Source organism: Ranitomeya imitator, chromosome 1, assembly GCF_032444005.1.
Source record: "Ranitomeya imitator isolate aRanImi1 chromosome 1, aRanImi1.pri, whole genome shotgun sequence".
Classification (NCBI taxonomy): domain Eukaryota; kingdom Metazoa; phylum Chordata; class Amphibia; order Anura; family Dendrobatidae; genus Ranitomeya; species Ranitomeya imitator.
Genome location: NC_091282.1, coordinates 814999636 through 815143814, shown reverse-complemented (window position 1 = coordinate 815143814; position 144179 = coordinate 814999636). Strand labels below are relative to the sequence as shown.

Here is a 144179-nt window from a genome sequence, read left to right as displayed (position 1 = left end):
TCACAAAAGGAAGGTAAAATTATTTCCTGATCTCGATTTTTTGCTGAAGCTATTTTTGGCATAAAAGCTGGGTCTAATTTTAGGATTATATGATCCTCTCTGACTTGAAGATATGGATCCTTAATTGATAGAGCCTGAATTTCCCCTACGCGTTTAGCTGTTGTAATCGCTACTAGGAAGGCCGTCTTCCAGGTACGAACTGAAATAGGCATGTCCTCCTCTAAAGAATAGGGATCTTTACATAGAGCCCTAAGGACTAAATCTAAGTCCCATGTGGGAGCTAGCTGTCTCAAGGTAGGCCGTAATCTTTGGATAGCCCTCACAAATCTGATTATCCAGGGGTGGGAAGCTAATGGATAATCCAGAAAAGTACTAAGGGCCGAGATCTGGACTTTAATTGTACCTGGCCTGAGCCCCAAGTCAAAGCCTGCCTGTAAGAATTTTAAGACTCTAGGAACATCTAAGACCCCCGGAATCACAGCTGACCCGCCACTTCCCATACAAAATTTTTTCCAGATTTTGTGGTAGATGGCTGAGGTGACAGGCTTCCTACTAGCCTGGATGGTTGTAATTACTTCATCTGAAAGACCTCTGGATTTCAAGATGTCCCTCTCAGGATCCATGCTGATAGATGCAGTCTCTCCGGGTTTTGGTGTAAAACAGGCCCTTGATGAATTATATCCTTCCATAACGGGAGTATGATAGGGTCTTCCGTTGCCATGGCCCCCAACAATGGGAACCAACTTCTCTTTGGCCAGAATGGTACAATCGTCAGCACTGTTGCCTGGTCTTCCTGAATCTTCCTGAGCACTACTGGAATAAGTGCTATTGGTGGAAATGCGTAAGACAGAGGTTCGCTCCATGCTTGACTTAAGGCGTCGACTGCTTCCGGCATGTCTAGAGGGTTGAGGGAATAAAATCTGGGAACCTTTGAATTTTTCCTTGTGGCGAATAAATCTATCCTGGGCGTTCCCCAACGGTGGCAAAGAATTTGGAACATTTCTTGACTTAGTTCCCATTCGGTTGGAGAAACTTTCTTTCTGCTTAGATAGTCGGCTAGTATGTTCTGTGACCCTTCTAGATGCACTGCTGTTATAGATAAGACAACGTCTTCTGCCCAGGCAAATATTCTCTGCGCTAGACCTTGAAGCGCTTTGTGTTTGGAACCTCCCTGATGCCTCAAAAAGGATACCGCTGTTACATTGTCGGATAGGATTTTTACATGTTTGTCTTTTAGGCGTGAACGGTTTCTTCTGAGAGCTTCCCAGACTGCGTATAATTCTCTGTAATTTGACGACATCTGACTGATCTCCTCGGGCCACTTGTCCTGAAAGAATTTTCCTTCCAGGTGCGCTCCCCATCCCCACTGACTTGCATCTGTGGTGATTATCACACAAGGGGTTGATATCCAAGGGATGCCCTTTTTTAGATTGTAGTCCTGGATCCACCATCGTAGTGATCTTCTTGTCTTCATTGATAGCTCTAGCCTCTTGTCTAATGTGGAACGACGTCGATCCCATACCATGAGTATCTGTTCTTGTAAAGGCCTTGAGTGAGCCTGAGCCCATCTGACACACGGAATGCATGCTGTCATCTTCCCCAAGACTTTCATAGCTGCTCTTATCGTCACTGGACTTCTTTGGAATTCTAAGATCATCTTTTTTAATGAGGTTCGTTTGTCCCTTGGTAAGAAGGACTGCCTGGTTGTAGAATCCAAGAGTACTCCTAGAAATATCTTCTGGGATTCTGGCTTTAAATGTGACTTTTTCCTGTTGACCACCCATCCTATTTCCTCTAATACTGCTATGACCCGATCTCTGTGTTGTAGCAGAATGGCCCTTGATCGTGCCACAACCAGAAAATCGTCCAAGTATGGAATTATTGTTATTCCTTGGTTTCTTAAGAAAGCCACCACCTCTGCTACCAATTTGGTGAAAATTCTTGGGGCGGATGCTAGACCGAAAGGGAGGCATTGAAATTGGAAGTGGCAGGTCATGTCCGGGAGACTTACCGAGAATCTCAGAAGCTCCTGAGAAGAGAGATGTATCGGGACCTGATAATACGCACTCTTCAGATCGAGAGTGCACATTACCGAATCTTTGTTTATAAGATGAATGATGGACCTGATCGACTCCATTCTGAACCGTTTGTATTTGACGAAAACGTTCAGAGGTTTTAAATTTATTATTGTACGGGATTCCCCTGACGGTTTTGGAATAGAAAAAAGAGAGGAATAGTGACCTGAACCTATTTCTGGAGTAGGAACCCGAACTATAACCCCGGAGTCGAACAGTTTTTGTAGGTCTAGAAACATAGGGGAATCTTTGGCTAACATTGTTGGTAAGATACACCTTTGAGGTACGCGGGATATTAACTCTATTCTGTAACCCTCTGAGATTATCTTGAGGACATAATCGTTGTCTGAGATCTGACTCCATTGTTTGAGGAAGAAACTTAATCTCCCGCCTATCCCTATGGCGTCATTGTTTCCTTGGTCTATAGCCAGAACCGAACAAGGAATTCCTACCCCTTCTATTCTGAGCGTAGGAACTCCTAAAGGATCCTCTACCTGATCTCCATTGTTCTCTATACTCTGGAAATCTGCGGGGGGGAGGGGGAGGGGGGAGAGGCCTCCTCCGAAAGGGCTGAAACTTCTTGGGTTTATCCTCGGGAAACCCTCTTTTACTATCAGCTGCTGACTCTAGGATGTCATCTAAAGCCTGACCAAATATTCTGGAACCTGAAAATGGAATGGCGCATAATTTATTTTTGGATGCATTATCCCCCGACCAAGATCTAAGCCAAATAGCCCTTCGTGTTGCATTGGACAAGGAGCTATTCCTAGCCGCAAATCTCACAGATTCAGCTGATGTATCTGCCATAAAGGCCGTGGCTGACTTAATGATAGGCAGAGAAGCAATTATATCCGCCCGTGAAGTCTTATTAATTAAATGTTCTTCCAGCTGTTCCATCCACAGGAACATGGATCTCGCTACAGAAGTAGCTGCGATGTTAGTTTTTATTAAAGCTGCTGAAGTCTCCCAGGCTCGACGTAAAAGGATATCCGCCTTGCGATCCATTGCATCCTTAAGACTAGATGAATCTTCGAAAGGTATGGATGTTTTCTTTGCCACCTTGGCTAAAGGGACATCTACCTTCGGAATCTCTTCCCATGTCTTGATCTCTTCTGAATCAAACGGAAGACGGTTTTTAAACTCTCTGGACATCACCAATCTTCGCTCCGCATCTTTCCATTCTTGTGAGATCATCTTACGTATGTGTTCACTCACCGGGAACACCGTCCGTTCCTGATATGTGAGCCCTCCGAACATCTGATCTTGTCTAGATCTCGGCTGTGGATCTTCTTTCACCTGCATAGTACGTCTGACCGCCTGGACCAGTTCTTCTGTTTCTTCGACTGGAAAGTAGTACCTTTTCCCTTCTTGTTCTTCTACTGGCAGTTCTCCTTCTTCTTGATCAGAACCTCTATATTCTGATTCCGCCTCCGACGAACCATCCTGAACCTCCTGTTCTGGATCTTTCCTTGGTCTTTTACGAGCCGGGCCCGGACTGTACACTTCCCGTTGTGACATTGAAGCTAAGGAATTCTGGACCTCCTCCCGGATTATATTCCTCATTTCGGACAACATTGATGGTTGTTCTTTTCTGACAATTTTCTTAATACAAGAGCTGCACAGATCCTTCTTGTATGTTTCTGACAGTTTTGTGTTACAAAGAGAGCACCTCTTAGATTTAGTCAATACCTTGCCAGACTTTTTAGACTGAGGGAGGGGAGCTTGACTGGCCTCTTTATCCTAAATGTAATAATAAGGACAAGAATGGCTCAGTGTGTGCAGGCGTATATTTGAGTACTCTGCGCATTGCGCACTTACCCCCATTTCCTCATTCCTGTTCTCCATATCTTCTGTGGAGAAATGCCACTATAAGTAAGTGATCCTTATGGTAACAGATGTAAAAAAGGGATATAGCAGCGACTGCTGCACTCACCCTTAGACTCCGGCATGTCTGCAGCAATCTGGTCGTACGGACCTTACTGTGTCCTGTAGCCAATTTCTCCAGGGATGCCCTCTAGCGCTTCTTACCACCAGAGGAAGCACTGGATAACATCTGCGAGAGCCCCTCTTTGCGCTCTTAAGCCTGCTCATTTCCGCGTTCCACCAGGTGGAACGCACGCCGAGATGGCCCCGACCCCGGATGTGACGTCACCTTACCTGCGCCTGACACCGAAAGTATCGCGCCTGTCTTATTAGTCCTACTTCCGCGTTCCACACAGTGGAACGCACGCTGCTGCTGGATCCTCTAGCGGCGCCTCTTCTCCTGGCGCCCGAACCGAGAGCCCCCCACCGGGAGGAAGCGGTTCGACCCAGGAGCTCATCCGCTCTACTGGTCTTTATGGCAGAGGGACTCCCCACCGGGAAGTTTCTGCCTGGGGCTTAGTGGAGCGGGGAAAGGATATTGGCATTAGCCGCACGATCCCCCGGACTGGTGAGTCTTCACGCTAGTATAGCGCTCCTTCTCTCGTGTGTCCCTCCATGCAGGGACAGGAAAAACACTGAGGAAAAGGGGGTGGAGTGGGACCTTTTAACCTCTCGTGTTGTGTTTCCTGTCCCTGCAAGGAGGAGGAGGACGTCCTCCAATGTGCTGTCAGGGGGACGTCCTGGAAAAAGGATTTTTTATTTTCACGGCTCTGCGATATAAATTGTAGTGAAACACTTGGGGGATCAAAGTTCTCACAACACATCTAGATAAGTTCCTTGGGGGGTCTAGTTTCAAATATGGGGTCACTTGTGGGGGGTTTCTACTGTTTAGGTACATTAGGGGCTCTGCAAACGCAATGTGACGCCTGCAGACCAATCCATCTAAGTCTGCATTCCAAATGATGCTCCTTCCCTTCCGAGCTCTGCCATGCGCTCAAACGGTGGTTCCCCCCCACATATCGGGTATCAGTGTACTCAGGACAAATTGGACCACAATATTTAGGGTCCAATTTCTCTTGTTACCCTCGGGAAAATACAAAACTGGGGGCTAAAAAATAATTTTTGTGGGAAAAAATGTTTGTTTTATTTTTACGGCTCTGCATTATAAACTTCTGTGAAGCACTTGATGGGTCAAGGTGCTCATTACACCTCTAGATAAGTTCCTTAGGGGGTCTACTTTCCAAAATGGTGTCACTTGTGGGGGGTTTCAATGTTTAGGCACATCAGTGGCTCTCCAAACGCAACATGGTGTCCCATCTCAATTCCAGTCAATTTTGCATTGAAAAGTCAAATGGCGCTCCTTCGCTTCCGAGCTGTCATGCGCCCAAACAGTGGTTTACCCCCACATGTCGGGTTTCGGCGTACTCAGGACAAATTGTACAACAATTTGGGGTCCAACGTTTGGGGTCCATTTTCTCCTGTTACCCTTGGTAAAATAATACAAATTGGAGCTGAAGTAAATTATTTGTGAAAAAGTTAAATGTTCATTTTTATTTAAACATTCCAAAAATTCCTGTGAAACACCTGAAGGGTTAATAAACTTCTTGAATGTGGTTTTGAGCACCTTGAGGGGTGCAGTTTTTAGAATGGTGTCACACTTGGGTATTTTCTATCATATAGACCCCTCAAAATGACTTCAAATGAGATGTGGTCCCTAAAAAAAAAATGGTGTTGTAAAAATGAGAAATTGCTGGTCAACTTTTAACCCTTATAACTCCCTAACCAAAAAAAAATTTGGGTTACAAAATTGTGCTGATGTAAAGTAGACATGTGGGAAATGTTACTTATTAAGTATTTTGTGTGACATATCTCTGTGATTTAATTGCATAAAAATTCAAAGTTGGAAAATTGTGAAATTGTCAAAATTTTTGCCAAATTTTTGTTTTTTTTCCACAAATAAACGCAGGAAATATCAAAGAAATTTTACCATTATCATGAAGTACAATGTCTCGAGAAAATGTCAGAATCACCGGGATCCGTTGAAGCGTTCCAGAGTTATAACCTCATAAAGGGACAGTGGTCAGAATTGTAAAAATTGGCGCGGTCCATAATGTGCAAACCACCCTGGGGGGTAAAAGGGTTAACTGAGGCCTACAGGTCTTTGGATGTGGTTGCGGGGTGTCTTGTGGATTCTTTGATGAGTAGTGGCTGGGCTGTTTAGGTAATTTTGGACAGATGGCCATTCCTGGGAAGTGTCACCACTGTTCCATGTTGTCGCCATTATAATGATAATGGCTCACTGTGGTTCGATGGAGTCCCAAAAGCTTTAGAAATGGTTTTATTATTCTTTCCAGACTGATAGATCTCAGCTTTGTTTCTCATTTGTTCCAGAATAGAATTTCTTTGGAGCACAGCATGATGTATAGCTTTCAGGGATCTTTTGGTCCACCTCACCGATAGGCAGATCCTATTTAAGTGATTTCTTGATTGAGAAAAGGTGTGGTAGTAAGAAGGCCTGAGTGTGGTTAGGAAATTGAAGTCAACACTCGAAACATGTGATAAACCAGTTAATTTATATTTTAAGGAGAGGGGCTAATCACTTTTTCTCACAGGGACCTGTAGGTTTGGATTTCTTTTTCCTTTACCCCGAAACACAGTGTCTGCAAATTGAGATCTGGTTTGGCTCTTATCCCAAGTTATGTGACAAGGCTCGTTAAAGGGTCAACATTAACTGTTAGGATTGACATTTCCAATAGGTGGCAGTAGAGGTCTAGTCCTCTTCCTCACTCACCTAATCAAGGTTCACAGCTACTGTCAACTCTGGAGAAATAACATGGCAACGCACCATCCAGAAGTGGCCTGTGTCTTGCTGGAGATCACAGCAGAGCAGGGAAGTTGGCAACTACTCTGCTCCTGTTCCGGCCGGCACACACAGCAATTAAGTGCAGAGAGGGAGCAACGGCCAAGATGCAGGACAGAGGTGTGAGCGGTGTCAGTGGTGACATCGCTCACCTCCATGCCTGCACGCTGGCAACCTCAGCCAATCAATTTTTTTTTTAAAGTATGCGCCCTCCACATCTGTAAGAGGTGGCGTCCTTGGCAAATGCCTACCCCTTGACCCAGCTCTGCTGCCTGGTCTCATAGCCTGACAGCACAATGTAAGGATTAACAAGTCTGCAGTCATGTAACACTTGTGTCAAATCTGGAGAACCCCTTCAAGGCTACATTCACACTATCAGTATTTTACCTCAGTATCTGCAAACAAAAACTAGTAGTGGAACAGTGAGTAACAGTAGAATAGAAACACATCACCACATCTGTATTTATCACCCACTGCTGGTTTTGGCAGAGAAATACTAAAGGTAATATACTGACCAAATACTGAATGTGTGAACGTGGCCCATGACTGTAAGATGTTCCCATCTTTTAACTGCAAATAAATACAGAAATCATAAAATGCTTGTTACCAGGTGACTTGTAACTAAAATAAGTTAAACTCCGTTAAATTGTAATACAAGTTACATGCAAGCCAGATACAAGCCAGCAGGGTGTAGTGTTGTAACTAGAGATGAGCTAATTTGATTGGGTCTGGGCTTCGTCAGCAAGCTATAACGCTTTGCGAATAAGCTAGAGGGACCCGGCTATCTGGATCGCTCCGGCTGATCAGCTGTTCGGTTCCGCAGCTGCATGTGTCGCCCAGCATACAGGCTCTCCATGCATGTGGTGTGTCACACAGCCACTACACATGCAGCTGTGGCGCTGGACTGATCAGCTGGGTTCCCTCTGTAGCTTATTGGATAAGCGCTATAGCTTGCCGAATAAGCCCTGACCCGATCAAATTTGCTCATCTCTAGTTATAACCATCACCTTCCAGCGCTCTACTCAACTCTCGCTAAAGAAAACATCTGCAAGTAATTTGTATATTCTTCCCATATTTAAGTGGGTTATCTCACACACTGCAAAGACATATTGATGGGGAATTTAGATTGTGATTCCCAGTTTGGGACAGTGATTATGTGCATAGCAGACTTGCCGAACACAGTTAGTGAGGACCCATCCAAAAAGGATGTCAATTACAGAGTTGGACAATAGTGATGAGCAAATATACTCGTTACTAAAGCTCGGGTGACCTCCGAGTATTTGTAAGTGCTCGGAGATTTAGTTTTCATCGCCGCAGCTGAATGATTTACAGCTACTAGCCAGCATAAGTACATGTGGGGGTTGCCTGGTTGCTAGGGAATCCCCACATGTAATCAAGCTGGCTAACAGATGTAAATCATTCAGCTGCGGCAAGGAAAACTAAATCTCTGAGCACTAAGGCTATGTTCACACTTTGCTGCGGATCCGCAGCGGATTTGACCGCTGCGGATCCGCAGCAGTTTCCCATGAGTTTACATTACAATGTAAACCTATGGGAAACAAAAAACGCTGTGCACATGCTGCAGAAAAATCCGCGCGGAAACGCTGCGGATTACATTCCGCAGCATGTCACTTCTTTTCTGCAGATTTTCACCTGCTCCAATAGGAAACTGCAGAGGAAAATCCGCAGAAGAAACCGCAGTAAAAACCGCGATAAATCCGCAGTAAAAACCGCAACGGGTTTTCACTGCGGATTTTGGAATTCTGCTGCGGAAAAATCCGCAGTGGAATCTGCAAAGTGTGAACATAGCCTTACAAATACTCAGGAGATCACCAGAGCGTGCTCAAGAAATCTCGAGTAACGAGTATATTCACTCATTACTATTGGACAACACTTTCAAAGGTCCATCTACAGGGATCTTTTGTGATGAAGCAGGCCAATATTACTGAGTATAATTCATAGCACCCATATTAAATGTATTTATTGTTTGAAACATACCAGCAGTACACAAGCTATTACTGTGAAGGATTAAGGAGGATCCCAAATAAACAATTCACATATACATTGGACATGATCATGATTGTGAGCATACACGAACGGTTTAGTGCAGTTACTAGCTCGCTGCACCACATAGGTAGACAAAGACAGGAGAATGGAAAATCCACTTTTATTTACAACATGAGGCGGTTACTTCAGTGGAATGAACCTGGAGGAGTGAGTGGCACCAATACCAGGTCTGCCGTGTTTTACAGGCTTGTATGTGATGGAAAATTCACCCAGGTAGTGGCCAATCATCTCAGGCTGAAAAACAAAACATTGGAATAAAGTAAGATTACAATTCACTGTCCGCTGCATCTCTACATATAGCTTCCTGCAGCCAAGTTTAAACATGGCACAAGCTTCTCTGTGCTCGCTAATTAACACAGTAAAGTGATGAAAAAAAAAAAAAAAAAAACGGAAAAAAAAAAAAAACTACAGCGAACGCCTATTTGTAATCAGTAAATGTAAACAGTATACACAAGCAGGCCCTTTGCAGATTTTTAGCCGCAGAGTCAGTTATGGAGTAATTTAATTCTCATTCTGCCAACAGTCAGTGAATAAACTGCCTTTACAGGACAGAGTACAAGTAACAAGCTTATTCATGAGGTTTTGCAACATTTATATAAAGATTTACTAAACCAAGAGTGATTTTGGGCGTAAGTAATTGTGTGAGATCCCACCTATCAGGATAAGAACAGCCCAATCTGTCCATGCAGGGTTACAGAGGCATCAGTCTTGTGGTTGTTTAATTTGTTTTTTTAGTTTTGAGTTAATGAGATTCTCGTGCTTCGTCTTTATGTGGCGCTCTACTTATATATTCATCTTTATGACGGGTCACTGATCCCTCACTGACCTTCCCCCTATTTTACATACTGTATATGTATTGAGAAAAAAATAAATAAAATTAGCAGGCTGGCTCCTGCACTGTAATGTGTTCACATGTATAACATGCATTAAATTATTCCATTTAGTGAGGTTTTTTCTTTTCAGAATAAATGTATATCACTAAATAAAATTCAATGCACATTATAGAAGCGATCATGCTACACAGGCACGGACACCTGCCTGCTGAATGCTTTTTTTTTTTTTTTTTTCAAACACATTATGTGCACTGAGGGATCAGTGACCTGTCAGAAGCCATATAGATGAATATGTAAAGCAGAGAACCACAAAGCCCCCCACAAGCCACCCGGGGGCACGAGCAGATCATTAACTGAAAACTACAAATAAAGAATAAACAACCACAAGACAGATTGCGTCACCCCAGGTACCATTTTACTCAGTATAACGGCGCTGACCTGACACCGTCGGTAGGTTACTGTGCACAATCCTGCTGACAGGTTCCCTTCAAAATGGATAATTCAGCACTGTTCTCTTCCTCAATAGGTAGTAGACAGGGTTGGTCCCATAATGTATACAGCTTTCTGCCAGTTTAAAGGGAACCGGTCAGGAAGACTGTAGTCAGTAACTTACACACAGTGTCACGTCGGTGCCATTATACTTTTTACAATGATACCTTGGTTGATGAAATCCATCTTGTGGTTGTTAATCTATTTTCAGTTTTGAGTCAATGATCTGCTCGTGCTCCAGGGCAGCCTGTTGCAAGGATGGCGGAGATCTTCATGTGGTGCTCTGCTTTATTCATCAGTATGGCTTTCTGATGAATAAAGCAGAGCACCACATGAAGATCTCCGCCATCCTTGCAACAGGCTGCCCTGGAGCACGAGCAGATCATTGACTCAAAACTGAAAATAGATTAACAACCACAAGATGGATTTCATCAACCAAGGTGTCATTTTAATCAGAATAATGGCACGATCCTGACACTGACAGGTTCCCTTCGAGGACACAAGCATATATGTAGATGTGGAGTTACAAGCCCTTGCTGTCAGATACCAGCTGTAACACATAGCTGGCATTTTCCTGCAACTAAAGCTGCCAGATCCTGTGGCCACCACTGTAATTTGACTACTTAAAGGGACTGTCACCTGAATTTGGAGGGAACAATCTTCAGCCATAGAGGTGGGGTTATGGGGTTTTTGATTCACCCTTTCCTTACCCGCTGGCTGTAATATTGGATTGAAGATCATTCTCTGTCCTCCGTAGTACATGCCTGCACAAGGCAATCTTGGCTTGTGCAGGCGTGAACTATGGAGGACAGAGAATGAACTTCAATCCAATATTGCAGCCAGCGGGTAAGGAAAGGGTGAATCAAACACCCCAAAACCCCGCCTCCATGGCTGAAGATTGTTCCCTCCAAATTCAGGTGACAGAGTCCCTTTAAATACTGCTGTCAGTCTCAGATAGTGGCTTACAGTGATGTGATCACAGGAAATTGATCGGTTGTTATTGCAGCCAGGCGCCTCAATCTTGGACCTGCTATGAAGCCCAGACTGAGTGGGCTCCATAAGAGAAGGTCATTTACACTATATTATGCAATGTTGCAGTATATTTATCAGTATAGCACCATTTATTAAATGATGCTTAATATGAGAAAAGGGGTATGCATAACAAAAACAAGCACAATAATCGTGAACAAAATATGCGACTGACTGGTACAGGAGGAGAGAGGACCCTGCGCCCGTGAGAGATAACAGTTTACAAGGGATGGGTGAGGATACAGTATGTGAGGGCAGAGCCGGTCATATATAGTATAAGTGAATGAACTTCGATGCTGGAGTCCCCTAAGGGCACTTATGGAAAAAAAAAATATGTAGAGATTTAATATGAAATAAAAGTTCGAGTTATCCCTTCCACCCCATAAAGAGAAAAATCTTTCCATAATAGTTAGTCACAGCAACTATAAAAGTAGCCTATAAAAAGTAGCAGATCGGCAAACAGTTTTCCTTTTTTGCTGCAACAGTGCACAAAAATACGATTGTTTAATACTGCATGGACAAAAACCCAACACCCATTGCAGAAATGCTTTTTCCCCCCCCAATTTCAATGCTTTTGGAATTTTTTTTCTCCCGTTTTCCAGTACCGTTAGTAAAAGTTAACATAAAACTCAACTCGTACCCCAAACAATAAGCACTCAAGCTGCTATAGCAACAGAACGTTATGACGCTTGGAAGAAGATGGGTGGGGGATAAAAGCAGAAAGTCGCTTAATTGGGAAGAGTGTGTTATCAAACTGTAGATAAGCAAGTTAACAGTCCCCAAGTACAAAACCACCCACAGAATACATGACACACCGAACATTCCCATTGCCTGGCAGGTAGGAATGCTGAGGGTGTACTTCATTCTTATATGAATGTATGGATATACTAAAGAGGAAAGCAGAAGTCACAGTATCCTATAATACTAACCTTGATTTCAACTTGGTTGAAGGCTTTGCCGTTGTAAACTCCCACCATGCTGCCTACCATTTCTGGTAAAATGATCATGTCTCTCAGATGAGTCTTGATGACCTCGGGCTTCTCCATGGGAGGTGCTTCCTTCTTAGCCTTACGCAGACGTTTCAGCAGAGAGTTCTGCTTACGACGCAGACCCCGGTTCAGACGCCGGCGCTGACGGGCACAGTACAGCTGCATAATCTGCTCACTAGGGAAGAAGACGAAGAACATTAGCCCCAAATATGCAGCCATGTGACAATAGTGGAGAGGGTGCGAATCAATTTGCAAGATCCAGTCCAGCAGTGACAACTGCCTCATGCCTCCTGGAATCTGCAGCTCTTTTGATTAGCTGGTCTGGCACAATATCATCTTTGAAAGCACATGTGATATCACAACAGGGAAGTTAATCAAAAGCAGAGCTGCGGACATCAGGAGGTGGTCCTCAGTGCTCCCCGTCTACCAGCCATAGAGTACTAATGCGGGTGCTGCAAATCGATTCACTAACTCTAGAAAACAAATCATAGCCAAGAAGTCATTAACATTACTTACTAGGACATATCAAGCAGCTGGTCTAAGTCCACACCCCTGTAGGTGAACTTCCTGAAGGTCCTTTTCTTCTTCTGTTCAGCGTCCGCCTGCAACACACAGTGGGTATATTGGATTAATATGGGCCACCACTATATATGCCCTGACCTGCCAAGGATCTCATCTGTCCCCATCAGTCCTGAGCTAGTCCCTCACCTACTGGAAGACTCCCACAGTAAGCAGAGGGGCAATGGAGGAGAAAACCGCAGCACTGTGTTCCCAAGTACTCCCAGACACTGTGCCTATATATACCCTTAGCCCCCTTTATGCTGACCCCATGTAACCCCATACACTGTGCTTATATATATACATACCTACCCCCTGTATGCTGTGCCCATGAACCTCCATACACTGCCTATACATATATATGCTGAGCCCCCGTATGATGTGCCCAAGTACCCCCATACACTGTGCCTATACATATATATGCCGAGCCCCAGTACCCCCATACACTGTGCCTATACATATATATGTTGAGCCCCAGTACCCCCATACACTGTGCCTATACATATATAAGATGTGCCCAAGTACCCCTAAACACTGTGCCTATAAATATATATGCCGAGCCCCCTGCATGCCGGGCCCAAGTACCCCCATACACTGCCTATACATGTATATGCCGAGCCCCCTGTATGATGTGCCCAAGTACCCCCATACATTGTGCCTATATATATACATATCTACCCCCTGTATGCTGAGCCCATACCTAGCCCCTGTATACTGTGCCTATACATGTATATGCCGAGCCCTCTGCATGCTGAGCCCATACCTAGCCCCCCGTATACTGTGCCTATACATGTATATGCTGAGCCCCCTGTATGCTGAGCCCATACCTAGCCCCCCGTATACTGTGCCTATACATGTATATGCCGAGCCCCCTGCATGCTGAGCCCATACCTAGCCCCCTGTATACTGTGCCTATACATGTATATGCCGAGCCCCCTGTATGCTGAGCCCATACCTAGCCCCCCGTATACTGTGCCTATACATGTATATGCCGAGCCCCCTGTATGCTGAGCCCATACCTAGCCCCCCGTATACTGTGCCTATACATGTATATGCCGAGCCCCCTGTATGCTGAGCCCATACCTAGCCCCCTGTATACTGTGCCTATACATGTATATGCCGAGCCCCCTGTATGCTGAGCCCATACCTAGCCCCCCGTATACTGTGCCTATACATGTATATGCCGAGCCCCCTGCATGCTGAGCCCATACCTAGCCCCCCGTATACTGTGCCTATACATGTATATGCTGAGCCCATACCTAGCCCCCCGTATACTGTGCCTATACATGTATATGCCGAGCCCCCTGTATGCTGAGCCCATACCTAGCCCCCCGTATACTGTGCCTATACATGTATATGCCGAGCCCCCTGTATGCTGAGCCCATACCTAGCCCCCCGTATACTGTGCCTATACATGTATATGCCGAGCCCCCTGCATGCTGAGCCCATACCTAGCCCCCCGTATACTGTGCCTATACATGTATATGCTGAGCCCATACCTAGCCCCCCGTATACTGTGCCTATACATGCATATGCCGAGCCCCCTGTATGCTGAGCCCATACCTAGCCCCCTGTATACTGTGCCTATACATGTATATGCTGAGCCCATACCTAGCCCCCCGTATACTGTGCCTATACATGTATATGCCGAGCCCCCTGCATGCGGAGCCCATACCTAGCCCCCCGTATACTGTGCCTATACATGTATATGCCGAGCCCCCTGTATGCTGAGCCCATACCTAGCCCCCTGTATACTGTGCCTATACATGTATATGCTGAGCCCATACCTAGCCCCCCGTATACTGTGCCTATACATGTATATGCCGAGCCCCCTGCATGCTGAGCCCATACCTAGCCCCCCGTATACTGTGCCTATACATGTATATGCTGAGCCCATACCTAGCCCCCCGTATACTGTGCCTATACATGCATATGCCGAGCCCCCTGTATGCTGAGCCCATACCTAGCCCCCTGTATACTGTGCCTATACATGTATATGCTGAGCCCATACCTAGCCCCCTGTATACTGGGCCTATACATGTATATGCCGAGCCCCCTGTATGCGGAGCCCATACCTAGCCCCCTGTATACTGGGCCTATACATGTATATGCCGAGCCCCCTGCATGCTGAGCCCATACCTAGCCCCCCATATACTGTGCCTATACATGTATATGCCGAGCCCCCTGCATGCTGAGCCCATACCTAGCCCCCTGTATACTGGGCCTATACATGTATATGCCGAGCCCCCTGTATGCTGAGCCCATACCTAGCCCCCTGTATACTGGGCCTATACATGTATATGCCGAGCCCCCTGTATGTGGAGCCCATACCTAGCCCCCCGTATACTGTGCCTATACATGTATATGCCGAGCCCCCTGTATGCGGAGCCCATACCTAGCCCCCTGTATACTGGGCCTATACATGTATATGCCGAGCCCCCTGTATGCTGAGCCCATACCTAGCCCCCTGTATACTGTGCCTATACATGTATATGCCGAGCCCCCTGTATGCGGAGCCCATACCTAGCCCCCTGTATACTGGGCCTATACATGTATATGCCGAGCCCCCTGTATGCTGAGCCCATACCTAGCCCCCTGTATACTGTGCCTATACATGTATATGCCGAGCCCCCTGTATGCGGAGCCCATACCTAGCCCCCTGTATACTGGGCCTATACATGTACATGCCGAGCCCCCTGCATGCGGAGCCCATACCTAGCCCCCTGTATACTGGGCCTATACATGTATATGCCGAGCCCCCTGTATGCGGAGCCCATACCTAGCCCCCTGTATACTGGGCCTATACATGTATATGCCGAGCCCCCTGTATGCGGAGCCCATACCTAGCCCCCTGTATACTGGGCCTATACATGTATATGCCGAGCCCCCTGTATGCGGAGCCCATACCTAGCCCCCTGTATACTGGGCCTATACATGTACATGCCGAGCCCCCTGCATGCGGAGCCCATACCTAGCCCCCTGTATACTGGGCCTATACATGTATATGCCGAGCCCCCTGTATGCGGAGCCCATACCTAGCCCCCTGTATACTGGGCCTATACATGTATATGCCGAGCCCCCTGTATGCGGAGCCCATACCTAGCCCCCTGTATACTGGGCCTATACATGTATATGCCGAGCCCCCTGCATGCGGAGCCCATACCTAGCCCCCCGTATACTGAGCCCATACATGTATATGCCGAGCCCCCTGCATGCGGAGCCCATACCTAGCCCCCCGTATACTGAGCCCATACATGTATATGCCGAGCCCCCTGCATGCGGAGCCCATACCTAGCCCCCCGTATACTGAGCCCATACATGTATATGCCGAGCCCCCTGCATGCGGAGCCCCTGCACATGAGCTTAATGTACGAGTAGCAGCCCCACCAGGAGACATTGTAAGCGCAGAGAGCACGGACTTGTTCTACACGCCAGTCCGGAGTTCTAAAACGGTCGAGGCCTAACAAGCAATCCCCGCCGCTGCCGATAATAACCTGCCGCACGGACCGGCCATGAAAAGACTTTCTGTCACACACGAGATAAGCCCCCTAAAAAGCGCCACCAAGCACAGATGGCATCGGATTACTATCACACACAGAAAAGCACCCACCATCTTGTCCTGGAGCTGGGTAGGAAAAGGAAGAAATCACGTGGTTGCGCGCAGATATCGCGAGAGGTGGCGCACTTCCGTTAGACGATACTTCCGGTGTGTAGTGTTCCTGTAGGTGACGTATATGTGAGTGCTTAGCGCTTTCGGCAGCCATGTTAGCTAAGGGCGGAAGTGCGTGTCCCTCTCCCGTGCTGCCTCGTCCTCCCTTCCCATAGGGCACGGCCTGGTCAGTGTGTGGCACAGGGGACGATAGAAGCGCCTTTATACTATCTGTTCATCGCAGCATCTGCTCACTCGTCTATGCTGATAGTTTTTCCTTCCCTTCTCCCAAGAACCATAACTTTTCTCTGCCACAGTCATATGAGGGTTTAGGCTAGGTGTCACACTTGCGTTGTGCAGTCCGTTCAACAAATCCGTTAAACGGACTGCACTAACGCAAGCGCCGACTTGGCATCTGCTAGTTCCATCTGCGCTTTTGTTAGGGAGTCATAATGGTTAAAAGTTGACCAGCAATTTCTCATTTTTACAACACCTTTTTTTTTAGGGACCACATCACATTTGAAGTCATTTTTAAAGGTCTATATGATAGAAAATAACGAAGTGTGACACCATTCTAAAAACTGCACCCCTCAAGGTGCTCAAAACCCCATTCAAGAAGTTTATTAACCCTTTACGTGCTTCACAGGAACTGCAACAATGTGGAAGGAAAAAATGAACATTTAACTTTTTTTTGCAAACATTTTAATTCAGAACCATTTTTTTATTTTCACAAGTGTAAAAACAGAAATGTAACAATAAATTTTGTTATGCAATTTCTCCTGAGTACGTCGATACCCAATATGTGGGGGTAATATCATAATTGCTGCCTGTTTGATTGGGCCACGGCCGCGCTACTAATGAATATATATTATTTTCCTCTGGAGACGTGTGAAATGGTTCCCAGAGATACCTTCCCTCAAGCAGCATTTAGCATCTCCCCTCCAAGACCTCAGAAGTGTCAAGTGTCCCTTTGTTCTTGGCTCTAGCTAGACCCCCTGAAGAGATATGGAGACAGAATTCCTACTCTTCCCAAGGAAGTACATATTAACACCTAGGTGCCACTGGCCTTCAGGACAGATGCTACATTATCACTAGACAGATGTCAGAGGTCACTACACACATATAGATATATATAATATATATACACATATTTCACCACACAAACTTACTTCTCATCTCTCATATCCTCCCTGTCTCACAACCCTAAACAGCTTTTCAACACTTTCAATTCTCTACGCCGTCCCCCAGCACCTCCCCCTTTCCCCCTCATTTCTGCTGAAGACTTCGCCTCTTTCTTTAAACAGAAGATCGATACGATCATAGAAAGCTTTGGCCCACAGCACCCACTGCCCCTCTTAGCTGCTCAACCCTGCTCCTCCAAAACCAGCTTCTCCACCATGACAGAAGATCAGCTCTCCACCCTCCTGTCAAGATCACACCTCACCACCTGCACGCTTTACCCGCTCCCATCCCACCTCATCCCTAACCTTTCCATGGTCTTCATCCCAACCCTAACGCACCTCTTCAACCTCTCACTCACAACAGGTGTCTTCCCCTCATCCTTCAAGCATGCCAAGATCACACCCATCCTCAAAAAGCCCTCCCTCAACCCATCCTCTGTGTCTAGCTATCGCCCGATATCTCTTCTCCCTTATGCATCAAAATTGCTGGAGCAACACGTCCATCTTGAACTGTCCTCCCACCTCTCCTCCTGCTCCCTCTTTGATCGGTTACAATCAGGCTTCCGTTCCCATCACTCAACTGAAACTGCCCTAACTAAAGTCACCAATGACCTACTAACTGCCAGGAGCAAGCGACACTACTCTGTCCTCCTTCTCCTGGACCTGTCTTCTGCCTTCGACACTGTGGACCACTCCCTTTTGCTACAAATTCTCTCATCTCTTGGCATCACAGACTTGGCCCTTTCCTGGATCTCGTCATTTCTGACAGACCGAACATTCAGTGTCTCCCTCCCCCACACCACCTCCTCACTTCGCCCCTTGTCAGTCGGTGTTCCTCAAAGCTCTGTTCTAGGACCCCTACTCTTCTCCATCTACACTTTCGGCCTGGGACAGCTCATAGAATCCCACGGTATGCAGTACCACCTCTACGCCGATGACACGCAGATCTACCTATCCGGACTTGACCTCACCTCCTTACTTACCAAAATCCCGCACTGTCTGTCTGCTATTTCAGCCTTCTTTTCTGCTCGCTTTCTACAACTGAACATGGACAAAACAGAATTCATCATCTTTCCCCCATCTCACTCTACCCCTCCACCAGACCTATCCATCAATGTCAATGGCTGCTCACTTTCTCCAGTCCCACACGCCCGGTGCCTAGGGGTGATCCTCGACTCTGCCCTCTCTTTCAAGCCACATATCCAAGCCCTTGCCTCCTCCTGCTGTCTCAAACTCAAAAATATTTCCCGGATCCGTGCTTTCCTTGACCGCAACACCGCAAAAACGCTAGTGCATGCCCTTATCATCTCCCGCCTCGACTACTGCAACCTCCTACTCTCTGGACTCCCCTTCTAGCACTCTGGCACCGCTCCAATCCATCCTACACTCTGCTGCCCGACTAATCTACCTGTCTCCCCGCTATTCCCCAGCCTCTCCCCTATGTCAAGCTCTTCACTGGCTTCCTATCGCCCAGAGACTCCAGTTCAAAACCCTCACAATGACATACAAAGCCATCCACAACCTGTCTCCTCCATACATCTGTGGCATGGTCTCCCGGTACCTACCTACACGCAACCTCCGATCCTCTCAATGCCTCCTTCTCTACTCTCCTCTCATCTCTTCTTCCCACAACCGCATCCAAGACTTCTCCCGTGCTTGCCCCATACTCTGGAACTCTCTACCCCAACACATCAGACTCTCGCCTACCATAGAAACCTTCAAAAAGAACCTGAAGACCCACCTCTTCCGACAAGCCTACAGCCTGCAGTGATCCTGAAGTTACTGAACCGCCGCGCAACCTGCCCTACCCTCTCGTAGTGTTTCATCACCCATCCCCTGCAGACTGTGAGCCCTCGCGGGCAGGGTCCTCCCTCCTTATGTACCCGTGTGCCTTGTTATCTGCTCATGTTTAATGTATTTGTCTATATTTGCCCCGTATTCACATGTAAAGCGCCATGGAATAAATGGCGCTATAAAAATGTATAATAATAATAACCCTAAATTTAGCCCCAACTCTAACCCTAAATTTAGCCCCAACCCTAACCCTAGCCCTAACCCTAGCCCTAACCCTAGCTCTAACCCTAGCCCTAACCCTAGCCCTAACCCTAGCTCTAACCCTAGCTCTAACCCTAGCCCTAACCCTAGCCCTAACCCTAGCTCTAACCCTAGCCCTAACCCTAATTTTAGCCCCAACTGCTCTTCTCCTGCCGGCTGGCAGATGGCGACAGATGGCGAGCGCACTGCGCATGCGCCCGCCATTTTCTTTTGCCAAGAAGACGCCGGCGGCCAGGAGGAGCAGCAGGAGGACCCAGGGACACCGGTGTTATAATCCGTGTTATGATCTGGTGGCCTAGGAGCAGCATGAGACGGACTCTGGAGAAGGTGGTCCCTGTACTGACCGCAAACCCTGAACCTAGCAGCGCAACTAGAAGTAGCCGTGGGGGGTGCTTAACACTCCCTAGACCCCTCGACACAGCCTAAGAACTAACTTCCCCTAAAGACAGAAACAGGAAACCTATCTTGCCTCAGAGAAAATCCCCAAAGGATAGATAGCCCCCACAGATATTGACTGTGAGAGGAGAGGGAAATAACATACGCAGAAATGAAATCAGAATTTAGCATAGGAGGCCATACTAGCTAAAAAGAAAGAACAGAACAGAGTACTATGCGGTCAGTATAAAAACGCTAGAAAATATCCACCACAGAAAATACTAATCACCACATCTGACTAAAGACATGGTGGGTATATCTGCATCTCCAGAGACACAGCTTGGCTGCAAAAAATCCTTCACAGACAAAGCTGGACAAAACAAAACATGAAAAAGCACAGAACTATATGGTCCACAGCAGGTGGACAGCAAAAACAAGGCCAGAACTTATCTTTGAAGAAATGAACAGCAGACCAGGAGAGACCAGGAATGGATGTGAATCCTCCAAAAACAATGGACAACTGGCACTGACCAAAGGAGAAAGCAGGACTTAAATAGCCCAGCCCAGATTACAGAAAATGGATACACCTGATAAATGCTGCGATCCAACTACCACAGCACTACCACTCATAACCACCGGAGGGAGCCCAAGAGCAGAATTCACAACACACCGGTAAGTATAATAGGGTCCCCGAATCCTCCTATTTCTCTGTCCTCTGATGTGCGATCACATCAGAGGACAGAGAATTACACTTTGCATTTTTTTTTTTTTGGTCGCCGGTAAACAGTTAATTACTGGCGCGTGTCGCCGTTACAAGGACAGCTTCATCAGGGGATGATCCTTAGGGTTAACAGCGACACGCGTAGGGTCCTTCCCCACGCTGATCCTTGCCGCTTCCGTCTTCCCCGGTGGCTGCCTGTTTGTTTTCCGGGTCCCGTACTTGGTCTTGCTCAGATACGTATCTGAGCTGCATGGGAGTGATGCTGGCGCCCGATACCTATGGCACCTTGCCCCTCTGCTGTTCATTGGTAACAGGATCTCTGCGGTTACTGCTGCTATAAGGTTATCTTTCCTTATTTGCTAGGGACATTATACTATCTTGTGCCATTTTTTTTCTGTCCCCTTATCCGCTCCTATGCATTGTGTCTGGCATACAGGTTCTGCAGCCTTTTTTCAGGTATAGGGTGTTTAAGTGTGCTCTGTTTTATTAAATATATGGGCATATATTTACCTCATTATATATATTTTTTGCCTTATCTCTGGGGAATGCATTCAGTGATCTAGGTCATTATATAAGGTCATGTCATATATTTTGCACCATGTTTGGAGTTATTATATATTTATCTTTACCATACAGTCTTTGACCTAGGATATTTCTGGCAGGATCTTTGGGTTTTGGTGGGGATGTTTTAGATGTTTTTAATGTTTATGCATCAATAAAGTTTACCTTTATACATATTTATATCCTATAGTGGTGTGCGGTTTTGTTTAGAGTGGCTCTCTTTCCCTTTTTTTGTTCATGTTGCTTTGCCACTTCTCCGCACCCCTTGTGTTTTGATCTACTACATTGTTGTGCGCCAGCATCCGCCCTTTTGTACTATCAAATGTATACTCATCTCCAAGATCCTACTCCAATATGTAGTAGGTGCAATAATAATAATATTTGCAAATACATCCAATTAGAAATGTAGTATAGTTCTTCTAATTTGTTATGTCGCTTACCCCTTGTTCAGGGCATTACAGTAGGTTAGGCATAGCTCCCAACCGTCCGTCATACTGCGGGACTGTCCCGATTTTTAGGCTGTGCCCCGCAGTTCCGCACGGGAAGCTTCTCCTGCACAGCCAGCAGAAGCAGCCGACACGCCCTCTTGTATTAGGCCACACCCCTCCGTATCTTCTGCGCTGGTTCAGAGAGGGAGAGAGCACATTCTGAGGTACGTGTGTGGGTGTGTGCTGTTCTTACAGTACCAGGCATTATATCGAGGAGTAGTGGCAGCAGTTAGAGCAATCCAGTGCAGCCTGCTAGTCATAGGCACAGTATATATATGTATCCTTTATATACTAGAGCAGTTATGGAGTGGAGCCAGTAGATAGTGGTGTTGTCTGAGTGCATGCAGAGTTCAGAGAGCTGGGCTACATTGCAATGTGCAGGATCTTTGAGGCAGCAGTGCGTACAGCGACAGGTGGTGAAATCTTTGCCTGCATTGTAAGCAGAGCTTCTGGGACACATCTACAGCCCCGACTGTACACTGGCATCATCATGTAGAGCCATTTTACAGTATAGAGCATCCTGTGTGGCCATTATACAGTATGGAGCATCCTGTGTGGCCATTATACAGTATGGAGCATCAGGTGCTCTGTCCTAAACCCCCGCTACTCTTCTTCTAGTTCCTATGGATCCAAATGGGGGAGGGGTAGGTAACATGGAAAAGGACACTCTTTTTCTTTCTAGAATGGATCCAGAGGAACAAGATCAGGTTTCTAAACTACATGATTGTCTGGAATTGATGTCTCAGGAAATGGCTGGTCTCCCTACTTTCTCTAGTGTGCCCATACCTAAAGCTGATTTTGAGCTTTTTGTAGATGGATCCTGCCACCAAGATGACCAAGGATGCTTCTGTACCGGATATGCTGTGGTCTCAGAACATGAGGTAATCAAGGCAGAGTCAATGCCAGCTCATATGTCTGCACAAGAAGCAAAGCTCAAGGCGCTCACAAAAGTGTGCAAACTAGCAGAAGGTAAGACTGTAAATATCTACACTGATTCCAGGTATGCTTTTGGCATTGCACACGACTATGGGCCTATGTGGAGAGCCAGGGCTTTCCTGACAGCAAATGGCCACCCCATTAAACATGCTAAGGCAGTCCAGCAACTTATGAATGCACTACATCTTCCCACCCAAGCAGGCATCATAAAGGTAAAGGCACATACCAAAGGCACTGTTGGACAGACAAAGGGTAACACACTGGCAGACCAGGCTGCCAAGAAAGCAGTAAGCACTCCTGTAGCCTCTAAAGTACGTCATCTGGACACCCCACCATCTCCATTTGTGTCAAAAGACATCTTAGCCCAGTTACAAGAACAGGCAAGTAAGGAGGAAAAAAATATGTGGCAAAAGATAGGAGCTTGCTCTGATACAGTCACTGGGTTATGGGGGAGGGGTGAAAAGGTTTGCCTACCACAGGTACTGTACCCAATGATGGCACAGGTTCTGCACGGGAATGTGCACCACTCGAAGACGGCCATGTGTGACACCCTACAGAAACAATGGATTTCCCCCGGGTTTTCCACCTGCGCAGAAAGGCAGGTACAAAGCTGCATGATATGTGCCACACATAATCAAGGTAGGACAGTGATAACTCCATCCAAACACACTCCCCGGCCCCTTTACCCATTCCAGAGACTGCAGATTGATTATATTCAGTTGCCTAGGGTAGGGACACATGAGTATGTCTTGGTCTGCATTGATTTATTTTCAGGTTGGCCAGAAGCCTACCCAGTTGCCAAAGCTACGGCTAAGACAACGGCGAAGAAACTGATGGCTGAGATCATATGTAGGTATGGAGTTCCTGAGGTCATTGAAAGCGGTCGAGGTTCCTATTTTACTGGAGAGATCATGTCAGAGATAATGGCAGCACTGGGGTAAGTCAAGCATTGCATACTCCATACCATCCACAGAGCAGTGGAAAAGTGGAGAGATTAAATGGAACTCTTAAGCTTAAAATCCAGAAGGCAATGGCAGAGACTGGTAAACCATGGACAGAATGCCTTCCTCTGGCTTTGTTTTCAGTAAGATATAGCCCAAACAGGAAAACAGGACTGTCACCGTATGAGATTCTGTTGGCAGGGGCCCCAATCTTGGATGTTTCTTTCCACAACAGTTGCAGCTCAAGTACCAGGACTTAAATAGCTATGTGCAGGCCTTACATGGACACCTTGCTAAAGTGCATTTAAGGCCTGTCCCACACGTCCAGATAATTCCGGTACCGGAAAAATCGGTACCGGAGTTATCCGTGTCCTTGTGCTTACCTGGCACATCAGTGTGGCACACATGCGGCAGCCGTGTGTCGACTGGGTACCACACGCACCGTGGAGACAGCGCTAGAGTTAAGCGCTGTCCCCTGCTTTGGGTTCTGAATCCAGAATTCATTCCTTCCCAGCAGCGTTCGCTGGAAAGAAGGAATGAAAATTCATTTTTTTTGTTAAAATAAAGTTCCCGGTAATCTGCCCCCTCCCAGCCCCTGTGTGCCCGCCGGCATTAAAATACTTACCCAGCTCCCTCGGCGCTTCCATCCTCTCAGCGTCGCAGCTCTTCCTGTATGAGCGGTCACGTGGTGCCGCTTATTACAGTGATGAATATGCGGCTCCACCCTTATGGGAGGCACCACGTGACCGCTCATACAGCAAGAGCTGCGACGCTGAGAGGATGGAAGCGCCAAGGGAGCTAGGCAAGTATTTTAATGCCAGCGGGCGGGCGCACAGGGGGTGGGAGGGGGCAGATTACTGGGAACTTTATTTTAACAACAAAAAAGTAAAAAAAAAAAGAATTTTCATTCCTTGTTTCCAGCGAACGCAGCTGGAGAGAAGAAATGAATGGGGCTTCAGCACCACAAGCTGGGGGGACAGCGCTTACAGTAGCGATGTCTCCTGCACAGCACACGGACTGCACACGGACAGCATCCGTGTGCGGTACGTGTTTTACACGGACCCATTGACTTTAATGGGTCCGTGTGATCCGTGCGTTCCCACAAACACCGACATGTCTCCGTGTTTTCCAAACGGACACACGGTCCGTGAAAACACACTGACATGTGCAGAGACACATTGATTTTAAGGTGTCTACGTGAGTCAGTGTCTCCGGTACGTGAGGAAACTGTCACCTCACGTACCGGAGCCACTGACGTGTGAAACCGGCCTGTCTTTAGTTCTCTTCCAGGCCCAGACAAGATTCCTGGACACCATCCCTTGGAGCCAGGAGACTGGGTAGTGATAAAGCGGCACATCCGGAAGATCCTGGAACCAAGATTTGATGGACCATACCAAGTGCTCATGACCACAGCCACAGCTGTCAAGCTCGAAGGGAAACCTAGTTGGATCCACGCATCACACTGCAAGCGAGTTAAAGAACCCGACAGCCGATGAAGGAAACAATGTTTTGGCTGGTTTCGATTTCCATGATATTATGCGTAATCGCATGGGACAGTCTGAATTCTCCGACATCCTTGAATAAGTTTGTGCAACATCACAGAAAATTGATAGATGACTTGTTGAAAAATTCCCAGCCCATATCAGACTGTTGGATTTGCACGCATTCACCGTCAGCCACAAGTATCCCCTTCCTGGCTATCCCTGTGTCACCTGAGGAACTGTTTGCCTGGACTAATTGTTCTGACGCACTTGCCAATAACACCACGAACAATGTTAAGTTGTGGAACACTACCGTCGGTATACCGATTGTAGGATGGGTGGGATACCCTTGGTGGCAAGGTAATCTCTCAGGAAGTAGTACACATCTACACTATCTGGCCTATAAGGGTGGGACCTGGGTACCTAAGAATAAGGCCGGCATCACACTCGGCCTAAGACAATACGGTCCGTATATTACGGCCGTAATACGCTGAAAAGTCCCCAAAATAGTGGTCCGTAGCTCCTCCGTAGGCAGGGTGTGTCAGCGTATTTTGCGCATGGCATCCTCCGTATGTAATCCGTATGGCATCTGTTATGACCTGGTGGTTAGGACAATAATGGACCTGGTGGTTAAGAGCACACGGAATGACCTGATAGTTACTAATAATACAGGACAAGCTCTGGGATGTGGGAACTCTGCTGACCGCAATCCCTAATCCTATCACACACACTAGAAATAGCCGTGGATAGCTCCTAACGCTCCCTATGCAACTCGTCACAGCCTAAGGAACTAGCTAGCCCTAAAGATAGAAAAATAAAGCCTACCTTGCCTCAGAGAAATTCCCCAAAGGAAAAGGCAGCCCCCCACATATAATGACTGTGAGTTAAGATGAAAATTACAGGCACAGAGATGAAATAGATTTAGCAAAGAGAGGCCCAACTTACTGAACAGACAGAGGATAGGAAAGGTAACTTTGCGGTCAGCACAAAAACTACAAAAAGACCACGCAGAGGGCGCAAAAAGACCCTCCGCACCGACTCACGGTGCGGAGGTGCCCCTCTGCATCCCAGAGCTTCCAGCAAGCAAGACAAAAATCAAAATAGCAAGCTGGACAGAAAAATAGCAAACAAGAGAAAAACAAGCAGGAACTTAGCTTCTGCTGGGAAGACAGGTCACAAGAACGATCCAGGAGCGAACTAGACCAATACTGGAACATTGACAGGTGGCATGGAGCAATGATCTAAGTGGAGTTAAATAGAGCAGCCAGCTAACGAATTAATCTCGTCACCTGTGGAAGGAAACTCAGAAGCCGCAGCCCCACTCACAACCAGCAGAGGAAGCCCATGGACAGAACCAGCCGAAGTACCATTCATGACCACAGGAGGGAGCTTGACAACAGAATTCACAACAGGCATCCGTACTGCGTGTTTTTCTCGCAGGCTTGCAAAACCGACATACAAGGATATACAAGGGATCCATGTGTTAAAAAAACCCAAAAACATATACAGTTAGGGCCAGAAATATTTGGACAGTGACACAAGTTTTGTTATTTTAGCTGTTTACAAAAACATGTTCAGAAATAAAATTATATATGTAATATGGGCTGAAAGTGCACACTCCCAGCTGCAATATGATAGTTTCCACATCCAAATCGGAGAAAGGGTTTAGGAATCATAGCTCTGTAATGCATAGCGTCCTCTTTTTCAAGGGACCAAAAGTAATTGGACAATGGACTCTAAGGGCTGCAATTAACTCTGAAGGCGTCTCCCTCGTTAACCTGTAATCAATGAAGTAGTTAAAAGGTCAGGGGTGGATTCCAGGTGTGTGGTTTTGCATTTGGAAGCTGTTGCTGTGAGCAGACAACATGCGGTCAAAGGAACTCTCAATTGAGGTGAAGCAGAACATCCTGAGGCTGAAAAAAAAAGAAAAAATCCATCAGAGAGATAGCAGACATGCTTGGAGTAGCAAAATCAACAGTTGGGTACATTCTGAGAAAAAAGGAATTGACTGGTGAGCTTGGGAACTCAAAAAGGCCTGGGCGTCCACGGATGACAACAGTGGTGGATGATCGCCGCATACTTAATTTGGTGAAGAAGAACCCGTTCACAACATCAACTGAAGTCCAGAACACTCTCAGTGAAGTAGGTGTATCTGTCTCTAAGTCAACAGTAAAGAGAAAACTCCATGACAGTAAATACAAAGGGTTCACATCTAGATGCAAACCATTCATCAATACAAGAAATAGACAGGCCAGAGTTAAATTTGCAGAAAAACACCTCAAGAAGCCAGCTCAGTTCTGGAAAAGTATTCTATGGACAGATGAGACAAAGATCAACCTGTACCAGAATGATGGGAAGAAAAAAGTTTGGAGAAGAAAGGGAACGGCACATGATCCAAGGCACACCACATCCTCTGTAAAACATGGTGGAGGCAACGTGATGGCATGGGCATGCATGGCTTTCAATGGCACTGGGTCACTTGTGTTTATGGATGACATAAGAGCAGACAAGAGTAGCCGGATGAATTCTAAAGTGTACCGGGATATACTTTCAGCCCAGATTCAGCCAAATGCTGCAAAGTTGATTGGACGGCGCTTCATAGTACAGATGGACAATGACCCCAAGCATACAGCCAAAGCTACCCAGGAGTTCATGAGTGCCAAAAAGTGGAACATTCTGCAATGGCCAAGTCAATCTCCAGATCTAAACCCAATTGAGCATGCATTTCACTTGCTCAAATCCAGACTTAAGATGGAAAGACCCACAAACAAGCAAGACCTGAAGGCTGCGGCTGTAAAGGCCTGGCAAAGCATTAAGGAGGAAACCCAGCGTTTGGTGAGGTCCATGGGTTCCAGACTTAAGGCAGTGATTGCCTCCAAAGGATTTGCAACAAAATATTGAAAATAAAAATATTTTGTTTGGGTTATTTTTATTTGTCCAATTACTTTTGACCTCCTAAAATGTGGAGTGTTTGTAAAGAAATGTGTACAATTCCTACATTTTCTATCAGATATTTTTGTTCAACCCTTCAAATTAAACGTTACAATCTGCACTTGAATTCTGTTGTAGAGGTTTCATTTCAAATCCAATGTGGTGGCATGCAGAGCCCAACTCGCGAAAATTGTGTCACTGTCCAACTATTTCTGGCCCTAACTGTATACGGTATATATATATATATATATATATATATATATAGTCAGTAGACACATATATGTATATATATTAATATTTCATACAGCGCGAGATAGTTTTAAAGCCGGTAATTCAATTACCGGCTTTTGCTATCTCCTTCCTAAACCCGACATATGAGACATGGTTTACATATAGTAAACCATCTCATATCCCCCTTTTTTTTTGCATATTCCACACTACTGTTAGTAGTGTGTATATGCAAAATTTGGCCGTTCTAGCTATTAAATTAAAGGGTTAAATGGCGGAAAAAATTGGCGTGGGCTCCCACACAATTTTCTCCGCCAGAGTAGTAAAGCCAGTGACTGAGGGCAGATATTAATAGCCTGGAGAGGGTCCATGGTTATTGCCTCTCCCTGGCTAAAAACATCTGCCCCCAGCTACCCCAGAAAAGGCACATCTGGAAGATGCACCTATTCTGGCACTTGGCCACTCTCTTCCCATTCCCGTGTAGCGGTGGGATATGGGGTAATGAAGGGTTAATGCCACCTTGCTATTGTAAGGTGACATTAAGCCAAATTAATAATGGAGAGGCGTCAATTATGACACCTATCCATTATTAATCCAATAGTAGTAAAGGGTTAAAAAAAAACACAAACACATTATTTAAAAGTATTTTAATGAAATAAAAACAAAGGTTGTTGTAATATTTTATTCTACGCTCAATCCATCTGAAGACCCTCGCTCTGTAACAAAGAAAAAATAATAAACCAGCAATATACATGCCTTCCGTAGATCTGTAACGTCCCACGATGTAAATCCATCTGAAGGGGTTAAAATATTTTACAGCCAGGAGCTCTGCTAATGCAGCGGTGCTCTCTGCTGGTTGTCCTCATATGAACTCGAGCCTGGGAGCTTTCTAGGAACAACCAGCAGAGGGCGCCCCACCGCAAATGAAGGTAAATATAGGTCATTGACCTACTTTACCTTCATTCCCCGGGGTTTTGCATCCAAGAGCACCACTGCATTAGCATAGCTCCTGGCTGTAAAATATTTTAACCCCTTCAGATGGATTTACATCGTGGGACCTTACAGATCTTCGGAAGGTATGTATATTGTTGGTTTATTATTTTTTATTTGTTACAGAGCGAGGGTCTTCAGAAGGATTGAGCGTAGAATAAAATATTACAACAACCTTTGTTTTTATTTCATTAAAATACTTTTAAATAATGTTTGTGTTTTTTTAAACCCATTACTACTATTGGATTAATAATGGATAGGTGTCATAATTGACGCCTCTCCATTATTAATTTGGCTTAATGTCACCTTACAATAGCAAGGTGGCATTAACCCTTCATTACCCCATATCCCACCGCTACACGGGAATGGGAATAACCATGGACCCTCTCCAGGCTATTAATATCTGCCCTCAGTCACTGGCTTTACTACTCTGGCGGAGAAAATTGCGCGGGAGCCCACGCCAATTTTTTCTGCCATTTAACCCTTTAATTTAATAGCTAGAACGGCCAAATTTTGCATATACACACTACTAACATTAGTAGTGTGGAATATGCAAAAGAAAAAAGGGGATATGAGATGGTTTACTGTATGTAAACCATGTCTCATATCATGTCAGGTTTAGGAAGGAGATAGCAAAAGCCGGCAATTGAATTACCGGCTTTAAAGCTATCTAGCGCTGTATGAAATAATAATATATATATATATATGTGTGTCTCACTGACATATATAATATATATATATATATGTATATGTATATATATATATAACTATTCTATGTGTACACATTTATTCTACCTATTCTATTGTAAGCTGTCAGTGTGATTTTACTGTACACCGCACTGAATTACCGGCTTTTCTAACACCGCTGTGTATTTCTCGCAAGTCACACTGCTGGTCCGTGTGTAATCCGTATTTTTCTGGCTTCCATAGACTTTCATTTGCGTTTTTTTTTTGCGCAATACGGTGACAAACGCAGCATGCTGCGATTTTCTACGGCCGTAGAAAGCCGTATAATACTGATCAGTAAAATACGGCAGATAGGAGCAGGGGCATAGAGAATAATTGGGACGTTTGTTAGGCGTGTTTTACGGACGTATTTTATGCGCTCATACTTCCGTAAAACTCGCTGGTGTGACGCCGGCCTAAGACTGGACTGATTTAGGGCAAATCCCAACCCAAGATCTACAGGTTAGTTTCAATAACACCTCACACTCTACTGATGCCTTCAAACAAAGTTCAGTAGAGAAGGTTGTAGAATGTAAGCCCGCAAGGGCAGGTTCCTCTTCCCTTTGTACCAGTCTGTCATTGTTAGGTTTGTTTACTGTAAGTGATATTTGTATTTTGATGTAACCCCTTCTCATGTACAGCACCATGAAATTAATGGTGCTATATAAATAAATAATAACATGTCTTGGAAATTCTCTGAATTATTCCCACAGGGTTGAAACCTAACCTGCGCCAGCATTCCTGGCAACCTACCTTGTAAAGAGTCCTCTGAATTTGTGCCAGGAACCCCTATTTGCGGAAACCCTGATGCAGGCTACTGTAGCCCTTTAGGAAAATCTCCACCCTGGTGTATGCTCCAAAACGCATCTGCATTCGTGGACTTAGTCCATAAGTTAGTACTGCAACATTCAGCCCTATGGAATTTGCCTGATGGTATGTTCTGGGTATGTGGAAACAATGCATATAAATGGCTACCAGTAGGGGTAACAGGCACCTGCACTCTGGGTCGCTTGACTCTGGCCACTTTTGTAATTCCAAACAAGCGATTGGATACACAGGCTATACCTAAACATACGTTATATAAAAGAGCTGCGGATAATACGCCCCGCCCTTCAGGGAGACCACATATAGTGCAAATGAGTATAGCCAATAAAATTGTCAGTTCTATTTTTATTTACCCCATGATTACACAAATGTGGGATAAATTGGTTAGGGCCACAGACTAGATGACCAAATTTGGGATATATTGGATATACTAAATACCACCATTGCTGTCCAAAATCAACTCATTATAGTAACCATCCAGCATACTATAGTACTAGACTAACAGCAGCACAAGGTGGTATGTGTCAGGTTATTGGACCCGCTTGCTGCCATTATATAGATCCAAATAGTACTATAAAGATGAAGCTAAAGTTAGAAGATGTTCAAAGACTCAGAGACCAATATGACAAAGATAATGATCGCACTAAGGACAGCCGGTGGTCCGATACTTTCTCTTTCCTAAACCCAGCCAATTGGTTTAAGGGGATCAGGGGCTGGGTAGCTGGGATTTTACAAAGCTTATTGCATATTGTTGTGATTATCCTTATTGCATATATAGTGTTTAAAATAGTTTTTAAGTGTATCTCTGTATGTACTGGGAAATTCTGCACTCACACAGCCGATGATATATAGTAACAAATCCTACGCCAGGAAACAGTACAGCTTATTCAGAATAGTGAATAAAATGGGGGAATTTGTTATAGCAGGATCCATTTTATCTTGCTTGCCTCCATTTTATGTGTTACTAAAGTTCAAAAAAACAAGTTATTCACTATTCTTCATGCAGCTGTTATTGTTCAAGAACTGATTGTAGCAGGGCATGGGGGATGAAATGTCCTTGGTAGATAACGAATAAAGTTCTGTGCAAAAATATGATTGCGAAACCACAGGGAGACAAATGGTAAACTCTCCGACGTTTAGCCCATATATGGTAAATCCGCTTCCGACATAAGTATGAATAAAAAGTCTGTATGCTCAATAAACTAGAGATACTTCAGATACATGCCTAGTGTACTGTGTCTTGTCTCTCCGGCGCTGTGACGTCATCTCTAAAGTGGACTCATCAGAGAATAGGTCGAGACCCGCGACAACAGAAGCATGGAACCATTAAATAGAAAGCTGGCCAAGGTAAGATGATTTACGAGATAATTACAGGCAAAGAAATGGAAGAAAAAGAACGTTAACTGAGCGAGTTCAGCAGTAGACAGCATCAGCTGAACTTTGCACTAGTAGCAGTTACAACGACAATGATGAGGGCGAAGAGCATTTCAGTCCCAAGAAACGAAAGTCGTTAACATCTGACAAGAGGACTCTGGAAGTTGCTGCAGCTCTATAGAACTAATACCAGTGATAGAAAACGGACCTGCCTGCTTGCTGCTGCTGTTTCTCAGTCTCTTGACCATGATCCAGTCTCACGTTGAATAGGAAATCTTTGAGACCGGCTCCTAACGTTCATTGAAAGACTGCAGTCAATGCCATCAAACCTTTCTTCGATAGCAGTGGTCCACTGGCTGTACACTGGGACAGGAAAAGTTTTGCAAGCCAGACCTCACATTGAAACTGCCAGGAAGAAGAACTGAGAAGTTGCTGTCAGTCCCAGAGATGCCCAACAGCACAGGAGCCTCAAGCTTTTTTTTGTCAGTGAGGTTCCAACAGCAAAGAAGGTTGAGATGGTACTGGCTCTGCAGAAGGAAGGCAACGATGTTTGCTCAACTCACGTGAAGCTTGCTGAAAACCTTGTGTCACACAAAAATCTTCACCACTTCATGTCGTCCAACACACAAAAAATAAAAAACTTGTTACACTGGAAATAAATCAAGATTTTCTTCATCAAGATCCATTGTGGCAAACTAAATCAAGTTACATCAATGTATTCTCAAAAGTCATCGGATTGAAAATCACGAATGATGCCACAGAACACTCCAGTGCACTCATGAGTACATTCAATTTGTTAAGGAGAACTCAAGAGGACCAGAAATAGCTTATTCTCCAGTGTGTGGAAAAGCATCGCCATAACTATCCTGTACCACATAAACCGTGACTCGTTAACAAAAGTGAAACTACTGTAAAATTGTACATTTACTTTGCTGCAAGATATTACAAAGAATTGTTAGTTTTGTGATGATTGCAACATTGTTTACTGGTGGCTCAATCTCTTGAAATTTTGTGTATGTTATGCAGTTGTGGAATTTATTTATTTTTTTTAAATAAAGCTGCTTTTTGTTATTTGATTAAAAAAAAACCTGAATGAACAAAAGACAAGTCAAAATTTGGCATAACCATTCTTTGCTTTGAGAAAAGCATTGATTCTTTTAATTATGCTTTCACACAGTTTTTGAAGAAACTCGGCAAGGAGGTTGTTCTAAACATGTTGCAGGACAAACCACAATACTGTGGCTTGCTCTTCAATTCCAGACAGACGTTGGATTGGAAAGAGTTAACACTGTCCTCAATGCTCCATTGTACAATACCATGAGGGAGGAGTCTGGCCCAAATCTATTTTGTAGAAGGACATCAACCCCAAGAATACAGCCAGTATCATTAAAATCAACCAACATAAAGAACAAGGAATGATGATGTAGCCCAGGGGTCCCCAACTCCAGGCCTCGAGGGCCGCCAACAGTGCAGGTTTTCAGGATTTCTCTAGTATTGCATCGGTGGTAATGTGATCATCTGCACAGGTGATGATTCCAACCCCTGTGCAATACTAAGGAAATCCTGAATACCTGCACTGTTGGCGGCCCTCGAGGCCTGGAGTTGGGGACCACTGGTGTAGCCCCACAGAGCCCTGATTTCAACATTGAGTCTGTGTAGGATTGCATGAAAAGACAGAAGGATTTGCACACGCCTACATCCATACAGAGGATAAGCAGTTAGTTCTCCAAGATGTTTGGAACAACCTCCCTGCCAACTTCCTTCAAACACTGTGTGCAAGTGTACCTAGAATAATTGATGCTTAGAAGGCAAAATATGGACATGAAATATTGATTTGATTTATCTTTTGCAGCATTTTTTCCCTCACCTAAAACTTTTGCACTGATAGTTGATCACACAGGTACTGCCTCTGTTAGCTATAGCGGGGCTCATTTAGAAATGCCATAAATGTGAGATAGGGACACAACGTTCCAAAATAATCTGTTGTCTGTATTCCATAGTTCTATAAAACGTAAAGAATCTGGTTTGTATTCTCTAAGAACAAAGAGTTGCGAGTTTGTCAAGACCAGTGGTCCCCAACTCCAGGCCTCGAGGGCCGCCAACAGTGCAGGCTTTCAGGATTTCCTTCGTATTGCACAGGGGTTGGAATCATCACCTGTGCAGATGATCACATTACCACCGATGCAATACTAAAGAAATCCTGAAAACCTGCACTGTTGGCGGCCCTCGAGACCTGGAGTTGGGGACCCCTGGTCAAGACCATGGTGAAAGAAACACATGACCACATGGCTCTGATCACACTATCATAACTGATAATGACAAGAGCCGCGGTTAAACAAAACAAAAGAAAGGTACGGTATCCATTAGAAGACTAGGGGGGGGGGGGGGGGGGGGGGGTGGTTGATGATACTAATACAATTAGATTATCCTGTGAAATGTAGGTAGAGCCTTTCGAATTGTATCATATGAGAATGGTGTATGTGAAGATTAAATCGTTATTTGTTGGCATTTCTTTCGTTCAGAATTTAAGAGGTAAACCTGAAAGTCTCTTAAAAAGAAAGACACCACAAGCTACACTCCAAAAGGATTTTTTCTTTATTCAAACCAGGAGGTATTCACCAGTTAGTGCAAAGTGCACTGCAAACCTTCAGCCTGAGGAATTTACATTGAGATGGCTCCTTTACCCCAGATTATCAGCAAAAGGGATGCGACAGGCATGGGGCATAAAACAAGTCTCTACATTGGTGACTTTGGAGCAGGTGGCTGTTCCCTGAACTCTGCCTCATGTCAAGTAACAAAATTAAGAACTACACTCAGTAGGAACTCATTGGGTAACCTGGAGATGCTGACTTATTGCACTCAACAACCCACAACCCCAAAATAAAATTAAGGAAAATATATTCAGAAGCAAGGAGTTAAAATTTTTCTGAACTCCAGTGTCACCGGAAACCCTGCAATTAAATTAAAAAATAAACCTGCATACATAGTAGAAAATGTTCTTTTAAAAAATTCACAATCTTTAAATGTATATATTTTTATATCTTTAAACATAAAAGTTTACAATTTATGGTAAAACAAAGGCTCAGAAAAAAAATATTTCCCCCTCCCCCCAACAAAAAAAGGAAAACAAAAAAAATGAACCAATAAACCTGAAGAGTTCTGTTAAAGCTGCAGATGTTTTCAAAACCCTGTTTGGAACCAGTGACTCATTGGCTTTATTTGTGCTGATGGGTCAAAAAAAGATGTAAAAACTTTAGTCCAAACACCCACAGCTTCTCCTTCAAACGTACAACCTCCCAAAGTCTCTAGCAGGATGTGTCTTCACCAGGTGATTGTCACAAGTTCAGAGGTGGATGTACCCTCTAGTCTCCTCTGTGCATACGCTTCCCTGATGTTAACGTCTGTAGGGGTGGAATTGCACATTGTGATTCTGCCCTCGTCCCGCGCCACTTCCCCCAGCGGCCGGGCCTGCCGATGCTGGTGCAGTGGGTCCTGTTGTATAAGATTGGGGCTGTTGGCTGAGGTCCGAGAAACTCTGTCCAAACCCACTCATGTCCTGTCCATATCCTACAATGAACAAAGGACAGTATTAGGTTACATATGACGAGTATAACTTGTGCTCCTTTACAGACAGGGAATTTAGTGCTTGAAACAAAAAAAAACCCACACCACATATACCGTACTTCATATTATTCATTTTACTAAGGTCATTTATAAACCGCAAAAAAAATACCCTGCGTCCCATAGCCTAGAATGTTAAAACGTAAAGTAGAAAAGCAGATGCTATTAGGAGGCAGTCATGTTTACTGCCCTCACAAATGCCAGCATAAGAGAGCCTGGAAATTTAGGAGGAAGGGGCTGGGATTTTAGGATGCATATTTTTTGGTCTACACCTAGCTACTAGTAACTGCACCAACAGTGGTTCACATAGGGGTTGTACTTCACACGGACATAGTGGAAGCCATTTTTTGTATTAATTGGCAAATGTAGTCATACGGACTACTGCGCATATAATATTCAGCTATCCCAGTGTTAAACGCCAAATGGGGCTTCCACCAGTTTTCCAAAGCTCTGGAATAGTGAATCTGGTCACTGAAGTGACAATCCTTTCTTATGTTGCAACATAATTGGGCAGATGTGTCTTTTAAATGCTTTGGAAAACCAAACTGGGCATGTAATGTACTCACCATTGTCCTAATACCATATGTATGTATACATCAAGCATGGCCTCCCTCACATCTCTGCAGAACCTACTGCTCACCTTTCCCAGAATGATGCATTTTAATCTGCACAGGGATAGTACCCCATGTATAGCCATCATCACATGCTGTCCAGCGTACAGGAAAACTGGGTGACAAGACTACTAATTTTGCCTTGATACAAACAAAACTGCAATTTCTTATTTTTTAATATAAGCAGGGATTTCATTTCATTTTCTTATCAGCCCTGAAAACTTATTTATATGGATTGTTCACTACATATTTTTGTATTAAAATGGATCAGCAAGTAGACCTCTGTTGCTCCTCCACGTCACTATCAGCCGCCAGCTTCCTCACTTCCTTTTATTGTGGGGAGATCATGTGACCTTGGCAATCAATCAGTGGCCAGTGATTGGCTGCAGCCTTCAGGTTCCATCTGAGCTGGATCTCTTTCGGGACAGACAGAACGCCACGGCTGCCTGGTGACAGTGCACTTTCAACATTTTCATGTCACACTGTGAGCAATAGTATGACAATAAAACAGTTCATATCAAGTTAAGGGATAGGACTTCATCGATGCAGCCAGGTTAACAAGATACTGTTTTGTTACTGTACAAAAATGGTATGTGTGCACCTATAGTGTTTTGGGAGGCCAATTTCCTCCATCAGTATGTAGAAATCTGGGAGTGTCCATAAACTACAATTTAGTAACCAACTGTAAAAAGGAGTTGATAACGGATAAGGAGTTGATAAGGAGTTCAAAGAAATCATCAGATCAACACTATCAAATGGATATACACAATTACACGTGTCCATTCTCAACCACACGTTAGTTGTGTAATGTAATACAATTTATCAGTGCCAATTCAAAATCTGGTGCCATCCAGTAAAAAGAAACGGGACACTAACATGGCATCCTTCTGCTACAGATAGATAGACTGATAGATATTTCATTATGCTCACTTATGTAGCGGTCCTCTAAGGGAATTTAGATTGTGAACCTTAAGCAGTAGGGTCATTGGAGTGTGGGAGGAAATCGACACAAATACGAGAACATACAAACACCTCACAAATTTTGTCCTTGATGGGAATTTAACTCAGGATCGCAGCAAAGCAACAGTGCTAACCACTGAGCCACCATGCTACCAAATCTAATAGATGGTATGTCAGGTATCCATGCATCCATCCAGGAAAAAAAAAAGATCTTAAAGAGAACCTGTCTCCAGTTTGTTACTATCCCGAGAGCTTCATAATGTAGGGATAAAGACCCAAATTCCAGCAATGAGTCACTTTCATACCATCACTGTTTTAACTGCAGATCTACCGATTGGCAGCTTTTTGTGTATGCTGTACATGGGCAAAAAACTGCCAATCAGCCGTGGGGTGGGGAAGGGGTTATACAGCACCCATAAACAGGGGTTGGACAAAATAATGGAAACACCTAACGTTTTGGCATCATAATCTTCGAACATGTGATAAACATGCAAACCGTGACATATGGTAATGTTTTGTAGTTGATTATTTGTGTTATGTGATACAGTATGTGTATGTAAATTAACTGTTTGTTTTGCATAATTGTAAGAACATTGTTGAGAACCTGATACCAATGGCAGACCTCCCGGATTTTCAAAGAAGCCAAATTGTTGGTGCTCCTATGGCAGGCGCTAGTGTAACAGAAGTGTCCGAATGCTTGGCGTGTCAAGAGGTACTGTCTCCAAAGTAATGACTGCGTTTGAAAGAGAAGGAAAAACGTCTGCAGCAAAGAACAGGTCCAGTTGAAAGTCAAAGTTGACAGAGAGACCGTCGGACTCTAAAGTGTATTGTGAGAGAGGATCGCAAGACCACAGCTCCGAAAATCACTGCTGAGCTCATTGAACACCTACAGAATGCAGTTTCCATGAAAATTGTTCGTCGGGAGCTGCACAAATCTGGATTCCATGGAAGAGCTGCAATTAGAAAACTGCTGCTCTCAATGACCAATGTTTCCAAGCGTTTAGAGCGGTGTAGAAACCTCCAGAATTGGTCCCTCGAGCAGTGGAAACGTGATATTCTCAGACGAATCATCGTTTACCCTATTTCCGACCTCCGGCCGAGTGTACGTTTGGTGACAGCCGAAAGAAGCATTCCATCCAGACTACCTTCTCCCAACCGTAAAACATGGCGGAGGTTCTGTGATGATCTGGGGTGCTATTTCGTGGAGATCTGCCAGGCCAATGATATCCCTTCATGGAAGAATTAACAGCCAAGATTATTTAGGCATTTTGGGCGACCAAGTGCATCCAATGGTTCAAGCACTGTTCCCGGAGGGGAACGCCATCTTTCAGGATGATAATGCACCAATTCATACAGCTAGAATCGTTAAAGCATGGCACAAGGAACATTCTAATGAAGTTGAGCATCTCATCTGGCCCCCCCAATCCCCAGACCCCAACATTATTGAGCATTTATGGTCGATTTTAGAGATTCAAGTTAGACATCGATTTCTGCCGGCATCGGCACTCAAACAACTGGAGGGTGTTTTAACTGCAGAATGGGCTAAAATTCCTTTGGAAACAAATCACACCTTGTATGAATCCATACCTCGGAGAATTGAGGCTGTAATCGCCGCAAAAGGTGGACCTACACCATATTAAACTAACTTTTGTTGATGTTTCCATTATTTTGTCCAACCCCTGTACGTGCTTGACTACTTGGCACTGTTTACTAGTCCTCTAATGATAATTACTGATAAATCACAGATTTTATGGAAACTACAGTAAGTGACATCACTGGAATCAGAATCTGTTACTACGTCATGCTGCTCACATTAGGTGGCAAAAACCAGGTGACAAATTCGCTTTAAAAGTCATAAAGAATGTTTTTCAGCATGGAAGACTATGGGGCAATGTATGTTTAAGCTTTGCTGACATATCTTGAGATATGTTGTGACAAGGGTAAGTGGGATATGGTTCTATGGCTGTACATCACATACATCCATAGAACTGAATAGAAGTATACATTAAAAAAAATTATATATATCTAGGTTAAATTTATATTGAACACAATACTTCTTGTTGAAATAAAACAGGGGTGGGAACCTCCAACCCGCAGGCCGTACAGTCCACAATGTCATTTTCTCAGGCTCCTGTGTAGACTCCCAGGGACTGCAATGCTTGAACTGGTGCCAGCCCTTTAATTTCTCTTTAATTTCTGCACATGAACGCTGCGGTGCAATGAAGGAATACGTCCTGACGCTGACCAGGATAAGCATGTTCTTTGTGACTTGACTTAGTGTGTGCTCTGCACTCCCATCCCTATTAACCCATTCATGACAGCCAATTTTAACCTCAATGACCAGGCCAAATTTTACAATTCTGATCACTGTCATTTTATGAGGTAATAACTCTGGAAAAACTCAACAAATCCCGGTGATTGAGAGATTTGTTTTTGTGACATATCGTACTTCACAATAGTGGTAAAATAGGCTTGCAACGACTTGCATTTATTTGTGAAAATATCAGAAATTTGGCAATTTTCAAACTTTTAATTCTTATGCCCTTAACCTCTTCATGACCCGGGGTATTTTCGTTTTTCACTCCCCTCCTTCCCAGAGCCATAACTTTTTAAGCCATATGAGGGCTTATTTTTTGCGGGACGAGTTGCACTTTTGAACGACATCATTGGTTTTACCATGTCATGTACTAGAAAAACGGGGGAAAAATTCCAAGTGCGGTGAGACTGCAAAAAAAAAAAAAAAGTGCAATCCCACACTGTTTTTTTGTTTGACATTTTTGCTAGGTTCACTAAATGCTAAAACTGACCTGCAATATGATTCTACAGGTCATTACGAGTTCATAGACACAAACATATTTAGGTTCTTTTTTTATCTAAGTGGTGAAAAAAAAATGTCCAAACTTTGCTATAACAAAAAAAAAAAAAAAATATGCGCTATTTTCCGATACCCATAGCGTCTCCATTTTTCGTGAACCGGGGTCGGGTGACTGCTTATTTTTGCGTGCCGAGCTGTCTTTTTTTAATGATATTTTGATGCAGATATGTTCTTTTGATCGCCCGTTATTGCATTTTAATGCAATGTCGCGGTGACAAAAAAAAATTTAATTCAGGCGTTTCGATTTTTTACTTGCTACGCCGTTTAGCGATCAGGTTAATCTTTTTTTATTGATAGATCGGGCGATTCTGAACACAGAGATACCAAATAAGTGCATATTTGATTTTTTTTTATTGCTTTATTTAGAATGGGGCGAAAGGGGGATGATTTAAACTTTTATACTTTTTTCATATTTTTTTTTAAAACATATGTTTTTTGTTTACTTTTGCCATGCTTCAATAGCCTCCATAGGAGGCTAGAAGCTGGCACAACTTGATCGCCTTTGCTATAGGAGCGAAGCTCAGATCGCCCCTGTGTAGTAGAATTACAGCATTGCAATGAGCGCCAACCACAGGGTGGCACTCACAGCAATCCAGCATCAACAACCATAGAGGTCTGGGGGGGTTGAAGACACTATAGGTATGGCACGCAATTTATAAAAGTGAATATTTCGGTGTTATTAGGGATCAGAAACATAAGAGCCACCTTCACAGAATGCAGCCTTAGTGCTGCTGAAGGTGGCTCTTTTACCGAAATAGGCCTTTATTCGAACTTCCATGACAGCACACGAGAGAGGGGATCCGCCCTTAAGGAACAGGAAACCTACAGATACAAAAGGGCGGCACCTCTCCCCATGCATCAGTTGGTTTCCTGTTCCTGAAGGGACTGGATGCCTATAGAATCTACAGGAGTCCAGGCCGGCCGGACCGATTCTGGTGGCGAGGGGGGGTCTCCCACTTCGGCCGGTGCGGGTACCTGAGGTAGTCACGGTGGCCCTGGCAGGGCGGTGACTAGGCAGCGAGGAGCGGTCGCCAGGGGGTGTCCGGTCTCCGGGGCCAGCAGATGGTAAGTCGCCCTTCCCGTGTGCTGTGGGTCTCTCTGTGCGGGGGGGCGGCAGCGTCTAGGGGGCGCCGATCGGAACGTAGCTGGCCGGCCTCGGCGTTCCACGATGGCTGCAGCGCTGACAGGAAGCGCTGTATGCTGTGGTGACGTCGGGGGGCGGAGCCGGCGACGACTTCCGGGTCGGTGAGCTCCTGCGCATGCACAGGGGCTCCAAGATGGCGGCGCCCATGGTGCCGCAATCCCTCCTGAGCGTCGATTGATCGCCATAACCTCAGCTCGCAGGATAGGGGATATACAGGCACTTTCCAGAGCTCCTCCATACACGGAAATCTTGTCAGAGTAGTCCTTAGACCAGACCCAGCATATCTACCAAAGGTGGCGACACGTTTCCATAGATCACAGGAGATAGCTTTGCCGTCCTTTATTCCTAATCCCTCTAATCCTAAAGAGCAGGAGCTTCATACGTTAGACGTCAGGAGATCTCTTCTTCAGTATATTTCAGCTACTGATAATTGGAAGAAAGATGGGGCACTGCTTCTTTCCTTCCAAGGTCCAAGGAAAGGGTTTAGAGTATCAAAATATTTACTGGCTAAATGGATTAGGGAAACTATCTCTCTAGCTTATACAGCAGGTGGGGGGCCAGCTCCGCAGAACCTAAAGGCACATTCCACCCGGGCCATGGCGTCATCCTGGGCGGAAAGATCTGGAGTGTCAGTGGAGCAGATATGTAAGGCGGCCACATGGTCATCCCCTTCCACTTTCTTTAAACACCATCGGTTGGATTTGGGGTCCTCCTCTGATCTTTCCTTTGGGTTAAGGGTGCTACAATCTATAGTCCCTCCCTAAGGTAGCTTACATCTCTGTAAATCTCTCGTGTGCTGTCATGGGAGTCCGAATAAAGCATTAAGCTACTTACTGGTAGCGGCATTTTTCGGAGGCCCATGACAGCACCCTTAGTTCCCTCCCTATTCACGTGGGGGTAGCACTTCCTGATATGTATATAGCGTAATATGTAAATCTCACGTATGGTGTCTTGTTACAATAATGGGTTATTTTGTTTCAAAATGTATATAATGTATATTTGTGTACCACTAACCGCGGCAGTCCTCTCAGGCTCTGAAATACAACTGATGCATGGGGAGAGGTGCCGCCCTTTTGTATCTGTAGGTTTCCTGTTCCTTAAGGGCGGATCCCCTCTCTCGTGTGCTGTCATGGGCCTCCGAAAAAATGCCGCTACCAGTAAGTAGCTTAATGCTTTTTGGAGATGACAGGTTCCCTTTAAACTAGAGACTCATGTCACACATGACTACTTTACATCAGCACAATTTTTTAAACCTTTTCTTTTGGTTAAAAAGTTAGAAGGGATAGAAGTTGAACAAGCGATTTCTCATTTTTACAACAAAATTTACAAAACCATTTTTTAGGGACCCCCTCGCATTTGAAGTCACTTTGAGGAGCCTAAATAACAGAAAATATCCAAAAGTGACACCATTATAACAACTGCACTCCTCCTTCCCAAGTTACTCAAAATCACATTCAAGAAGTTTGTTAACCCTTCAGGTGCTTCACAGGAACTAAAGCAATGTGGAAGGAAAAAAAATTAACATTTTGCCTTTTTTTCCCCTTAATTAAAAAAAAAAAAAATTTGTTTTCACAAAAAAAAAAAAAAATTTGTTGTGCAGTTTATCCTGAGTTCGCAGATATCCCATATGTGGCGGAAAACTATTGTTTGGGCGCAAAGCAGGTCTCGGAGGGGAATGTGCACCTTTTGACTTTTCAAACGTGAAAATTGCTGAAATCGAACGCCATGTCACGATTGGAAAGCCCCGAATGCATCTAAACAGTGGAAACCCTGCCACAGGTGACCCCATTTTTGAAGACCCTTTAAGGAACATATCTAAATGTGTGGTGAGCACCTTAAACCTCTAGGTTAAAAAAAAAAAAAGCCACAAATTTTAAATTTCACAAGTTAACAGGAGAAATGGACCCACACATTTATTTAATTTCTCTTGAGTACGCAGATACCCCATTTTCATGAACATGTTTTAGCATCAAACTTGTAATTTTCACAATAGATAATTGGTGAAAACAGAACCCATAATTTGTTATGCAATTTCTCATGAACGTGAGGATACCCCATGTGTGGTCAAAAACTTCTGCTTAGGCACGTGGCAGGGCTAGGAACGGAAACGGCTCCATTTGCCTGGGATAGATTGTGAATGCCATGTCGCATTTGGAGAGCTACCGACATGCGAAAACAGAAGAACCCCCCACAAGTCACCCCATTTTGGAAACTAGACCCCTCAAGGAAGTCATATAGGGGTGAAATGAGCTTTTTTAACCTGCAGGTGATTCGTGAAACTTTATAACTTTTAGATGTGAGAACAAAAAAAAAAAAATAATAATGTTCTGCAATAAAATACTGTTTTAGCACCAAATTTATAATTTACAAGAGGGGTAATAGGAGAAATTGGACCCCAGAATGTGTTATGCAATTTCTCCCGAAAGTGGCAGTACCCCACATATGTGGTTGAACACTTATTTGAGCACAACAGGGATCGGATGGGAAGGAACATTAGTTTGCTTTAAGAATTAATATTCCGTTTAATGATTATGGGCCCAATTAGCTGCGCTTATAAGCTGCACGGCTCACAACATGGCGACAGCACTGAAGACAAACTGCAGTCGGGGAAGAGAGATTTCAACACCACTTTGTATATCAGCCGAATTGTGGGTGTATGTGAGGGAGTTCTTCATAGTTGGCAAATGACGATTGGGCAATATATATATATTATATATATATTATTTTTTCGGGGGGGGGGTTTGGCACAACCCTGATGTTCGAATTTGTCCCATGGTGAGGACAGTGATGCCAGTGCCATTGGGCTCACGGCATTGGAAGTGGGTATAAGTCTTTATATTTTAATGGGGCCAAACTTGAGGAAGGAGTAAGGGCTATCCAAGTGGTGGACAACCAGTTGCCAGCTTACTCCTCTACTTCTATGGAAAGTTCATTTGGCCTACAGCCGTCTGATATGTATAGCAGACGTTAGCAAATTACATTTAAACACACAGAACAGTTAAAATCTAGTGTATGAGCACTTCTCATCCCTTCTAACTAATAGGCATCAATCTTCTTGACTATTATTTAATAACATGTATAAGCAGACATATATACATTATTCACAAGACAATCAGCATCCATGGATAAATTAAAGAATTATTCAGAGCTCAGATGGAAAGAAATACATAAATATACTATAACCACAATTCATACTGGTTCATTTCATTTGGAGCTCTAGTCAAACCATGATATACATGCGATTCACTTAAAGGGAACCCTTTACCCCCCTCAAGACGTTTGTAACTAAAAGAGCCACCTTGTGCAGCACAAATGCTGCATTCTGACAAGGTGGCTCTTTTAGCTATGCTCCCTGCACACGCTGAAATAAACGCTTATAAAATGTGCCCCCACATACCCTGAAACCGTCCTAGGGGCGGGACTTTCCTTCCTAATCAGACGCAGCACAGCCGTCACTCTGGAGCTGTGCGCGCCGCCTCCTCTTGCTGCATTATTGTCCCCGACGCCTGCGCTGTAAGTTTTTTTTTTCCAGGCATGCGCAGTTGCGCTGCCCTTCGTACTTACAGCGCAGGCGCCTGGACGATAATGCAGCAAGAGGAGGCAGTGCCCGGCACGCACAGGTCCAGAGTAACGGCTGTGCTGCGTCTGATTAGGAAGTAAAGTCCCGCCTCTAGGACGGTTTCAGGGTATGTGGGGGCACATTTTATAACTGTTTATTTCAGCGTGTGCAGGCGTTTGTAACTAAAGAGCCACCTTGTCAGAATGCAGCATTAGTGCTGCACAAGGTGGTTCTTTTAGTTACAAATGCCTGAGGGGTGTGACAGGTTCCCTTTAAAGGGAATCTGTCACCACATTTCACCTCTCTAAACTATTAATATGGGCATACAGCGGTATAGACTGCTGTGGAGAGTGATACCTATATGCCTCATATCAGATGCCTTGTTGTGGAGAACTCTTATTACTATGCGAACCACTTCTTCCAGGCTCTGGGGAGGATGCCGCCTGGAAGGTAATTCTGCCTCCAGAGATTATTTTACATGACGGGGGATTAACAATGTGATGTGTAATGGCCGCTCTTTACTCTCACGGCAGAGCTATGTGTGGTTATACCTGACATCTGCAGACTTCTCTCAGCTTCAGCTTCGAGCTCCCAGGCAGACAGGGCTGCAATACAGCAGAGCTCAGAGAGGAGCAAAAATGGGTGTGCAAGAAGACAAATTTAATTTCTCCTGTTCTGTGTTAGCTACATGTGTCACAATGGTAGTTCCCCCCATCATGTAAAATAATATCTGGAGGCAGAGTTGTCTCAGGCAGCATCCTCCCCAGAGCCTGGAAGAGGTAACTCACATAGTAATAAAAGTTTTATCAACAAGGCATCTGATATGAGGCATACAGGTATCACTCTCCACAGCAGTCTATACACCTGTATGCCCATGTTAGCAGTTTACACAGGTCAAATGTGTTGACAGATAACCTTTAAAGACATTACAGGGTTTGGTAAGAAGTGTGACACTGCGCTCTTCCAGAGAAAACTGTGAAAAAATGCCCAGTTACACTACTTTTTTTCACATATTGTGCTCCAAAAGCAATTAAATGTGAATATCTGTGCAATGGGGCGATGGATATTTAAAGGGAAAAAGCAGCAGGATCAGGGGAGAATAGGGTTGGACAAGGCATTTAATTTTTCCTTGTGCAAGTGACAGGTTCTCTTAAAAGTTTAGGTTCAGTTTAACCCCTTAGTGACCGAGCCAAATTTTTGAAATCTGACCAGTGTCACTTTATGTGGTAATAACTCTGCAACACTTCAACAAATCCCAGTGATTTTGAGATTGTTTTTTCCTGACACATTATACTTTATGATAATGGTAAATTTTGTTCAACATTTTTTGTGTTTATTTATAAAAAATATCAAAAATTTTAGAAAAATGTTAAAAAAATTAGCAATTTTCTAAATTTGAATGATTATCCCTTTAATCCAGATAGTCATACAACAGCAAACCATTAATAAATAACATTTCCCACATGTCTGCTTTACATCAGCACCATTTGTAAAATGTTATTTTATTTTGTTAGCATTTTTGGAGGTTTAAAAATGTAGCAACAATTTTTCATTTTTTCAAAGAAATTTACAAAATTTATTTTTTTAGGGACTTATCCATGTTTGAAGTGACTTTAGGGGTCCCATATATTGGGAAACCCACAAACGTGATACCATTTTAAAAACAGCACCCCTAAACATATTGAAAACTGCTGTCAGGTAGTTTATTAACCCTTCAGGTGCTTTACAGGAATTAATGCAAAGTGGTATGACAGAAATGAAAATGTGTATTTTCACCACCTAAATGTTGCTAACTTCTGAACAGATTACTACAGCTGGCAGACTCTAAGGCCGCTATTTGGTCATGAATTGCCATCGCAAACATCAGGACCACAAAATCATGATCTGAGGGCACCAATTGTGACAAAGAAGAAGCCCCCACACACTGTTAACCATTTATAATGATGTAGTCACTATTGACAGCAGCATCTAAGGGGTTAAACAGATTTAGATGGTGCAAATACTGATCGTGGCTGGTACAGCAAGTTGTCAGCTATAGTGGTCAGCCGACAGATGCTGGATTGTCATCTGTATGGGGAGGCTATTCTCTTATATCTCAGGTCAGTTAAAAGACGTATTGGCGGTCATTAAGGGGTTAAACATCCCTGATGTGGCAGTTAACACTGCATAACTCGACCTCTGAGCAAAGGACAAAAGTTATATAAGCTGTCAAGTAATAAAAGTAATAGCAGCCATTTACTGGAAGTAATTTTAAATTGAACCTGAACTTAAAAGAGGTCATGGGAAAATGTCAATATCAAAAACTGACTGGATCCCTATAGTCAGATCTGTTGTAGGGCAGGCTATTTTTTTCCATGCATGTGCATCCAATTGGCCTCCAAAATTGAGATGGAGGATCTAACGCTACCTACCATTTCTTACCTTTTTATGTCCTTCATAGTGAGCTCAGATCCACTCGGACAATTTCACAAAGCAGGCATTTCCTGGAAAGAGTGATTTCTTCAGGCTTTTTAATTGGGAGGGTTAAGGCATGCACTACAACCCCAACCTGACATCCCGCCCAGCCAGGTAATAGGCTTTTTGTGCATGGCAAGGTCAGACATGGAGAGGTCCACTCTGAAGTTTGGGTGGGACATGGGTGTCTTGGTTTTATATGAAGATGCAAGGAGATTACTAATACTTTTGCAAAGACATTGAACACAGTCAGCAGGTCAGTGGGACATATTTCAAGAGACTTTGAAACCCACCCTCAAATGACATAGTGGGACAAAACTTTCACATGGACACCACTTACCAAACTGGCTAAAAGCAAAGTCTTGCTGACCACCAGGGGGTTTACTGAGATCCTGAGCTGACTGCCCTGGTGGTGCAGGGTACGCCAGTGGCGCTGCTCCTGGAGTACCAGATGGTGCTGGAACTCCTGATGTGACGTATTGATCAGGAGGGGGAGGGGGTGGGCCATATCCATAGCCTGCAATAACACATCAAAATATATAGGGATAGCTGGGGATTAGTTCTAGTAGAAGAGCCTGAATGAAACAGGACAAAATTTAACTACGTCTTACCAAAAGGAGGTGGTGTTGCATATCCCGGTGGAAAGCCTTGTGCAGGAAATCCTCCTTGTGGTGTTGACACTATGAAGGGGAAAGATGGAGGTGGGGGAGCAGCACCCCGGGCTGCAGGAGGACCATACCCGCCTGTGGAGAAGACTGCATTAGGAAGAACCAAAAGGTAGGAGAGATTGATGTGAATTGCCCGAGTGAGAGAGTAACTACAAAGACATATGTCCAATTACTTACCAATTGCTTGTCCAGTTGGCATCCACATACCTAAAGACAAAATGGTTTATGAATGTTAGGCCAAGAAATAAACTATCATAGACATAAAAAAAAAACCAGGTATTGAATACATTAAAAGCAAATGTCAATTTTATTTTCTGCAGACGCCCCAAATAAATGGGAAAGATGACGACCTGGATGTAATCATGGAACAAATGTACACGCTGAACAAAAAAAATGATTGCTCTGCCCTCAGAAAGCTAAACACTGGACATGCCCTGGTTTTCAATACTACAGTGCAAGTTCCAATTTTAAGTTGCCATGGAGGGAGCAACAATTCAATGAACCAGGATAGGGATTAAACAAACATTCCACAAAGTAGACCATCATTCAGTTGCATACAACCTAGAGAATATTAATTTTACAAATTAGCAAACAGCAGTACCATGTAGCTAGAAACATTACATGTCTGTCTGCCAAGCACTCCTGTGTTCTCTGAGAAAGCCTCCGCCAGACATATCTGGCGGCAGCTGGTCTATGGTAGATCAATGTGATTGGCAGCCCGATAAGACAGATCGATATTTTCCCCAACAATAAATTGTCCAGGGCTCCCATACACAACTGTAGGCTGAACCCACCGATATTGGCAGGTTCAGCCAATATTACTCTAAAGTGTGTGCAGTTTAACCCCTTAGTGACAGCCAATACGCCTTTTAACTGACCTTACATATAAGAGAATAGCCTCCCCATACAGGTAACAATCCAGCATCTGTCGGTTGTGCACTATAGCTGACAACTTTCTGCATCAGCCACGATCAGTGTTTGCACTGTCCAAATCTGTTTAACCCCTTAGATGCTGCTGTCAATAGTGACTACATCATTATATATGGTTAACAGAGTGTGGGGGTTTCCTCTTTATCCAAATTTGTGCCCTCAGATCATGATTGTGTGGTCCTGATGTTTGCCGTGGCAATTCATGACCAAATAGTGGCCTTAGAGTCTGACGGATGTAGTAATCTGTTCAGAAGTTAGAGGCATTTAGGTGGTAAAAATACACATTTTCATTTCTGTCATACCACTTTGCATTAATTCCTGTAAATCACCTGAAGTGTTAATAAACTACCTGACAGCAGTTTTTGATATGTCAGGGGGTGCTGTTTTTAAAATGGAATCACGTTTGGGGGTTTCCCAATATATGAGACCCCCAAAGTCACTTCAAACATGGATAAGTCTCTAAAAAAATAAATTTAGTAAATTTGCTTGAAAAAATAAAAAATTGCTGCTACAATTTTAAACCTCCTAAAATGCTAAAAAAATAAAAATAAAATTTTACAAATGGTGCTGATGTAAAGCCGACATGTGGGAAATGTTGTTTATTAATGTTTTGCTGTGGTATGACCATCTGGATTAAAGGGATAATCATTCAAATTTTGAAAATTCCTAATTTTTAATATTTTTCTCAAGTTTTTGATATTTTTTATAAATAAACACAAAACATATTGACCTAAATTTACCATTATCATAAAGTATAATAGGTCACGAAAAAACATTCTCAAAATCACTGGGATTTGTTGAAGCGTTGCAGAGTTATTACCACAAAGTGACACTGGTCAGATTTCAAAAATTTGGCTCCGTCACTAAGGGGTTAACTCTTTAGAGGGATCTTAACTTCTCTTCAGTGTGCTGTGATTTTCTATTCCAAATGTCATTTGCATAATCTGCCAGATTCTCTTGGATGAAAGAATCTACAGCCATCTGCATGAACCCTTATACTCTTCATCCCAGAGCCGAGTTCTCCGGACCTGGCCAAATTTTACAATTCTTACCAGTGTTATTGTATGAGGTACCGTAATAACTCTGGAACACTTCAATGTATACCAGTGATTCTGAAGCTGTTTTTTCACGACACATTATACGTCATCACAATATGAGAGAAGAAGATGGAGCGCACACCTCAATCCGGACGAAACGAAGCCTTTATTGGAACATCTTACACATGGACGCGGGCGGAAGAAAACATGATGGGAGAAGACGGGACAACAGCTGTTTCGCGCGGCAGGCGCTTCAACAGGTCCTAATCGTTTCGTCCGGATTGAGGTGTGCGCTCCATCTTCTTCTCTCATATTGTGGTGATCGGTATTCTTTGGATGCTGCACCTTCTCAGGACTGATTATTTGGAAGGCTGGTATCTCGGCTTTTTTGGACTAACTCTACGCATGAGGGGTGAGTGTATCGCAGCGGTGCTGCTTCCTGCTTTCTTCATTTTGTGACATTATACGTCATGTTGATAAATTTGAGACTACATTTCTTACATTTGTGAAAATATCGCAATTTTCAAACTTCAAATTTTTATACCCTTAATCCAGATCATTATATCACAAAAGAGATCAATAAAATTTCCCACATGTATACTTTGCATAAGCATCATTTTTTAAACATAATATTTTTGTTAGGAAGTAGAAGGGTTAAAAGTTGATCAGCAATATCTCAATTGTCCAACAAAATTTACAAAACTGATAGGTTGTGTACAAATAGGTAGCGAAACATCCTATTTGAAGTGACTGAGGGGTCTATTTGACAGAAAACAGCCCTGCCACCATTTAAAAAAACTGCACCATTCAAAGTGCTCAAAACTATATTCAAGAAGTTTATTAACCCTTCACGTCCTTCACAGGAATTAAAGCAACGTGAAAGGAAAACAAATGTAAATTTGTTTTTACTTTTTTCCTCAAAATGTTGATTTATCCCCAAATTATTCATTTTCACAATGGTAACAGGAGAAAATGAACCATACAATTTGTTTGTTTTGGAATGCAAAATTAGCTAGAATAGTGGATGCCATGTTGCCTAAACAGTGGAAACCCCCCACAAGTGACCCAATTTTGGAAACTATTAACTATCAGTCATCTGCTGGGAAAGGTGCGGGCTCGCACACCTAAGTCAGGGACCCAAAATACATGACGTAACTAAACGTCATATGTTGGGAAGGGGTTAAAGCGTTTGGATCAAGTTTATCCAAAAGAGTAGTTGTAACTTAGTGATTGCTGGAATTGTCCAACTGCTGAAGCCTACTCCAAGCAAAATAAGCTGTACAGAGCCCCATGTCAATGGAGGGCACCTACCCTCTATTCATGGTCTGCAGGATATATTAGCACAATTTACTGCATTATCTGGCAGTAAGATAACAAAAAATTATGTAAACAGTCTGCAGAGGAGCTGATTCATGATATATAGCTCAAGTTGTCTTCATGATTGCAACATTTATTTCCACGTCAGAGTCTCACCTTGTGGACTGTAGCTCTGTGGCCATGTGGCAGGAGGCTGGCCCGTCCACCCATTAGCTGCATTTTGCATTCCTCTATTTCCCCACTGATTAGAACCTGCAGATCCAAGAGATTGGCTTTTGCCATCACGGGGCTCAGCGCGTTTTACTTCCACCTAAACAAAGACAGAGACTGGTCAGAAAATAGCTCAATGGTTACTGCCCACTCCCCACCCACTACACCCAAAATTATACTTATAAGCTTAGCATTCTAATACTTAATTTAATTTATCTTATTATTAAAGGACTCTATATGGGTCTCTGAGAAGCTTAACATACACAGTATAAAGCAAATATATATCTTACTCTATGTGGATAACTAGGGATTATTAATATAGCTCTAAAAAGAAAACACTCTCGTCCGGACTGTAGGGCCGTGTCGGGACTGGACTTCGCTTCATGTGAATAGTAGTCTGGGCTCTCCTCACATCAGAGAATCTCATGGGGCTGGGATACTGCTAGGGAGGCTGATGATTGGCTGCGTCAAAAATAGCTAATGGAAGATAAAGACTTACCTTCCCCAGGCTAACGCTTTAAGAATCTCAATTTAATTAACTCGCAAATTATGTCAGAGGGAATGGATGTGGTAAGAGAATCTTACACTATATCTAACAAAAAAAGTAAACAAAACATGCAAGTAATACAAAATGGACAGTTTGGTCAATAAGAAGCATATTCTTCATACTGTGTTGTAAAGTTACATATCACTAGCAACAATCCATCGCTTTGGTTTCACCCACATTTTTTGTTTGTTTGCAAGTGTAGATTGGGGACCTGTCCAGATCTTCTATTTGGACTACTGTGTACTACCGACATACTATAGATATAAATTATGGTGTATGAGACACCACCATAAAAAGTAATCAGCAGCTGGAAACTGCATTACATGAGGTCTTTAAAGCTTTCCCTTGTACTAGACAACTGAATTCTCATTTACGGTCCACTATTATTCAGACTGTATAGCAATCCATGGATAGAATATAAGAGGATGAAAGAGGCCCAGAAATGTTTTCTTCTCTCTTCTCATTCTAGTGTGTCCTCCATCAAATGAGCAGACCAACTAGCCAGTCTGAACAACAGAAAGTACTATTTTTCAGGAAGTTTTATAAGTCAGTTGTGAAAATAGTGTATCTCTAAAGAAAAGTATCTTGTGCTATTTTATAAACATCCACCCTGGTGTGGCACTATTATCTGTGCATCACCCATAACTACAATGGTCATTTCTCCTACATAGACTTCTCTGGCCACTGAATAAATTATGGGGAACCTACATATGAGCCTACACCGCTATCGCTAACCCCTAACGTTAGCGATTCAAGTAGACCTCCCAGACATGACAACACAGTATGAACAGTTCACTTTACTGCAGAATGGTTAAACTACTGAGAACATGGCTTTTGTACCAAAGTTTCACAGTAAGTGACCCAGTAATGAAACAGTAACAGCATCCAGTCCTTCATGAAGTCTTCCAATTGCCAAATACTTTTTTTTCTGTCCCGTTGCAGAATGAATTTGAAACCCGTGACTTCAGAAGGAGTGGCATCAAGCCAAACCTTAAGCAGCAGAGATGTCCTTGAGGCCTCCAAGACTTAGTTGTATTCTTCTTGCTTCTAACAGTCCCTGAATTTAACTGAACATCCATCCATTTTTTTTTAAATTGGAAACATTCCCTCTTCCTACTGGAACTATAAATTACTCACCTCCCCAACTTTTTTTCCCCTTATATTATAAAAACAAACAAAACACCAATCTGCCAAGGACATTGACTGCTCCCCAAGACTTGGCTTCGTCTTAAGGTAAAATAAAACTACAACTACACACTTTTTTGGTCATGATGTCGTGAAAATGCATGTTGACAGCCTGGTCCACTGATTGTTCGTCCTCGAAAGTTATAAATCCAAAACCTAGCCAACGACGAAGAGTGAATCAAGGTAGCAGGGTGTTGTGACACAAAACAGGATGATGAACAGTATTAGGAGCAAAACCAAGACCTCAGCAGCAGGATCAGCGTATAGCAACTGCAGCCATAGTGAAACAGCAGAATTAATCTAACCACTGAAAGACAATCTGGTTACAAAGGGATGTAAAAGGTCAGTAAAAGATCATTAGTCAAACCTGGACAAAACGTCAAGGGATGGGAGCCAGAAACAAAACATTTTGTAAGGTACCTAATTAGCACCCATGTCATCTTGTTGTGAATGGTATTGATGGCATCTGAGTGTACTTCGAAACTAACACGGGCTGTGAAGTTGCTTGCAACCCTGCTGCTTCCTTCTTGGTGGCATTTTGCTTTGCAGCTAGTGCTGACAGCAGCCATACATATTTCTTAAGCGTTAAACAGAGATACAATATCTATAACAGCTAAGGACTACCAAAGCTTTCCCAACACTGTTGGAAAAGCCCAGAGTCTAAACTGGAGAGAAAGCTATATGAATACACAAAGATACAGGCCAAGCTGAGATCCAGCAGGACAATTGTAAAATATTCTAAAAGTTTGCATTTCCCACACTACGGTGAGTGAGGTGTAAACAAAGTATCAGTAGATGGTCGAATAATCCCCGTGTAGATCACTCAAACACTGCTAATCCTAGTATTGAAGCAAAAACCTTTTCACTCAAATGAAGATCATGCCAACACTACTGTAATACAGGCGCCTTGGTTTCTGAATTACAGCCCCAAATCTTGGCGTGACCACAATTCTGATCATCATCATAAGGACCAAGAAATATCTTAGTTCGGATGATGAAACCCATATTCAGTATGATGCCTGTAAGAAATTGGCTTTAGATGAAACTTTATCTAGGACATCCAATCTACACGAGTATAAAGGAAGAAGTCTTATGGCTCTCTAGTGAGGGGCAAAAGGATATAAAAAGAAACAGTACTAAAAACGTTTGCAAAAAGGTGTATGAAATGTATAAAAGCCAACAACTAAAATGTCCACAAATATGTAATAAACTTGTCCATTCTCATCCTACATTCACACCACCGTATATTTGATCCAAGTGCTTTCTGTGAGAAAGCTGGCAGCACTTGGACCAATGTTATTCAGTTTTTCACAAAACTAAATGTCCTCCAAGAACAATTTGCAGCACGCACTAGTCTCAAAAATTGGATCCCAAATAGAACAACCGTATAGCATCAGAATTTTACAGATATATTGTATTTCTTTAACCCCTTTACGCCATTTAGTTATGGCATATGTCATGTCCCTGCCTTTGAAATGAGCTTTCAAGCAGAACCGCATATTTCCCTGCAGATGATGGTCGATTTTGGTCAAACAGATGCGGGAGGAGCAGAAATCTACCTGTAACTGTTAGCATGTTAAATGCCAATGTCAATCTCTGGTGTGTGTTAAATTTGACAGCGTCAGATAACACACCGACAGGGTGCACGTCATCCCAGGCGCCTATAGGCACGTCCGTGACGTGATCACGGGGCATCGATGTGCTGCCATAACAGCCGGGCGTCATTACTATACTGAAAGCCAATGTTTAGCTGGAGTTCATAGGAGATTGTGATCTTAGCTATACATAGCAGTGCTATTCTACTACTGTGTAAAGTACACACAATCAATTGCAGCTTCAAGTCCTCCAAGATAAAAAAAAATACAGTAAAAAAGAAAAAAAGTTTTTAAAAATATGAAATTCAAAAATTATAAAGTTCAAGTAAAAAAAAACAAACAAAACAAAAAAACACATTTGGTATCTCTGCATTCAGAAATGTCCAATCTGTTAACATGTAAAATAAATTAATCAGATTGGTAAACGGCGTAACAGGAGAATCAAAACGCCAGAATTCAGTTTTTTAGCCGCCACAACATTGCAATAAAATGCAATAAGGGGCAAGCAGAACATCGTATCTACCCCAAAATGGTATCCGTTAAAACGTCAGGTCATAGAGCAAAATATAAGTCCTCACACTGCCCCCTATAGCAACATTTTAAAATGCTACAAGTTTCTGGGTGAAAAATGCAAAAAAAAATTAGTTTTTTCGACCACAACTTAAAAAAAAAAAAAAAACACTATACATTTTTGCATATTTGTTTAAATCATGCTGGCAGTACACCGTATAGTGAATACAGCCAATAAAGAAAATAATTGTGGAACTGTACTTTTTTGCAACTTCAATGCACTTGGAATTTTTTTCCCACTTTCCCGTGCATCACATGATAAATAAATGATGCCATTCAAGAGTACCACTCATCCAGGAAAAAAATAAACCTTCATACGGCTACGTGGATAAAAAAAAATAAAGTTAGTCATAAAGGGGTTAACAAAAAACTATTTGTTCTTGTAAATTTTAACTGTTTATGCATAAAAAAAACGGATGCTATACAGATTGCAAGTGTATGAAAAAAATGTTTTTGCCAAGTGAAAATTTGCAACATTTTTTGAATGCGCTCATCTGACCTTTGCCTTAGAAGACTTCACATGTCAGCTAGTATGAAAAGGGGAAAAGTTCTGCCTGGCAGTACCGTCACACAGTGAAATTTTGATCGCTACGACGGCACGATTCGTGACGTTCGAGCGATATATCTGTGACGTTCGAGCGATATCGCAATGTCTGACACGCTCCTGCGATCAGGGACCCCGCTGAGAATCGTACGTCGTAGCAGATCGTTTGAAACTTTCTTTCGTCGTCTAGTGTCCCGCTGTGGCGGCATGATCGCATGGTGTAACATATATCGTATACGATGTGCGCATAGTAACCAACGGCTTCTACATCGCACATACGTCATGAAATTATCGCTCCAGCGTCGTACATTGCAAAGTGTGACAGCAGTCTACGACGCTGGAGCGATATTGTTACGACGCTGGAGCGTCACGGATCGTACCGTTGTAGCGATCAAAATTTCACTGTGTGACGGTACCCTAAGTGTCACAGAATTAACAGTTAAAGTTTAAAGCACACAAAAGCCCTAAACATACAAAAATAGTACTGACACTTCATTTACACCCCAAACATACAGCAGCACCCCCAGCTTATTTAACTAGACTGGCCTGTACCTGAGTGATAGAGCTTAAACACCTAGAGAAAAGAAAGCTAGAGAGATAACATTAATCACAGTCAAACAACAAACAGTTTAACAATACTTTACAGTAACTTAAAATGGATAGGAATGGGAAAAACAAAACAAAATATGCCTTAGCTTAAAATGGAAAGGAAAACTACTATATATATATATGGTCTTAATGATGAGGTGAATAGTAGGACATTCAGATGGCAAACAATTTTGACAGCATGTATGAAGCAGGTAATGGATGTTCTGTGGCCAGCACCAGCACGTGACCTGGGCTCTGGAGAGGAACACTGAATTGGACAACAGGACACAATGCATCAGGCACACAATACAGAACACCCAGGATTCTGATTGGTGCATTGCATTATTTCAGTAGGACCATACACGTGTAACAAAGGAAAAGTAAGAATGGCAGTTTGAAAAAAATACAGTTTATGTAAAAGTGAAACATGTCAGATGTCTGAGACACAAACGTCACAGCTTGCAAATGGCCCAACATGCAGCACAAAGTAGGCTGCTGATTTTTTTTTTTTTAATTTTCTTTGGGAGGGAAAAATTAAGATATTCAAGCTCAATTTACAAATACGAACACATTTTCAATGCGATATGGAGCAAGCATTAACCCCTAAGAAGTGAAGACAGGTAATGTGTGAAGCTCGGTCACTCGGAAAACTGTTTGCCATCTAAATGAGGAGAAGTATGAAAGATTGGAAAATAAGATGGATCAGCGTTTATTTACCTCTCGGCCTCTGCTTCTCTGCATCATAAATCATCACAACTTCAGTAACCTGGAAACCAGACACATTCCTTGAATTATATAACATACTATTTATGAAACAGCGCAAATGCAGGTTCCAATTGGTATATACAGTTGTGGCCAAAAGTATTGACACCCCTGCAATTCTGTCAGATAATACTCAGTTTCTTTCCGAAAATGATTGCAATCACGAATTCTTTGGTATCATTATCTTCATTTAATTTGTCTTAAATGACAAAAACATAAAAGAGAATGAAGCAAAAAGCAAAACATTGATCATTTCACACAAAACTCCAAAAATGGGCCAGACAAAAGTATTGGCACCCTCAGCCTAATACTTGGTTGCACAACCTTTAGCCAAAATAAATGCGACCAACCGCTTCCGGTAACCATCAATGAGTTTCTTACAGTGCTCTTCTGGAATTTTAGACCATTCTTCTTTGGCAAACAGGTCCCTGATATTTGAAGGGTGCCTTCTCCAAACTGCCATTTTTAGATCTCTCCACAGGTGTTCTATGGGATTCAGGTCTGGACTCATTGCTGGCCACCTTAGAAGTCTCCAGTGCTTTCTCTCAAACCATTTTCTAGTGCTTTTTGAAGTGTGTTTTCGGTCATTGTCCTGCTGGAAGACCCATGACCTCTGAGGGAGACCCAGCTTTCTCACACTGGGCCCTACATTATGCTGCAAAATTTGTTGGTGGTCTTCAGACTTCATAATGCCATGCACACGGTCAAGCAGTCCAGTGCCAGAGGCAGCAAAGCAACCCCAAAACATCAGGGAACCTCCGCCATGTTTGACTGTAGGGACCGTGTTCTTTTCTTTGAATGCCTCTTTTTTTCTCCTGTAAACTCTATGTTGATGCCTTTGCCCAAAAAGCTCTACTTTTGTCTCATCTGACCAGAGAACATTCTTCCAAAACGTTTTAGGCTTTCTCAGGTAAGTTTTGGCAAACTCCAACCTGGCTTTTTTATGTCTCGGGGTAAGAAGTGGGGTCTTCCTGGGTCTCCTACTATACAGTCCCTTTTCATTCAGACGCCAATGGATAGTACAGGTTGACACTGTTGTACCCTCGGACTGCAGGGCAGCTTGAATTTGTTTGGATGTTAGTCGAGGTTCTTTATCCAACATCTGCACAATCTTGCGTTGAAATCTCTTGTCAATTTTTCTTTTCCGTCCATATCTAGGGAGGTTAGCCACAGTGCCATGGGCTTTAAACTTCTTGATGACACTGCGCACGGTAGACACAGGAACATTCATGTCTGTGGAGATGGACTTATAGCCTTGAGATTGCTCATGCTTCCTCACAATTTGGTTTCTCAAGTCCTCAGACAGTTCTTTCGTCTTCTTTCTTTTCTCCATGTGGTACACACAAGGACACAGGTTGAGTCAACTTTAATCCATGTCAACTGGCTGCAAGTGTGATTTATTTATTGGCAACACCTGTTAGGTGCCACAGGTAAGTTATAGGTGTTGTTAATTACACAAATTAGAGAAGCATCACATGATTTTTCTAACAGTGCCAATACTTTTGTCTACCCCCTTTTTATGTTTGGTGTGGAATTATATACAATTTGGCTATAGGACAATGCTTTTTGTGTTTTTTCATTGAAGACAAATTAAATGAAGATAATACCAAATAATTTGTGATTGCAATCATTTTCAGGAAGAAAATGAGTATTATCTGACAGAATTGCAGGGGTGTCAATACTTTTGGCCACAACTGTGAAGAGAAGTGTGTCTCCTCTATAAGATCATACACAGTTGTGTGTAAAGCGTTTGCCCCCTTCCTGATTTCCTATTATTCTGTATGTTTGTCACACTTAAATGTTTGAGATCACCAAACAAATGTAAATATTAGACAGAGATAACACAAGTAAGCACAAAATGCAGTTTATAAATAAAGGTCTTTATTATTAAGGGAAAAAGAAATCCAAACCTACAGGGTCCTGTGTGGAAAAATGATTGCCCCTAGACCTAATAACTGGTTGAGCCACCCTTAGCAGCAACAACTGCAATCAAGCATTTGCGATAACTGGCAATGAGTCTTTTACAACGCTTTGGAGAAATTTTGGCCTATGCATCTTTGCAGAGTTGTTGCAAGTCAGCCACATTAGAGGGTTTCCGAGCATGAACTGCCTTTTTAAGGTCATGCCACAACATCTCAATTGGATTAAGGTCAGGACTTTATTAGGCCACTCCAAAGACTTCATTCTGTTACTCTTAAGCCATTCAGAGGTGGAATTGCTATGTTTTATTTCACGGTCCTGCTGCATGACTCAAGTGCGCTTACACTAACAGATGGCCGGACATTCTCTTTCAGGATTTTTTGATAGACAGCAGAATTCATGGTTCCATTTGCCACAGCAAGTCTTCCGGGTCCTAAAGTAGCAAAACAGACCCAGACGCATCACACTACCACCACATTTTACTGTTGGTATGATGTTCCTTTACTGAAATGCTGTGTTACTTCTATGCCAAATGTCATGAAACAAACATCTTCAAAAAGGCAAACTTTTGTCGTCAGTCCACAGAGTGTTCTCCCAAAAGCCTTGTGACTCATTAAGATGTTTTCTGGCAAAACTAAGAAGAGCCTTAGTGTTCTTATTGCTCAGCAGTGGTTTTCGTCTTGGAATTCTGCCATGCAGGCCATTTTTGCCCAGTCTCTTACAGTGGCGTCATGAACACTACCTTAACTGAGGCAAGTGAGGCCTGCAGTTCTTTGGATGTTGTTGTGTTTTTTTTTGTGACATCCTGGATGAGTCTGTTGTGGTCTTGGAGTAAATTTGGTTGTTCGGCCAGTCCTGGAAAGCTTCACCACTGTTCCATGTTTTGCCATTTGTGGATAATGGCTCTCACTGTGGTTCGTGGCATCCCCAAGCTTAAGGCTATGTGCACACATTGCGGATTTGCCTGTGGAACTTTCCGTGCAAATTCTGCATCTCTTCGCAGAAAATGCAGGTCAAAATCTGAGCGTTTATGTGGATTTTGTGCGTTTTTCCTGCGGATTTCATGTGTTTTTAGCCCTGCGTTTTCTTATAATGGAATGGGTGCAGAAACACACACAGAATTGACATGGTCCTTTTTTTAATCCGCTACGGATTCCGTGTGGAATTTTCCGCACCATTTGCACAGCATTTTTATTTTCCCATTGATTTAGATTCTACTGTAAATCGCATGCTGTTCTGCACAGAAAAACGCAGCGGATTCGCCGTAAATCCACAACATGTGCACATAGTCTTGGAAATGGCTTTATAACATTTTATACACTGATAGATCTCGGTTTGTTTCTCATTTGTTCCAGAATTTCTTTGGATGGCAGCTGCTTTTCAAGCTTCCTTTAGTCTACTTCACTTTGTCAGACAGGTCACATTTACATGATTTCTTGACTGAGAACAGGTATGGCAGTATTCAGAACTGGAAGTGGCTAGGGAATTTGAACACCGCTTCCCAAGGATCTGATTAAGCATAAATTACCATATATATACTTGAGTATAAGCCGAGGCACCAAATGGAAAACTGGGTAAGCTTATTCACTCGAGTATAAGCCGGGTATGCATTGTGTGTTCTCCCCCCCCCCCCCCCCCCCCCCCCCCCGTCGCTGTCCTGCTATGCGTGGCTCCCCCCGTCGCTGTCCTGCTATGCGTGGCTCCCCCCCGTCGTTGTCCTGCTATGCGTGGCTCCCCCCCGTCGTTGTCCTGCTATGCGTGGCTCCCCCCGTCGCTGTCCTGCTATGCGTGGCTCCCCCCGTCGCTGTCCTGCTATGCGTGGCTCCCCCCGTCGCTGTCCTGCTATGCGTGGCTCCCGCGTTCTGTCCTGTTATGTGTGCTCCTCCCCCGCCTTGTCCTGGTATGTGTGGCTCCCCCTGTTGTATGAATGGCTCAACCCCCCAGTCCCATCGTTGTAAGCATGGCTCACTACCCCACCCGCCATCCTACTCACCCTTCTGGCGCCATAGCTGCATCTAAGTTGTCCCAGCCTGGCAGCTCTCCTGTGCTCACTACCGCTCATTACAGTAATGAATATGCGCTCCACACCTATGGGAGTGGAGATGCATGCATATTCATTACCTTAATGAGCGGTGCCACGTAACCGCTCAGCACAGGAAGAGCAGCCGGGACGGAGATGCATAGACGGCGCCAGGAGGGCAAGTATGATGTCTTCTGTTAGCCGACTCCTGCCGCTGCTCCCCCGCCAGCTTTCTAGACAATGACTTGTGTATAAGCAGGGGGGGGGGGGGGGGGGGGGGGGTTTCAACACAAAAAATGTGCTGAAAATCTCAGCTTATACACGAGTATATACGGTAACTGTTTAAAGGGTGTACTAGGGTCAGGGGGAGGCAATCACTTTTTCACACAGGGCCCTGTAGGTTTGGATTTCTTTTTCCCTTAAAGGGAACCTGTCACCCCCAAAATCGAAGATGAGCTAAGCCCACCAGCATCAGGGGCTTATCTACAGTATTCTGTAATGCTGTAGATAAGCCACGGATGTAACCTGAAAGATGAGAAAAAGAGGTTAGTCCGGTCCGATGGGCGTCGCGGTCAGGTCTGGGGGCCTCCCAACTTCTTACGATGACGTTCTCGTCTTCAAGCTCCGGCGCAGGCGTACTTTGCCCTGTTGAGGGCAGAGCAAAGTACTGCAGTACGCAGGCACCAAGAAAGGTCAGAGAGGCCCAGCACCTGCGCACTGCAGTACTTTACTCTGCCCTCCACATGACAGACAAAGTATGCCTGCGCCGGAGCCGCAGCGTGAAGACAAGAAGACGACGTCATCCTATAAAGATAAAAGGCCCCGGACCGGACGCCCATTGGATCGGACCGCCCACCCAGGTGAGTATAATCTAACCACTTTTTCTTATCTTTCAGGATACATCGGGGGCGGGGGGGTCTATCTACAGCATTACAGAATGCTGTAGATAAGCCACTGATGCTGGTAGGCTTAGCTCATCTTCGATTTTGGGGGTGACAGGTTCCCTTTAATAAAAGACCTTAATTTAACCCCGTAGAGACGGAGCCAATTTTGAACTTAATGATCAGGCCAATATTTTTTTTAAAAATCTGACCAGTGTCACTTTATGTGATATCTCTGGAACCCTTCAAGGGTTCCCAGCGATTCGGAGACTGTTTTACTTAAAAAAAGAAAGAAAAAAAATTCAGTTTTCAGGAACATGTTTTAGCCCCAAATTTGTAATTTTCACAATAAATAATAGGTGAAAACAGAACCCACAATTTGTTATGCAATTTCTCATGAACGCGAGGATACCCTATGTGTGGTCAAAAACTTCTGCTTAGACACGTGACAGGGCTAGGAAAGGAAACAGCTCCATTTGCCTGGGATAGATTGTGAATGCCATGTCACATTTGGAGAGCTACCGACATGCAAAAACAGCAGAACACCCCCCCCCCCCCCATACATACACACACACACACACACACACAATTGACCCCATTTTGGAAACTATACTCCTCAAAAGAATTCATCCAGGGGTGTACTGAGCATTTTTTTTACCTACCTCTAGCACCAAATTTATAATTTACACAAGGGTGAATAGGAGAAATTGTACCCCACAATTTGTTATGCAATGCCTCTCGAATGTGGCAGTACCCCATATGTGGTTGAACACTACTGTTTTAGCACATGGGGGGAATCAGATGGGAAGGAGCTCTGCTTGTTTTTTAGAATGCAGATCTCATTTATATAGATTGTGGTCTCCATTAGCCGAGACCCTGAGGTGCCAGAACATAAGAACCCCCCCCCCCCCCCCCCCCCCCACATACAGGTGACCCCATAATGGAAACTTCACTGCCCAAGGATTCATCTAGTGGTGTAATGAGTATTCTGAACCCCTTGGGGCCTCACAGAACTTTGTAACATGGAGAATATTACATTTTAGTGGTAAAAATGTAATTATTGTATTTGCTGCAGCCTTTCAGGTACACAAGGGTTAATAGGTGAAACTGAACTCAATTTATTGAGCAATTTCTCCGCATCAATACCCGGCACTCGGGACCAGAGTGTTCAGCTGCATTTATTTCTGCCGCATGCTCCAGTCTCGAGTGTCGGCTATTGATGCGCAAGTTTCTCGCATTGCGCACGCAAGTGTGACCCTGGCCTTAGGCCACATGTCAGGGCTGAGAAGGAAGGAGCTCCATTTGTCTTTTGAAGCACAGATTTTGCTAGAATAGTTTGCGGGCAACTTTGTCGGAGCCCTGAAGGTGACAGAACAGCAGAAAAACCACAAAAGTGACCACATTGTAGAAGCTGCACCTCTCAATGAACTCATAAGGCTGCAGTGACTATTTTGTAATATCCACGCCAGTTTTTTTCTGGAGAATTGCAAATATGCCAGTTTAATGCCCATACATTGTGTCCCCATACAGTGTAGTGCTCCAATACATGGTGCCTAGCTTGAGCTTCTGGTGAAAGGCACCAGTAAATTAAGTGATCTCCCCCCAGTACAATAATGCCAAACATCTAGCTGCGTACTGTGGTTTAGGAACAGTGGGGCTCAGAAGGAGGGGGGCATTTGGATTTGGGAGTGCACAATTCACTGGATTTTTTGAGGGAGTGTCAGTTTTCCAGATTCTTTGTTCTAACAATAATTTGGGAACCCTCTATAATTCCAGTGACATGACGCACCTAAGTGGGGTCTTTTTTTGAGGGATAAATTAGAGGTTTCATTGGAAACATAATATTTTTGATCGCTTCAGAGATCATATTCTTGTGTTCAATGCTCTGTCCAGGTTTCCATGTAAATTCCATAAAAACACGATTCAGGCAACAGCCCAAATGGAGCCATCCAGCATAATGAGGCAGATGGAGACATATCGTACTCAGTTTGGCTTCTGATCCGTTGGTATCCATCTTTTTAGTTGTGCACAGCTCTGTGCTTGACCACACTTGTGCGCTAAAAAGATGCCAAAAAGGAGATTTGTGTGTACTCACCATAAAATCTCTTTCTCTTAGCCTCTAATTTGGGGACACAGGACCATGGGTGTTATGCTGCTGTCCACTAGGAGGCGACACTATGCACAATCTGAAAAAGATTAACCGTGGCTCCCCCTCTGCAGTATACACCCCTGGACGGAGTCAGCCTTCTGCAGTTTTGTGCAAAAGCAGTAGGAGGAACATGACATGAATAACATAACCATGCCTATAAGAAGGCAACTATGTACGAGCTCAAGCAAACAATATGAGAACTCGACAGTAGTTGCCCGGAAGGGCAACAGGGTGGGAGCTGTGTCTCCCAATTAGAGGCTAAGAGAAAGATTTTATGGTGAGTACACAAAAATCTCCTTTACTCTGTTGCCTCATTGGCGGACACAGGACCATGGGACGTCCCAAAGCAGTCCCTGGGTGGGAAGCAATGGATGAATATTGTGCAGACAGGCCGCTACACTTGGGGCACCGCCGCCTGCAGAACACATCTACCCAGGCTCGCGTCCGCAGAGGACTGGGTATGAACCCTGTAGTGTTTAGTAAACGTGTGTAGGCTAGTCCAAGTGGCCGCCTTACACACTTGTTGTGCCGAAGCCTGGTGCCGAATGGCCCAGGAGGCCCCTACCGCCCGTGTAGAGTGTGCCGTAATACCGGCTGGAAGGGGAGAATTCATAAGGCGGTAGGCGCCTTGTATAGTGGATTTGATCCACCTGGCAAGGGTAGCTTTGGAAGCTGGTGGACCCTTGCGGCCGCCTTCCGGAAGAAGGAAAAGAGAGTCAGACCTCCGGAAGGACGCAGTCCTAGACACATACGCAATGCCCTGACAAGGTCAAGCGTATGCAGAGCCTTCTCCACTCTATGAACCGGGACCGGACAAAAGGATGGAAGTGAAATTTCCTCATTGAGGTGGAAGTGGGACACAACCTTCGGAAGGAAGGATGGGACCGTACGGAGAACTACCTTGTCCTGGTGAAAAACCAGGAAGGGCCGTCTGCAGGAGAGTGCTGTCAGTTCAGACACCCTGCGTAGCGGGGTGATTGCCACCAGGAAAACCACCTTCTGGGATAGAAGGCGGAGCGGGACCTCCTTAAGGGGTTCGAAGGGTGGTTCCTGCAATGCTGTCAGGACCAGGTTGAGGTCCCACGTTTCTAGTGGTCGTCTGTAGGGGGGGAACCAATCGGGAAACCCCCTGAAGAAAAGTCCTTACTTGTGGCTTGGTAGCAATGCGCCTTTGAAAAAGCACTGAGAGCGCTGACACCTGGCTCTTAAGCGAGCCCAGGGACAGCCTGGCCTCCAGACCCGATTGGAGAAAACCAAGTACTTTGGGTAAGGAATAATGGAGTGGAGTCTGGCCACGAGATTCGCACCAGGTAAAGAAAGATTTCCAGGTACGGTAATAGATCTTGGCAGAGGCTGGCTTCCGTGCCCTGATCATGGTTCCAATGACATCCGGCGAGAGCCCTGCCTGGGTTAGAACCCAGATCTCAAGGGCCACGCCGTCAAATTGAGAGCCCCTGAGTTCTGGTGGTAGAACGGGCCTGGTGACAGAAGATTGGGGCGGTCGGGGAGACGCCAGACGGCATCTACTGTAAGTTGTACGATGTCGGCGTACCATGTACGTCTGGGCCAGTCCGGTGCGATTAGGATGCTTGGAACTTCCTCTTGCTTGATCTTCCTCACCACCCTGGATAGCAGGGGGAGAGGTGGAAAAATGTACAGAAGCTGGAACTGGGTCCAGTCCTGAACCAGAGCGTCTGCTCCGAGCGACCGCGGATCGTGTGTTGTGGCCATGAAGTTGGAGACCTTGGCATTGAAGTGGGATGCCATTAGGTCCACATCCGGGGTCCCCCCAGCGATAACAAATCTGGCGAAAAATTTCGGGATGGAGAGACCACTCTCCCGAGCCTATTTCTTGTCGGCTGAGGAAGTCTGCTTCCCAGTTGTCCACACCTGGAATGTGGACCGCCGAGAGAACCGACCCGGTGTCCTCTGCCCAGTGGAGGATATGTGACACTTCTCGCATCGCCTGAGTACTGCGGATCCCCCCTTGGTGATTCACATATGCCACAGTAGTGGAATTGTCCGACTGTATTCTGATGTGAGAGGCTGCCAGTAAGTGACGAAAGGCTCTCAATGCCAGGAGGATGGCACGAATTTCCAGGATGTTAATGGGCATGGTCGCTTCCACTGGGGACCACTTTCCCTGTGCCCTGTGGTGTAGGTGCACTGCACCCCAACCCGTCAGGCTCGCATCGGTGGTCAGAACCTTCCATTGACCTGTGAGAAAGTATTTCCCCATTGCTAGCGAGGTTGGCTTGAGCCACCAGTGCAGGGACCTCTTGGTTGACGACGTTAGCCGGAACTCCCTGTCGAGAGAGCAAGGGTTTTTGTCCCAGGACTTGAGGATGGCTAGTTGGAGAGGCCTGAGGCGAAACTGGGCAAATGGGACGGCTTCTATTGCTACCCCCATCCTGCAGAGGACACTCATGGCAAACCGGAGAGATCGAGGGGGTTTGCGGAGGAGGGTGCGAACTTCTAGGTGAAGAGCCAGTGCCTTGTTCTTGGGAAGGAGCACTAGACCCCTGGAGGTGTTGAATAGCATTCCCAGGAAGGTCAGAGACTGACTTGTGGTTGGTGATGACTTTTGTAAGTTGACTAACCAGCCCATGCGACTCAAGAGTGTCGATTGTAATTGAGACACTGAGCTCGCAGTCCTTGAAGGTGGGAGCCTTGATGAGTAGATTGTCCAAGTATGGAACAACTACAATGCCTCTGGAGTGCAGGACGTCCATGGTGGCTGCCATGACTTTGGTAAACACTCTGGGAGCCGTGGCGAGTCTGAACGGGAGAGCCACAAACTGGTAGTGGTCCTGGTCGATTGCGAACCCGCGAAACCTCTAATGGGCAGGTGCAATCTGTATATGCAGGTATGCGTCTTGTATGTCTATGGAGGCGAGATATTATCCCTTCTCCATTGACGCAATGATGGACCGAAGAGACTCCATGCGGAAGTGACGGACCCGTACATATTTGTTGAGTTGTTTTAGGTCCAATATGGGCCGCACACTGCCTCCATTCTTGGGGACTACGAAAAGATTGGAGTAGAACCCTCGGAAGCGCTCGGCCATGGGGACCGGTACTATGACTCCTGCTTGAAGAAGCGAGGAGACCGCTTGTCGGAAGGCATGAGCCTTGGCCGGTGGTTTTGGGGGGACAGAAAGGAAGAATCGGTCCGGTGGGTTGGAGGTTAACTCTATCTTGTATCCGGAAGACACTAGTTCCCTGACCCACCTGCCTTCTGTAATAGGCAGCCAGACTTGATGAAAGAGCAAAAGTCGGCCGCCTACGGGTGTGGCGTCTTCCAGAGTCCGTGAGTCATGATGAGGAGAAAGTCAGATTTTCCTACTCTGGGCTAAGGGCAGTCTCACACGTCCAGATAATTCCGGTACCGGAATTATCCGTGTCCGTGTGCCGGTGCGTTTCTGTGGCACACGTGTGCCCACTGGTTACCTCACGCACCGTGCAGGAGACCGCGCTAAAGTTTAGCGCTGTCCCCTGCATCTGGTGCTGAAGCCGCGATTCATATCTTCCCTGCAGCAGCGTTTGCAGTAGAGAAGATATGAATAATCATGTTTAAAATAAAGATCAATGACCCCACCCCCCTCCCGCCCCCTGTGCGCCCCCCGCTGTTATTAAAATACTAACCCGGCTCCCTCGCTGGCTGGTGCTGCTTTCTGTCCTGGCCGCACCTACTACTGTATGAGCGGTCATGTGGGGCCGCTCATTTACAGTAATGAATATGCGGCTCCACCCCTATGGGTCATGGCTCTTTATTTTAAACACGATTATTCATATCTTCTATACAGCAAACGCTGCTGCAGTGAAGAAATGAATCGCGGCTTCAGCACCAGTGGGGGGGACAGCGCTTACAGTAGCGCGGTCTCCTGCATGGCACACGGACAACGTCCGTGTGCGGTACGTGTTTTACACGGACCCATTGACTAATGGGTCCGTGCAATCCGTGCGCTCCCACGAACACTGACATGTCTCCGTGTTTGGCACACGGAGACACGGTCCGCAAAAAAAATCAATGACATCTGCACAGATGCATTGATTTCACTATGTCTACGTGTGTCAGTGGCTCCGGTACGTGAGGAAACTGTCACCTCACGTACTGGAGCCACTGACGTGTGAAACCGGCCTTAGACTGGGCTGCTTTTGACTGCCAAGTCTTGTCCGACCTTTGCGTCGACCATGAGTTGTCCCTGCTTGGGGAACGGTTACGATTTTGTGCTGGATGCGAGATGGACTAGCCCGAAGAATTCAGAAAGAATCGGAATCGAGTTTGGTTACGCTTCTTGTAAGTGCGTTTAGGTTTCAGTTGGGGAAAAGAGGTACTCTTACCCCCGGTGACGTTGGATATCATCGTGTCCAACTGTTCACCAAAAAGTCGCCCACTGAGGTAGGGGAGGTGCATGAGAGACTTCTTTGAGGCTGCGTCCGCTTGCCATTCCATCAGCCAGAGGATACGCCGAATTGTGATGGCGTTTGATGCTATCCCCGCTACACCCCTTGCTGAATAAAGAGCTGCATGAAGCATGTAATCTGCTACGACTGCTATTTGAACCGCTTGGTCCGACAGCTCAGGAGTGGATGCTTGGAGGCCAGCTTGTAAATTTTTGGCTCAGCCTTGGCAGCCCAAACTGAAGCGAACGCAGGAGCCAAGGATGCCACTGCAGCCTCGAAAATTGAACGAGCCATGCGTTCTACCTGCCGGTCTGCTGCATCCCTGAGAGTTGAGCTATCTGGCAGTGAAAGGAGGGTCTGTGCTGCTAGTCTAGAGACTGGGGGGTCCACTTCGGGTGGGTCTGTCCATTCTTTGGTATCCTTCTGTGGGAAGGGGTACCTAGCCTCCAGATATTTGCGATTAGCGAATTTTTCTCAGGCTGCGAAAGCTGCTTTTTAAGGACCGCCTTAAACTCTGGGTGGTTAGAGAAAACCTTAGGCAGCTTCAGAGGTCCTTCAAAGGAAATCTTGTGTTCTGGGGCCTCTGGTGGCGGATCAGAAATATCCAGCACCCGATGGATGGAAGAGATTAAGTCCTCAACTAGCGCTGTATTGCTAGGAGGGATTGGGATCAGGGACCCCTCCATTTCCTTGTCTGAGTCGGAGTCACAGATGCCTTCCGAATCCAGTGTATCACTGAGGCGTCCCCTGCTGGGTGAGCTGGGGCGGAGGCCTTCTCTGGTCGGGGATTGCAGAGATCTGCATTGTCTGTCCCTGGAAGGGGACAGTCTAGATGATCTAGAACTACGGTGTCTCTCCCTAGAAGGGGATGACCGTGTGCTATGGGATGACGCAGATGAACGTGACTTGTGGGTCCGCTTGCATCCTGACCTAGACGTGGATGTGCCAGGGTCGTCCTGTCCCTGAGTCAAGCTCTCCCTTTGCTGGGTAGCGGTCATAGCCGAGGCATGACTCTGCAGAGCCTGAAGCAATGTGGAGGTTAGGTTATCTATAGACTGCGTCATAGATTGCGACATCTGAGTGACCCATTCCGGCATGGCATTAGACACTGAGGCATTAGCAGGGGCCTCTTGGGGCTCTGACACAGTAGTCTGAATGCAGCCCTGGCAGTGCGGGTACGTGTTGCCGCTGGGTAGAGTGGTCCCGCAGGCTGTGCAGAATGCATAATAGCAGTCCTGCCTGGTTCTCTTGGACCTTGAGCCCAGCATAGTGCACAGAGTGCAAAAGGGCTGGCTAGCACCTTACAGGGGTAGCTATGCAGAGGAACCTTATAGAGGAGCCTTATAGGGAATATGGATTCACAGCCGAGTAAAACAACCCAGCTATGATCTTACCCCACCAGTTTGCTCCTTGGTCCAGCGCCGATCGGGTCAAATCGGACCTGGACCTGGACCGGACACCCCCGGATTTAAAGGCAGGATAGCGGTGGGGCTATAAGCAGAAAGGGGGGCCTGTGAGGGGTCCCCCTGAGGCAGTATAGAGCTGGGGCTGCCGCAGAGACAGGGGCACAGGGAGCGTTGTGTCTATGTGCCATGCCTGCCTGCACTCCCCCCGGCCCCGACAGGAGCCCGCAGCGGTGCTGGGGTCCCTGGATGCAGGAGCGGTGTGCTGGCCCATTGCTCGGAGCTGCAGAGTGCTGCCTGTACAGGTCCTACCTGAGGCGTCTCAAACTAATGTCCCCAGAGGGGGATTAGGGAGGGTGCTGCTATGACCTTCAGGGGGCTTCATCCTTGCCTCGACCTCAACCCAGAAACCAAAAGGAATTGGGGAAGGAGGGGGGTCTCGACTTCAAACCAGCACCCGAGGGACTGGGGAAGGAGCGACATGGGAAATAGCCATCTCTACTTTAACCTGGCACCCCATAATAGGGGGCCGAGGAAGGAGCCATGCCGGGAGTCTCACAGGAGACCCACTTTTCTTCATCTGTAATCAGTCGGAAAAAAGCGGAGTAAAAAATCTTAGGTGTGCCTCCTATGCGCCACTAAGCAAAAACTGGAGAAGGCTGACTCCGTCCAGGGGTGTATACTGCAGAGGAGGAGCCACGGTTAATCTTTTTCAGATTATGCATTGTGTCGCCTCCTAGTGGACAGCAGCATAACACCCATGGTCCTGTGTCCCCCAATGAGGCGACAGAGTAAAGGATGTGATACTGCCGGTACACAGACCATTCCAAAGTGGCTCCATCTGGCTCATAAGTGAGTGGTTCTGTCGAGCGTTTTGACTGAATCAGTTTTGGTGAATTTACACGGAAACCTCGACTTAAGCACTCAGCGGAGTGCAGGATAAGTGTGAGCCGAGCCTTATTACAATTTTTTTGGGGGGTAGAATGAACAAACGGACAGGAGTACAAGAATAGTTTAATTGTGTTGCGCTGTTCACTGTGTGATGTAAGTGGCAAGGTGGATTTATTCTTCGGGTCGGTGAGATTACCAGGTTTTAGGGATTTTATTTGGTGTTGCTACCATCACACAGTAAAAACTTTAATAAAAACTTATATTTTCACCATATTCTGAGAGCTGTAACTTATTTATGGGCAAACAGAGCTGTACGAGAGCTTATTTTTTGCGGGATGAGTTGCAGATTTTTTGATAAGTCCAATTTGTTCATCGGGTCGGTACAATGACAGCGATAGACTTATTTTTTTAATGCTTTTTTTTTTCCCACACACTAAAAACAATATTTTACAAAAAAGAATTTGTTTTTGCATAGTCATTCAGAGAGCTGTAACTTAATTTTTTTTAACGAATGAGCCATGTTAGGGCTTGTTGATTCGGAAAGTGTTGGTGTTCTCATTCATACCACTTTTTTTTATTTTTTACATATGACTTTTTGATTGCTTTTTATTCACTTTTTTGTAAATCACGATCATGAAAAAGCGACATTTTTGTCTTTTTTTTTTTTTTTTTACACAGCGATCACCAAACAGAATAAGTAACATGCCAGTTTTATAGAGAGCATCATTCTGGTAGCAGCAATACCAATTAGGTATACATTTTTTTTGGTTTATTTTTGTTGAACACAAACTCTGTTTTGAGTAACAGTTTTTCGGGATTTGTGTGCACTGTGTCTTATTTTTTTTTTACATTTTTAATTTTACTTTTTTTTTTTCAGACTTTTCACTGAGTGACGTGTAATTTTTACTTTGATCACTGGTCTCATACACTGCAGTACTCATGTACAGCAGTGCATGAGACTGTCAGTGTCTCACTGACACAGCTTATAGCTGGATCTCACAGGCCACATTACCTCAGGGTACCATGGTAACCATTGGGACCCACGATTCTTATAGCTGGGGGTTCAATGGTCTGGTGACCCCATTGCAACAACAAATACCGCTGTCGCAATTCATAGTGGTATTTAAACGGTTAATCAGCTCCAATCGGTTGCAAAACCGGCCGTGTAAGATACGGCAGGATGTCAGGCGACGTGTACAGCTGACACCTGTGGGAATGGGCGCCTTTTATTACGGCAATGAGAAAATAAGGCCCCTTAATGACCTCTGTTTTAAGGCATATTGGCGGTCGATAAGGGGTTAAAAAGCATTTTGTGTCTACTGGTGTCATCTTTGTCCAATATTTAAATTAGCTTGGTAATTTGAAACACAGAAGTATGACAAACATGCTAAATAATAGAAAATCAGAAAGGGGGCAAACACTTTCACACAACTGTACATTACACAAAGACATACTGAAGGATTGCTGGACTTACCACTCCAAAACGCTTGAAGTAATCTCTCAGTTCAGCTTCCCCACAGTTATGTGGAATTCCACCCACAAATATCTTGTTAGATTTATTGCTTTCAGTTCTAGGGCTCTTCTGCTGCTGTAGTAAAAAGCAAGACATACTGAGGGTCAACACCATGTCCGGCTCCATAATTGGATTGTGCATATTGATTCTTTAAGAATCCTTTATTTCACTAACAAATGGACCATCACCACCTTAATGCTGTCTTCTCAGAGGGTGCACAAAAAAGTTGCAAAGTGCACTCTTGCAGTCAGGGAGTCCTTGGTATTCAGAAACTGGAAGCCTAATCCAGTCTCTGAAATCCAGCTGCTGATTCCAACTTCTCCCTAGTATAGTGTAAGGAGAAAGCTGTCCATCAGCATTGTGGGGAGGTAGGCCTTGGCTTGTGAAGAGGCAGGATTCCTTTCCAGCGTGATGCCATAGCTGCAACTGACAGTGCACATTTCCCAAGAGCTTCACAGCAAGCACATAATAAAACACTAAAATCATGTCCATACCTTATGAAGCACAAAGGGGGATCCCATTTCCTTTCATTTCTAAGTCCCACACTGGAATTATTCATCCATTCAAACATTCATATCACGGGTTCTTACCCATCCTTCTCTTGGCCTGGTCCTTTCCGGTTGCATTCCACGAGGTGTGCATGGCTTTGGATCAATCTGAAACAGGACAGTGCAATGAATAGATACACACTTCCTTCTTAAAGGGTACCTGCCACATCTCTTCCTATAGACCCCAGCTGGCTCTTCAAAAGTATGTTTGTTTCCTCTAAAATACCAGAGCATTACAGAGAAAGACGTAACTAGCTGCAAGCGTGCAGCCAGACTGATTCACGCACCATGAATTGAGTGACATGTTCTCTAACAATTTAAAGAGAACCTGTCACCATGAAAATGCTATCCAATCTGCAGGCACCATGTTACAGACCAGCGGTAGTGGAGTAGATTGATAGTTTTGTGAGAAAAGATTCAGTATAACGTGATTTTAGTTATTTAAACCTTTCCTTTTTTCAGGATTTTCGGTTCAGTGGCAGTCTTATCAGTGACAGTTTTCTTTATACAAGTGTGCAAGCAGAGATGGCTGTCAGTCACTGGACCGACAAGCCCGGATAGAGATGAGAATGAATGAAAATACTGAATATTTTTTCAGAAACCTATATATCAATCTAATTCCCTTTAACACAAACATCTGATTTAAATAATAGGACATTATATAAGGATACCCTTCCCTTTAAGAGTCGTCATAGAGTTAAAACAAAATATTTTTAAGGCTTTAATTTTTGTACCACAGCAAATCATGGTAAAAAGTATACTTACATTTCTGCCATCCAGTGTGTGAGGTCTACTGGCCAGCACTGTGCCTACACAGTTTGGATCTTTAAATTTTACAAAACCAAATCCTCTTGATTGATTGGTGGTTTTGTCCTTCATTATCACACAATCGACGACTTCCCCATACTGGGAAAAGTAACCTCGCAGGGTCTCTGTAGAAAGAACAAGTACGTACAATACATGTGAGGTTCACAGTAAGTAACAACACAGTTGTTGTCTATAGCAAACACGGGGAAAAAAAGAGAAATGTCTAATTAACATTAAGGCTTCTTTCACACTTCCGTCGGTACGAGGCCGTCACGAAGTGTCGGCGCGACATACCGACACTTCCTTCTGCGTTGCAGAGCAGGAAAGATTGTGAGAGCGATATTTCCTGCTGTGCATGTGCAGTCAAACACTGGATGCGACGTACAGAAAATAGGGATTTTTGTGTACTCACCGTAAAATCCTTTTCTCCGAGCCATTCATTGGGGGACACAGACCGTGGGTGTATGCTGCTGCCAATAGGAGGCTGACACTAAGTGATACAAAAAAAATTAGCTCCTCCCCTGCAGTATACACCCCCCTGCTGGCTCTCAGCTAACCAGTTCGGTGCAAAAGCAGTAGGAGATCAATAACAATATATGAGCGTATAGCATGTCATATTCTAAAAAAACAAGCATAAGCTACTAACAGGGTGGGAGCTGTGTCCCCCAATGAATGGCTCGGAGAAAAGGATTTTACGGTGAGTACACAAAAATCCCTATTTCTCCTTCGCCTCATTGGGGGACACAGACCGTGGGACGTCCCAAAGCAGTCCCTGGGTGGGGACAACAATAGATCAGGCCCTGTGTAACCGCTACTTACAAGTGCGCCACCGCGGCCTGCAGAGTCCGCCTGCCCAGACTCACATCTGTGGAAGTGTGGGAATTATAGTGCTTCAAGAATGCATGTGGACTGGATGAATCCGCAAGCTTGCAGGCGTGCCTTGCTGACGCCTGGTGCCTAGAACCCTTGATAGACAGGGAAATAGGCTGACATCTAGCACGGAAGGACTCCTGGATGGTGAAAAGAATTCACCATGTTATCATGGTCGATGAAACGGCTAAACCCTTCCTGAAAATGACAGGAAGCCTTCCTCTACCGTCAGGAAGCCCAAATAAAATGCCCAACCTTCAGAAGGACGCTGTCCTCAAGACGTACCTACTCAGAGCACTCACTTCGTCAAGAATATGGGGGATCTTATTCCATTTTGTGGACTGGAGCCAAAAGAGATGAGGGAAGAACTATGCCCTCATAACAGTGGTAATACAGTACCACCTTGGTAACAAGGGATGGAGATGGCCTGAGGACAACCTTGCCTCGAAGGTAATAAGGGAAAAAAGTCTGAAAGAGCAGAGAAGCTAGCTCCGAAGACTCGTCAGAGTGAGAATATCGCAGAGGAGAACGGGACGACTTTCCCTGATTGTAAAGTCTGCCCGGATGAAAAAGGAGCCTACTGTAAGGCTCCTAGGAATAATAAGGTCCCAATGATCTAACGGTATGCGATAGGGAAGAACTACGTGTGAAAACTCCCTGTGAGAAAGTCCCTACTTGCAGTTGTGCTGCGATAAGGCGAGAAGATACTAGCTCCGCAAACAAAAAACGGACGTGGTCAGTGCGGATCTCTGAGGATCACTGGGGCCCCTTTCTGCTTCCGAAAGGCTTTCGGAAGCAGTGGAAGGGGAGTTATGGAAACTGGTACCACGGCAGAACCAGAGCATGGAGAGCGATGGCTCTTGGATCTCAAGGCCGAACCACGAACTCGAGTACATTGGCCTTCAGTCTGGATGTCATCCCACCTACAACTGGAGAGCTCCAGTAAGGACAGATCTGATGGAAGACTTCGGGGTGAAGTTCCCACTGACTTGAGGCAGAACCCTGACGGCTGAATTTGTTTGCCGTTCAGAGTTCTACTTCTGGGATATATACTGCCGAGATCACCGAATAATAGACTTCGGCCCATCAGAGAAAGTGAGGTACCTCGGTCATGGCGCCTGATCGTGGGTACCTGCTAGATGACTGACGTAAGGCACGGCCGTGGCATTATCCAATTGAATTCGGATAGGGTGACCCGCCAGAAGGCAGTGGACCTGATGTAAGACTACCGTTCGGATCTCCAGAACAATGATGGGGAGAAGAAGACTGGCATTGGTAGTTACTAATAACCATTGAACGGGGAGAAAGGCCCTGGATAAAGAAGGAGCTCAGAGACTATTGTCTGAAAGTCTATTTGACTTGCTGAAAACGAGCGGAGCGAAGGAAACCGTTTCCATTGTCGTCACCATTTTTGCTCAGAACTATCTTAGCAACTCGAATGAAATGAGGGGTGAGTAATCAAGTCCTCAGAACTCTCCTTGCGCGAGCTCCCTGTTGAAGGGCCATGACCTTGTCTCGAGGAAGAATTACCATCCTTCTAGCAGTGTGCAGGATCATCCTCAAAAAGGATATCTGCTGGGCTGGAAATGAGGAGAACTTGTCTAAAGGTACCTTCACACATAACGATATTGTTAACGATATCGTTGCTATTTGTGACGTAGCAACGATATCGTTAATGAAATCGTTCTGTGTGACAGCGACCAACGATCAGGCCCCTGCTGGGAGATCGTTGGTCGCTGAATAAAGTCCAGAACTTTATTTCGTCGCTGGATCTCCCGCGGACATCGCTGGATCGGCGTGTGTGACACCGATCCAGCGATGTCTTCACTGGTAACCAGGGTAAACATCGGGTAACTAAGCGCAGGGCCGCGCTTAGTAACCCGATGTTTACCCTGGTTACCATGCTAAAAGTAAAAAACAAACAAACACTACATACTTACCTACAGCCGTCTGTCCTCCAGCGCTGTGCTCTGCACTCCTCCTGTACTGTCTGTGAGCCGGAAAGCAGAGCGGTGACGTCACCGCTCTGCTTTCCGGCTCACAGCCAGTACAGGAGGAGAGCAGAGAAGCAGAGCGCAGCGCTGGAGGACAGACGGCTGTAGGTAAGTATGTAGTGTTTGTTTTTTTTTACTTTTAGCATGGTAACCAGGGTAAACATCGGGTTACTAAGCGCGGCCCTGCGCTTAGTTACCCGATGTTTACCCTGGTTACCGGCATCGTTGGTCGCTGGAGAGCTGTCTGTGTGACAGCTCTCCAGCGACCAAACAGCGACGCTGCAGCGATCCGGATCGTTGTCGGTATCGCTGCAGCGTCGCTTAATGTGAAGGGGCCTTTAGTGTAGCTGCCAGCCCAGGAGAGAAGGTATCGCAAGAGATACAGACGACTCAGCGTAGTCCTGGAAGGGTGGCTAGACAGACCAAACAGGGCAGGACGAGCACGCCTCTAGAGTGCAAGAGAAACATGACATCCGTCATGACCCGAGTGAACACTCTGGGTGCGGAAGCAAGGCCAAAGGACAAGGTTGTGACATGAAAATGCTGTTGACGAATGGAAAGGCGAAGGAATTTTTGCAGAGGGCAAGCCACCCGAATGTCGATGGATGCCGGAAACTGCACCTTTTTCTGTTGAAGTAATGGCTGAGCGGAGGAACTCCATCCAAAGAAGGAGGACCATGTCAAAGGTTGTTAGAAGTTTGAGGTCCAGGGTCGATCTTACTTTTCGTTCCCCTGTTTGGAACCAAGATCCCTTAGATCTAGACTGTGCTGGACAATCCTTATACAATCCTTTGTCAGTCTCCCGCTCAAAGGATTTGATTGGCCAGTTGTTGCTGGTGTGAATCAAGGTAGTTAAGGTCTCCAGCCAGGAGACCATTGCTCTAGCAATCCATGCGGCCGCTAGGGAGAATAGAGCGCTGGACTCGAAGCCGCAAGACGGAACGAACCAGATTTGCTATCTGACAGTCCGTGGTATTTTTAATTGATGACCCATCAGGTAGGGATACTGGTAGGAATACCACAGGAGATTCTACCCGGTTAATCTGCCCCATGGCAGAATGTGCGGCTGCATCCAGCAGGTCATAGTCTCTTGCCATCTCCTCTTTTCACGGTGCAGAGATAAAAATTAGGCACCCTCGATCCATCAACCTCTTAACAGGGAAGTGGAGAGGAATTGTCCGCCTTCTTGCATCATCCACTAAATAGTGGTGATGCAGAGGGGGGAGCTCGTACGCCAAAAAGGGTGCCTCTATATGTCCACAGAGTACAGGTCTCCAGGTGGACAGGACAGGTTGTCTGGCGTTAGGCCTGGATGCAGAAGAGGAAACATGGAGACGACACTCCGTGTGCTCGTCTGTTGATGGTGTGGGGAGATCGGTGCCCTTTAAAGGACCCGTCGCCCTTAAAAAACAGGCCAGGCATGGCATCCCACGTAGAGGCTTCTGTCCAGTGAATCGCTTATCCGAAATGAATGGCAAATGCTCTCGAGGGAGTTTAGTCTCTGAAGCTCTGGCAAGCTCAGGCAATATCCAATCCATATTCAGAGCCTTGTTGTCATCAAATAATTGGTGAGGGAGCAGGAAACGAAAAACTTCCGTTTTCTAGATGCCTGTATGTTTCTAGACGCCTGCACGTTTCTAGAATACTTGCGGCCCCTGCTAGCCGACGGCTCCCATGTAGGATAGGGACCATGTATATTGGTCCTGCGAGCACTCCAAACACAGAGGGTACACAAAGGGATTCAATCTCTTGGTCAGAGAACCATGGATTGGTCAGTGAAGAAGTCCACTGAGGGGAACTAGAGGATAAAGCTGGGGTCGGCGGCGGAGGGCTCCTCGGACTGATCAAGCGCCTTTAAGACCAGGAAATATTGGTCATACGCCTTTAAGACCAGGGAATACTGGTCGTGCACCTGTAAGACCAGGGAATACTGGTCGTGCACCTTTAAGACCAGGGAATACTGGTCATGCGCCTTTAAGACCAGGGAATACTGGTCATGCGCCTTTAAGACCAGGGAATACTGGTCATGCACCTTTAAGACCAGGGAATACTGGTCATGCACCTTTAAGACCAGGGAATACTGGTCATGCACCTTTAAGACCAGGGAATACTGGTCATGCGCCTTTAAGACTGGGAATACTGGCCATATGCCTTTAAGACCAGGCCAGGTACTTCCTTACCCGGGTACTGATGTGGAGTCGATGTGCCCCTTTAATGCAAAAAATACTGTCACCCCAGTGTGAGCTGGCCGGGTGGACCAAAGATGGCCACCGGGAGCTGCAGAGTTGATAAAATCTCGCAGAGAGCGAGAAGCACCAATTTGGGGGGCAAAGCCACAGACACGATGTTGACTAGGCCCAAGCCGGGGCCTAAATTTCTGTAGCCGGCGGACGTCACCAGTGGGTCGTTCCAGGCAAGACTTCCAGGATGCGGCCTACAAATCGGCCGAAGCCGGGGACTAAATTTTTGCAGCCATCCAGAGCGTTACCTCAGAGGTGGGCCACAGGGAAGTGGCTGAGGCTGCCTGTCAGCATGTGAATATCCCACTGAAGATGGATCCACTCACCATTGGTGCGCGTCCCGGCATGGAGCCACCGCGGATGTGGGTTTCAGCGCTGTTCTGTGCAGCGTGGACGGTGCAGGGATAAGCCTCAATCCATCATCCGTTTGTTAGGGAGGTGGAGAGGACCCGTCCGCCTCCTTGTGCCATCCGCTTTCACAGTGGTGGGATAGTGGGGGCTGCTCGGACGCCATAGAGAGGGGCCTCTGTACAGCCACGGAGTTCAGTCCCCGGGTGGACAGGGCCAGTTGTCCGGCATTAGGCCTGGCTCCAGGAGAGGATACATGGAGGCGACACTCCATGTGGTCACCTGCTGCTGGTGTGGGGAGATCGGGATCATGAAGGAACCGTCGCCCCTGAAGCGAGCTCAGGCATGGCTTCCCACGTCGCAGGAAAGGGTACGGGGAGGTATACTCGCCGTGCTCGCCTGTTGATGGTTCGGGGGAGATCGGAACCTTGAAAGGAACCGTCGCCCCCTTCACTCCGTTAATTAAAAAATAAAAATTTACAGAAAAGTAAACAATAAAATAAAAACGTTGGGGTCTGAAACAGACCCATGTGCCTCCTACAGACACTAAGCAAGAACTGGTTAGCTGAGAGCCAGCAGGAGGGTGTATACTGCAGGGGAGGAGCCGAGAGCCAGCAGGAGGGTGTATACTGCAGGGGAGGAGCCGAGAGCCAGCAGGAGGGTGTATACTGCAGGGGAGGAGCCGAGAGCCAGCAGGAGGGTGTATACTGCAGGGGAGGAGCCGAGAGCCAGCAGGAGGGTGTATACTGCAGGGGAGGAGCCGAGAGCCAGCAGGAGGGTGTATACTGCAGGGGAGGAGCCGAGAGCCAGCAGGAGGGTGTATACTGCAGGGGAGGAGCCGAGAGCCAGCAGGAGGGTGTATACTGCAGGGGAGGAGCCGAGAGCCAGCAGGAGGGTGTATACTGCAGGGGAGGAGCCGAGAGCCAGCAGGAGGGTGTATACTGCAGGGGAGGAGCCGAGAGCCAGCAGGAGGGTGTATACTGCAGGGGAGGAGCCGAGAGCCAGCAGGAGGGTGTATACTGCAGGGGAGGAGCCGAGAGCCAGCAGGAGGGTGTATACTGCAGGGGAGGAGCCGAGAGCCAGCAGGAGGGTGTATACTGCAGGGGAGGAGCCGAGAGCCAGCAGGAGGGTGTATACTGCAGGGGAGGAGCCGAGAGCCAGCAGGAGGGTGTATACTGCAGGGGAGGAGCCGAGAGCCAGCAGGAGGGTGTATACTGCAGGGGAGGAGCCGAGAGCCAGCAGGAGGGTGTATACTGCAGGGGAGGAGCCGAGAGCCAGCAGGAGGGTGTATACTGCAGGGGAGGAGCTGAGAGCCAGCAGGGGGTGTATACTGCAGAGGAGGAGCTGAGAGCCAGCAGGAGGGTGTATACTGCAGGGGAGGAGCCGAGAGCCAGCAGGAGGGTGTATACTGCAGGGGAGGAGCCGAGAGCCAGCAGGAGGGTGTATACTGCAGGGGAGGAGCCGAGAGCCAGCAGGAGGGTTTATACTGCAGGGGAGGAGCCGAGAGCCAGCAGGAGGGTGTATACTGCAGGGGTGGAGCCGAGAGCCAGCAGGAGGGTATATACTGCAGGGGAGGAGCTGAGAGCCAGCAGGAGGGTGTATACTGCAGGGGAGGAGCTGAGAGCCAGCAGGAGGGTGTATACTGCAGAGGAGGAGCTGAGAGCCAGCAGGGGGTGTATACTGCAGGGGAGGAGCCGAGAGCCAGCAGGAGGGTGTATACTGCAGGGGAGGAGCCGAGAGCCAGCAGGAGGGTGTATACTGCAGGGGAGGAGCTGAGAGCCAGCAGGAGGGTGTATACTGCAGGGGAGTAGCTGAGAGCCAGCAGGAGGGTGTATACTGCAGGGGAGGAGCTGAGAGCCAGCAGGAGGGTGTATACTGCAGGGGAGGAGCTGAGAGCCAGCAGGAGGGTATATACTGCAGGGGAGGAGCTGAGAGCCAGCAGGGGGGTGTATACTGCAGGGGAGGAGCTAATTTTTTTTGTATCACTTAGTGTCAGCCTCCTATTGGCAGCAGCATACACCCACGGTCTGTGTCCCCCAATGAGGCGAAGGAGAAAACGTTCCCTTGAACGTTTTTCTATGATGCCGGGCTGCCAAAACCCGATGCGTCCAGTGTACGACAGACGCGATGTGTGGCCATACAGTACGTCGCGATCTGTCGGCAATACAAGTCTATGGGAAAATGCAGGATCCTGCATTTTCAAAAATCGATGGATTGCGAAGTAAGCAGAAAGACGGAAGTGTGAAAGAGGCCTTAGGCTACGTCCCCATGATCAGGAAATAGCAGCGTTTTGGACGTCGCATTCTAATCAAGCAGTTAAATCTGCATGTGTTCAGTGAACCATGTGGATTAACCGCATGTAATGACTGGCTATGGGTGGAACTATGTAGCAGAGACGTGCGTCTCTGCTGCAATCATGAACATGCTCTGAAACCCGCGCAACGGGTGAGTTCACGCAGAGTTAAATAGAAGCACAGTGGGCATGGGATTACTATAAATCCCATCCACAGTGCTTCTAATGTAAAACGCAGCCTTTTGGATGCAGCGCAGGTGAGCTAGGTCCAAAACGCTGCTTATTCCTGATCGTAGGCATGTATCCTTATGCTAGATCTATTCTACTGCAAAGAGAGTTTATGGAAATCGGTCATGAAAATCAACCCCCTCCTAAAACTTTATATTTGTCATGGTGATCATCCTCACCCTAACAGTTTAAATGGTCATGTAGCTCCTTGAAATGTGAGCCAATTTATACCGTTATTTATAAATGTCGTCACTATAAAGCATATGCAAATGAGGCTGAAGAGCTCTGGGCATGTTTGGAGCACTTCTGCTTCACTAGAATTTGACTGGAGGTGTAAATAAACGAGTGAGCTGCCAATCAAGCAGAAGATGGTCACTAGGCAGGGAATAGAACGTCAACCTCATTTGACTAATTATTAAAAAGGTCGATTTTCAGTTATTGAGCAGCACATTTTTTTTAGGAACAAAAAATGTATATATTGGCCCACCTTTCCAGGGACTGACAAAATAAGTGGTTCAGGGGAATACTAATGGGTAATAGTCATGACAGATTCCCTGTAAAGAATAAGGCTAGGTTCACATTGCGTTAATGGGTTAACGCTAATGGACAACGATGCATGGCGAAAATGTCGCAATTAACGCCGTGCAACGGGTCCGTTAGCGCACCCATTGACAGCAATGTTATTTCTGCCTTTAGCACATCGCTAGCGCGTGTCACTTTTGGCACGCGCTAGCGATGTGCCGTTCTTATGTGACGGACCTCGGACGCTGCTTGCAGTCCGAGGTCCGGTCCTCACTAGCGCAGATCGGGGATCTGCGCTAGCGGGGACGGCGAACGCGGACCAAAAAGAAACATTGCGCTAGCGCTATGCGCTTAACGGATTGCCCTAATGCAATGTGAACCTAGCCTAAGGAATAACTTTTTGACTGCGTGTATAAAGCACCAGAGGAAACAAACATTTATCACACACTCTTATCACTGAAGTCAATTAGTAAACTGCAGGCAGCTAGTGATGGCTGCAGTCTGGAGATTAATTTGAGGGTTATTCCAATGTGATAAAAGGGAAGACATATCTCTAGTATATGCCATTACCTCTGTGCCCCCAAAAATCGTGAAAATGAAGGTGATGAAACGCTGTGTCTTCAAAGTTCTCCATAACCTCACACCTAGCCACACACCCATGAATACAGGGAGCTGTCACACAATTCTATTTATTGCAATAGGACAGTGCTACAGTCCCCTGCAAAGCCATGGAATAAGTATTTTACTAAATAAAGGAACTTTAGGCAATCCAAACCAACACTTCCATCCCTCCATTCTCAGGGCTATTGGGTTCATAGGAGGTCAAACGTCTACTGGCCATAAAATGATCCTGGAAATATACCATCGTTTTATCAGACAGGAATAACCTTTCAACACTAAGCATGGAGGAGTCTAAGAACTCTGCATTCAATCGCCTTTAGAAACAAATACAAGAGCATTTCACAACTATAGCTTTTGCTCCAGCAACTGATTTTTTTCTAATATAGGGAAAATTTCAGTTTTATGGGTGCAAACGATCTAAGAAAAGGTAGAAAATGTAGCTCAGACCACAGAAGCCCAAATATATGCTGAAACAATATTGACAGTGCACTCATCTATGAAAGACCTATGGGGAAAAATTACAAAGGATCAGGTCATGGCGACATGGTGTATTATTGTAGTGTGGCACGATGTCAACGTGTTCACATCTGCAATGCTAAAATAATCTAACACGAAAAGCAGTTCTGCCTTATATAATGTGCGGATATAGCACAATGTAATTATCTCTGAACTCCCTTTCACTCCCCTGCAACCTCGCTCTCTCAATTACACATACATACACACACAACCCCTATAGATCTATATAGTAGTAGTGTGCAAAAGTTTTAGGCAACTGAAGAACTGCTGTAACGTTAAAATGCTTTCAAGACTAGAACCGTTACTTTATTTTTATTAATTATCAAAATGCAAGGGGCGTGGCCTGAGTGTCCATGTGAGCAGACGCACGGCAGAGCGCTCCCGCTACTAATCGTGACATTATCCTTATAAGCCGCAGCTGAGCGGCGATTTGCGGTGCTTACCGGTTGCAGGAGAGTTCCGGGAGTGCGGCGGTGTACAGCGGCGGCCCCGGGGTCAGCGAATATGACCAGGAGGAGGCAAAGAGACGCCGGAGCCGGCGAGGCAGGGACCGGCCAAGATGGCGCCGACGCCAGGGAGAAGGCGGAAAAGGAGAACGCTGCATGCCAGAAGCGAATGGCGGTGGCGGCAAAGCTCCAGCAGTTTGCTAGAGTGGAGGCAGCAGAGAACGCAGAGAAAGGAGAGGAGGAAGCCGGAGGTGACACAGAAGAGGAGGAGGAAAGCCCAGCAGAAGAGCAAGAGGTACAGCAGGGGAGCAGGGATAGCAGCATGGCGGTGGTAGTAGAGGGATTTGAGGATACGGTGCCAGGAGCAGAGCCCACCCTTAGAGACGTTTTTGCACTGGTGTCATCATGTAAACAATCCCTGATCCAGCAGCTACAGGAGGTCAAGGGGGACACAGCCCAGATAAACGCAGCCATGCAGAAGATTGACAAATGTGTGGGGGCTGTAGAGGAAAGAGTGAGCACTACGGAAGATCATATAGTGCAGCTGCAGAAAGCGGAGAAGAAGTTTGCTCAAGCAATATCAGAGCTAGCTGCAAAAAATGAGGATCTGGAGAATAGGTCCAGAAGAAATAACATCCGTATAGTGGGTATCCCTGAAAAAACTGAGGGGAGGAATCCCACGGAGTATATTGAAAGCTGGCTTCTTGAGACCTTTGGTGATGCAGCACTGACAAAAGTATTTGCGGTAGAGAGCCCACAGGGTCCCACCGAAACCACCTGTCCCTGGAGCGAGTCCCCGTACCATGCTTGCCAAAATCCTAAATTACAGAGACAGATACATTATCCTGAGGAAGGCTAGAGACATGACGGATCTGACAATTGGAGGTCAAAGAATTGCTATCTACCCTGACTATTCCGCCCTGGTACAGAAACAACGGATGATGTTCACGGGTATCAAGAGACGGCTGAGGGAACTGGGAGTGCAATACTCCATGATGTTTCCGGCACGACAGAGTGGTTGCGTTGGATAAGACTCATTTTTTCCAGACACCGGAGGACGCTACCCAGTGGATAGATCTTAATGCTAAAAGGCTTAAAGGGAAAGGAGATTGAAAATACGGGGTGGGCCGGTCGGGGGGTATTCCACTGTTAAACGGAAAAGAGATTGACTGACAGTACATTGGTAATTGCGATGTGAAGGTTTGAGGGTGGAGCTGGGCATTACTCAGGGAATGTCCTGGGAGTGCTGATATGGCGGTGGAGTACGAGGGAGGAAGGGTGTGCAGCGTACTAAAAGTTTACTTAGTTTCCTTGCAGTTGTAATTTAATACATGTTGAAATATTTTATTCTTCTAAAGGTACCGTCACACTAGACGATATCGCTAGCGATCCGTGACGTTGCAGCGTCCTGGCTAGCGATATCGTCCAGTGTGACAGGCAGCAGCGATCAGGCCCCTGCTGTGATATCGCTGGTCGGGGAAGAAAGTCCAGAACTTTGTTTCGTCGCTGGACTCCCCGCTGAATCGGTGTGTGTGACACCGATTCAGCGATGTCTTCGCTGGTAACCAGGGTAAACATCGGGTTACTAAGCGCAGGGCCGCGCTTAGTAACCCGATGTTTACCCTGGTTACCATCGTTAAAGTAAAAAAACAAACACTACATACTTACCTACCGCTGTCTGTCCTCGGCGCTCTGCTTCTCTGGTCTGGCTGTGAGCACCGGGCAGCCGGAAAGCAGAGCGGTGACGTCACCGCTCTGCTTTCCGGCCGCTGTGCTCACAGCCAGACCAGAGAAGCAGAGCGCCGAGGACAGACAGCGGTAGGCAAGTATGTAGTGTTTGTTTTTTTACTTTAACGATGGTAACCAGGGTAAACATCGGGTTACTAAGCGCGGCCCTGCGCTTAGTAACCCGATGTTTACCCTGGTTACCGGCATCGTTGGTCGCTGGAGAGCTGTCTGTGTGACAGCTCTCCAGCGACCAAACAGCGACGCTGCAGCGATCCGGATCGTTGTCGGTATCGCTGCAGCGTCGCTTAGTGTGACGGTACCTTAAGAATTGCACCGAATTCTGTTATAAACGGTAGCGGGAGGCGGAAGGAGAAGGTTACGTTAACAAGAGTGTTCACAATGGGTGATGGTGCCCCACTCTTGATAAGGGGCAGAATGTATAGTATTGGGGGGGGGAGTGCGGGTATGGGTAAGGGAGGGGAGGGAAGTTAGACAGCTCAGAACTGGGAGTAACGACATAACTAAAGATGATGAGCCACATAATGGGGGACCGCTATAAGATACTGAGTTGGAATGTGAGAGGTCTGGCGGATAAGTCTAGGCGAGCTGCGAGCTTGCAGTATGCAAAGGATCAACGGGCCTCTATGATATGTTTGCTGGAGACACACTTGATACAGGAGAAGGTGGACGTACTAAATAGACGATGGATTCAGAAGGGGTACCAATCTACCTTTTCGACGTACTCAAGGGGTGTGTCAGTATTGGTGCCGGTGGGAGTGCAGTATGAAGAGGTGGAGGTATGCGTGGATGCTGATGGTCAGTATGTGGGGATACAGTGTATATTATATGGAGTGAGGGTGTGTGTTGCGGCAATGTACATTCCACCTCCATACTCAAGCAAGAAGCTTAGAGAGGTGTTGGAGAAGGTGGAACGATGGGGACCGCTACCACTTTTAATTATTGGGGATTTGAATAATATTTGTGACGACTTTTGGGATAAGAATAAGAACACCCAGAACAGATCGGGGGGGCACACTACAACATTTGGTATCTATGTGCGTGAAATAGGCATGATTGATCTATGGAGAGTTAGACATGTTGGGGAGAGAGGGTACTCGTGCTACTCACCGGCTCATGCTACGCTGTCCAGAATTGATATGGCGCTGGGTAACCGTCTGTTGGACACAATGGTGGGGGAGGTGCGATATCTGCCGAGGGCCCTTTCGGATCACAGTCCAATTGAGGTGGAGGTTAGGTTGTTGGGGACACGGACCGCAAGCGGGAGAGAATGGAAGATCCATCCTAACTGGTTACATAGTGTTGACTTGGAGGGTATAGGGAAGGAGGTGACGGAATTCTTTGCTTTAAATGATGGGAGTACAGATGCTCTAACTGTTTGGGATGCAATGAAGGCGTACCTGAGAGGGCTACTATTTAGAGATATTAGTAGGTGTAAGCGGAAGACGAGGGAGGCAGAGAGAGTGGCGGTGGAGGAGTTGAAGGCTGCAGAGGACGAGATGGTAATGTTGGGAACTTCCGAGGCAGGGAGAAGGTTGAGAACAGCGCAAACTCATATGGAGAAGATTCTACTGGGAAAAGCTGAAAGGAAGCGGGAGTTTCAAAGGGTGACTTATTTTCAGGAGGGAGAAACAGTGGGACACATGCTATCGGTGGTGGCTTCTGCTCAGCGAAGTACCTCGTATGTACACTCGTTGGTTTCTGATGCTGGGAGCAAGATATCTGAAACATCTGAAATTATAAAGGTTTTTGTGGACTTCTACGCGGACTTATATTCCTCCAGGGTCAATGAGTCAGTCAGAGACACAGAGACTTTCTTGGAGAGCCTGGGGTTGCCGAAATTGAGTGAGGAGGATAGGGTGAGCCTTGATGCCCCTATCACGGAGGAGGAACTGAGTCGGGCGCTGAAGTCTATGGCCAATGGGAAGGCACCTGGAGTTGATGGGTTACCAGCCGAAATCTATAAAAGCTTGGGGGAAGTGTTGATTCCCAGATTAAAGTTAGTACTGGAGGAGGCTGGATGCCAGGGGTATCTCCCAGCATTTATGAGGGAGGCTATTATAGTGGTTATTCCAAAGGAGGACAAGGATCTGGGGAAACCTGAGTCATATCGCCCAATCTCCCAATATCCGCTAATGTGCGTCGCTGTTGCGTTGGCGACGCAGCGGCGACGCGCCCCTATGTTTAACATCTAGCGTCGGACGCAAGAAAATGCAACAAGTTGCATTTTTCGTGCGTCCGATTTTCGTCAAAAAACGACGCACGCGTCGCAAAACGCAGCGTTTTTGCGTGCGTTTGCGCGCTTTTTTTGTGCGTCGTGCGTTGCGCCGCCGACGCAGCGGCGCGCAACGCTAATGTGAACGTAGCCTTAACCATCGATGTCAAGCTCTTGGCCAGGGTGTTAGCTTCCCGGCTGTCCAGTGTCATTACTAACCTTGTACATCCGGATCAGTCCGGCTTTATGCCTGACAGGTCTACAGCGGTCAATCTGCGGAGGCTGTATATGAATCTGCAGCTGAAGTCTGACAACTGTGGCCGGAGGGTTATTGCGTCCTTGGATGCCCATAAGGCGTTTGACAGTGTGGAGTGGGGATATCTCTGGCGGGTGTTGAAGTGTATGGGTATTGGACCGCAATTTGTGTCGTGGATTCAACTGCTATATTCATTACCGACAGCTAGAATCAGAGTGAATGGGGAACTTTCTCAGCCTATAAAGTTGGCCAGAGGTACGAGGCAGGGATGTCCACTGTCGGCCCTTCTGTTTGCTCTGGCTGTGGAGCCCCTGGCCGCCAAGATTCGACAGTCTGATGAGGTCCCTGGGTTTAGATATGGGAGTGTTGAGGAAAAGATAGCGTTATATGCGGACGACATTTTACTATTCCTGGCGGACCCGGATGATGCCTTGAAAGGGGCCATTGAGATCATTGAGAAGTTTGGTGACTTGTCGGGGTTGAGGATAAACTGGGACAAATCGGTCCTCTGATGTGGATGGGGTGGAAGAGAGTGGGAGTGAGCCATTGGGAGAAGGGCGGCTTAAGGTGGCATCCCTTTTTAAATACCTGGGAATATGGATCTCGATGCCAGTTACGGAGTTTTTGTATAGGAATTTGACTCCTCTCATGGCCGCGCTTAAGGCAAAAGTAGATGCGTGGAACAAGTTGCACCTATAGGTGGTGGGTAGGGTTAATCTTATTAAAATGGTTCTGATGCCCAAAATACTTTACGTCCTCCATAACGCGCCAGTCTGGATTCCACGTGGGAAATTCCGGCAGATTAATGCTCTCTTTAGAAGCTTGATATGGGGGAGGCAATACCCACGTATTAACCTGGAGACGCTTCAGCGACCCAAGGAAGATGGGGGTTTGGCTTTGCCCAATCCTGAGTTATATTTTCTTGCAGCGCAAAGTCAGCATTTGAAGGGCTGGGCGCGGGAGGCGTCCTCCAGTGCGGTACAACACTTGATGGAGGGGGTGACAAACAGACGACCTGTGGTGCAGTGTCTGGAGGATGGCTCCTTGGGAGCATTGGGGAAATTGTATCCAACTATGTTTTTGATACGAAAACTATGGACCAGACTGCGACAGATTCGGGGGGTTACGGGATTGACTAAATTTACACCGATATGGCTTAACAATAATTTGGTAGAGTTTGCGGCTCTGGGAGTGCTGACAGAGTGGCAGGCTAAAGGAATTTATTTTGTTGCTCAGATAATTCAACAACAAAATCCTTTTCTCAGCTACAGGGGGAGTTTGGACTGAGACCTTCTGGGGAGTATCAATATGCTCAGATGAGGCACGCTTTTGGAGCTCAAAACAGGGGCGATGGCATTAGGATCCAAGAGGACATAGTTTTGGAATACGTGTGTGGGGATGGGACCACAAGGGGAGTCATTTCCACCATCTATAAAGACCTACTGCATGCATATTTGTTGGACTTTCCTCTAAAAGCGAGAGCGAAGTGGGAGAGAGATTTAGGCCCAATGGAGAATGAAACCTGGGAGTCGGTATTGGAGTGGGTTCCACGAGTGTCACTAAGCGAGCCGTATAGACTATCGCAGCTGTACATCTTGCACAGAGTCTATAAATCACCGGAAGTGTTACACAGAGCGGGGTTGCGTGCTGACTCTGAATGCCCGAGATGTGGGACTGAGAATGCAGGAATATATCACATGATGTAGACATGTCCAAGACTGGTTGCTTTTTGGCTGGTAGTACTGAGCTGTGTGGAAGGGGCGTATAAATGCAGAGTGCCGAGAGATCCGATGGTGTGCCTACTGGGATATGTGGAGGAAATTAGAGTGGAAGATAGCAATAGCTAGGCTATTATATATGGCTAGGAAGGTAATAGCAAGGAACTGGATCAAGGAGGAGCCGCCTACAAGGGGTGAATTCCTGAAATATGTTAAACATGGTCTCAATCTGGAAAAGGGTGTCTACAAAAGACGTGGGAAAATAGAAATGTTTGACAAAATGTGGTCTCCGTGGCTCGAGCTGGGATGAGTAGGTATAGGAAATGGGAGGCTGAGTGCCTTTGAATGGAGGAAATTGCTAGACGAATAAGCGGTCATAAGTGAGTTAAGAGGTTCAAAGAGCCATCAATACTAGTAATAAAAGTATCATTGGAAAGGAGCTGTCATGGGGGGGTTGGGGTTTGTTGGGATTGTTGGGGGTTCTGAAAATGAAGAAACTTTGTAATACGCTGGAAGATGGATAAATTGTAATGTTTATGTTTATTCTTAATAAAAATCTATTTAAATTAAAAAAAATTATCAAAATGCAATGTGAATAAATAAAAAATCTAGATCACATCCATATTTCAAAACAGCATTAATTCTTCTAGGTATACTTTTGCACAAAGTAAGTGGTTTTGCAGGATTATAGTCAGGTCAATAAATAACCAATTACACTATGCAGGTATATTGCATAGCACAAGTCTGTCAAGACTTTTAAGGCCCAGGTAGGTAGACAGCGGTAGGCAAGTATGTAGTGTTTTTTTTTTTTTACTTTTACGCTGGTAACCAGGGTAAATATCGGGTTACTAAGCGCGGCCCTGCGCTTAGTTTCCCGATGTTTACCCTGGTTACCAGTGAAGACATCGCTGGATCGGTGTCACACACGCCGATCCAGCGATGTCCACGGGAGATCCAGCGACGAAATAAAGTTCTGGACTTTGTTCAGCGACCAACGATCTCCCAGCAGGGGCCTGATCGTTGGTCGCTGTCACACAGAACGATTTCCTTAACGATATCGTTGCTACGTCACAAAAAGCAACGATATCGTTAACGATATCGTTATGTGTGAAGGTACCTTTAGTCTGCAGTGTGTATCATACAAGTGTGAAAATCAGAAATAATTCCATTGAACCAGAAGGGAACTGAAGGTAACTGGATACAGTCACTGTAAACAATGTTTGTTTGTTTTCACTCTCTCCCCTTTAATCCTTCACTATTAACCCCCTCAATCCCTACACCTAGGGTACCGTCACACTATACCATTTCGATCGGTACGATTCGTGACGTTCCAGCGATATCGTTACGATATCGCTGTGTCTGACACGCAGCAGCGATCAGGGATCCTGCTGAGGGTACCGTCACACTATAACATTTCGATCGCTACGACGGTACGATTCGTGACGTTCCAGCGATATCGTTACGATATCGCTGTGTCTGACACGCAGCAGCGATCAGGGATCCTGCTGAGAATCGTACGTCGTAGCAGATCGTATGGAACTTTCTATCATCGCTGGATCTCCCGCTGTCATCGCTAGATCGGTGTGTGTGACACCGATCTAGCGATCTAGCGATGCGATCCAGCGATGCGTTCGCTTGTAACCAGGGTAAACATCGGGTAACTAAGCGCAGGACCGCGCTTAGTTACCCGATGTTTACCCTGGTTACAAGCGTTAAACTAAAAAAAAACAAACAGCACATACTTACATTCTGGTGTCCGTCAGGTCCCTTGCCGTCTCTGCTTCCCGCACTGTGACTGCCGGCCGTAAAGTGAAAGCAGAGCACAGCGGCTGTGCTTTCACTTTCACTTTACGGCCGGCAGTCACAGTGCGGGAAGCAGAGACGGCAAGGGACCTGACGGACACCAGATGTAAGTATGTGCTGTTTGTTTTTTTTTAGTTTTACGCTTGTAACCAGGGTAAACATCGGGTTACTAAGCGCGGTCCTGCGCTTAGTTACCCGATGTTTACCCTGGTTACCCGGGTACCTCGGCATCGTTGGTCGCTGGAGAGCTGTCTGGTGACAGCTCCCCAGCGACCACACTACGATTTACCTACGATCACGGCCAGGTCATATCGCTGGTCGTGATCGTAGGTAAATCGTATAGTGTGACGGTACCCCTAAGTAAAGGTACCGTCACATTTAGCGAAGCTGCAGCGATATAGGCAACGATGTCGATCGCTGCAGCGTCGCTGTTTAGTCATTGTGTGGTCGCTGGAGAGCTGTCACACAGACAGCTCTCCAGCGACCAACGATGCCGAAATCCCCGGGTAACCAGGGTAAACATCGGGTTACTAAGCGCAGGGCCGCGCTTAGTAACCCGATGTTTACCCTGGTTACCATTGTAAATGTAAAAAAAAAAAAAAAAACACTGCATACTTACATTCCGGTGTCTGTCGCGTCCCCCGGCGTCAGCTTCCCTGCACGGTGTAAGCGCCGGCCGTGGAGCAGAGCAGTGACGTCACCGTTGTGCTGTGCTTTACGGCCGGCGCTGACAGTGCAGGGAAGCTGACGCCGGGGGACGCGACAGACACCGGAATGTAAGTATGCAGTGTTTTTTTTTTTTACATTTACAATGGTAACCAGGGTAAACATCGGGTTACTAAGCGCGGCCCTGCGCTTAGTAACCCGATGTTTACCCTGGTTACAAGTGAACACATCGCTGGATCGGCGTCACACACGCCGATTCAGCGATGTCAGCGGGGTGATCCAGCGACGAAATAAGGTGCTGGCCTTCTAGCTCCGACCAGCGATGTCACAGCAGGATTCTGATCGCTGCTGCGTGTCAAACACAACGATATCGCTATCCAGGACGCTGCAACGTCACAGATCGCTATCGTTATCTAAAGTTGCTCAGTGTGAAGGTACCTTAAGGAACTGTTCATCTCTTCCTCCATCCTCCCCATCCATCTCACCTCCTCCTCAGAACTGTTCCTCAACATACAATTCTGTCTCCAAATACAGACATCCACCTCATGCCCTCTCCTGCCGCCATCAGCTAACACTTTCCCTGCTGCTTCTCATTGCTGGTGATATTGCTCCAAATCCTGGTCCTCCTCACCACATCCCTACAGTCATTTCTACCTCCCATCCACGCTCTATCACAAATTTCCATAACCCCTCTATCCTTATACCCATTCGCCCAGCCCCCGCTTCCCCAGTCCCACTAAGAGCTCTGTTTAACGCCCGCTCTGTCTGCAACAAGCTTTCCTACATCCATGATCTTTTCATTACTCACAAACTTTCCTTCCTCGCCATCACCGAAACCTGGCTCACCCCTTCTTCTGACACAGCCTCCTCTGCTGCACTTTTGTATGGTGGATTCCACCTTTCCCACACACCCCGCCCTAGCAGCAAGCATGGTGGAGGAGTTGGTTTTCTCCTATCAGATAACTGCTCCTTCACCCCAATCCCACTGCCACCCTCTGTTACCCTCCCTTCCTTTGAGGTGCACTCTGTGCACATCTACTCCCCCTCCAACTGGCTGTCATTTACCGCCCCCCAGGGCCAGCCACCACCTTCTTTGACCACTTCACCACCTGGCTACTTCATTTCCTTTCTGCGGACATCCCCACTATCATCATGGGCGACTTCAACATTCCCGTTGACACTTCCCTCTCAGCTGCCACTAAACTTCTCTCACTTCCCCCTTCGGCCTCACTTAATGGTCTTCTGCAGCCACTCACAAAGATGGCCACACATTGGACCTCATCTTCACACGCCTCTGCTCCCTATCTAACCTCTCTAACTCACCTCTTCCTGACCACAACCTACTCACATTCTCTTCCCTCTCCACTCCTTGTCTACAATCCCCAACCCACAAACTTGCACACCCTTGCAGAAATCTTTAACATCTTGATCTAGACTCACTCTCTGAATCCCTTCTCCCTCTTACAGACATAAGTTTGATACATAATGCGGATGACGCTGCCGCTCTATATGACACCACAATAGCTGTAGCTTTGGAATCTGTTGCCCCTCTCACACATACCAAAACTCGTAAAATCAACAGACAGTCCTGGCACACCAGCCTGACCAAAGAACTGAGGCGAGCTTCCAGGGCTGCTGGGCAGAGATGGTAAAGATCCCACTCCCAACGAGCAATTCATCGCATTCAAACAGTCCCTCACTACTTTCAAGGCCACACTCGCAACAGCTAAACAAACCTACTTCTCATCTCTCTCATCCTCCCTGTTTCACAACCCTAAACAGTTATTCAACACCTTCAATTCTCTCCTCCATCCCCCTACTGTATCCTCACCTATCCCTTGTAGATTGTGAGCCCTCGCGCGCAGCGTCTTCTCTCCTACTGTACCAGTCGTGACCTGTATTGTTTAAGATTATTGTACTTGTTTTTACTATCTATACCCTTCCTCACATGTAAAGCGCCATGGAATAAAAGGCGCTATAATAATAATAATGCAAGTAATAATCATTTTTATAGGTAGGTTGAAACAGTCAAAGAAACGGCTGTGTAAGAGGCTTAAAATTGGGTCAGGAAACGCCACACACGGCAACAAAGGGAAAGGTTGTGGAAGACCATTTCACGTCACAGTTTATACACGCAAAACTGAGCACAGAAATAAGAAAAAAATAAAGGCAGTTGCAGTGCATCAACAAGCAAGGTGTCTCCCGTCCAAAGATGTCAACAGGGACTAGGGGTTTCAAGTTGGGCAGTTCAAGCATCACAAATGGGCAACGTGAAGAACCATAGAGGCAACTAAGGCTATGTGCATACGTTGTGGATTTGCATGTGGAATTTTCTGCGCGGATTCTTCCTCTCTTGGCAGAAAACGCAGTTGAAAATCCGAGTGGATCTGATGCGGATTTTCATGCGGATTTGTAAGAGCTTTTGTAGGCTAAAGATCTATTATTTAAAAAAAAAAATTATGTGATGTAATTTCCTTGTCCAACCTCTTCTTTTACATACTCCATTGAAGAATAATGTTTACACACACAGATTCATAGATAGATATGGAGTTAGATAACAGATAAGATAAATACCAAAATGTTATGAGTTTTGGAAAATGGCAACAACCCAAAAGCTTTTTTACTTCCCATCAATAAAAAAAAAAAAAAGAAAAAAAAATTTGGTATCGCTGTAACTGTGCTGATGAGCAGAATCATATTGCAAAGTCATTTTTACCACAAACTGTACGCCATAAAAACAAATTTTTGAAAAAAAAACGGTCAGAATTGTGAATTTTGTTTTTTTATGTTTTATTTCACAATTCCACAACACTCGGGATTTTTTTTTCCCCCAATTTCAAATGCACTATGCGGTAAAATGAATGATGCCATTAGGAAAAAAAACAAACGAAAAAGCAAAACTGGCCACTTCAGGAAGGGGTTAAGGGTGATAAGGGAACTCTGTGTCATATACCTTTAAAGGGAACCTGTCACCCCGAAAATCGCGGGTGAGGTAAGCCCACCGGCATCAGGGGCTTATCTGCAGCATTCTGTAATGCTGTAGATAAGCCCCCGATGTTACCTGAAAGAGGAGAAAAAGGCGTTATATTATACTCACCCAGGGGCGGTCCCGTTGCTGGTTCGGTCGGATGGGCGTCTCCGGTCCGCTGCGGCGCCTCCCATCTTCATTACAAGACGTCCTCTTCTGGTCTTCAGCCACGGCTCCGGCGCAGGCGTACTTTGCCTTGTTGAGGGCAGAGCAAAGTACTGCAGTGCGCAGGGCCAATCTGACCTTTCCGGCGCCTGCGCACTGCAGTACTTTGTTCTGCCCTCAAAAGGGCAAACAAAGTACGCCTGCGCCGAAGCTGAAGATCAGAAGAGGATGTCTTGGAATGAAGATGGGAGGCGCCGCAGCGGACCAGAGACACCCATCCGACCGGACCAGCAGCGGGACCGCCCCTGGGTGAGTATAATCTAACGTCTTTTTCTCCTCTTTCAGGTAACATCGGGGGCTTATCTACGGCATTACAGAATGCTGCAGATAAGCCCCTGATGCCGGTGGGCTTACCTCACCCGCGATTTTCGGGGTGACAGGTTCCCTTTAATAGTTTCCTAAAAAAGACATCAATATAAAAGCACCCAGAAAACAGCCTTATGTGCATGACATGGCCAGGGGCTTACACAGGGGCAGGGGAGAAGGCCTAGACATATCAAATACTCAAGGTTTAATTTGCCCTTCTCTGCTTATATTCATTACATACAAAGGTCATTTGGCATCAACTTACCCTGCGTTGTACTCCAATCAAGGCCACCAACAAAGAGTTTCCTGTAAAAAGAAAATGTACTTTAGACATACCAAAAGTATAAAAGAAAAAAATGCACCCCAAACCGCTGTGTTACATTTACATATAGATACTAAAGCTTGAGATACGATTGAGACACTAGTCTGTAGGGAACGGTGGAGCTGCGTGCAATACCATCTGCAAGAAAGCACTTCATGTTACCGTCATCTCTTCCCACTCCCCTAGCACCGTCCCTAATGAACCCCAGGGAATATACAGACATTTATTCCCGTTATCAACCCACTTGGTAGTAATGCCTGTATGCCACGTTTGGAGGGGCCCAGAGAACCTTTTTCCGCTCTACTAAAATACCATATATACTCGAGTATAAGCCGAGACCCCTAGCTTTGCCCCCCAAAAAATGGGAAAACTTAATGACTAGAGTATAAGCCCAGGGTGGAAAATGCAGCAGCTACCGGTAAATGTCAAAAGAAAAATAGGTACCAATAAAAGCAAAATTAATTGAGACATCAGTAGGTTAAGTGTTTTTGAATATCCATATTGAATCAGGAGCCCCCACGGTGGCGCAGTGGTTAGCACAGCAACCTTGCAGCGCTGGAGTCCTGGGTTCAAGCCCCACTAAGGACAACATCTGCAAAGAGTTTGTATGTTCTCTCCGTGTTTGCGTGGGTTTCCTCCGGGCACTCCGGTTTCCTCCCACATTCCAAAGACATACTGACAGGGAATTTAGATTGTGAGCCCCAATGGGGACAGCAATGATAATGTGTGTAAAGCGCTGCGGAATATGTTAGCGCTATATAAAAATAAAGATTATTATTATTATATAATGCTCCATACAGTTCATGATGGGCCCCATAAGATGCTCCATATTAAAATATGCCCCATATTAATGCTGCACAAAGGTTAATAATGGCCCCATAAGATGCTCCAAAGACACATTTTCCCCATACAGTGCTGCATAAAGGTTAATAAGGGTCCCAAAAGATGCTCCATAGAGACATTTGCCCCATATAATGCTGCACAAATGCGGATTATGGCCCCATAAGATGCTCCATAGAGATATTTGCCCCATATATTGCAGCACAAATGCTGATTATAGCCCCATAAGATGCTCCATAGAAATATTTACCACATATAATGCTGCATAAATGCTGATTATGGCCCCATAAGATGCTCCAAATGCTGTGATTAAAAAATAAATAAAAAATGGCATACTCACCTCTCGCTCAGGCCCCCAGCACTTGCAATATTCACCTGTCTTCGTTCCACCGCCGGGCGCCGCTATGTCTTCCGCGTCCTGTGCACCGACGCTCAGGCAGGGGGCGCGCACTAACCACGTCATCGCGTCCTCTGACCTGAGTGTCACAGCAGAGGACGCTGAATACGGCGGTGGAACGAGGACAGGTGAATATCGCGCAATGCTGCTCACCCTCCCCATTATACTCAACTGCTCCCGGCGCGGTCCCTGGCAGCTTCCCTGATGGTCTTCTCTGGGCGCTGACAGCTTCTTCCAGCGTTGAGCAGTCACCAGTATCGGTCATTACAGTAATGAATATGCGGCTCCACTCCTATGGGAGTGGTGTCGTGTCCATATTCATTACTGTAATGAGCGGCACCATGTGACCGCTCAACGCTGGAAGAAGCCGTCAGCGCCCGGAGACCATCGGAGATGCAGGGACCACGCCAGGAGCAGGTATGTCACAGCCGCCACTCCCCCGCCGACCCCCCTGGGACAATGACTTGAGCATAAGCCGAGAGAGACACTTTCAGCCTAATAAAAATGGGCTGAAAATCTCTGCTTATACTCAAGTATATACGGTAAGTAAAGATGTACAGCCTGCAGCTCATGAGGACATCTGTGACTGTAGCATGTGGAAGATGTAGATCGGGCCTTTTACTTTCGGTGAGAAGTGCAGTGAGAATGGCCATTGCACTTACAGCTCTCCTGCCTCAGTGACAGTCAGAGGAGGCAGTGGATCGGGAAAAGGGAAAGAAGCAGGAGAGCTCTAAGTGAAGGGCCCACCCACTGCACTTGCATCTCATTAGCCTACAATTTCAACTATGGATCTGTACAAGAAAAGTAAGGTTTATACAACATTAAAGCCCATTTATAAACGTTACCTTAAGGTACCTTCACACAACGATATTGTTAACGATATCGTTGCTTTTTGTGACGTAGCAACGATATCGTTAATGAAATCGTTATGTGTGACAGCGACCAACGATCAGGCCCCTGCTGTTGGTCGCTGAATAAAGTCCAGAACTTTATTTCGTCGCTGGACTCCTGCTGACATCGCTGGATCGGCGTGTGTGACACCGATCCAGCGATGTCTTCACTGGTAACCAGGGTAAACATCGGGTAACTAAGCGCAGGGCCGCGCTTAGTAACCCGATGTTTACCCTGGTTACCATGCTAAAAGTAAAAAAATTAAAAAAAACACTAGATACTTACCTAACGCTGTCTGTCCTCCAGCGCTGTGCTCTGCACTCCTCCTGTACTGGCTGTGAGCCGGAAAGCAGAGCGGTGACGTCACCGCTCTGCTCTCCGGCTCCCAGCCAGTACAGGAGGAGAGCAGAGAAGCAGAGCGCAGCGCTGGAGGACAGACAGCGGTAGGTAAGTATCTAGTGTTTGTTTTTTTTTTTACTTTTAGCGTGGTAACCAGGGTAAACATCGGGTTACTAAGCGCGGCCCTGCGCTTAGTTACCCGATGTTTACCCTGGTTACCGGCATCGTTGGTCGCTGGAGAGCGGTCTGTGTGACAGCTCTCCAGCGACCAAACAGCGACGCTGCAGCGATCCGGATCGTTGTCGGTATCTCTGCAGCGTCGCTTAATGTGAAGGGGCCTTTAGTCAGCCAATTATCCTGTGTGTCTGTGCTATACACTGAAGTGCTGATGTCACTGAGTACACAGGACAATCAGCTGACAAGGCAGAAGGAGCCATGTGCCACACACAACCATCAGCTGACAGAGCAGAAGACTAAAGTAAACCGGCACGCACTCACAATGCATGGCATTCAGGCAGGAGTGTGCACGTCGTGTAGGCTTCGCCCTGACCCTTAGAGAACCGTATTTTGTGTCCATGGGACCGAATATAGATTTACCGGACAAACAACAGATTGTCTGGTTCAGAAACAGCATAGGAACGATCTTCTAGAATGTTTTGAAAAGTTTTCAGTTGGATTTCATTTATAAGGTATATTTAACCCCTTCATGACCGTGGGATTTTTCGTTTTTCCATGTTCGTTTTTCACTCCCCTCCTTCCCAGAGCCATAACTTTTTTATTTTTCCGTCAATTTGGCCATGTGAGGGCTTATTTTTTGCGGGACGAGTTGTACTTTTGAACGACATCATTGGTTTTAGCATGTCGTGTACTAGAAAACGGGAAAAAAAATTCCAAGTGCGGTGAAATTGCAAAAAAAGTGCAGTCCCACACTTGTTTTTTGTTTGGCTTTTTTGCTAGGTTCACTAAATGCTAAAACTGACCTGCCATTATGAATCTCCAGGTCAGTACGAGTTCGTAGACACCTAACATGACTAGGTTATTTTTTATCTAAGTGGTGAAAAAAAATTCCAAACTTTGCTAAAAAAAAAAATAAAAAATAAAATAAAAAAAATTGCGCCATATTCCGATACTCGTAGTGTCTCCATTTTTCGTGATCTGGGGTCGGTTGAGGGCTTATTTTTTGCGTGCCGAGATGACGTTTTTAATGATAGCATTTTGGTGCAGATACGTTCTTTTGATCGCCTGTTATTGCATTTTAATGCAATGTCGCGGCGACCAAAAAAACGTAATTCTGGCATTTCAAATTTTTTTCCCGCTACGCTGTTTAGCAATCAGGTTAATGCTTTTTTTAAATTGATAGGGCGATTCTGAGCGCGGTGATACCAAATATGTGTAGATTTGATTTTTTTTTTTATGGATTTATTTTGATTGGGGCGAAAGGGGGGTGATTTAAACTTTTATATTTTTTTATTTTCTAACATTTTTTTTCAACTTTTTTTTTTCACTTTTGCCATGCTTCAATAGCCTCCATGGGAGGCTAGAAGCAGGCACAACTCTATCGCCTCTGCTACATAGCAGCGATCTGATCAGATGGGCGTCTCTGGTCCGCTGCGGCGCCTCCCATCTTCATTACAAGACGTCCTCTTCTGATCTTCAGCCACGACTCCGGCGCAGGCGTACTTTGTTCTGCCCTGTTGAGGGCAGACAAAGTACTGCAGTGCGCAGGCGCCGGGCCTCTGACCTTTCTGGCGCCTGCGCACTGCAGTACTACCCTCTGCCCTCAGGAGGGCAGAGCAAAGTACGCCTGCGCCGGAGCTGAAGATCAGAAGAGGACGTCTTGTAATGAAGATGGGAGGCGCCGCAGCGGACCGGAGACGCCCATCCGACCTGACCAGCAGCGGGACCGCCCCTGGGTGAGTATAATATAACGTTTTTTTCTCCTCTTTCAGATAACATCGGGGGCTTATCTACAGCATTACAGAATGCTGCAGATAAGACCCTGATGCCGGTGGGCTTACCTCACCCGCGATTTTCGGGGTGACAGGTTCCTTTTAAGGCTAAGAACAGAGTTAAAAGTAATTAACAGTTTCACTTCCATTATAAAACCATTATAACTGACAGCTCTGTCACAGAGTCAGGACATCACATTGGGGGATGCTGTAAACACCTAGACCCATTCAGTTCTGATCGGACCCTCTTCACACATTCCTGATAAAATAATACACGTATTCAATGAAATACACAAATAAGGATAATTAGCCTTAAAGTTGTTTGCTGTTGGAATGCTTGCAGAACAATGCTATTGTTCATTTCTGGTGTGAAGGCTGGGTAGTACCTTCTTTTCCTCGCAGCGATTTACTAGCAAGCAATATCAGGGAGCCCTATATCCTGGTGAGGCCCATGGGAGCATGCAATGAATATCTGACACCTCACAGATATTTGCTAAAAAGCTTGTTAGTCAGGTCAAATTTCATTTCGCCACTCAATGCCTGCAGCGCAATGTGTACGACTTCTTTCATTGTTTGAGCCAACTCAGTGTGCATGCATCTTATACCATGTTCAGGATCTGTAAGCCAAAACCAGCAGAGGAACAATCAGAGGAAAGTATAAAAGAGACGTCACCACTTCTGGATTCATCACCCTCTGCTGGTTTTGGTTTACAGATACGGAGGTAAAATACTGACCAAATACTCAACATGGCCCATGAGGGATAACTTGTACAAGCAATACCATGTATGACTTAGCACAGAAGACTGCCTATTACTAAGGCCCCCATCACATGTCTGTCTAAAACACATACATGAAAACCTGGACCGGTGTCATCCATCAGTGTTTTCTAACAGTTTGTCCGTATTTACCATCAGTGTATTTCCGGTATGGATAAAGCCATAAATGACAAAGCTTCTCCCATACCTTGTGATGGTAAACACGGACAGCACACAGATTGTCCGCTGATGCCAGCCGTGTGCTGAACGTGCTTTTCACAGACTTGTATTGGCCCATGTCATCCGTGCTGCCGGAACAAAACGGACATGTACATAGCACCATAGGTTATAATGGGTACCTTTAGTAACAGTGTTAAAAAAATTAAAAAAAAACTACCACATACAGCAAACACGGATGTTTGAAGGAGGTCTTAACATGCATGGCCAGCTTCAGTGGAAGGTCTTCGACCTGTACATTTGTCAAGTGTGGGACAGAAAATTGTTTTGATGGCAGGATCAATCCTGTAATTCATTTGTTAGGTGTGGGGTTCTTTAGATTTAAAGGGAACCTGTCACCCCGTTTTTTGAGATTGAGATATAAATACTGTTAAATAGGGCCTGCGCTGTGTGTTACTATAGTGTATGAAGTGTACCCCGATTCCCCACCTATGCTGAGAAACACATTACCAAAGTCGCCGTTTTCGCCTGTCAATCAGGCTGGTCAGGTCGGGAGGGCGTGTTCACAGCACTGGTTCTTCCTCAGCTTTACGTTGGTGGCGTAGTGGTGTCCGCATGTTGAGGTGACTAATCCACTGTGGGCACGTGAACAAGCAGCGCGCGATCTGCGCTGTCATCCCTTTCGTCGGTGGGGGCGGCCATCTTCCTGGGGCCGCGCGTGCGCAGATCGAGTGCTCTGCTGCACAGGGCTTCAGGAAAATGGCCACGGGATGCCGCGCGTGCGCATTAGAGATCGCGGCGGCCATTTTCCCAAAGCAGAGTTTGCATCTCGGCTTTGGGAAAATGGCCGCCGCGATCTCTAATGCGCACGCGCGGCATCCCGCAGCCATTTTCCTGAAGCCCCGTGCAGCAGAGCACTCGATCTGCGCACGCGCGGCCCCAGGAAGATGGCCGCCCCCACCGACGAAAGGGATGACAGCGCAGATCGCGCGCTGCTTGTTCACGTGCCCACAGTGGATTAGTCACCTCAACATGCGGACACCACTACGCCACCAACGTAAAGCTGAGGAAGAACCAGCGCTGTGAACACGCCCTCCCGACCTGACCAGCCTGATTGACAGGCGAAAACGGCGACTTTGGTAATGTATTTCTCAGCATAGGTGGGGAATCGGGGTACACTACATACACTATAGTAACACACAGCGCAGGCCCTATTTAACAGTATTTATAGCTCAAAAAACGGGGTGACAGGTTCCCTTTAACCCCTTTCTGACATCGGACGTACTATCCCGTCCATGTGGGGTGGGCCCCTATGACCATGGACGGGATAGTACGTCCAGCGCGATCGGCGGCGCTCACGGGGGGAGCGCCGCCGATCGCGGCCGGGTGTCAGCTGTTTATCGCAGCTGACATCCGGCACTATGTGCCAGGAGCGGTCACGGACCGCCCCCGGCACATTAACCCCTGGCACACCGCGATCAAAGATGATAGCGATGTGCCGGGGGTGCAGGGAAGCTTCCCGCAGGGAGGGGGCTCCCTGCGGGCTTCCCTGAGCCCCCCGCAGCAACGCGATGTGATCGCGTTGCTGCGAGGGTCTCACCTCCCTCCCTGCTCCCTCCAGCCTCGGATCCAAGATGGCCGCAGATCCGGGTCCTGCAGGGAGGGAGGTGGCTTCACAGAGCCTGCTCAGAGCAGGCACTGTGAAGGCTGCAGCACTGCATGTCAGATCAGTGATCTGACAGAGTGCTGTGCAAACTGTCAGATCACTGATCTGTGATGTCCCCCCCTGGGACAAAGTAAAAAAAAAAATTTCAAATGTGTAAAAAAAAATATTCCAAAATAATGAAAAAAAAAAAAATATATTATTCCCATAAATACATTTCTTTATCTAAATAAAAAAAAAAAAAAACAATAAAAGTACACATATTTAGTATCGCCGCGTCCGTAACGGCCCGACCTATAAAACTGGCCCACTAGTTAACCCCTTCAGTAAACACCGTAAGAAAAGAAAAAAAAAAACGAGGCAAAAAACAACGCTTTATTATCATACCGCCGAACAAAAAGTGGAATAACGCGCGATCAAAAAGACAGATATAAATAACCATGGTACCGCTGAAAACGTCATCTTGTCCCGCAAAAAACGAGCCGCCATACAGCATCATCAGCAAAAAAATAAAAAAGTTATAGTCCTGAGAATAAAGCGATGCCAAAATAATTATTTTTTCTATAAAATAGTTTTTATCGTATAAAAGCGCCAAAACATAAAAAAATGATATAAATGAGGTGTCGCTGTAATCGTACTGACCCGAAGAATAAAACTGCTTTATCAATTTTACCAAACGCGGAACGGTATAAACGCCTCCCCCAAAAGAAATTCATGAATAGCTGGTTTTTGGTCATTCTGCCTCACAAAAATCGGAATAAAAAGCGATCAAAAAATGTCACGTGCCCGAAAATGTTACCAATAAAAACGTCAACTCGTCCCGCAAAAAACAAGACCTCACATGACTCTGTGGACCAAAATATAGAAAAATTATAGCTCTCAAAATGTGGTAACGCAAAAAATATTTTTTGCAATAAAAAGCGTCTTTCAGTGTGTGACGGCTGCCAATCATAAAAATCCGCTAAAAAACCCGCTATAAAAGTAAATCAAACCCCCCTTCATCACCCCCTTAGTTAGGGAAAAATTAAAAAAATGTATTTATTTCCATTTTCCCATTAGGGCTAGGGTTAGAGTTAGGGCTAGGGTTAGGGCTAGGGTTAGGGCTAGGGCTACAGTTTGGGTTGGGGCTAAAGTTACAGTTAGGGTTTAGATTACATTTACGGTTGGGAATAGGGTTGGGATTAGGGTTAGGGGTGTGTCAGGGTTAGAGGTGTGGTTAGGGATGTGTTTGGATTAGGGTTTCAGTTATAATTGGGGGGTTTCCACTGTTTAGGCACATCAGGGGCTCTCCAAACGCGACATGGCGTCCGATCTCAATTCCAGCCAATTCTGCGTTGAAAAAGTAAAACAGTGCTTCTTCCCTTCCGAGCTCTCCCGTGTGCCCAAACAGGGGTTTACCCCAACATATGGGGTATCAGCGTACTCAGGACAAATAGGACAACAACTTTTGGGGTCCAATTTCTCCTGTTACCCTTGGGAAAATACAAAACTCGGGGCTAAAACATTTTTTGTGGGAAAAAAAAAAGATTTTTTATTTTCACGGCTCTGCGTTATAAACTGTAGTGAAACACTTGGGGGTTCAAAGTTCTCACAACACATCTAGATTAGTTCCCTGGGGGGTCTAGTTTCCAATATGGGGTCACTTGTGGGGGGTTTCTACTGTTTAGGTACATTAGGGGTTCTGAAAACGCAATGTGACGTCTGCAGACCATTCCATCTAAGTCTGCATTCCAAATGGCGCTCCTTCCCTTCCGAGCTCTGCCATGCGCTCAAACGGTGGTTTCCCCCAACATACGGGGTATCAGCGTACTCAGGACAAATTGGACAACAAATTGTGGGGTCGAATTTCTCCTGTTACCCTCGGGAAAATACAAAACTGGGGGCTAAAAAATAATTTTTGTGGGAAAAAATTTTTGTTTTATTTTTACGGCTCTCCATTATAAACTTCTGTGAAGCCCTTGGTGGGTCAAAGCGCTCAGCACACATCTAGATAAGTTCCTAAGGGGGTCTACTTTCCAAAATGGTGTCACTTGTGGGGGGTTTCTACTGTTTAGGTACATTAGGGGCTCTGCAAACGCAATGTGACACCTGCAGACCATTCCATCTAAGTCTGCATTCAAATGGCACTCCTTCCCTTCTGAGCCCTCCCATGTGCCCAAACAGTGGTTCCCTCCACATATGGTGTATCATCGCACTCAGGACAAATTGTACAACAATGTTTGGGGTCCATTTTCTCCTGTTACCCTTGGTAAAATAAAACAAATTGGAGCTGAATTAAATTTTTTGTGAAAAAAAGTTAAATGTTCATTTTTATTTAAACATTCAAAAAATTCCTGTGAAGCACCAGAAGGGTTAATAAACTTCTTGAATGTGGTTTTGAGCACCTTGAGGGGTGTAGTTTTTAGAATGGTGTCACACTTGGGTATTTTCTATCATATAGACCCCTCAAAATGACTTCAAATGAGATGTGGTCCCTAAAATAAAATGGTGTTGTAGAAATGAGAAATTGCTGGTCAACTTTTAACCCTTATAACTCCCTAACAAAAAAAAATGTTGGTTCCAAAATTGTGCTGATGTAAAGTAGACATGTGGGAAATGTTACTTATTAAGTATTTTGTGTGACATATCTCTGTGATTTAATTGCATAAAAATTCAAAGTTGGAAAATTGCGAAATTTTCATAATTTTCGCCAAATTTCCGTTTTTTTCACAAATAAACGCAGGTACTATCAAAGAATTTTTACCATTGTCATGAAGTACAATATGTCACGAGAAAACAATGTCAGAATCACCAGGATCCATTGAAGCGTTCCAGAGTTATAACCTCATAAAGGGACAGTGGTCAGAATTGTAAAAATTGGCCCGGTCATTAACGTGCAAACCACCCTTGGGGGTAAAGGGGTTAAGTAAAGAATGTAAATGACAAATGAGAACGAACAATGATATTTATGTGTTTTTGTTTTTTTAAATTAAACTCTACTGACAATATCCTCAGTAGCAATTGCACTAAAATCTGCAGGGAAATCCACACCAACATGTGCAGGTATATTTGGTGATTTGCAACAGGACAGTTGAATAAACAGTATACTCGCCTCCAATGGCAATTCCATGACTCCCTTACCAGGTCATCTGCCAGTCTCCTGTCTTGTCCCAGGCGGAAATCTCAAGGGTAGTGATTATAGTTTCAGGTCTTTTCATTTTCAACTGCAAAGTGTTTTTTTTCCCCCTCAGGAATTTTAGATTTTACTGGTAATAAGTGGGGTTTGCCAAAGATTTTGATTTTCGCATTGAACAATAATTTGTAAATCTGCAGATTTATTATGAGGATCTGCAAATCTTGGTCAGGAGAGTTTGTTTATTGAAGGGTGTTGTTATTATGAGGTTTTTTGTTTTTTTTAAATTTTAACTTTTGTATGAAATGATTGTTACCCATGTACTGTTCAGGTCAATATGAGCTGACTGTATTTTATACAGACCACCCACCACATTTTCAGTCACATAAATTACTTATAGTATCCTTGTGGACTATTTTAACTACATTTATCAATTTCACCAGTTAGGCTACATCCCCACGGTCAGTAATCGGCAGCACATGTCCGCTCCGTCCAAAGCACTGCTGGCTTTTGTACGCGTGGCGATTCCGCATGTGTTCATTGAACCATGCGGAATCACTGCATCCTATACATTGTATGGGTGAAATTTCTCTTGCGGAGACTGAGCGTCTCAGCAAGATAAATAGACATGCTGCGGTCTGGATGTACGCAGTGTCCAACTCGCAGTGTTCACTGACCGTGGGAACATACCTTTACTGCAGATTTGTTAACTCGATACATTTGCAAGTTACTGCAGGTGGATGGGCTTTCAGGACAGGTCTGTTTTGCTGTAAAATATAAACTCATATTGTTGCTATACTGGTTAGTGTTTGCTGCAATTTTATTATTTATGTATATTGTGCCATTTTATTCTACAACGCCGATTTTACCCAGTAAAATTCGTGAGTATTCATTATTACAGAAAATTGTCCTCCGCCAACAGATAATTCTCTAATAACTAGCTGCTATTAGATAAGTTTGGAATAAATGGATAGAGAGATTCTTCCAAAATTACACTGGTGAAAATGTCACTGTGGATGCACAACTTGTGGCGTTCCGAGGTAGGTGCCCATTCAAAGAATACACAGAGTAACCAACAAAGTATGGCATCGAGATATGGACACTGTGACATCAGCAGTTCATATACTCTAAATGCTCGGGTACATACAGGAAAAAAGCCGGGAGAAAAACCTGAAAAGAGTCAGGGAATGCAAATAGTTTCAGATTATGTGATATGTAAATGAGCTGTTAGGAACTACAGGCTGCACATAACCCTCCCTGAGAATATGCCTCCGGAGCTCATCTTAAATGAAAGGGGGCATAACTAGCGTGAGACACATAGATCAGGGGAACAGACTTCACATCATTACATTGGTAACTCCCCTGTTCATTTAGAGGGCCACTGTCACCCCCTCCAGCCGTTATGAACTAAAAGAGCCACCTTGTGCAGCAGTAATGCTGCATTCTAACATGGTGGCTCTTTTAGTTTTGTGTTCAGGTATTACTAAAATAAAGCGCTTTGAAACTTTGCAAAAATACCTGTCTTTGTCCACGGAGGCGGGTCCTCAATCCCCAGCTTGAACGGTACTCTGCCGTCACTCACATCTTCAGGGGCTTTCGGCGCCGCCCCCTCCGCGCTGTTTTCTCTTCAAATCCGGCGCCTGCGCTGTGTAAATCTTTGTGGGGCAGGCGCAGTAAGCTCTGGCGGTCTGGCGTCCCAGCCAGGCTTGCAGACTGCGCCTGTGCTGGCAGTGCAGCCACCCACCTCGGTAATCCCTGCGCCGCACTGTGTTATGCATTATGCACAGTGCGGGGCTAGGATTCCTGGGCATGCGCACTGCGTGTGTCAGCCTGTCACCCAGGTCCCCCGCCTTACAGCCTCTGTATATTCAGCTGATTGTGCCTCCTCCTCCTCATAGCAATCGCCGGGACGATCAGCTGAATAGACAGAGGCTGTAAGGCGGGGGACAGTCTGACACACGCAGTGCGCATGCCCAGGAATCCTAGCCCCGCACTGTGCATAATGCATAACACAGTGCGGCGCAGGGATTACCGAGGTGGGTGGCCGCACTGCCAGCACAGGCGCAGTCTGCAAGCCTGGCTGGGACGTCAGACCGCCAGAGCTTACTGCGCCTGCCCCGCAAAGATTTACACAGCGCAGGCGCCGGATTTGAAGAGAAAACAGCGCGGAGGGGGCGGCGCCGAAAGCCCCTGAAGATGTGAGTGACGGCAGAGTACCGTTCAAGCTGGGGATTGAGGACCCGCCTCCGTGGACAAAGAGGTATTTTTGCAAAGTTTCAAAGCGCTTTATTTTAGTAATACCTGAACACAAAACTAAAAGAGCCCCCTTGTAAGAATGCAGCATTACTGCTGCACAAGGTGGCTCTTTTAGTTTATAACTGCTGGAGGGGGTGACAGTGGCCCTTTAACCCCTTACCGGCATCGGATGTACTATACCGTCCGATGCCAGCTCCCCTGCTTTGATGCAGGGCTCCGCGGTGAGCCCGCATCAAAGCCGGGACATGTCAGCTGTTTTGAACAGCTGACATGTGCCCGCAATAGGTGCGGGCAGAATCGCGATCTGCCCGCACCTATTAACTAGTTAAATGCCGCTGTCAAACGCAGACAGCGGCATTTAACTACCGCTTCCGGCCGGGCGGCCGGAAATGACGTCATCGCCGACCCCCGTCACATGATCGGGGGTCGGCGATGCTTGTATATTGTAGCCATAGAGGTCCCAGAGACCTCTATGGTTACTGATGAGCGGTGGCTGTGAGCGCCACCCTGTGGTCGGCGCTCACAGCACACCTCCATTTCTGCTACATAGCAGCGATCAGCAGATCGCTGCTATGTAGCAGAGCCGATCGTGCTGTGCCTGCTTCTAGCCTCCCATGGAGGCTATTGAAGCATGGCAAAAGTTAAGAAAAAAAGTTTAAAAAAATGTGAAAAAAATAAAAAAAACATAAAAGTTTAAATCACCCCCCTTTAGCACCAATCAAAATAAATCAATAAAAAAAATTTCAAATCTACGCATATTTGGTATCGCCGCGCTCAGAATCGCCCGATCTATCAATTAAAAAAAGTATTAACCTGATGGCTAAACAGCGTAGCGGGAAAAAAATTCGAAACGCCAGAATTACGTTTTTTTGGTCGCCGCGACATTGCATTAAAATGCAATAACGGGCGATCAAAAGAACGTATCTGCACCAAAATGCTATCATTAAAAACGTCATCTCGGCACGCAAAAAATAAGCCCTCAACCGACCCCAGATCATGAAAAATGGAGACGCTACGAGTATCGGAAAATGGCGCAATTTTTTTTTTTTTTAGCAAAGTTTGGAATTTTTTTTCACCACTTAGATAAAAAATAACCTAGTCATGTTAGGTGTCTATGAACTCGTACTGACCTGGAGAATCATAATGGCAGGTCAGTTTTAGCATTTAGTGAACCTAGCAAAAAAGCCAAACAAAAAACCAATGTGGGATTGCACTTTTTTTGCAATTTCACCGCACTTGGAATTTTTTTCCCGTTTTCTAGTACACTACATGCTAAAACCAATGATGTCGTTCAAAAGTACAACTCGTCCCGCAAAAAATAAGCCCTCACATGGCCAAATTTACGGAAAAATAAAAAAGTTATGGCTCTGGGAAGGAGGGGAGCGAAAAACGAACACGGAAAAACGAAAAATCCCCCGGTCATGAAGGGGTTAAAGTAATCTCTGGAGGCAGAGTCTCAGGGGGATCAGTGTCCGGCCCATAGATCTTTACAGCTCATTTTCATATTAAACAGATTTTTCAGGATCAAGACATTGGATTACAGACATAAAACCATCCTTTTTCTCAGCTTCGTATGACCTACAGGCCCATATAAATGACTTAGGAGGGTTGATCCTACTAACAGATGCCCTAAATGATGGCCAATCAGTAAATATTTAGCACGTGGTGGTCGTTTAATAGGCTGTTTATGCAGGCACATCACATTAATGCACACTGAACGATCTATAATACAGATCAGTGCATATACGCTGCCATCGTTCATGGCAATACGAGTCCCGTTTACACAGGACGATACGCGGCAGCACAAAAGATCATTTCACGAAATGAATGAACATTTTCCTCAATCGTCGGGTGATCAGCAGCCTGTTTACACTGTCTTATTGGAGTGAATGAGTGCACATTTCACAATAATCTTGCAGTGTAAATGAACCTTAACCCTTTCACGACATGCGCCGTACTATTACTGCGCATGCCGTGTCTCCCCCTTTGATGTGGGCTCCGGCGGTGAGCCCACATCAAAGTCGCGACATGTCAGCTGTTTTGTACAGCTGACCTGTGCGCGCAATAGCGGCGGGTGAAATCGCTATTCACCCGCCGCTATTAACCTGTTAAATGCCGCTGTCAAACGCAGACAGCGGCATTTAACCGGCGCTTCCGGCTGGAAATGATGTCATCGCCGACCCCCGCCACATGATCGGGGGTCGGCGATGCATCAGGAAGGTAACCATAGAGGTCCTCGAGACCTCTATGGTTACTGATGCCGGCCTGCTGTGAGAGCCCCCCTGTGGTCGGTGCTCACAGCACACCTGCATTTCAGCTACATAGCAGCGATCTGATGATCGCTGCTATGTAGCAGAGCCGATCAAGCTATGCCAGCTTCTAGCCTCCCATGGAGGCTATTGAAGCATGGCACAAGTAAAAAAAAAAATGTTTTTAAAAATATGAAAAAAATATAAAAAATATAAAAGTTTAAATCACCCCCTTTCGCCCCATCCTAAATAAAACAATTAAAAAAAAAACAAAACACGTATTTGGTATCGCCACGTTCAGAATCGCCCGATCTATTAATAAAAAAAAAGCATTAACCTGATCGCTGAACAGTGTAGCAAGAAAAAAAATCACAAACGCCAGAATTACGTTTTTTTGGTCGCCGTGACATTGCATTAAAACGCAATAACGGGCGATCAAAAGAAAGTATCTGCACCGAAATGGTATCATTAAAAACGTCAGCTCGGCACACAAAAAATAAGCCCTCACCTGACCCCAGATCACGAAAAATGGAGACGCTTCGGGTATCGGAAAATGGCACTTTTTTTTCTCTTTTTTTAAGCAAAGTTTTGAATTTTTTTTCACCACTTGGATAAAAAATAACCTAGACATGTTAGATGTCTATGAACTCATAATGACCTAGAGAATCACAATGGCAGGTCAGTTTTAGCATTTAGTGAACCTAGCAAAAAAGCCAAACAAAAAACAAGTGTGGGATTGCACTTTTTTTGCAATTTCACCGCACTTGGAATTTTTTTCCCGTTTCCTAGTAAAAGACATGGTAAAACCAATGGTGTCGTTCAAAAGGACAACTCGTCCCGCAAAAAATAAGCCCTCACGTGACCATATTGACGGAAAAATAAAAAAAGTTCTGGCTCTGGGAAGGAGGGAAGTGAAAAATGAATACGCAAAAACGAAAAAGGGCCGCGACTTGAAGGGGTTAAGATGTAATACAAGTAACAGATTCTAGGCGTAGACATGGATCAGCAAGGATTTCTGCTCCAAAGTGGCATACAGATTGGAGAAGTGTTGGATGAACAGGCTCTCCAGACTCCTCCATACATACTCCGCTCACAGCAGCTTGTCTGCCCAAAGAACAATAGGATCAGGCATGTGACTGCAGACCTCCTAATCCTTATTTAGCCGGGATCACCGACTGGGGGACAGCCGGGAGGAGCCCATACACATCGGCTGGCTCATCTAGGGCCGTCCACAGGTGCTCATTTCCACATGGTGGGCTTTGGCGATATCATTACAACAAACACACCTGCCAAGACACAGGCCACAAGTGGCAGGCATTGTGTGCATGGCGCACATACACCGGCTGATTGTTCTCAGCAGCACATCCTTTTTACATAACACAATGTGCTGCCGACAATGATGGCTTTAAGCAAGTAGGTTCTAAGGTGGAACACATACTTTGAAGTTTTCCTTCAGGAAGCGCGGACACCGCGATGACCATTTATCATCTGAAGAGGAAGGCTCCTACTACAGAGCGGCGCCCTATATTACACCCATCCTGAGACCAGCCCGCTACCAGCACTACAGCACACATGGCGGAGGGCGGCAAGCATCTGCAGCACCGCCTCCGGGGAGCACAAGCCCTGCCAGAAATACTAGCCCCCCGGGACACCCCGACCCCCGGGGCCGCAGGAGCACCATATACCTGCAGCTAATCCCAGCACTAAGCAGCTGCTGCGCGCAGCAATTAGCACACAAAGCGCCAACCTGCCCGACCGGTTCTCAGCCCACAGCTCAAGGCTCGGGCCAGCAGCTGCGGAGCAGGGGCCTCACACACCTGGGGCTCAGCTCCATGGCCGCAGAGAGCATGTGCGGACACTCGAGCACGGCACCGTGCAGCCGGCTTGGCGGGAGCGCACACGTCCCGGGGCTTCCTCACACGCCCAGGCCTTCGAGGCTCTCACGTTGTCAGGGTCACCTCACTCCCTTCCTCTCGGCACTACCTCATGTAACCCGCCGCCCGCTCCGGCCTCTCACCCGATCTCATCCCCGCCCTGGTTGTTCATTTCTCTCCGGCAGATCTCGTGCCTCCGCCGCCTCTCTCAGCACCTCCAACCGACGAGTAGGTAACAGCGCGAGGCTACGGGGTTTCCAGGCAGGGGGCAGCGTCAGCGTCACTACGCACGGATTACTTTGGACACTAGAGGCAAGGTCATGAGTATACGGAGGGACGCCATTTTGCTGGAGTCATGTCTGAGGGGAAGGGCCATGCATTACAGCAGACATTTCTGGTGCGTTCTGAGCGGTGTAGTGTGGGGCAGACTGGCAGTCCGTTCTCTGACCTCTACTCCCTCTTCTCCGCTACAGAGCCACGAATTCTCACTTCAGGCTAGTGAGGCTTCACACGTGTGGGGGAAGCGGCAGCATTGCCTCACCGCCTTATCAGCGAGCACGGACCTTACCCCATGTTACATGAGGCAGAAACAGATTAGCTGCTACTGCAGACTAGGAAATCTCATGTATAGCCCCCATATTCCCATAGCCTGCATCCACAGACTATAGACTAGGAAATCTCATGTATAGCTCCCATATTCCCATAGCCTGCATCCACAGACTGCAGACGAGGAAATCTCATGTATAGCTCCCATATTCCCATAGCCTGCATCCACAGACTGCAGACTAGGAAATCTCATGTATAGCCCCCATATTCCCATAGCCTGCATCCACAGACTGCAGACTAGGAAATCTCATGTATAGCCCCCATATTCCCATAGCCTGCATCCACAGACTGCAGACTAGGAAATCTCATGTATAGCCCCCATATTCCCATAGCCTGCATCCACAGACTGCAGACTAGGAAATCTCATGTATAGCTCCCATATTCCCATAGCCTGCATCCACAGACTGCAGACTAGGAAATCTCATGTATAGCCCCCATATTCCCATAGCCTGCATCCACAGACTGCAGACTAGGAAATCTCATGTATAGCTCCCATATTCCCATACCCTGCATCCACAGACTGCAGACTAGGAAATCTCATGTATAGCCCCCATATTCCCATAGCCTGCATCCACAGACTGCAGACTAGGAAATCTCATGTATAGCCCCCATATTCCCATACCCTGCATCCACAGACTGCAGACTAGGAAATCTCATGTATAGCCCCCATATTCCCATAGCCTGCATCCACAGACTGCAGACGAGGAAATCTCATGTATAGCTCCCATATTCCCATAGCCTGCATCCACAGACTGCAGACTAGGAAATCTCATGTATAGCCCCCATATTCCCATAGCCTGCATCCACAGACTGCAGACTAGGAAATCTCATGTATAGCCCCCATATTCCCATAGCCTGCATCCACAGACTGCAGACTAGGAAATCTCATGTATAGCCCCCATATTCCCATAGCCTGCATCCACAGACTGCAGACTAGGAAATCTCATGTATAGCTCCCATATTCCCATAGCCTGCATCCACAGACTGCAGACTAGGAAATCTCATGTATAGCCCCCATATTCCCATAGCCTGCATCCACAGACTGCAGACTAGGAAATCTCATGTATAGCCCCCATATTCCCATAGCCTGCATCCACAGACTGCAGACTAGGAAATCTCATGTATAGCCCCCATATTCCCATAGCCTGCATCCACAGACTGCAGACTAGGAAATCTCATGTATAGCCCCCATATTCCCATACCCTGCATCCACAGACTACAGACTAGGAAATCTCATGTATAGCTCCCATATTCCCATACCCTGCATCCACAGACTACAGACTAGGAAATCTCATGTATAGCCCCCATATTCCCATAGCCTGCATCCACAGACTGCAGACTAGGAAATCTCATGTATAGCCCCCATATTCCCATATCCTGCATCCACAGACTGCAGACTAGGAAATCTCATGTATAGCCCCCATATTCCCATAGCCTGCATCCACAGACTGCAGACTAGGAAATCTCATGTATAGCCCCCATATTCCCATATCCTGCATCCACAGACTGCAGACTAGGAAATCTCATGTATAGCCCCCATATTCCCATAGCCTGCATCCACAGACTGCAGACTAGGAAATCTCATGTATAGCCCCCATATTCCCATATCCTGCATCCACAGACTGCAGACTAGGAAATCTCATGTATAGCCCCCATATTCCCATAGCCTGCATCCACAGACTGCAGACTAGGAAATCTCATGTATAGCCCCCATATTCCCATATCCTGCATCCACAGACTGCAGACTAGGAAATCTCATGTATAGCCCCCATATTCCCATATCCTGCATCCACAGACTGCAGACTAGGAAATCTCATGTATAGCCCCCATATTCCCATAGCCTGCATCCACAGACTATAGACTAGGAAATCTCATGTATAGCTCCCATATTCCCATAGCCTGCATCCACATACTGCAGACTAGGAAATCTCATGTATAGCCCCCATATTCCCATATCCTGCATCCACAGACTGCAGACTAGGAAATCTCATGTATAGCCCCCATATTCCCATAGCCTGCATCCACAGACTGCAGACTAGGAAATCTCATGTATAGCCCCCATATTCCCATATCCTGCATCCACAGACTGCAGACTAGGAAATCTCATGTATAGCCCCCATATTCCCATATCCTGCATCCACAGACTGCAGACTAGGAAATCTCATGTATAGCCCCCATATTCCCATAGCCTGCATCCACAGACTGCAGACTAGGAAATCTCATGTATAGCCCCCATATTCCCATATCCTGCATCCACAGACTGCAGACTAGGAAATCTCATGTATAGCCCCCATATTCCCATAGCCTGCATCCACAGACTACAGACTAGGAAATCTCATGTATAGCTCCCATATTACCATAGCCTGCATCCACAGACTGCAGACTAGGAAATCTCATGTATAGCCCCCATATTCCCATACCCTGCATCCACAGACTACAGACTAGGAAATCTCATGTATAGCCCCCATATTCCCATACCCTGCATCCACAGACTACAGACTAGGAAATCTCATGTATAGCCTCCATATTCCCATAGCCTGCATCCACAGACTGCAGACTAGGAAATCTCATGTATAGCTCCCATATTCCCATACCCTGCATCCACAGACTGCAGACTAGGAAATCTCATGTATAGCCTCCATATTCCCATAGCCTGCATCCACAGACTGCAGACTAGGAAATCTCATGTATAGCTCCCATATTCCCATAGCCTGCATCCACAGACTGCAGACTAGGAAATCTCATGTATAGCCCCCATATTCCCATAGCCTGCATCCACAGACTGCAGACTAGGAAATCTCATGTATAGCCCCCATATTCCCATAGCCTGCATCCACAGACTGCAGACTAGGAAATCTCATGTATAGCCCCCATATTCCCATAGCCTGCATCCACAGACTGCAGACTAGGAAATCTCATGTATAGCCCCCATATTCCCATATCCTGCATCCACAGACTGCAGACTAGGAAATCTCATGTATAGCCCCCATATTCCCATATCCTGCATCCACAGACTGCAGACTAGGAAATCTCATGTATAGCCCCCATATTCCCATAGCCTGCATCCACAGACTATAGACTAGGAAATCTCATGTATAGCCCCCATATTCCCATATCCTGCATCCACAGACTGCAGACTAGGAAATCTCATGTATAGCCCCCATATTCCCATATCCTGCATCCACAGACTGCAGACTAGGAAATCTCATGTATAGCCCCCATATTCCCATAGCCTGCATCCACAGACTGCAGACTAGGAAATCTCATGTATAGCCCCCATATTCCCATATCCTGCATCCACAGACTGCAGACTAGGAAATCTCATGTATAGCCCCCATATTCCCATAGCCTGCATCCACAGACTACAGACTAGGAAATCTCATGTATAGCTCCCATATTACCATAGCCTGCATCCACAGACTGCAGACTAGGAAATCTCATGTATAGCTCCCATATGCCCATAGCCTGCATCCACAGACTACAGACTAGGAAATCTCATGTATAGCCCCCATATTCCCATAGCCTGCATCCGCAGACTGCAGACTAGGAAATCTCATGTATAGCCCCCATATTCCCATAGCCTGCATCCACAGACTGCAGACTAGGAAATCTCATGTATAGCTCCCATATTCCCATATCCTGCATCCACAGACTGCAGACTAGGAAATCTCATGTATAGCCCCCATATTCCCATATCCTGCATCCACAGACTGCAGACTAGGAAATCTCATGTATAGCCCCCATATTCCCATACCCTGCATCCACAGACTGCAGACTAGGAAATCTCATATATAGCTCCCATATTCCCATAGCCTGCATCCACAGACTGCAGACTAGGAAATCTCATGTATAGCCCCCATATTCCCATAGCCTGCATCCACAGACTACAGACTAGGAAATCTCATGTATAGCTCCCATATTACCATAGCCTGCATCCACAGACTGCAGACTAGGAAATCTCATGTATAGCTCCCATATGCCCATAGCCTGCATCCACAGACTACAGACTAGGAAATCTCATGTATAGCCCCCATATTCCCATAGCCTGCATCCGCAGACTGCAGACTAGGAAATCTCATGTATAGCCCCCATATTCCCATAGCCTGCATCCACAGACTGCAGACTAGGAAATCTCATGTATAGCTCCCATATTCCCATATCCTGCATCCACAGACTGCAGACTAGGAAATCTCATGTATAGCCCCCATATTCCCATAGCCTGTATCCACAGACTGCAGACTAGGAAATCTCATGTATAGCTCCCATATTCCCATAGCCTGCATCCACAGACTGCAGACTAGGAAATCTCATGTATAGCCCCCATATTCCCATATCCTGCATCCACAGACTGCAGACTAGGAAATCTCATGTATAGCTCCCATATTCCCATACCCTGCATCCACATACTGCAGACTAGGAAATCTCATGTATAGCCTCCATATTCCCATAGCCTGCATCCACAGACTGCAGACTAGGAAATCTCATGTATAGCTCCCATATTCCCATACCCTGCATCCACATACTGCAGACTAGGAAACCTCATGTATAGCCCCCATATTCCCATACCCTGCATCCACATACTGCAGACTAGGAAATATCATGTATAGCCTCCATATTCCCATAGCCTGCATCCACAGACTGCAGACTAGGAAATCTCATGTATAGCCCCCATATTCCCATACCCTGCATCCACAGACTACAGACTAGGAAATCTCATGTATAGCCTCCATATTCCCATAGCCTGCATCCACAGACTGCAGACTAGGAAATCTCATGTATAGCTCCCATATTCCCATACCCTGCATCCACAGACTACAGACTAGGAAATCTCATGTATAGCCTCCATATTCCCATAGCCTGCATCCACAGACTGCAGACTAGGAAATCTCATGTATAGCCCCCATATTCCCATAGCCTGCATCCGCAGACTGCAGACTAGGAAATCTCATGTATAGCTCCCATATTCCCATACCCTGCATCCACAGACTGCAGACTAGGAAATCTCATGTATAGCCCCCATATTCCCATAGCCTGCATCCGCAGACTGCAGACTAGGAAATCTCATGTATAGCCCCCATATTCCCATAGCCTGCATCCACAGACTGCAGACTAGGAAATCTCATGTATAGCTCCCATATTCCCATATCCTGCATCCACAGACTGCAGACTATGAAATCTCATGTATAGCTCCCATATTCCCATATCCTGCATCCACAGACTGCAGACTAGGAAATCTCATGTATAGCTCCCATATTCCCATACCCTGCATCCACATACTGCAGACTAGGAAATCTCATGTATAGCTCCCATATTACCATAGCCTGCATCCACAGACTGCAGACTAGGAAATCTCATGTATAGCCCCCATATTCCCATATCCTGCATCCACAGACTGCAGACTAGGAAATCTCATGTATAGCCCCCATATTCCCATAGCCTGCATCCACAGACTACAGACTAGGAAATCTCATGTATAGCTCCCATATTACCATAGCCTGCATCCACAGACTGCAGACTAGGAAATCTCATGTATAGCCCCCATATTCCCATACCCTGCATCCACAGACTACAGACTAGGAAATCTCATGTATAGCCCCCATATTCCCATACCCTGCATCCACAGACTACAGACTAGGAAATCTCATGTATAGCCTCCATATTCCCATAGCCTGCATCCACAGACTGCAGACTAGGAAATCTCATGTATAGCTCCCATATTCCCATACCCTGCATCCACAGACTGCAGACTAGGAAATCTCATGTATAGCCTCCATATTCCCATAGCCTGCATCCACAGACTGCAGACTAGGAAATCTCATGTATAGCTCCCATATTCCCATAGCCTGCATCCACAGACTGCAGACTAGGAAATCTCATGTATAGCCCCCATATTCCCATAGCCTGCATCCACAGACTGCAGACTAGGAAATCTCATGTATAGCCCCCATATTCCCATAGCCTGCATCCACAGACTGCAGACTAGGAAATCTCATGTATAGCCCCCATATTCCCATAGCCTGCATCCACAGACTGCAGACTAGGAAATCTCATGTATAGCCCCCATATTCCCATATCCTGCATCCACAGACTGCAGACTAGGAAATCTCATGTATAGCCCCCATATTCCCATATCCTGCATCCACAGACTGCAGACTAGGAAATCTCATGTATAGCCCCCATATTCCCATAGCCTGCATCCACAGACTATAGACTAGGAAATCTCATGTATAGCCCCCATATTCCCATATCCTGCATCCACAGACTGCAGACTAGGAAATCTCATGTATAGCCCCCATATTCCCATATCCTGCATCCACAGACTGCAGACTAGGAAATCTCATGTATAGCCCCCATATTCCCATAGCCTGCATCCACAGACTGCAGACTAGGAAATCTCATGTATAGCCCCCATATTCCCATATCCTGCATCCACAGACTGCAGACTAGGAAATCTCATGTATAGCCCCCATATTCCCATAGCCTGCATCCACAGACTACAGACTAGGAAATCTCATGTATAGCTCCCATATTACCATAGCCTGCATCCACAGACTGCAGACTAGGAAATCTCATGTATAGCTCCCATATGCCCATAGCCTGCATCCACAGACTACAGACTAGGAAATCTCATGTATAGCCCCCATATTCCCATAGCCTGCATCCGCAGACTGCAGACTAGGAAATCTCATGTATAGCCCCCATATTCCCATAGCCTGCATCCACAGACTGCAGACTAGGAAATCTCATGTATAGCTCCCATATTCCCATATCCTGCATCCACAGACTGCAGACTAGGAAATCTCATGTATAGCCCCCATATTCCCATATCCTGCATCCACAGACTGCAGACTAGGAAATCTCATGTATAGCCCCCATATTCCCATACCCTGCATCCACAGACTGCAGACTAGGAAATCTCATATATAGCTCCCATATTCCCATAGCCTGCATCCACAGACTGCAGACTAGGAAATCTCATGTATAGCCCCCATATTCCCATAGCCTGCATCCACAGACTACAGACTAGGAAATCTCATGTATAGCTCCCATATTACCATAGCCTGCATCCACAGACTGCAGACTAGGAAATCTCATGTATAGCTCCCATATGCCCATAGCCTGCATCCACAGACTACAGACTAGGAAATCTCATGTATAGCCCCCATATTCCCATAGCCTGCATCCGCAGACTGCAGACTAGGAAATCTCATGTATAGCCCCCATATTCCCATAGCCTGCATCCACAGACTGCAGACTAGGAAATCTCATGTATAGCTCCCATATTCCCATATCCTGCATCCACAGACTGCAGACTATGAAATCTCATGTATAGCCCCCATATTCCCATAGCCTGCATCCACAGACTGCAGACTAGGAAATCTCATGTATAGCCCCCATATTCCCATATCCTGCATCCACAGACTGCAGACTAGGAAATCTCATGTATAGCTCCCATATTCCCATACCCTGCATCCACATACTGCAGACTAGGAAATCTCATGTATAGCCTCCATATTCCCATAGCCTGCATCCACAGACTGCAGACTAGGAAATCTCATGTATAGCTCCCATATTCCCATACCCTGCATCCACATACTGCAGACTAGGAAACCTCATGTATAGCCCCCATATTCCCATACCCTGCATCCACATACTGCAGACTAGGAAATATCATGTATAGCCTCCATATTCCCATAGCCTGCATCCACAGACTGCAGACTAGGAAATCTCATGTATTGCCCCCATATTCCCATACCCTGCATCCACAGACTACAGACTAGGAAATCTCATGTATAGCCTCCATATTCCCATAGCCTGCATCCACAGACTGCAGACTAGGAAATCTCATGTATAGCTCCCATATTCCCATACCCTGCATCCACAGACTACAGACTAGGAAATCTCATGTATAGCCTCCATATTCCCATAGCCTGCATCCACAGACTGCAGACTAGGAAATCTCATGTATAGCCCCCATATTCCCATAGCCTGCATCCGCAGACTGCAGACTAGGAAATCTCATGTATAGCTCCCATATTCCCATACCCTGCATCCACAGACTGCAGACTAGGAAATCTCATGTATAGCCCCCATATTCCCATAGCCTGCATCCGCAGACTGCAGACTAGGAAATCTCATGTATAGCCCCCATATTCCCATAGCCTGCATCCACAGACTGCAGACTAGGAAATCTCATGTATAGCTCCCATATTCCCATATCCTGCATCCACAGACTGCAGACTATGAAATCTCATGTATAGCTCCCATATTCCCATATCCTGCATCCACAGACTGCAGACTAGGAAATCTCATGTATAGCTCCCATATTCCCATACCCTGCATCCACATACTGCAGACTAGGAAATCTCATGTATAGCCCCCATATTCCCATAGCCTGCATCCACATACTGCAGACTAGGAAATCTCATGTATAGCCCCCATATTCCCATAGCCTGCATCCACATACTGCAGACTAGGAAATCTCATGTATAGCCTCCATATTCCCATAGCCTGCATCCACAGACTGCAGACTAGGAAATCTCATGTATAGCTCCCATATTCCCATACCCTGCATCCACATACTGCAGACTAGGAAACCTCATGTATAGCCCCCATATTCCCATACCCTGCATCCACATACTGCAGACTAGGAAATATCATGTATAGCCTCCATATTCCCATAGCCTGCATCCACAGACTGCAGACTAGGAAATCTCATGTATAGCCCCCATATTCCCATACCCTGCATCCACAGACTACAGACTAGGAAATCTCATGTATAGCCTCCATATTCCCATAGCCTGCATCCACAGACTGCAGACTAGGAAATCTCATGTATAGCTCCCATATTCCCATACCCTGCATCCACAGACTACAGACTAGGAAATCTCATGTATAGCCTCCATATTCCCATAGCCTGCATCCACAGACTGCAGACTAGGAAATCTCATGTATAGCTCCCATATTCCCATAGCCTGCATCCACAGACTGCAGACTAGGAAATCTCATGTATAGCCTCCATATTCCCATAGCCTGCATCCACAGACTGCAGACTAGGAAATCTCATGTATAGCCCCCATATTCCCATAGCCTGCATCCACAGACTGCAGACTAGGAAATCTCATGTATAGCCCCCATATTCCCATAGCCTGCATCCACAGACTGCAGACTAGGAAATCTCATGTATAGCCTCCATATTCCCATAGCCTGCATCCACAGACTGCAGACTAGGAAATCTCATGTATAGCTCCCATATTCCCATACCCTGCATCCACAGACTGCAGACTAGGAAATCTCATGTATAGCCCCCATATTCCCATAGCTTGCATCCACAGACTGCAGACTAGGAAATCTCATATATAGCCCCCATATTCCCATACCCTGCATCCACAGACTACAGACTAGGAAATCTCATGTATAGCCCCCATATTCCCATAGCCTGCATCCACAGACTGCAGACTAGGAAATCTCATGTATAGCTCCCATATTCCCATAGCCTGCATCCACAGACTGCAGACTAGGAAATCTCATATATAGCCCCCATATTCCCATAGCCTGCATCCACAGACTGCAGACTAGGAAATCTCATGTATAGCCCCCATATTCCCATATCCTGCATCCACAGACTGCAGACTAGGAAATCTCATGTATAGCCCCCATATTCCCATAGCCTGCATCCACAGACTGCAGACTAGGAAATCTCATGTATAGCCCCCATATTCCCATAGCCTGCATCCACAGACTGCAGACTAGGAAATCTCATGTATAGCCCCCATATTCCCATATCCTGCATCCACAGACTGCAGACTAGGAAATCTCATGTATAGCCCCCATATTCCCATACCCTGCATCCACATACTGCAGACTAGGAAATCTCATGTATAGCCTCCATATTCCCATAGCCTGCATCCACAGACTGCAGACTAGGAAATCTCATGTATAGCTCCCATATTCCCATACCCTGCATCCACATACTGCAGACTAGGAAACCTCATGTATAGCCCCCATATTCCCATACCCTGCATCCACATACTGCAGACTAGGAAATATCATGTATAGCCTCCATATTCCCATAGCCTGCATCCACAGACTGCAGACTAGGAAATCTCATGTATAGCCCCCATATTCCCATACCCTGCATCCACAGACTACAGACTAGGAAATCTCATGTATAGCCTCCATATTCCCATAGCCTGCATCCACAGACTGCAGACTAGGAAATCTCATGTATAGCTCCCATATTCCCATACCCTGCATCCACAGACTACAGACTAGGAAATCTCATGTATAGCCTCCATATTCCCATAGCCTGCATCCACAGACTGCAGACTAGGAAATCTCATGTATAGCCCCCATATTCCCATAGCCTGCATCCGCAGACTGCAGACTAGGAAATCTCATGTATAGCTCCCATATTCCCATACCCTGCATCCACAGACTACAGACTAGGAAATCTCATGTATAGCTCCCATATTACCATAGCCTGCATCCACAGACTGCAGACTAGGAAATCTCATGTATAGCCCCCATATTCCCATAGCCTGCATCCGCAGACTGCAGACTAGGAAATCTCATGTATAGCCCCCATATTCCCATAGCCTGCATCCACAGACTGCAGACTAGGAAATCTCATGTATAGCTCCCATATTCCCATATCCTGCATCCACAGACTGCAGACTATGAAATCTCATGTATAGCTCCCATATTCCCATATCCTGCATCCACAGACTGCAGACTAGGAAATCTCATGTATAGCTCCCATATTCCCATACCCTGCATCCACATACTGCAGACTAGGAAATCTCATGTATAGCCCCCATATTCCCATAGCCTGCATCCACAGACTACAGACTAGGAAATCTCATGTATAGCCCCCATATTCCCATACCCTGCATCCACATACTGCAGACTAGGAAATCTCATGTATAGCCTCCATATTCCCATAGCCTGCATCCACAGACTGCAGACTAGGAAATCTCATGTATAGCTCCCATATTCCCATACCCTGCATCCACATACTGCAGACTAGGAAACCTCATGTATAGCCCCCATATTCCCATACCCTGCATCCACATACTGCAGACTAGGAAATATCATGTATAGCCTCCATATTCCCATAGCCTGCATCCACAGACTGCAGACTAGGAAATCTCATGTATAGCCCCCATATTCCCATACCCTGCATCCACAGACTACAGACTAGGAAATCTCATGTATAGCCTCCATATTCCCATAGCCTGCATCCACAGACTGCAGACTAGGAAATCTCATGTATAGCTCCCATATTCCCATACCCTGCATCCACAGACTACAGACTAGGAAATCTCATGTATAGCCTCCATATTCCCATAGCCTGCATCCACAGACTGCAGACTAGGAAATCTCATGTATAGCTCCCATATTCCCATAGCCTGCATCCACAGACTGCAGACTAGGAAATCTCATGTATAGCCTCCATATTCCCATAGCCTGCATCCACAGACTGCAGACTAGGAAATCTCATGTATAGCCCCCATATTCCCATAGCCTGCATCCACAGACTGCAGACTAGGAAATCTCATGTATAGCCCCCATATTCCCATAGCCTGCATCCACAGACTGCAGACTAGGAAATCTCATGTATAGCCTCCATATTCCCATAGCCTGCATCCACAGACTGCAGACTAGGAAATCTCATGTATAGCTCCCATATTCCCATACCCTGCATCCACAGACTGCAGACTAGGAAATCTCATGTATAGCCCCCATATTCCCATAGCTTGCATCCACAGACTGCAGACTAGGAAATCTCATGTATAGCCCCCATATTCCCATACCCTGCATCCACAGACTACAGACTAGGAAATCTCATGTATAGCCCCCATATTCCCATAGCCTGCATCCACAGACTGCAGACTAGGAAATCTCATGTATAGCTCCCATATTCCCATAGCCTGCATCCACAGACTGCAGACTAGGAAATCTCATATATAGCCCCCATATTCCCATAGCCTGCATCCACAGACTGCAGACTAGGAAATCTCATGTATAGCCCCCATATTCCCATATCCTGCATCCACAGACTGCAGACTAGGAAATCTCATGTATAGCCCCCATATTCCCATAGCCTGCATCCACAGACTGCAGACTAGGAAATCTCATGTATAGCCCCCATATTCCCATAGCCTGCATCCACGGACTGCAGACTAGGAAATCTCATGTATAGCTCCCATATTCCCATATCCTGCATCCACAGACTGCAGACTATGAAATCTCATGTATAGCTCCCATATTCCCATATCCTGCATCCACAGACTGCAGACTAGGAAATCTCATGTATAGCTCCCATATTCCCATACCCTGCATCCACATACTGCAGACTAGGAAATCTCATGTATAGCCTCCATATTCCCATAGCCTGCATCCACAGACTGCAGACTAGGAAATCTCATGTATAGCTCCCATATTCCCATACCCTGCATCCACATACTGCAGACTAGGAAACCTCATGTATAGCCCCCATATTCCCATACCCTGCATCCACATACTGCAGACTAGGAAATATCATGTATAGCCTCCATATTCCCATAGCCTGCATCCACAGACTGCAGACTAGGAAATCTCATGTATAGCTCCCATATTCCCATACCCTGCATCCACAGACTACAGACTAGGAAATCTCATGTATAGCCTCCATATTCCCATAGCCTGCATCCACAGACTGCAGACTAGGAAATCTCATGTATAGCTCCCATATTCCCATAGCCTGCATCCACAGACTGCAGACTAGGAAATCTCATGTATAGCCTCCATATTCTCATAGCCTGCATCCACAGACTGCAGACTAGGAAATCTCATGTATAGCCCCCATATTTCCATAGCCTGCATCCACAGACTGCAGACTAGGAAATCTCATGTATAGCCCCCATATTCCCATAGCCTGCATCCACAGACTGCAGACTAGGAAATCTCATGTATAGCCTCCATATTCCCATAGCCTGCATCCACAGACTGCAGACTAGGAAATCTCATGTATAGCTCCCATATTCCCATACCCTGCATCCACAGACTGCAGACTAGGAAATCTCATGTATAGCCCCCATATTCCCATAGCTTGCATCCACAGACTGCAGACTAGGAAATCTCATGTATAGCCCCCATATTCCCATACCCTGCATCCACAGACTACAGACTAGGAAATCTCATGTATAGCCCCCATATTCCCATAGCCTGCATCCACAGACTGCAGACTAGGAAATCTCATGTATAGCTCCCATATTCCCATAGCCTGCATCCACAGACTGCAGACTAGGAAATCTCATATATAGCACCCATATTCCCATAGCCTGCATCCACAGACTGCAGACTAGGAAATCTCATGTATAGCCCCCATATTCCCATATCCTGCATCCACAGACTGCAGACTAGGAAATCTCATGTATAGCCCCCATATTCCCATAGCCTGCATCCACAGACTGCAGACTAGGAAATCTCATGTATAGCCCCCATATTCCCATAGCCTGCATCCACAGACTGCAGACTAGGAAATCTCATGTATAGCCCCCATATTCCCATAGCCTGCATCCACTGACTGCAGACTAGGAAATCTCATGTATAGCTCCCATATTCCCATAGCCTGCATCCACAGACTGCAGACTAGGAAATCTCATATATAGCCCCCATATTCCCATAGCCTGCATCCACAGACTGCAGACTAGGAAATCTCATGTATAGCTCCCATATTCCCATATCCTGCATCCACAGACTGCAGACTATGAAATCTCATGTATAGCTCCCATATTCCCATATCCTGCATCCACAGACTGCAGACTAGAAAATCTCATGTATAGCTCCCATATTCCCATACCCTGCATCCACATACTGCAGACTAGGAAATCTCATGTATAGCCTCCATATTCCCATAGCCTGCATCCACAGACTGCAGACTAGGAAATCTCATGTATAGCTCCCATATTCCCATACCCTGCATCCACATACTGCAGACTAGGAAACCTCATGTATAGCCCCCATATTCCCATACCCTGCATCCACATACTGCAGACTAGGAAATATCATGTATAGCCTCCATATTCCCATAGCCTGCATCCACAGACTGCAGACTAGGAAATCTCATGTATAGCCCCCATATTCCCATACCCTGCATCCACAGACTACAGACTAGGAAATCTCATGTATAGCTTCCATATTCCCATAGCCTGCATCCACAGACTGCAGACTAGGAAATCTCATGTATAGCTCCCATATTCCCATAGCCTGCATCCACAGACTACAGACTAGGAAATCTCATGTATAGCCTCCATATTCCCATAGCCTGCATCCACAGACTGCAGACTAGGAAATCTCATGTATAGCTCCCATATTCCCATAGCCTGCATCCACAGACTGCAGACTAGGAAATCTCATGTATAGCCTCCATATTCCCATAGCCTGCATCCACAGACTGCAGACTAGGAAATCTCATGTATAGCCCCCATATTCCCATAGCCTGCATCCACAGACTGCAGACTAGGAAATCTCATGTATAGCCCCCATATTCCCATAGCCTGCATCCACAGACTGCAGACTAGGAAATCTCATGTATAGCCTCCATATTCCCATAGCCTGCATCCACAGACTGCAGACTAGGAAATCTCATGTATAGCTCCCATATTCCCATACCCTGCATCCACAGACTGCAGACTAGGAAATCTCATGTATAGCCCCCATATTCCCATAGCTTGCATCCACAGACTGCAGACTAGGAAATCTCATGTATAGCCCCCATATTCCCATACCCTGCATCCACAGACTACAGACTAGGAAATCTCATGTATAGCCCCCATATTCCCATAGCCTGCATCCACAGACTGCAGACTAGGAAATCTCATGTATAGCTCCCATATTCCCATAGCCTGCATCCACAGACTGCAGACTAGGAAATCTCATATATAGCCCCCATATTCCCATAGCCTGCATCCACAGACTGCAGACTAGGAAATCTCATGTATAGCCCCCATATTCCCATAGCCTGCATCCACAGACTGCAGACTAGGAAATCTCATGTATAGCTCCCATATTCCCATAGCCTGCATCCACAGACTGCAGACTAGGAAATCTCATATATAGCCCCCATATTCCCATAGCCTGCATCCACAGACTGCAGACTAGGAAATCTCATGTATAGCCCCCATATTCCCATAGCCTGCATCCACAGACTGCAGACTAGGAAATCTCATGTATAGCCCCCATATTCCCATAGCCTGCATCCACTGACTGCAGACTAGGAAATCTCATGTATAGCCCCCATATTCCCATATCCTGCATCCACAGACTGCAGACTAGGAAATCTCATATATAGCCCCCATATTCCCATAGCCTGCATCCACAGACTGCAGACTAGGAAATCTCATGTATAGCCCCCATATTCCCATAGCCTGCATCCACAGACTGCAGACTAGGAAATCTCATGTATAGCCCCCATATTCCCATAGCCTGCATCCACTGACTGCAGACTAGGAAATCTCATGTATAGCCCCCATATTCCCATAGCCTGCATCCACAGACTGCAGACTAGGAAATCTCATATATAGCCCCCATATTCCCATAGCCTGCATCCACAGACTGCAGACTAGGAAATCTCATGTATAGCCCCCATATTCCCATAGCCTGCATCCACAGACTGCAGACTAGGAAATCTCATGTATAGCTCCCATATTCCCATAGCCTGCATCCACAGACTGCAGACTAGGAAATCTCATATATAGCCCCCATATTCCCATAGCCTGCATCCACAGACTGCAGACTAGGAAATCTCATGTATAGCCCCCATATTCCCATAGCCTGCATCCACAGACTGCAGACTAGGAAATCTCATATATAGCCCCCATATTCCCATAGCCTGCATCCACAGACTGCAGACTAGGAAATCTCATGTATAGCCCCCATATTCCCATAGCCTGCATCCACAGACTGCAGACTAGGAAATCTCATATATAGCCCCCATATTCCCATAGCCTGCATCCACAGACTGCAGACTAGGAAATCTCATGTATAGCTCCCATATTCCCATAGCCTGCATCCACAGACTGCAGACTAGGAAATCTCATGTATAGCCCCCATATTCCCATAGCCTGCATCCACAGACTACAGACTAGGAAATCTCATGTATAGCCCCCATATTCCCATAGCCTGCATCCACTGACTGCAGACTAGGAAATCTCATGTATAGCCCCCATATTCCCACAGACTGCAGACTAGGAAATCTCATATATAGCCCCCATATTCCCATAGCCTGCATCCACTGACTGCAGACTAGGAAATCTCATGTATAGCCCCCATATTCCCATATCCTGCATCCACAGACTGCAGACTAGGAAATCTCATATATAGCCCCCATATTCCCATAGCCTGCATCCACAGACTGCAGACTAGGAAATCTCATGTATAGCCCCCATATTCCCATAGCCTGCATCCACAGACTGCAGACTAGGAAATCTCATATATAGCCCCCATATTCCCATAGCCTGCATCCACAGACTGCAGACTAGGAAATCTCATGTATAGCCCCCATATTCCCATAGCCTGCATCCACTGACTGCAGACTAGGAAATCTCATGTATAGCCCCCATATTCCCATATCCTGCATCCACAGACTGCAGACTAGGAAATCTCATATATAGACCCCATATTCCCATAGCCTGCATCCACAGACTGCAGACTAGGAAATCTCATGTATAGCCCCCATATTCCCATAGCCTGCATCCACAGACTGCAGACTAGGAAATCTCATGTATAGCCCCCATATTCCCATAGCCTGCATCCACTGACTGCAGACTAGGAAATCTCATGTATAGCTCCCATATTCCCATAGCCTGCATCCACAGACTGCAGACTAGGAAATCTCATATATAGCCCCCATATTCCCATAGCCTGCATCCACAGACTGCAGACTAGGAAATCTCATGTATAGCTCCCATATTCCCATATCCTGCATCCACAGACTGCAGACTATGAAATCTCATGTATAGCTCCCATATTCCCATATCCTGCATCCACAGACTGCAGACTAGGAAATCTCATGTATAGCTCCCATATTCCCATACCCTGCATCCACATACTGCAGACTAGGAAATCTCATGTATAGCCTCCATATTCCCATAGCCTGCATCCACAGACTGCAGACTAGGAAATCTCATGTATAGCTCCCATATTCCCATACCCTGCATCCACATACTGCAGACTAGGAAACCTCATGTATAGCCCCCATATTCCCATACCCTGCATCCACATACTGCAGACTAGGAAATATCATGTATAGCCCCCATATTCCCATAGCCTGCATCCACAGACTGCAGACTAGGAAATCTCATGTATAGCCCCCATATTCCCATACCCTGCATCCACAGACTACAGACTAGGAAATCTCATATATAGCCCCCATATTCCCATATCCTGCATCCACAGACTGCAGACTAGGAAATCTCATGTATAGCCTCCATATTCCCATAGCCTGCATCCACAGACTGCAGACTAGGAAATCTCATGTATAGCCCCCATATTCCCATACCCTGCATCCACAGACTACAGACTAGGAAATCTCATGTATAGCCTCCATATTCCCATAGCCTGCATCCACAGACTGCAGACTAGGAAATCTCATGTATAGCTCCCATATTCCCATACCCTGCATCCACAGACTACAGACTAGGAAATCTCATGTATAGCCTCCATATTCCCATAGCCTGCATCCACAGACTGCAGACTAGGAAATCTCATGTATAGCTCCCATATTCCCATAGCCTGCATCCACAGACTGCAGACTAGGAAATCTCATGTATAGCCTCCATATTCCCATAGCCTGCATCCACAGACTGCAGACTAGGAAATCTCATGTATAGCCCCCATATTCCCATAGCCTGCATCCACAGACTGCAGACTAGGAAATCTCATGTATAGCCCCCATATTCCCATAGCCTGCATCCACAGACTGCAGACTAGGAAATCTCATGTATAGCCTCCATATTCCCATAGCCTGCATCCACAGACTGCAGACTAGGAAATCTCATGTATAGCTCCCATATTCCCATACCCTGCATCCACAGACTGCAGACTAGGAAATCTCATGTATAGCCCCCATATTCCCATAGCTTGCATCCACAGACTGCAGACTAGGAAATCTCATGTATAGCCCCCATATTCCCATACCCTGCATCCACAGACTACAGACTAGGAAATCTCATGTATAGCCCCCATATTCCCATAGCCTGCATCCACAGACTGCAGACTAGGAAATCTCATGTATAGCTCCCATATTCCCATAGCCTGCATCCACAGACTGCAGACTAGGAAATCTCATATATAGCCCCCATATTCCCATAGCCTGCATCCACAGACTGCAGACTAGGAAATCTCATGTATAGCCCCCATATTCCCATAGCCTGCATCCACAGACTGCAGACTAGGAAATCTCATGTATAGCTCCCATATTCCCATAGCCTGCATCCACAGACTGCAGACTAGGAAATCTCATATATAGCCCCCATATTCCCATAGCCTGCATCCACAGACTGCAGACTAGGAAATCTCATGTATAGCCCCCATATTCCCATAGCCTGCATCCACAGACTGCAGACTAGGAAATCTCATGTATAGCCCCCATATTCCCATAGCCTGCATCCACTGACTGCAGACTAGGAAATCTCATGTATAGCCCCCATATTCCCATATCCTGCATCCACAGGCTGCAGACTAGGAAATCTCATATATAGCCCCCATATTCCCATAGCCTGCATCCACAGACTGCAGACTAGGAAATCTCATGTATAGCCCCCATATTCCCATAGCCTGCATCCACAGACTGCAGACTAGGAAATCTCATGTATAGCCCCCATATTCCCATAGCCTGCATCCACTGACTGCAGACTAGGAAATCTCATGTATAGCCCCCATATTCCCATAGCCTGCATCCACAGACTGCAGACTAGGAAATCTCATGTATAGCCCCCATATTCCCATAGCCTGCATCCACAGACTGCAGACTAGGAAATCTCATGTATAGCCCCCATATTCCCATAGCCTGCATCCACAGACTGCAGACTAGGAAATCTCATGTATAGCTCCCATATTCCCATAGCCTGCATCCACAGACTGCAGACTAGGAAATCTCATATATAGCCCCCATATTCCCATAGCCTGCATCCACAGACTGCAGACTAGGAAATCTCATGTATAGCCCCCATATTCCCATAGCCTGCATCCACAGACTGCAGACTAGGAAATCTCATATATAGCCCCCATATTCCCATAGCCTGCATCCACAGACTGCAGACTAGGAAATCTCATGTATAGCCCCCATATTCCCATAGCCTGCATCCACAGACTGCAGACTAGGAAATCTCATGTATAGCTCCCATATTCCCATAGCCTGCATCCACAGACTGCAGACTAGGAAATCTCATGTATAGCCTCCATATTCCCATAGCCTGCATCCACAGACTGCAGACTAGGAAATCTCATGTATAGCCTCCATATTCCCATAGCCTGCATCCACAGACTGCAGACTAGGAAATCTCATGTATAGCTCCCATATTCCCATAGCCTGCATCCACAGACTGCAGACTAGGAAATCTCATGTATAGCCCCCATATTCCCATAGCCTGCATCCACAGACTGCAGACTAGGAAATCTCATATATAGCCCCCATATTCCCATAGCCTGCATCCACAGACTGCAGACTAGGAAATCTCATGTATAGCCCCCATATTCCCATAGCCTGCATCCACATACTGCAGACTAGGAAATCTCATGTATAGCCCCCATATTCCCATAGCCTGCATCCACAGACTGCAGACTAGGAAATCTCATGTATAGCCCCCATATTCCCATAGCCTGCATCCACAGACTGCAGACTAGGAAATCTCATGTATAGCCCCCATATTCCCATAGCCTGCATCCACAGACTGCAGACTAGGAAATCTCATGTATAGCCCCCATATTCCCATAGCCTGCATCCACAGACTGCAGACTAGGAAATCTCATGTATAGCCCCCATATTCCCATAGCCTGCATCCACATACTGCAGACTAGGAAATCTCATGTATAGCCCCCATATTCCCATAGCCTGCATCCACAGACTGCAGACTAGGAAATCTCATGTATAGCCCCCATATTCCCATAGCCTGCATCCACAGACTGCAGACTAGGAAATCTCATGTATAGCCCCCATATTCCCATAGCCTGCATCCACAGACTGCAGACTAGGAAATCTCATGTATAGCCCCCATATTCCCATAGCCTGCATCCACTGACTGCAGACTAGGAAATCTCATGTATAGCTCCCATATTCCAATAGCCTGCATCCACAGACTGCAGACTAGGAAATCTCATATATAGCCCCCATATTCCCATAGCCTGCATCCACAGACTGCAGACTAGGAAATCTCATGTATAGCTCCCATATTCCCATATCCTGCATCCACAGACTGCAGACTATGAAATCTCATGTATAGCTCCCATATGCCCATAGCCTGCATCCACAGACTACAGACTAGGAAATCTCATGTATAGCTCCCATATTCCCATATCCTGCATCCACAGACTGCAGACTAGGAAATCTCATGTATAGCTCCCATATTCCCATACCCTGCATCCACATACTGCAGACTAGGAAATCTCATGTATAGCCTCCATATTCCCATACCCTGCATCCACATACTGCAGACTAGGAAATCTCATGTATAGCCTCCATATTCCCATAGCCTGCATCCACAGACTGCAGACTAGGAAACCTCATGTATAGCCCCCATATTCCCATACCCTGCATCCACATACTGCAGACTAGGAAACCTCATGTATAGCCCCCATATTCCCATAGCCTGCATCCACAGACTGCAGACTAGGAAATCTCATGTATAGCCCCCATATTCCCATACCCTGCATCCACAGACTACAGACTAGGAAATCTCATGTATAGCCCCCATATTCCCATACCCTGCATCCACAGACTACAGACTAGGAAATCTCATGTATAGCCCCCATATTCCCATAGCCTGCATCCACAGACTGCAGACTAGGAAATCTCATGTATAGCCCCCATATTCCCATAGCCTGCATCCACAGACTGCAGACTAGGAAATCTCATGTATAGCCTCCATATTCCCATAGCCTGCATCCACAGACTGCAGACTAGGAAATCTCATGTATAGCTCCCATATTCCCATACCCTGCATCCACAGACTGCAGACTAGGAAATCTCATGTATAGCCCCCATATTCCCATAGCTTGCATCCACAGACTGCAGACTAGGAAATCTCATGTATAGCCCCCATATTCCCATACCCTGCATCCACAGACTACAGACTAGGAAATCTCATGTATAGCCCCCATATTCCCATAGCCTGCATCCACAGACTGCAGACTAGGAAATCTCATGTATAGCTCCCATATTCCCATAGCCTGCATCCACAGACTGCAGACTAGGAAATCTCATATATAGCCCCCATATTCCCATAGCCTGCATCCACAGACTGCAGACTAGGAAATCTCATGTATAGCCCCCATATTCCCATATCCTGCATCCACAGACTGCAGACTAGGAAATCTCATGTATAGCCCCCATATTCCCATAGCCTGCATCCACAGACTGCAGACTAGGAAATCTCATGTATAGCCCCCATATTCCCATAGCCTGCATCCACAGACTGCAGACTAGGAAATCTCATGTATAGCCCCCATATTCCCATAGCCTGCATCCACTGACTGCAGACTAGGAAATCTCATGTATAGCTCCCATATTCCCATAGCCTGCATCCACAGACTGCAGACTAGGAAATCTCATATATAGCCCCCATATTCCCATAGCCTGCATCCACAGACTGCAGACTAGGAAATCTCATGTATAGCTCCCATATTCCCATATCCTGCATCCACAGACTGCAGACTATGAAATCTCATGTATAGCTCCCATATTCCCATATCCTGCATCCACAGACTGCAGACTAGGAAATCTCATGTATAGCTCCCATATTCCCATACCCTGCATCCACATACTGCAGACTAGGAAATCTCATGTATAGCTCCCATATTCCCATACCCTGCATCCACAGACTGCAGACTAGGAAATCTCATGTATAGCCCCCATATTCCCATAGCTTGCATCCACAGACTGCAGACTAGGAAATCTCATGTATAGCCCCCATATTCCCATACCCTGCATCCACAGACTACAGACTAGGAAATCTCATGTATAGCCCCCATATTCCCATAGCCTGCATCCACAGACTGCAGACTAGGAAATCTCATGTATAGCTCCCATATTCCCATAGCCTGCATCCACAGACTGCAGACTAGGAAATCTCATATATAGCCCCCATATTCCCATAGCCTGCATCCACAGACTGCAGACTAGGAAATCTCATGTATAGCCCCCATATTCCCATATCCTGCATCCACAGACTGCAGACTAGGAAATCTCATGTATAGCCCCCATATTCCCATAGCCTGCATCCACAGACTGCAGACTAGGAAATCTCATGTATAGCCCCCATATTCCCATAGCCTGCATCCACAGACTGCAGACTAGGAAATCTCATGTATAGCCCCCATATTCCCATAGCCTGCATCCACTGACTGCAGACTAGGAAATCTCATGTATAGCTCCCATATTCCCATAGCCTGCATCCACAGACTGCAGACTAGGAAATCTCATATATAGCCCCCATATTCCCATAGCCTGCATCCACAGACTGCAGACTAGGAAATCTCATGTATAGCTCCCATATTCCCATATCCTGCATCCACAGACTGCAGACTATGAAATCTCATGTATAGCTCCCATATTCCCATATCCTGCATCCACAGACTGCAGACTAGGAAATCTCATGTATAGCTCCCATATTCCCATACCCTGCATCCACATACTGCAGACTAGGAAATCTCATGTATAGCCTCCATATTCCCATAGCCTGCATCCACAGACTGCAGACTAGGAAATCTCATGTATAGCTCCCATATTCCCATACCCTGCATCCACATACTGCAGACTAGGAAACTTCATGTATAGCCCGCATATTCCCATACCCTGCATCCACATACTGCAGACTAGGAAATATCATGTATAGCCTCCATATTCCCATAGCCTGCATCCACAGACTGCAGACTAGGAAATCTCATGTATAGCCCCCATATTCCCATACCCTGCATCCACAGACTACAGACTAGGAAATCTCATGTATAGCTTCCATATTCCCATAGCCTGCATCCACAGACTGCAGACTAGGAAATCTCATGTATAGCTCCCATATTCCCATACCCTGCATACACAGACTACAGACTAGGAAATCTCATGTATAGCCTCCATATTCCCATAGCCTGCATCCACAGACTGCAGACTAGGAAATCTCATGTATAGCTCCCATATTCCCATAGCCTGCATCCACAGACTGCAGACTAGGAAATCTCATGTATAGCCTCCATATTCCCATAGCCTGCATCCACAGACTGCAGACTAGGAAATCTCATGTATAGCCCCCATATTCCCATAGCCTGCATCCACAGACTGCAGACTAGGAAATCTCATGTATAGCCCCCATATTCCCATAGCCTGCATCCACAGACTGCAGACTAGGAAATCTCATGTATAGCCTCCATATTCCCATAGCCTGCATCCACAGACTGCAGACTAGGAAATCTCATGTATAGCTCCCATATTCCCATACCCTGCATCCACAGACTGCAGACTAGGAAATCTCATGTATAGCCCCCATATTCCCATAGCTTGCATCCACAGACTGCAGACTAGGAAATCTCATGTATAGCCCCCATATTCCCATACCCTGCATCCACAGACTACAGACTAGGAAATCTCATGTATAGCCCCCATATTCCCATAGCCTGCATCCACAGACTGCAGACTAGGAAATCTCATGTATAGCTCCCATATTCCCATAGCCTGCATCCACAGACTGCAGACTAGGAAATCTCATATATAGCCCCCATATTCCCATAGCCTGCATCCACAGACTGCAGACTAGGAAATCTCATGTATAGCCCCCATATTCCCATAGCCTGCATCCACAGACTGCAGACTAGGAAATCTCATGTATAGCTCCCATATTCCCATAGCCTGCATCCACAGACTGCAGACTAGGAAATCTCATATATAGCCCCCATATTCCCATAGCCTGCATCCACAGTCTGCAGACTAGGAAATCTCATGTATAGCCCCCATATTCCCATAGCCTGCATCCACAGACTGCAGACTAGGAAATCTCATGTATAGCCCCCATATTCCCATAGCCTGCATCCACTGACTGCAGACTAGGAAATCTCATGTATAGCCCCCATATTCCCATATCCTGCATCCACAGACTGCAGACTAGGAAATCTCATATATAGCCCCCATATTCCCATAGCCTGCATCCACAGACTGCAGACTAGGAAATCTCATGTATAGCCCCCATATTCCCATAGCCTGCATCCACAGACTGCAGACTAGGAAATCTCATGTATAGCCCCCATATTCCCATAGCCTGCATCCACTGACTGCAGACTAGGAAATCTCATGTATAGCCCCCATATTCCCATAGCCTGCATCCACAGACTGCAGACTAGGAAATCTCATATATAGCCCCCATATTCCCATAGCCTGCATCCACAGACTGCAGACTAGGAAATCTCATGTATAGCCCCCATATTCCCATAGCCTGCATCCACAGATTGCAGACTAGGAAATCTCATGTATAGCTCCCATATTCCCATAGCCTGCATCCACAGACTGCAGACTAGGAAATCTCATATATAGCCCCCATATTCCCATAGCCTGCATCCACAGACTGCAGACTAGGAAATCTCATGTATAGCCCCCATATTCCCATAGCCTGCATCCACAGACTGCAGACTAGGAAATCTCATATATAGCCCCCATATTCCCATAGCCTGCATCCACAGACTGCAGACTAGGAAATCTCATGTATAGCCCCCATATTCCCATAGCCTGCATCCACAGACTGCAGACTAGGAAATCTCATATATAGCCCCCATATTCCCATAGCCTGCATCCACAGACTGCAGACTAGGAAATCTCATGTATAGCTCCCATATTCCCATAGCCTGCATCCACAGACTGCAGACTAGGAAATCTCATGTATAGCCCCCATATTCCCATAGCCTGCATCCACAGACTACAGACTAGGAAATCTCATGTATAGCCCCCATATTCCCATAGCCTGCATCCACTGACTGCAGACTAGGAAATCTCATGTATAGCCCCCATATTCCCATACCCTGCATCCACAGACTGCAGACTAGGAAATCTCATATATAGCCCCCATATTCCCATAGCCTGCATCCACTGACTGCAGACTAGGAAATCTCATGTATAGCCCCCATATTCCCATATCCTGCATCCACAGACTGCAGACTAGGAAATCTCATATATAGCCCCCATATTCCCATAGCCTGCATCCACAGACTGCAGACTAGGAAATCTCATGTATAGCCCCCATATTCCCATAGCCTGCATCCACAGACTGCAGACTAGGAAATCTCATGTATAGCTCCCATATTCCCATAGCCTGCATCCACAGACTGCAGACTAGGAAATCTCATATATAGCCCCCATATTCCCATAGCCTGCATCCACAGACTGCAGACTAGGAAATCTCATGTATAGCCCCCATATTCCCATAGCCTGCATCCACAGACTGCAGACTAGGAAATCTCATGTATAGCCCCCATATTCCCATAGCCTGCATCCACTGACTGCAGACTAGGAAATCTCATGTATAGCCCCCATATTCCCATATCCTGCATCCACAGACTGCAGACTAGGAAATCTCATATATAGACCCCATATTCCCATAGCCTGCATCCACAGACTGCAGACTAGGAAATCTCATGTATAGCCCCCATATTCCCATAGCCTGCATCCACAGACTGCAGACTAGGAAATCTCATGTATAGCCCCCATATTCCCATAGCCTGCATCCACTGACTGCAGACTAGGAAATCTCATGTATAGCTCCCATATTCCCATAGCCTGCATCCACAGACTGCAGACTAGGAAATCTCATATATAGCCCCCATATTCCCATAGCCTGCATCCACAGACTGCAGACTAGGAAATCTCATGTATAGCTCCCATATTCCCATATCCTGCATCCACAGACTGCAGACTATGAAATCTCATGTATAGCTCCCATATTCCCATATCCTGCATCCACAGACTGCAGACTAGGAAATCTCATGTATAGCTCCCATATTCCCATACCCTGCATCCACATACTGCAGACTAGGAAATCTCATGTATAGCCTCCATATTCCCATAGCCTGCATCCACAGACTGCAGACTAGGAAATCTCATGTATAGCTCCCATATTCCCATACCCTGCATCCACATACTGCAGACTAGGAAACCTCATGTATAGCCCCCATATTCCCATACCCTGCATCCACATACTGCAGACTAGGAAATATCATGTATAGCCTCCATATTCCCATAGCCTGCATCCACAGACTGCAGACTAGGAAATCTCATGTATAGCCCCCATATTCCCATACCCTGCATCCACAGACTACAGACTAGGAAATCTCATGTATAGCCTCCATATTCCCATAGCCTGCATCCACAGACTGCAGACTAGGAAATCTCATGTATAGCTCCCATATTCCCATACCCTGCATCCACAGACTACAGACTAGGAAATCTCATGTATAGCCTCCATATTCCCATAGCCTGCATCCACAGACTGCAGACTAGGAAATCTCATGTATAGCTCCCATATTCCCATAGCCTGCATCCACAGACTGCAGACTAGGAAATCTCATGTATAGCCTCCATATTCCCATAGCCTGCATCCACAGACTGCAGACTAGGAAATCTCATGTATAGCCCCCATATTCCCATAGCCTGCATCCACAGACTGCAGACTAGGAAATCTCATGTATAGCCCCCATATTCCCATAGCCTGCATCCACAGACTGCAGACTAGGAAATCTCATGTATAGCCTCCATATTCCCATAGCCTGCATCCACAGACTGCAGACTAGGAAATCTCATGTATAGCTCCCATATTCCCATACCCTGCATCCACAGACTGCAGACTAGGAAATCTCATGTATAGCCCCCATATTCCCATAGCTTGCATCCACAGACTGCAGACTAGGAAATCTCATGTATAGCCCCCATATTCCCATACCCTGCATCCACAGACTACAGACTAGGAAATCTCATGTATAGCCCCCATATTCCCATAGCCTGCATCCACAGACTGCAGACTAGGAAATCTCATGTATAGCTCCCATATTCCCATAGCCTGCATCCACAGACTGCAGACTAGGAAATCTCATATATAGCCCCCATATTCCCATAGCCTGCATCCACAGACTGCAGACTAGGAAATCTCATGTATAGCCCCCATATTCCCATAGCCTGCATCCACAGACTGCAGACTAGGAAATCTCATGTATAGCTCCCATATTCCCATAGCCTGCATCCACAGACTGCAGACTAGGAAATCTCATATATAGCCCCCATATTCCCATAGCCTGCATCCACAGACTGCAGACTAGGAAATCTCATGTATAGCCCCCATATTCCCATAGCCTGCATCCACAGACTGCAGACTAGGAAATCTCATGTATAGCCCCCATATTCCCATAGCCTGCATCCACTGACTGCAGACTAGGAAATCTCATGTATAGCCCCCATATTCCCATATCCTGCATCCACAGGCTGCAGACTAGGAAATCTCATATTTAGCCCCCATATTCCCATAGCCTGCATCCACAGACTGCAGACTAGGAAATCTCATGTATAGCCCCCATATTCCCATAGCCTGCATCCACAGACTGCAGACTAGGAAATCTCATGTATAGCCCCCATATTCCCATAGCCTGCATCCACTGACTGCAGACTAGGAAATCTCATGTATAGCCCCCATATTCCAATAGCCTGCATCCACAGACTGCAGACTAGGAAATCTCATATATAGCCCCCATATTCCCATAGCCTGCATCCACAGACTGCAGACTAGGAAATCTCATGTATAGCCCCCATATTCCCATAGCCTGCATCCACAGACTGCAGACTAGGAAATCTCATGTATAGCTCCCATATTCCCATAGCCTGCATCCACAGACTGCAGACTAGGAAATCTCATATATAGCCCCCATATTCCCATAGCCTGCATCCACAGACTGCAGACTAGGAAATCTCATGTATAGCCCCCATATTCCCATAGCCTGCATCCACAGACTGCAGACTAGGAAATCTCATATATAGCCCCCATATTCCCATAGCCTGCATCCACAGACTGCAGACTAGGAAATCTCATGTATAGCCCCCATATTCCCATAGCCTGCATCCACAGACTGCAGACTAGGAAATCTCATGTATAGCTCCCATATTCCCATAGCCTGCATCCACAGACTGCAGACTAGGAAATCTCATGTATAGCCTCCATATTCCCATAGCCTGCATCCACAGACTGCAGACTAGAAAATCTCATGTATAGCCTCCATATTCCCATAGCCTGCATCCACAGACTGCAGACTAGGAAATCTCATGTATAGCTCCCATATTCCCATAGCCTGCATCCACAGACTGCAGACTAGGAAATCTCATGTATAGCCCCCATATTCCCATAGCCTGCATCCACAGACTGCAGACTAGGAAATCTCATATATAGCCCCCATATTCCCATAGCCTGCATCCACAGACTGCAGACTAGGAAATCTCATGTATAGCCCCCATATTCCCATAGCCTGCATCCACATACTGCAGACTAGGAAATCTCATATATAGCCCCCATATTCCCATAGCCTGCATCCACAGACTGCAGACTAGGAAATCTCATGTATAGCCCCCATATTCCCATAGCCTGCATCCACAGACTGCAGACTAGGAAATCTCATGTATAGCCCCCATATTCCCATAGCCTGCATCCACAGACTGCAGACTAGGAAATCTCATGTATAGCCCCCATATTCCCATAGCCTGCATCCACAGACTGCAGACTAGGAAATCTCATGTATAGCCCCCATATTCCCATAGCCTGCATCCACAGACTGCAGACTAGGAAATCTCATGTATAGCCCCCATATTCCCATAGCCTGCATCCACATACTGCAGACTAGGAAATCTCATATATAGCCCCCATATTCCCATAGCCTGCATCCACAGACTGCAGACTAGGAAATCTCATGTATAGCCCCCATATTCCCATAGCCTGCATCCACAGACTGCAGACTAGGAAATCTCATGTATAGCCCCTATATTCCCATAGCCTGCATCCACAGACTGCAGACTAGGAAATCTCATGTATAGCCCCCATATTCCCATAGCCTGCATCCACTGACTGCAGACTAGGAAATCTCATGTATAGCTCCCATATTCCAATAGCCTGCATCCACAGACTGCAGACTAGGAAATCTCATATATAGCCCCCATATTCCCATAGCCTGCATCCACAGACTGCAGACTAGGAAATCTCATGTATAGCTCCCATATTCCCATATCCTGCATCCACAGACTGCAGACTATGAAATCTCATGTATAGCTCCCATATGCCCATAGCCTGCATCCACAGACTACAGACTAGGAAATCTCATGTATAGCTCCCATATTCCCATATCCTGCATCCACAGACTGCAGACTAGGAAATCTCATGTATAGCTCCCATATTCCCATACCCTGCATCCACATACTGCAGACTAGGAAATCTCATGTATAGCCTCCATATTCCCATAGCCTGCATCCACAGACTGCAGACTAGGAAATCTCATGTATAGCTCCCATATTCCCATACCCTGCATCCACATACTGCAGACTAGGAAACCTCATGTATAGCCCCCATATTCCCATACCCTGCATCCACATACTGCAGACTAGGAAATATCATGTATAGCCTCCATATTCCCATAGCCTGCATCCACAGACTGCAGACTAGGAAATCTCATGTATAGCCCCCATATTCCCATACCCTGCATCCACAGACTACAGACTAGGAAATCTCATGTATAGCCTCCATATTCCCATAGCCTGCATCCACAGACTGCAGACTAGGAAATCTCATGTATAGCTCCCATATTCCCATACCCTGCATCCACAGACTACAGACTAGGAAATCTCATGTTTAGCCTCCATATTCCCATAGCCTGCATCCACAGACTGCAGACTAGGAAATCTCATGTATAGCTCCCATATTCCCATAGCCTGCATCCACAGACTGCAGACTAGGAAATCTCATGTATAGCCTCCATATTCCCATAGCCTGCATCCACAGACTGCAGACTAGGAAATCTCATGTATAGCCCCCATATTCCCATAGCCTGCATCCACAGACTGCAGACTAGGAAATCTCATGTATAGCCCCCATATTCCCATAGCCTGCATCCACAGACTGCAGACTAGGAAATCTCATGTATAGCCTCCATATTCCCATAGCCTGCATCCACAGACTGCAGACTAGGAAATCTCATGTATAGCTCCCATATTCCCATACCCTGCATCCACAGACTGCAGACTAGGAAATCTCATGTATAGCCCCCATATTCCCATAGCTTGCATCCACAGACTGCAGACTAGGAAATCTCATGTATAGCCCCCATATTCCCATACCCTGCATCCACAGACTACAGACTAGGAAATCTCATGTATAGCCCCCATATTCCCATAGCCTGCATCCACAGACTGCAGACTAGGAAATCTCATGTATAGCTCCCATATTCCCATAGCCTGCATCCACAGACTGCAGACTAGGAAATCTCATATATAGCCCCCATATTCCCATAGCCTGCATCCACAGACTGCAGACTAGGAAATCTCATGTATAGCCCCCATATTCCCATA

The 144179-nt window shown here is 46.0% G+C and overlaps 2 protein-coding genes across 6 annotated transcripts; both read right to left on the bottom strand.

The window, feature by feature from the left end:
* Positions 1-8949: 8949 nt before the first annotated feature.
* On the bottom strand, positions 8950-16483 carry RPS15 (ribosomal protein S15). Its single transcript, XM_069739732.1, has 4 exons — positions 16374-16483; positions 12722-12807; positions 12146-12380; positions 8950-9099 (listed from the first exon to the last, which is right to left on the bottom strand). Exons 1-4 carry the CDS (start codon positions 16374-16376, stop codon positions 8986-8988), a joined length of 438 nt encoding a protein of 145 aa, XP_069595833.1. The 5' UTR covers positions 16377-16483; the 3' UTR covers positions 8950-8985.
* Positions 16484-34797: 18314 nt separating this feature from the next.
* On the bottom strand, positions 34798-113043 carry DAZAP1 (DAZ associated protein 1). Of its 5 annotated transcripts, none has more exons than XM_069739703.1 (13): positions 112891-113043; positions 96188-96228; positions 73900-74066; positions 73177-73242; positions 72548-72661; positions 57358-57406; positions 53417-53499; positions 51558-51711; positions 48295-48324; positions 48061-48204; positions 47790-47966; positions 47417-47478; positions 34798-35792 (listed from the first exon to the last, which is right to left on the bottom strand). In XM_069739703.1, exons 1-12 carry the CDS (start codon positions 112917-112919, stop codon positions 47441-47443), a joined length of 1092 nt encoding a protein of 363 aa, XP_069595804.1. In that variant the 5' UTR covers positions 112920-113043; the 3' UTR covers positions 34798-35792; positions 47417-47440. The 5 variants fall into 5 exon arrangements, with proteins under 5 accessions (XP_069595804.1, XP_069595810.1, XP_069595789.1 ...); XM_069739709.1 differs by having other exon boundaries at positions 48061-48192; XM_069739688.1 differs by lacking the exon at positions 47417-47478.
* Positions 113044-144179: the final 31136 nt, after the last annotated feature.

Excerpts from the sequence above, each read along its gene's own strand:
- DAZAP1 (XM_069739688.1), bottom strand. The coding sequence starts at position 112,919 with ATGAACAACCAGGGCGGGGATGAGATCGG. Across the intron at positions 74,067-96,187 it reads TGATTGGAGTACAACGCAGG|AGACCCTGCGAGGTTACTTT; the intron begins GTAAGTTGATGC and ends TTCTTTCTACAG. Across the intron at positions 53,500-57,357 it reads AGAGAAGCAGAGGCCGAGAG|GTTTTGGATTTATAACTTTC; the intron begins GTAAATAAACGC and ends GTCGTTGGCTAG.
- RPS15 (XM_069739732.1), bottom strand. Across the intron at positions 12,381-12,721 it reads CAGCTGCTTGATATGTCCTA|TGAGCAGATTATGCAGCTGT; the intron begins GTAAGTAATGTT and ends CTTCTTCCCTAG. Across the intron at positions 9,100-12,145 it reads TCAACCAAGTTGAAATCAAG|CCTGAGATGATTGGCCACTA; the intron begins GTTAGTATTATA and ends TTTGTTTTTCAG.